This window comes from Thunnus maccoyii, chromosome 11, assembly GCF_910596095.1.
Source record: "Thunnus maccoyii chromosome 11, fThuMac1.1, whole genome shotgun sequence".
NCBI classification, from domain to species: domain Eukaryota; kingdom Metazoa; phylum Chordata; class Actinopteri; order Scombriformes; family Scombridae; genus Thunnus; species Thunnus maccoyii.
Window position 1 is genome coordinate 5,890,167 of NC_056543.1, and position 122,733 is coordinate 6,012,899.

The following is a 122,733-nucleotide window of genomic DNA, read 5'->3' on the forward strand; positions in this document are numbered from 1 at the left end:
TTATTGAAATTGCTTGGTTCCTCTTGTGGTCAGAGATTCAGTGTGTTTAAGGTCAGTGCAGTGTGTACACCAACAGGGGGAGATTTAAGCCAGAGGGCCAAAGGTTTCCTGAACATATGGCCCTCTGTCAGTCTGCCAGGGTTTTTTTGTTGTTGTTGTTGTTCTTTTCTGCTGATATGTTGTTATAACAGATCATTATTATGTTGTTTTTGTACTTGCATCACATTTTAAGACATCAGTTGTAAATTTACAACTGCAATTGCATGACAGTTGGCTGCAGACGTTTTTCTTTTAATGCCAAGTCTATTTAAAACTGATATTTGAGTTATATAATCAAAAATACAATAAAACATTTTGTCCACAACTCTCCTAGTAGCACTGTGGGTGGGTAATACTTTAACTATTACATACTACTCAGGTCAAATGTTGTTTTTTTTTACAGTTGAGAGCAGTAAAAACCCCATAACACCTTTCTTTTAGCCTGGAATTTTAAATTTTAAGACTTTTCCTAAAGTGACCCAGAATATACAAAAATGGAAATGTTTACTTTTTTTTTATTTTTGTGTAGCTGATACAGTTTTATACACAGAGGTTCAAAATTCAAAAATCACCATTCAAAAATAGTCATGAAGACTTGTGGAGCTTGAAGGTTCATTCTTGACCTTGAAAATAGTAGTTTGACAGAAAAAAAACCATCAACATCCACTACAAATATTTCTTCTGGAGCCTTCAGCTGCATCTTGTGACTGAGATGGATCCAAATGCATGATGAAGGAACAGAAGAAGAACTCTTTATTCACAATAATGCAGGCAAAGCAGAACAGAGCAGAACAGAGCAGAGCAATACAAAACAAAACTGAACAAAGGATCCAACCGGACTGAACTGAAAACCAGGACTTAAATACAAACAGAACTAATGAAACAACAAGGAACAGGTGGCAACACACAAGGGCAGGCTGGGAGCTGATTGGCTGGGGGAGACACTCAGAGCGGGGCAGGGCAAGCGAGACTGATGCAGGGCAGGTGTGTAGAGAGAAAAGCAGGCTGGGAACACAGGAGGAAAAACTCAGATAATGGCGCTTTCAGTGATATATATATTGCAAGGCTGTAAACACAGTCAGAGAAGTTAAACATAAGCATTCACATTATCCTGTTCTTCTCAAAACAAACAGATTAAAGCCAAATATAAAAAGCAAAATGATGCAGTTCTTCTGACATGGCACACAGAGGCTGTAAATGAAAATTATTCAAATCTACAGAAACAAATGTTAACAAACTTGTTTATTCATTGAGGATGAGTTAAAGAGAGTCCAGCCATTGAACAAACAATGGATAAGTCTCTGGATAAGAACATCTGCTAAATGCCCTGAAAGTAAATACAGAAGACATGAAATGAACTGCCTGCTGTATAAATTGCTGCAAATTGCTGCTGCTCTTTGATGTCTAACTAGGTGTGTCAAACTCTTCAGTCACATTTCACAACTTGTGAGAAAACAAACTTCAATATCCACTTCAAGGGCCTACTGCCACTCAGTCCAGTTCAACAAACAGGGGAAAAGTCCTAGGGCATCTGGTGGACTGGTGGAGGGACACAGAGCCAGACTGGGACAGAATCATGATAGTGACCTTCATCAATGGATTGAGTTTGCTTGTCATACAGAGTGAAAAAGAAGTATAAATGAATGAATAAATACTAAAATAATACATATAATACAACATATTTATAAATATGTCATATTATATTGTCAGTTATTCATTTTCTGTTCATGCACATGTTCATTACTGTTGACAAATACTTTAATAAACACTTCAAAATGTCTTTATATCTGTTTACAATTACAGTAGACAAACCATTCATTAAATGTTAAGTGTGAGAGGTGTTGAACGAAGGGGTTAAAATAAAGTGTTACCATATAAGCGGTTCCTTTTTTTTATCAATTATTATTGTTTGCCATCTTATCTTTGATTATCTGTGTTTGAAGAGTGTTTGAGTGCACTACAGAGGTTGTGATAAAATGTTACATTGTTCTGTATCCTCATAGATTTGACTCTAGAAGTGGATGAAGCAAACAGGATGTGATGACAAACATGCAAAATATGAACAATAAGAGGTCAACGACAACTCTGAATGGGTTTTATTCCATTATCATCATCATCAGCTTTATTTCAGTCTGCAGCACATAAAGAAAAATGTAAATGTTGTCAATCTGGAATACAAACCAAAATGCATATTTAATAAAAACAGTCAACAAATTCTCTTCAATAATACCAAAAAGCTGAAGGCTGAAGCAAAAGCTTATTATGCTTATCCTTCTACATTCGCTAAGACACCAAGAGACATCATTGTAATCCCCATTTCATACTTATATAGAGTAAAGCAGAGCAGCAGTAACGAAAATGAAATAATTATAAATCAATACATAACTGGAAAAATCGAACAAAAGGTAATACTATGTCACTGAACAATGTAATATCCAAAAACATCTTGTACTTATTCAATACAATATTTGTGACCATTTTCTTAAACATAATAATTGTTTTACACATTTTTAATTCATCCTCAGGTTTGTTCCATAAATTCACTCCTTTAACAGAAATATATCTGTTTTCACATTACAACTCCCTTTAAGAATATATCAACTCTCTTTTCAAACATGTTTTGCACATTTTTTTGGTAGTAACTCAGTGTGAGCTTCATACAATGTCTGATCAATTGTATAGGCTACAATATCACCAAATTTAAATATCTGTAATTGAAGAAACAGAGGATTTACATGAATTTCCCAAAACCTCAACTCAAAAGGTGATATATGGGACAATACCAGATTTTGATAGTTTGGATTTCACATCATTTATGTTTGGTTTCCAGCACAGCATGTGATCAATAATGACACACATAAAATGTCATTTTATTTACTCTTTCAGTTTCAAAACTATCTATTTCTATGTGTTCCAAAAAGAAGTATCCACCTTTGAGAAATTTCACTTGTGGTCTTACAAAATGCAAGAAATTCAAATACTAAATTGAATTTCAGGTCATTATTTCCTATTAAATTGCCAGTAAATATTTTTGGAACACTGTTGTTTGTATATAATAGGATACTCACTGTCTCAGTGCTTTAAATTGCTCTGGTGGGGATTCTAAACTCAGGCCAGTACAGAAAAAATGAAAGTCAAACATCAAACCGGTTGGTCGTGTGCTGTTCAGGATTTTGAGACACACCAGTTTGTTTGCACTGGGTGTTATCCAAGATAAAATGGGAGGGATTTAATGTTAACATACGGTACATGGGAAGTTAGCTGCAGGAATTGACTGTGCTGAAGCCAAACCTTTGTTGTAGGTTTTTTTGTTTTGTTTTGTTTTGTTTTGGATTTTGTTTTTTCTTTTTTTGGCTCCTCAGTTTCAAAGACTCAGAGGTTCCTGTTGTTTTGGGGGATTTCCACCCATCTGGGAGTTTACTTCATTACTAGTTTTCTTCTAGTTTCTTCTAGTTGCTAAAGCATTTTAAAATGTCTTCAAAAAATAGTAATATTTGCTGTTTGTTTGTTTGTTTTTTGTTTGTTTGTTTTCTTGCATTTTCGTCTCTTCATTTGAGGTAAACAAAATGTGACTTGAATGTAATCATAAATATAAGACCATGTTTACATGAGAGACACGAATTGGTGGTCAGTAGGTGTTTAATATGACTAATCAAGTCATACTGTACTGTATATATATATATATATATATATATATATATATATATATATATATACATAATACTTAGAAATCATCAATATGAGCTTATGTACAGTTGATAAGTGTCATATAAACATATTCCACACAGTTTGACATATGACATATTGAGCAAAAATGTTGTATAGGAGAATACAGGGCAGATTCAACACTTAATTTAAGATTTTGTAACTCAAATAAAAGGTATCATCAGGTAAAGTCATGCTACAATTTCTACCTATTATTTAGGTCTAACAACAGTGTTCAATGCATTTCAAAGTCCCTATTCATTCATAAATGTGTTTTGTTTAATGTTACCTTAGCTGGATGTTTGAGCTTCACTGTGCAGAATGATGTATGTGCAGAGTGTGTTTTCACATTCATCTGCTGAAGGAGGAAAGTTGCCTAAATCTGAGTTTAAGGCGTGTACCTACAAGCATAATTTGGAACATCACAAACTGTTTGAAGCCAATCATGCTCCAGTATCCAACTTGCATAAACATGATGTGGAAACTTGAAGTCTCCAGTGAACATAACTGAGAATTAAGTAGAAGACATTTTGTATCCAGCAGTTCCATCAGGAGAGACAAGTGAATGAAGCAAAAAGAATTGTTTATTATACAGATGATATTGATGATTAAGTGTTGTCTTTGGCGCTTAGACTCACTTAGAGGCTGATGAGGTTGATGAAGTGATGCACTGATGAATCTGTCAAGACTGGGCGGTGATTGGGAGGTGGTGGAGTGTGCAGAACAGCACCATGAAAGCACTAAGGCAGAGGGGAAGAAAACATATCTAAAAAGACAGCCTCAATATCATAGGCTGACAATAAGGGTGTGTCACCGTGCTATTGGTTAGATGTGACCAGCTGATGTGAACAGCTGACGTCTTAATTGATGCCCAGGGGAATGACAGCACGGAAGTTAGGAATGAGCATGCATGAGGGATGGGAATGACAGATGGTTTGGGAAATAATATTACAGACCTGAGCATTAAAAAAGATAGTCCTCCTAACTGAACTTTTGTTAAGCTTTATTTAAACTTTAAAAATGAACAATCTTTGCACATTCATAATTCTGGATTTAGGAGGATGAGGGAGTAGATGTATTTTTAAGAATGTTTTCAACAAGTTAACTAAACTTTTTGTGGATAAAACACATTAGGTACAAATTATTATTCCAAGCAGAGTATTTTATTTGTCTTAAAATATGTCTGGAGGGAATTTTACATCCAAGTTTACTAGCTTGCAGTCTTCTTCCTCCTTGTCTTTGCTGATGCATTGTTGTGGTTCTTGGCGCGTTACAGTCTGTAGATCACTGAAATAGTGTGAAACCAGTGGCAGGGCTGTGTATCACATCACCTGTGTGCAGTGCACATACATGAGGGCGCACATGCACACCTGCAACAAACAAAAGAGAGGATGAAACTTAATGACTCTGGTGATCTCCCGACTTTTCCTCTAGCGTCACCAACAGGTAAAAAAACTTATCCAGACTGATTGCCACAGATTTTGTATAGACATTCATGTTTCCCAGAAAATATACATCCTAATGATGTTGGTGATGCCCTGACTCTACTGTACTTCACATTTAACATGGTAAACATTACACTTGCTGAACATCAGCATGTTAGCACTGACATTGTGAGGATATTAGCATGCTGACATTAGCATTGAAGCACTTCTGTGCCAAAGAACAGCCTCACAAACTTGTGACTTACACTGTCAACACAGCAAACATTTGCCTGAGTCAAAAGTTAAATAAAAAGTTTTTTAAAATACAGAAGGTTATTTCAGTAAGAAATATTCTGGCCTTAGTTTTATGTGTAGTAACTAAATAATTAAGCCACAAATATACAACAATAAGGACACCAGAATGACCTATCAGATGTCAAAATGTGTCCTACACACATATTACAAACATCAATACCAGTCCAGCTCAGCCTCTATTGTCCTGAACAGTATGTCCAGATTTTTCCACCAGAATTTAATGAATTTACAAGGATGTAAAATGTAAGACAAAGTCTTAGTGACTAACCTCTTCCAAAGACTATGTTTGTGTTTATTTATACTCCACAGGAAGATGACAGGGCTTGGTGGTTGAGCAAACAAGAAAATTGGATTGCTGGATGTGTCACATGGTTCAAATTGACCTCTTGGATAACACAAACTACTGAGAGAGGAAATGGGAACAAATCCTTATGCTTATGAGAGAGAAGATAAATAAATTAAAGGAGAATGATCTCAGTTTTAATTTTCATATTCAGTTGGTTTCTTTTGGTTTCTGAATCTCCGTTTCTGTCAAAATCGATGGGGAGTTTTTTTTATGATGGTCGTCTTTACTCCTTCCAACTCTGCTTTCACATCACATTAGAGTAACTGTAATGATCTTGACACATTAAAATACTTGAAGCTTTGTCTTCCAAGTTGTAAGTCCAAGTGTAAATATCTCCTCAGTGGAACCTGATTCCTCTCCAAGAAAGAAAGTTGGCCCACCCACTGTGCAAACAACAGTCTTACAACTACATTCTGCTACTCACTCTTAAAACCAACACTACATCAATTATTAACTGGCATAAGAGGTGGAAAAAGGTTTCGCATTCTTTTACTGCTGCTGTAACACGTGAGAAGACCTCACATTTTTGCCCCTAAAAAACATGAATGCGGCATATCTAATGAAAAGGTGTCACTTGTGAGTGAATTGCTCTGAGGTCATGCATCACCACCTCCTGTAACATACTGTAGGATCCATGACATGTGACTGGGGAGTTAAGCCCAACTGGCCCCGACATAACCTCATGATCACTGCACACTTGGATACTCTCCAAGCGATGAAATACCCAAAATTATTGCTTTCAAACCGCTTAATTTCCAATTTATCATTTATCATACATGCAAACTAATAGTAGTTACAATATCACTAATAACACTTGAATGAGGCCGGGGGTTGGAGGGGGGACAAAGCACACAGCCTGATACTTTGAAGTAAAGTCAAGGGAGGCGGAGAGGAGGCTTGTCTCCCAGCCTTTTTCTTCCTCCTGGTTAACTAGACATGTGATTAGCATTGCTGTCTGCTACTTAGTTTGCCCTGCAGTCAGCCTGGAGTGCTTTCAGAGGAAATACTGCCTGGAGGCTACTCAGTCAACAAGGTAAGTTATATGCAACGCATCTGTCATTGATCTCCTCAGGATGTCAAGTGATGAAAATGAGACGTTAATGCCTACATATGTTTGTATCCCTACTGTGCTGTATTTTAATTCTGTTGTTTCTTCTCATATGAGATTTGTGCTGCTTAAAATGTCAGTGGGCGACAGTGATTTGGCTCATCTCATTGGACCAACTACCAGTCTGACAGTGTTCCAACTTATTAGTTTTTGAAGCAAATACCACACACAGTACTTTATTTTTCTCTCTCTCTTAAATCTGCTCAAAGGTGGCCAAAGTTGCCACATCTAAACCTCATATAGGAGCATGTAATGTGGTTTGAATTGGAATAAAGTAAGAATTTATTTTATTAATTTTAATGATTCAATTTTAATTTTAAGTGTAATTATTAAGTTTTGTGTCTCAGTGCCTGTTATCAAGCTGTACCTTCCTTTTGCAAACACAAGTAGCCCTTCCATTGTGCACCTGTTGAATTCTGTGTATCAACAGCAGATTTGATGCGGACAATAGACCACATGCTATAAAGTTAAGACTTTATTGGCTTAGGAACAAAGACTAAAACACCGTAAGGAGTATTATTTTAAAGTGCTTGTTTTCTCAATGGTCCCTTAATACAACAGAGCAAGATACCAATTTGCTAACACCCGCTAAACAAATACATGTACACTGCTTGGCTGTTCTAGTGTGTGAGTTTAACTGTGAGAAAGTTGTCCACAATATTTTATAGAGCTGGAAAATTTAGATGGGACTTCTTGTTTCTCTGTCAAACTTGCGTACTTGTTTTTAACATTAGTGCGCACTTGCAGAAACAGAAATTAGATTAGGCTACCCGTTCATTGGAGTTTTTTTACTTGGCCTGTGAAAAACAAGACAATTAAGTAATGTTCCTGAACACTCTTTTACTCCTCCCCGATTTTGTGAGACTCGAGTGTTTATGTGCAAGTTAGTTGTATTGGTTGTCTGTGTGTGTGGAGGTGTGTGTGCGTATGTGCATCGCTGTGTCAGCTTGCGCAGCGTTACCTCATCCTCTGAAACCAATGCATTACAAAATTGGACCATGTGAAAAATTTGGGTAGACTCCATTTAACAGAGACCTGATTATAATCCCTCAGCAATGTGAGGGTTGAACTGTGCCAAACTTTCCCAGATCACAGGACAGATGCATGTGGCAGAGAGGAAACATCTTCTCCTGACCAGTGTTCCCAGTCACTGACCCTTGATCTATACTATTATTCTGATCTGCTTTGTTTGGAGAAAACAGCAGCATACAAGACTGACAGTCAGTGAAGGTACACCAAATAAGAAAAGACACTGTCCTCAACAATGAACAGCAGCATTTGTTGTTTGTTGAAATGTTGAATAGAAAGGAAATGTGTTTAGGCTTTTTATAAGTGACCACTTTATAGTTATACAAGGAGGTCAGGGTGAACTTTAAACCTGCATTAACTATTTTTTGGCCACTTGGGGGCAGCAGAGACAAGTAGTGAACACAACACTGACATATCATCACCTTTTAGGTTGATATGTTGAACTTGTTAGCAAATACTTAATTATTTCCACATCCAGTCCAATATTCATTCTCTTTTAGCTCTGTAGTTGCTCTCTACCAACTCCTGAGGGAAATATCTGGCTCTTTAGCTGCTAAATGCTCCATTATGTTCACCAGCTAGTCTATAGCTAACTGTGTCAGTTTGGCATTTGGTGCTGAGCAGGCAGTGTACAGTGGCTTTTTAGAGGTTTTTCTTTGAAAACAGCTGCCTGCTGTGGCCAAAAACAATCCTATGAGAGCACTGAGAGTGAACCAAAACAGTAAAGTTGCAGCCAGACAGCTAAACAGTGAGCTGATACTCACTATAAGCTCCATAAAGCTGAGGGGTTGGTTCATCACTACGAGTCACGCCTCTTACATTCATATTTCATACATTGTTATTATAAAAAATATCGATTATATTATTTAATCAAATTTAGCTAAATTGTAAGGGGTGTCAGATCAGAGGGCAGTTTTGGAACATCTAGAGTTGTTTTCAAAGACCCTATGTAACTGATCCGATGTAATAAAACCTTGTTAATAACTGCAATAATCAGATTATTATGTGTAATGGGGAAAACTAGTGAATTGTGAATAACACACATAAAATTATCACCCAACTCTGCAGTCCACCTCAGCTCTATGGAGCATTTTAGCATATTTCATCTTGTTTTACAGTACAAAACTTTACTATTTTGGTTCAGTCTGACTGCTGTCATCATCATAGTTTCCAGGAACAGTGGGCAGCTGTTTTAGCAAAAACACTCTAAAAATCCACTGTACACTACCTGCCCAGCACCAAACCGCAGACAGACACAGTTAGTGACTAGCTGATGAACATTTGATGAAGTAGAACATTTAGCGGCTCAAGAGCCAGATATTTCCCTCAGGCATTGGTGTGGACAAAAACAACACTAAAAAGAGAGCAAATGTTTGGCAGAAACACAACTTAAAATGAATGCAGAAGTTGCTCCATATCTGCTGGATATGTAAATATACAACTGTTTGCTTACAAGTTTGCCACAACAACTTTATAAGAAAATATGTCAATGCTTTTATATAGTGGAGTCACACTAGGAAGGGAGAGGAGGAATGACTAATGTGACTAAAAACTCTTTCAATGTGTCATGTGAGTACTGAAAAAATATACTGAAAAAATCCAAACCAGTTCTTAAATTTCACAGTGTTATTTTTTTACAACAAAATTGAAGTAGAGAGGAAATTAATTCAGTGGGAAGTAAATGTCAACTGGGACATTTTTGACTGTTGATAAATTGTCTTTGTGTTGTGTTAAAAAGTTCAAAGTTCAGTGAAACTTTACATTTCAGAAAGTTGTGTTTCAAATTCATTCCCCAGTGAGAAATCTATTTCCAGCCTTTCTAACGGCACGTGAGTTTGCATCAGGACCGTGACATGACTATCCCAGATCAACTGATGAACGCTCATGTTGTGAACTTCTGCGCCTAATGTTGCATAAAATTGTTGGCAGTGCAAAACTGATGAGTTATTTGGAAAAAGAATGCAAGTGACCTCATTTTAAGTGACCTATTTTCTACATTTTGTTGTTTTGCAGTTCATCCTTAAGTCACTCTACCCAAAAATCTGTTTTACTTTTTGTTCCTTCAGTTGGATGTTTGAGCTTCACTCTGCAGAATAATGGATGTGCAGAGCTTGACACTAGAAGACTGCTTTCACATTCATCTGCTAACAGGAACATTTTTCTGTGCTCACCTTAAATCTGAGTTTAAGACGTGTACCTACGAGCATGATTTGTGACACCACAACTAGTTTGGAGCCAATTATGGTCCAGTATGCAACTAAGTGTGATATGGAGACAGTGCACAAACACTGAGAATGGACATTCCAGTGAAGTAGGAGACATCTTGTGTCCAACAGTTAAACTTGATGAATAATATTTATAGATTCTGGATTTTTTAATGAGGAAGAACGAGGAGATTTCATTTTAAGAATTTCTCACCAGGTAATTTAAGTTTTTTTTTAATAGAAAAAACATATCAGACACAAATTAATTTTCAAAGCTGAGTATTTTTATAGGTCTTAAAACATGTCTGGGGGGATCTTTAAATATTAGTACTCATTTTAAATCCTTCCCCTGTTGCTTATACCTCTCTAAACACAATTGCATTTTATGTTTCCAAACTGTAGCCCAACGCCCGGCAGACTACCAGCTCACAGGCATCAAATTCAGAATAATGCCTGGCGCCACTACAGGCAAGAAGCTGGATCTCTCCAAGCTCACAGATGAGGAGGCCAAACATGTGTGGGAAGTCGTCCAGCGAGATTTTGACCTAAGGAAGAAAGAGGAAGACAGGCTTGGGTGAGTTTATAAGACTGCAATTTTCTGTTTGATTTCAATTTGATATGGATGAGCCTCTCAGCTATCTGACGGATAGCCACCTCTTTAATGCTCACTGTGGATTCCCTGTCCTTATTCTTTTTCTTGGGGGGGAGACTTCAAACTCTAGTTTCTTGGGGGTTGGCATTTATAAAACACAAGCAGTGATGAAACATATTTGCTTGAGGGGCACATGTTATGCACATTTCCAGGTCTATATGTTTATTCTTGGGCTCTACTGGAATATCTTTGCATGATTGACAGCTTATAAAACCCCTTATTTATCTTATACTGGCCCTGGCCCTTTATGCAGCGCCTCAGTTAAGCCTTTGTCTGGAACAGGCTGTTTTAACTCCTGTCTCTTTAAGGCGCCATTCAGATGAGCCCTCTCTGTTCTGATTGGTTAGCTTCCCAAAGCTGCTCCTCTGCAGACAACAGTAGTAGGATTTAATTTGTTTTCTCGCTCTTTACTCACAATGGAAATTTGACAACTGCACATGTCCAAGCTTGAATCCCATCTGAAATATCTGAGTGGACAACATGAACAACTCATGGAGCAACCTTAGCAACAACCTTAGCAACAAAGACTACAAAACAGACAGCTGTTTATGGGCATGCGCAAATGATCTGATGTCATCACGAGGTGGAAATAGAGGTACCTTTGCAAACAAAGCCAACAAAGAGCATGGATGTATTGTAAGAGTTGGATACTGGACTGAAAATGGCGTCTATTTAGACCAGGTGAGCAATTTAGTCCAGTTGCTCACCTGGTACATACACCAAAACATTTTCTAGCTTCCAGGTTTACATCCGGGGGTATGTGGCCCACTGAACCCCGCAAGTCCCTGCTCAGCCCATAGACTTTCAAATCACTTTTCTCGGCTCAAGGAAAGTTTTACAAATATAAAACCTCCATGGATCAAAAATTCACAATAGAAAGAGTCACAGCTGACCTTGTTTGCAGTTGGAGGTGTTCTGTCAACTATTTTGCAGACGTGTCTTTTATAACAGTGGTCTATGGGAAAATGCTTTTTGGGCAGCAGGGGAATTTTTCGCTGCAACTCGCTGCGAGTGGCCACCGGGAAAAATTGAAAGCAAGGCTGAGAAGCGTGACTGTATCCAGTGCTTACAATACATCAATGGTTCAGAGCAGACAGAAGCCCTGGCTTTTGACTTTAACTATGTTTAACATAGACATCCGACATTATAAATGACAGAAATTCACAAAAAACATGTTATGTCCCCTTAAGAATTATCTATAAATAGATGGATGTTTTGTCTATTATGCATTTACAATTCAAATTCTTACCCTAACCCCATTATAGTATATCAAATCAGACAAATAATTGTACTCTATTAAATTCCACTTCATAGTGTCACGTAAACCATACATTTATATCATATATTTCAGCTGTCTCATGTATATAATGCAGCATTTCTCACTGTAATCTGGTTTAATATATTGTGGGAAGTGGGCTATTCTTAGTTTAAATGTTAAATCTCTACCAGTTGTGGTAATTCTGCTCCTTTAATCACCCTTTCTGTGAATTCAGGATTATAAATCTAAGATTATCGTAAGATTATACTCTTTTCTGTAGAGTCAGAAATTGTATGCAATTGCATGTTATTTTGTTTCACCTCAGTTTTCACAGAACGATTAGAAAGAGGTACCTTTTCTGAGTTAGTATACTAAATGGCAAAATTTCCTGGAAGCGGCATAGAAAAAAGGTTGTTTTAAAAAGATCTTTAATACATTTATAACAAATTGAATGTTCCATCTAGCAGAACACTTGATTACTTAGGTGTTCTTTTCAACAGCGTAAACAAAGTTGTGGAATTTTTAGCCATGCTAGCAGCGTGGCTCTGGTGTTGGCAATGTCAGTCGGCCCACCGCTTTGATCAAGACTGAAATATCTCAACTATTGACTGGATTGCCATGAAATCCTATAAAGACTTGTTTCTAGAAGATGAATTCTTCTCTGGTAATAAGATTTGAGGACTTATAGTGGGTTTGACGTCTGCCGTGTGGGTATTGATTGACAGCCGTGATTGACAGTTCACTCACCTGCTGCTCTCCTCGGCTCCGGGACTCGCACTGAGTCGACTATTGTTGCAATATTTCGGTAAATTTAGGGTTACTTGATTACAATACCTGCCCTGTTGGCACAATTTAGCTGAAGTGGCTAACATTAGCCCAAGTGTGCACCACTCTTTGTTCCCAATAAACTAGCATTTGTCGGGGAGGGGGCGGGGGGGGGGGGGGGGGGTGTTTTGAGAGCGTGAAAGGTAACACCTTATTTGGAAGGTCCTAGCTCCAAACGGAAAATATGGCACCGACCATAAGCTGCAGCTCTGGGCTTCAAACTGGCTCCAATTTAAACCAATGGGTTAAGTCACACCTCACTACGCCCATCTTTATATACAGTCTATGGTGCAGAACAATATCTAATATCTAATATCTAATTTCTAATATCAATATCTAATGTTTGCTCAAATTTGCTATCATTAGCCATCATAAGCTAATGGTCATGACAGACCAAAGCTGTAGCTGCAGAAACCCTGAATCTACAGCAGCAGTGTGCTTTGTTGCTTATTAATTCAACCTTTCATTTGTAAGAATAAGTTTCTTCTTTCAAAAGATACAGTTTTGCTCATACATACTTCAGTAGGCCAGACACTTAGGAAAATGTCCACTTGAATGGAATTACAGTCCAGTATTTGTTTCACATGGCTGATCACTGCACTTTACGCCATCATGTTATCACATCAGCCTAAACACAACAAGACTTTCACCTTTCACGGTGAGCCAGTAATCACATCCTGTCATCAAAGCCTGCGGTGCCAGATAATTGGTTATCTGCTGGGTTTTATATTGAAAGAAGATGTCTGATCAGCCAATTTGTTTGATTTAAATTTAGTAGCACTAAGCAGAAATTACATACTGTACTCTATTCCTGAAGGCTAGACTAACTTGCTGCACGTCATCAACAGATGATTCAGTCAATTGCTCCTAACTCACTGAGCTACTGCTCACATGTCTTTTTGGCAATACTGACAGATGAATGATTTAGATAGGCTGAGGGAGGAAGAAAGTTTTAGATGGGATTTCCCCTTGTCCTTGGCTGTAGATGACACAGCTGAAGCATTAGTAGTCCCTTTAGAATAGTTAGGATAGTCCACAAAATATAGAAAATATTCAGTGGAAAGTTGTTGAAGTAAGATTTACACCTACAATGTGCACATCCATGTATTAATAAAGGACTTTTAACTCACTATCAGTGCTTCAGATGCTTTTTAGACTGCCCTTCAACATCATGGACTTCCATTAAAAGTAAGCTGGACAGTCATTGCTTTTTTTATTCTTATTTGACTACTTGATTACTTTTTCTTCATTCAGTGGAACACTGTTGAAGCAAGATTTACACCTGCGATGTGTATCTCTTATCTGTCATACATTGTATGACTCAAGTTACAAAATCGGTCATATAAAACAGCTAACACAGAGGAAGTCAGTCAAAACTTTGGAGTTTAACACAAAATCCTTTAACCCTAAACCTGCATTACCTGATTTTTTGGCCACTTGGGGGCAGCAGAAGCAAGTTGTGAGTACAACAGCAGTTACAGAGCAACATTATCATTCATTTGTCATGTTTCTGTCTACCTGGTGAATGTAAGTCCACTATTCACTCTCTTTTAGCTTTGCTTTTGGTCTCCACCAACTCCTTTGGGAAATATTTGCCTCTTTAGCTGCTAAATGCTCTGCTATGTTCCGCAGCTAGCTGCTAACTGTGTCTGTTTGCCATTTGGTGCTGAACAGGTAGTGTACAGTAGGTTTTTAGAGTGTTTTCTCTGAAAACAGCTGCCTGACACTATGAGAGTGCTGCGAGTGAACCCAAACAGTCAAGTTGTAGCCAGAAAGCTAAACAATGAGCTAAAACTCACTATAAAGCCTGTAAAGCTGAGGGGAGCTGCAGAGTCACTGATAATTCTCTGTAGGTTCATCACTACGAATGACACCTCTCACATTACACATTGATATTTGTTTTATTTTGAGGACTTGTCAGGTAAAACTAAGATTAAAAAGCTAAGGTCTATCTTGATATGACGAATCTCTGACAACTAGCTTCTGAAATATTTTTCTAAGATAACTATCTCAGACAAATTGATTCCTTGCTTATTCCTGGACTGTTATGGTCTCAAGAGACGTCTCAGGCTTGAATCATTTTATAACAAGAGTATTTTTGAACTCCACAAATGTTGCTTTTGCCTGTCTGCATGATGAAAGGGTCATTTATACAGATTTACTCGCATTATCACTGGAACCCTCTTGTGTCTAGCTTGTATTTTCAAAGAAACAATGGATGGAGAGAGTCAGAGTTTGATATTCAACTGGCAAATGTTTCTTGATCTAAAGTTTAATATAAATCTTTAACAATATACATCAGATGTGTGAAACACTGTCTTCTGTGCAAGTCACCTGAGTATATAATGCATTAAACTAAGCCAAAAGCGACTTAGTTTTGCTGTTTATTCATGAAGATTCTCCCCCACGAGCTGGCTGAGGAGTTGTGTCATGCAGATAGTTTTTGTCTCTATGTGAGCTTCCTTCACAAAGGACAACACTGTCCTTCAATTTCCACCACTTAGGTTGCAGCCCATGCCAAAGTTCTTCTCTAGCTATTTGTTTTCCATTTATATGAGAAGTTGTTTGCTGCTTAGGCAACTATTGTTTTCATCCAAGGCCTGTACAATCTATAAAAAGGTACGGGTTTTCATGTGGTTTACATACAAAACTGTCACGCCTAAATCCTGTGGCTCATAAAGTGAAAAAACTTATTTTGGCAATAATTTGGACTTTGGCTTGCCTTAGCAAAATAAAAGAGGACAGTAAAGTTTCTACATTTTGTGTGTCTTGTCTTGTCCTCTACCAGAGTGTTAATTTATTTAAGATAGTTTTTACATGCCTTTGGTTTCTTGCTTAACCTAAAAAAGCAATGTATAGACTCAAACAAAAGTAATCCCTCTCTATCGTCACTTATGACCCACTAGAAGTATGTGGCAGTGTATCTACAGAGACTCTGCCCTCTGCCTGTATTTTGTTATTTTGTTGTTTTTCTGTGTTCGGGACGTTTCTAGGCGTCAACCTTTGGGCAGTGGGTGTGTAGCCCCCACCCAATAACAGCACGCAGGGTGTGAAGTCGGGACTTGTAGCTTAGCAACCAGGTTACATCGCTGTTTCCGTCTCTCTCTTCCGCTCTTCTCTCTGTCTCTGTGTCATGGATGTATAAAGAGCTGCAGGTCTGTGTGATTCACAGCTTTGTTCCCCCAGCACCGCTCACTCTCCTCATTCACTCTCTAGCTCGCTCGACCACTGCTCTCTCTCTCTCTCTCTCTCTCTCTCTCTCTGCTCTCAGCTTGCTCTGTATTTACGCACACCAACCAACAAATCCTGCATAGTATACCTTTAAGTCTTTACAAACTGTCACATGATTTCATAAAACTAATCATAATCGTAATTTAAAACTGCATTAATCAATATATTTATATAAACAATGGATCAAATGACACACAAAGAGCTAAATGTTTGCTAACACGGCAGTCATCATAATATATTAGTGTTGTGTTTACAGGTTGTTCTGCTGCCCCCAGGTAGCCAAAAAATCAAAGACGCATTGCATTACATTTTTAAACACAGCTGTATTCTACTCCTGTGCTGTTTCTTTTATTCACCATTTAAAAAAGTGCATTTTGACTTCACCATTATGTATAACAAAGCTTTCTTAATATCCTATATATTCAAACATCTTAACAGAGACACACTAACCCTAAATACTTAATCTATTGAAGATCATACCCTTAAATGTACAGCTTTCTCAGCAGAGCTTCCTGAACAGCTCTAATAAAATGTCCTAAATTTTGAGACAGAAACCTAAATTAAGTCATCAGCCTTACTCTGCAGGGTTTTTAATCTGGAAACTATAACATTTTAGTCCTAATCCTTTTTCTATTTGTACCAGAGTTTGTGTCAGCCTCTATTTTTACCTCTCTCTCATTCTCTATGATAACTTGTCAGCAGTTTTAAGTAACGAGCAAAAAAGAGAATGAGACATAATGACGTTACTGTAAGACAAAAGACCACCGTACCAGCTCAAACTGGGGTAAGTATGAAATGGAAAGCAGCTACACTAGAGAGTGTTTGATTTGTTTGAACGGACATTGAGAGAAGATCACCATGTATGGGAACACTCTTACTGAGGTCCTCACAGCTGTCTGTGAAGACGTGAATGTCTGGCCGCCGCACTCAGATTCCTGAGTTTTGCTATTTAAGCAAAAACTCAACCTGGTTTTAATCAAATAACAAAGAAATTGAAGATGTGTTAAAGTGTGCCAGTCGATAATAAGGTCTAGAACTTTTTTTTTTCTTTATGAACAAAGGAAAATAAATGAGTAAAAGCCTGTTGTATGTTAAGAGTCAGAATACACTATAGTATTAATCAGGCTGCTCAATAAATGCTTATAATCATTGTATAATCTTATATAAGGTGAATTATAACATACAGTCACATTTGCTTTCTTGGAGATGTCATTCACAGTGCTGTTGTGCAGTTTCTAGAAGCCATAACTCTAATATGTCCGTAAATGTATGTTCTCACCCTAATTTGAATATTGTCAATAATAAATTCTCTGCTGCACATGAAGAGGTTTTAGATTTACAAATGCAACTATCGATAATTTGAAAGGTGTTGCTTGCAGTAATTGTCATCCAACTCTGCAGTGTTCAGCTCTGTGCAGTCTTTCAGCACCTTTCAGCTATTTTCTTTTTTTTTCTTTGCTTTTTTGGCCTGCAACTTTATTGTTTTGGTTCACTCTCACTACTCCGATCAACCTTGTTTCCAGCAGCAACAGGCAACTGTTTTCAAAGAAAACACCCTAAAAGTCCACCATACACTACCTACTCAGCACAAAACATTAGAGAGGCAAAGTTTAAAATTAGCTGGTGAACATAGTGGAGCATTTAGAAGCTAAATAGACTTAAACGTATCCAAAACTAAAGAAGCCGTAATCTCACTAAAACATACAAACAGTCTTCCACCAGTCATTCATGGCTTAAGTGTTGAAATCCAGTCCAGACCTACAAATTGAGGGAATGAAAATACAGATGTTATTTGTGAAAAGGGCTCAGCAGCATCTGTACTGCCTATGTAAACTAAACTCCTCTGGAGTGGAACAGAGAATAATGACATTTTATTTCCTCTTTTATTGAAAGTATTTTAACCTTCTCAACAAAGCATATGAGGTTATCAATGTCCTCTATGACTGCTTCAACCCAATGCTATCAGGAATGTGTTTTACATTACCTGTATGTGAAACAAACAGAAGGCAGTTTTATTCCAGAGGCCATTAGACCTGGTCAGTTTACCTTTTATAGACTGATGTGCCTTTAACTGCTGTTAATCCTTGTGTATTTTAACTCTTTCTAACACTGTCATATTTGCATTTTTAGTGTCTTTCTGTGTGTGATTGAACTGTATATGTGTACTTTGCAAATTTGCTTGCTTCAAATTGCCCCTTGAGAGACAAATAAAGTATTTTGAATTGAACTGAATTGAAAAATAATTAAAAGGAGAGAAAATATTGGACTTACATTCATCAGATGGCCGGGCACAAGACTCCAAAAGCATGTTAATGTTTCTCCGTGTCTGCTGGATGTGTAACTGTTTGCTGACATACTGTATCAACAACTAAGTGATAACATGTCAGTGTTTACAGCTCAGTCCGTTGCCCCCAAAATCGACAAAAAATGGATCCCTCTGCTTTAATGGTGTATATTTATTACAGCATATTGTGAGTGCAAAACTGTGAAACAATGATGTAGGCAAAATCAAAAAAGTCAAAATCCTCTTAAAAATTTGGTTGTATAAGGTCCACTTACTGGAAATATTCCAGAGTTTTCAATCACATCTTGTGGCCTTCATCAGCGGATAGAAAGCAATAAAAAAAAAAAAAAAAGACAGCTCATCACATTAAAAGACCCTTTTCACAGCAGACATTTTGACTTGTCAAAGCAGGAAAAGCACATGTGGAATAAATAACATAAATGAGGTCTGCACTGCATTTAGAAGAGACAGTTCCAGGGCAGTCCTGGTACTGTGCATGCTCACTCACTGAAATGGCTTACTGGGACAATTAATGGAGTCATTGTTAATGTTATTATTTACAACTGTGTTTTTCCTGCTTTGACAATCAAGTCAAAATCTCTGCTGTGAAAAGTGTCTATCATCACATTAATTGACTGCATAAGGCGCCACTCGAGGCCACTTCTTGGTAAGTCATTGCAGTTGCCTTTGATATTCAGCCTTGCCAGCCATGTATCAGTGCTTGGAAGGCTTGGAAGTTGCCTACAGCACACATCTTATTTGAATCATAGAAGAGCATCTTGTATACCAGATCTGTGGGATTTGATGTTTCAGAGGAGGGTGGATTTAACAGATATTACTTTTAAATCACATCGCTAACGGCCAGCAACTGTATCTGCAAAAGGTTATGGGATATTTACAAAGTATCCTATTTATACTGGGCTATAATTTAAAAAGCATGGCATAAAAAAGCTTTAATAAACAATAAGCATCTTCTCATCCCTCAGTGAGTGTTTTGCCAGACTCCACCCACGCTGTGTGACATTTGGGACTTGTTATCTGAATTTTTCCTTTTCTCCTACTGTCAGCATCTCCCGGCACTGAGTGAGGCTGTTACTTTTCCAACAATCAGCACAAGTTTGCTTTGCTGAATAGAACGGTTTGACTCAAAGCAATGACCTTATTCATAACACACGTGTGTGCAGCCGCCAAGTCATAGAGAGGCAAGGAAAGATGTGTTTGTTTGAATTTCAAGGATTTGGCTTTACTTCTTGAAGCCTTTGAGTAGAATTTTACTAATATTGCTGCATTTATTGCAATGTGCGATTTCAGCATCGAGAGCAATTTCTCTCATTCCTAAAAGACATTCCTAAAATTAATCTTTTGAAAAAAATTCAATAAAAAAATGTACTTTTCAAAGAAATTTTTTATACAAATGTAAACAGTAAACACTATTTGAGACAAACACATGCAAGAAAGACTTAAAAAAAAAAAAAAAAGTAAAATTTATTAAAATAAAATAAGAGGTAGATAAAACAGATAAAGGACAATGGCAAATAAAATAGTTAGGAGGGAATAAAACATGAATACAATAAAACTGATGATTAAATAAAATAAATAATGCCCATAAAATATTCTAATCAAAAGTCAGGCTAAAGAGGTTTTAAATTTAAAGACATCAATACTTTGAGCTGCTCTCAGATCCTCACTAAAAGTTTTTGTCCTGCATTTTGGAACAACTAAAAGATTCCAGATGACCTGAGAGTCCTGGTTTATACATTGCAAGCATGTCAGACAAGTAGGGTGGACCAAGACCAGGAAGTACTTTTAAAAACTAGTAAAGGAATTTTAAAATCAATATGTAAACTGACAGGAAACCAGTGTAGGGAACAGGTTTGATGTTCTCTTCTTCTGGTACCAGTCAGCATTTGAGCAGCAGAGTTCGCAATTGTAACTGATGAATAACTGTTTTGGGTGGACCAGGTAGGAAACCATTACAATAGTCCAGTCTACTGAGAATAAAAGCATGCATTAGTCTCTGTGTGTCACTCAGGAGAGAGAAAAAGTCGCACTATTTTTGAGACAATAAAAAGCCGATTTGGAGGCTCAGAGTCAAAAATCAGGGGGTAAAATGCGATGAAGCTATATCCCATTTATCCAAATAACCATAACAAAATGTTTCCTGGACAGCCACTGTAGCATTTTCTGTCTTTGCTGACTTTTCCATGTAAGGCTGACATAATATTTACATACGGTTGCCAAAATGAAGCCATGTGTTGCCATCCATATACTGACAACCATTTCTTCACACATATTTGTCAGCCAGCTCATAAAATCTCTGTTTAAAGAAATGCTAAAAACATAAATTGAGTAATAAGTTAGAAATTCACTTTCAGATGTATTCTAAGACAGCCTTGTTTCTGAGAGTGAGATGAGTAGAGTGATCAATCTCATGTCTGAGTGTGAGGTACAGAGCTGGACACGGTTAGCCTAGCTTAGCACAAAGACTGGAGTCAGGGGGAAACATCTACCAAACTCTAACTCTAAAACTGTATTATTTACACAATTTATCTTTTTTGTTTAATTTGTACATAAACAGAAATGTAATAACACCAGTATCCAATTTCAGGGCGAGTTTCATGTTGGAGCTATTTCATGATTATCCATCTGCTCAACACTTCTGTGCATCATCTGTCAAATTTCAACACTGTAAATGATCTTCTGAGTTTGGGATATTTATGGCAAAACCCTGTTTTGAGCCAGTTTCTGATAGAAAACAAGCTCTTGTCTACAGATGAGCATTCAAAAACATGATTTACTATAGCAGAGCAGAATTGTTATTCCATCTGTGAGCCACATTCATATCTTCTCTACTACTATATGAAATATGAGTTAGAAGTAGATTTACAGTAATCAGCCATGCTTCAATGTGAAATACAGACATTGGTCAAAGGCCATTTGCAAATAATCAGTGTAAATGCCACAAATCCCACTACAAAGACAATTTAGGATACTCTTGTGTGTTGCTGTATGGATTGTGTGAAATGCATCCCCTTTTGCCTGCAGAGTTCAGCAGATAAACTACAAGACAATACATTTAATCTCTTCTGTTGTTGCATGCTTTTTAATATATGATCTGCCTATTCACAAATGCACAAAGACATGATGGCATGTTTTTGGCCCCGAGCTCTTGTAATATCTCTCTCTGGAGAGATAGAGCTAAATGATAGGAGCCATTTGTGTAGCTTTTGCTGTTTATATGACACCAGATGTGAAAGAAGGTTTGCCAAAAGAGTATTTTTGTTCTTTTGCCTTCTTTTGCTTCTTGGTGGTTTCACTGGCTTTGCATCATTTTAGTGCAGTGTTTCTAAGGAGTGTATGTATCCTTTACTTTGCCTCTCTCTCTGTCACTTACCTAATCATTTATCTAGAAGAATAATTGTGCTTGTTAAACGATGCTTTCCCTCTTCCTCTTCCTTAGGGAGCTAAAGACCAAGATTGAGAAGGAAGACACCAAGAGAGAGCTGTTGGGGAACCAGACCAGCCTGACTGAGTCTCATTGTATTCGCTGTCTCGAGCCCTTCAAGTTCCTGGTCAACAGCAAGCGTCAGTGTCTAGACTGCCAGCTGTATGTCTGCAAGTCCTGCAGTCGTTACAACAAGAAGGAGCATGGCTGGGTGTGTGATCCCTGTCGCATGGCCAGGTAGGAAATGACAAATTAAACATATGAAACCTGAAGTGAATCAAAATAAGGCCAGCTATAAAGTCTCGCCAAAAAATCTGTGGATCTCAGGGTGCCTCGGTGGTCAGGGTGCATACCACATAACCGCAATGTCCACGGTTCGACTTGTTTGCTTGGTTACATTAACCCACCAGTTTCAACCTGGATTGTGCTCATTTTCAATCTGAGCAAGACTTTAAAGCTGCTCATATCTTCCAAGCCATGGTGCACAGTGCTTTAGTTCAGTCCTTTAGGATCACTGTACACTAAAAATATCACCCCTAAATCTGAGGTACCCAAACTTTTTTGGCTTAGGAGACCACATGTCTTTGATATCTGATACTTTATTAATTACAAACAGAGATGTTATGTCTATGCTACTTAAAGGTCCCCACGTCTTTTTAGACATATAAAATATGTGTTAAAAGTTGAATTACCTTGAAAAAATAACTGTTAAAATACATCTAATCTTCTCCGTCATTGAAAGGTTGAGAATCTATGAAAATGCAAAGTTTAAAGTTTAACTGCTGGGTTCAAGATGTCTCCTACCTAAGAGAAGTCCATTGTCAGTGTATGTGCACTGGAGGCTTCAAGTTTCCACATCACACTTTTGTAAGTTGAATATTGAACCACAATTTGTTCTAAACTTGTTGTGATGTCTCAAATCATGCTTGTAGATACACACTTTCAACTCAGATTTAAGAAGAGCACAGAGAAACTTTCCAACTTCACCAGATGAATGTGAAAACAGCGTTTTAGTGTCAAACATTTTTGAGTGGAGGAGGTCTTTAAGAGTCCTAAAGTACAACATGGTGTCAACAAATGTCTCAGTGCTGTCTGTGTCAGGAGTGTTGTCTCATATCATCTGCCACATCCAGCCTGGACCAGTACTAAAGCACTAAATCCACCTCCACACATCTAAGAGCTTGAAACCATGAGTTTTAAAGTGTGCCGTGACGGTTTTGGTCAATCCATCGGTGCTCCAAACTCCTCCAAAATTCATGTAGGGTTTGTTTGCATGAAATCTCAACCAGCTGCTGGATGGTGGTGGCTGGCAAAACCAAAGATCACATAACAGTTGAATGAGTCACTCAGTCAAACGTCTTGCCAGCTTGGTATTTTACCATGCACCACAGAAAGGCTTGTTTATTTCACTACACATTCAATTCAGTGCCAAGTCCTGTGAAAGTCAAGATTCATGAAGTTTGAGGGTCAACATAATGCAACTTTGTGAGAGGCCATTTGCATATCTGGTGACCTCACATAGGGTCCCGACCCCAAGACCGGGAAAGGATGACTTTTAATCCATGGCATTTTGTACTTCAGTTGTGATGCTGCCTTTGCTGTGGCTTTGGCATTAAACTGGTCATCTTTGCTAACCTTCCTTTAACCTACCTAAAAGAATGCAAAATAACTTGTGAATGTTTTCTGGCTCTGAATAAATTGAAAATGATACTTCTGGTGCTCTTGGGATTAATTTGGGGCCCACTGATCTATCAGGACTGTTTTAGAGAGTTGTTGAACTATCTGGCTTGGCTGAAATGTACTGGATAATAGCTCTCCTGTGGTTTTTACTCCATAACCTTTCTCTCTTTTCTTTAATCAAAAGTTAATAAATATGAAGTCATGCTGTTTATATAGTGGATACACATCCGTTGCACCATTAGGGTCTTACGTAAAGTTGTTGATGGAATTTTGATATTAGTCAGTGTGATGAAAAATGACAGAAAACTACAGTCTAGGTGAAAGAATCGCTGGAGTTTTTCAGTGCAGAAGTGATTTTTAAAAAAGACGTTAAGAACAAACCAAAAATAAAATGCTGATGTGTGAGTGAGTGTGAGGGGACTTGATCAATACATTTATGAGCTTTTCAGCAGCTAGTGGACGAATACTTTTACTTGGGATGTCAATTAAAAACTGAATATTTACAGTGCAGTATGTGAATCATGCATTTCTAAAGCAGCCTAAGAATGCTCGGTTTGGGTAAAATGAATAACAAATACAAACTAACGAACACAAGACATTACTGAAAACCTCAAACAAAGTGCTTCTCTGGTCCCTGTGTACATGAAAGTGTTTACATTTTATGCATTAGCTAAAGATCTTGTCCAAAGCAACTTATAATCTATCACCATTAAGAGGGTCAGGGTCTTGCATACACCATATTTGATGGACGCTTTGGCAAATGTAATTTCCTCCTTCAGCTCCATTCTTCAAGCTCTGTATATAATTCAATACATCCATCTTGTTCCAGCTCCATATGTAACCTTTATACTATTGTTTGCTCAGATGGGGCTGAGTACTGAAAAGACATTTTCCCCCGAGTTCAGCCAGGGTCTGGAAAATATCATGCTGTGCATCTCATGCTAATCCTGCACACAAAAAATACATCATACTCCATACCATACCATATTCTGTGTCAGTAATATCTTGCTCCTGCTACGTTTGACAAACAAGGTGTTCAGTCCTTGAAATGTTTCTATTCCCACAGGTATTTTCTCTAATTCATCTAGTCTGTGTATGAATTCATCAGTTTCTTTTTTGTCCCTTCCATTTCCTCCAACAGGGTCCTCAAGATCGGCACTTTGGAGTGGTTCCATGAAAACGTCCGTGCCCGGTTCAAGCGCTTTGGTAGCGCCAAGGTGATGCGATCACTCTTCAAAAGGCTCAGTGGAGAACACGACTGCTCTCCAGATGACCTTGGAGGTGAATTTTAATATCAAGACACCTTTGTGGGCAGTTTTCTGTTTAGAAAATAAATGTAACAGTGTGTTAAAATTGTTTTTTTAAAGGTTTGAGAGGTTTTTCGAACACATTCGTACCCTAAAATATAATGCTTGTGAAATAACAGCCTGTGAAAAAGCTTGTGTCTGGAATGTTTCAATCCCGGATCCTTCTGTGAAAGTCTGTATGGGGGTTACTTCACAAATACTGTCATGGTGGCCTTTCAGCAAAGAGATTAAACCTCACCAGCTGATTGAAGCTGCTCAGCAGCTAACAGTCAAAAACTGTTTTTTCTGGGCAGCTGCCAAGTGGGAATGTCTGTATGAATTTGAAGCAAATCAAAGGTTACAAACATGCTAGAATGTCAGCTCCCAGGTCAAGGTTACTTTGAACCTTCACAAATTTCCATCTGTTCCACTGATTTCTTCTCAAGCCCTCTGGAGGTGCTGCAGGTCAGAAGTTGAATCAGCCAGAGTCACAGAGCACTGCTGGAAGTCTGCTTGGGCTTACCATAAGAAATCCCCAATAAATGAAAGGCTTCAAGGAGATTCAACAGCTGCATGCTATACTGTTACTGCATCAAAAATATGTTGCCTTTTGAATCACACTCTGGCTTCTTCAAGTTGGCAAAATATCACCATGACAAGTGCATCACATGTGTGAATTGGGTCAGTTTTCAATTTCAAATTCAAGAGTCGTACTCTTCTGCATTTTTCTAAGTAAGTGAAGACAGTCCACATAATCCAATGAGCAAAAGAATGTAGGTTCTTCAAGGTCATGCACTGAGACTCAGACCAAATGCTTTCTCAAGGTCTCAACACCTATGGGAGATTTTGGAGCAACGTACTAGGCAGCGCTCCCCATCATCATCACATCAGATGAAGGAGTATCATTTGTAAGAATGACGTTCATCCCTCCGGTAGAGTTCAAAGACTCGATAACAAGAATCACTGAAGCTGTTCTGCCAACTCATGGTGGCCCGAAACTTTACTAAAATACTTTACTAAAGATCAAACTTTATTGATACATTACCCAAAGTATAAATATATGTGCAAAAACCAATACTGCAGTTATCTTAAATGCAGATCATAGTAGGTGGTAGCAGATACAGTATGTTTGGAATATTAATAAAGTCTGTTTTATAGATTAGCATGTATGCATAGACTAGTATGTACACATAATTGATATAATGGATGCTACTGACCCGCCCATTTTCTCGCCTGTTCAGTTTCAGGTTTGTCTCCTAACTTCCAGTTGCTGTTGCTGGCTATAGTAAATACAAGTAAAAAGTAACCGTCCTGATTGGTTCACACAGCCTGCTGTACATTTCTTAAAGTTAGAAACACATGTCCACATATTTGAGGAGGTCATACAGCCTGACACAACCCCATCCACCACAGATATCAGATTTAAAAGACAGTCTTTGGTGTTAAAGTTATGTTCGGCTTACAGCTAGCTCAGCTAGCTTAGTTTGTGTTGCTGTAGCTGTTTCTACGGTGAAAACTTTCAAGAGCCCTGATGCTAAAGTATCAATATAATGATGCAGATTATTTAGTTATTACCATTATTTGCATTCTTTACAAATGATCACTCAACCAGATCGTTTTTCTTACTTTATTGGTCTGTTATCCAGTTCATCCATATATAAATTAAAACATCCAACTATGTAATATAACATATATTCTATAGATAATATAAACTGGAATAAATAGCTTGTTACACAATAAAAAGCCCATGTCAAGCAGCATATATCAATGTATACAACTCTCCAATAATAGTTATAGTAGTAATATTAATATGATATCCTCATAGTGGTCATAAAATTTATTTTGGTGCTTTCTGTTAATTTGCCACCCATCTGTCTGTGAGACCCTTCATTTTTATGACACTGAATCACAGAAATAAAGTTTCCTATCTCTTTTTCAGATAGTGAGCCGTCATGAGCTGGGGCTGCCAAATCTTTCAGGGGGATTTAATCTCTTCCATCTTTCCTGTTTTTCCGGCTTTGGCTCCTCATAGCTGTTGTCACAGACTAGTTATTTCAGGCCTGGACCCTCCAATGTCAGGATTTTGTCTTGTAGACTCTTAGCATCTCAGGAGACATAATCACCAGAGATACTAATGTGATGACTGATCCTGTTTATGTTTGCTGCTCGTGTTTAAAGTCTGATGCAGTGATGGAATGAAGCTTCATTAAAACCTTCCCAGCACTTTTTCTTCTCTTTTTGAAGTTGCTCATGAACTTCACGCATTGCTAACATCCCCTGGCCACACCCAGAGCATATAAAACAAATATCCTTGAGGCACACTGTATGTTAGCTTTGAGCATTATTATACACAGCGGGTCTCCAAGTGAGATCATAGCATCAGGCGATCAATGAATTATGAGGAGACAGCCGGGACTCCTGGTACTGCTTACGTTGAGTCACCCTCGAGGATTTTGGAAAGGGATACAGAGTGAGTTGGTTTGCTGGCTTAGCCCAGCGGGCCTTGTGATCGTCCAGTCACATGTCTCCCATTCTGTGCCTGGAATTGAAGGATCCAGTCCTGCAGAGACAGGGGGGAGAGAAAGAGACAGAAAGAGGGAGGGAGAACAAAACTTTTGTTCGACGTGTATTTATGTGGAATCCAGCTCGCAGAATGTGCACAGATGCAACTTGTAGTTATGAAACACAGCCATAAATATGTATGTTAACAGATTCATCATGTTTGAAATAATCAGCAACTCCTCACATGTAGAGATTCATGTGACCACCTGGATTAAATTCAACATGCATGACTGTACACACACACACACACACACACACACACACACACACACACACACACACACTCATTCTTTATCCTGTCTTTTTACTGTATGTATGCTGCTGTGGTCCGTCGGGCCCTCAAAGCTCGGAGGGTGTCATATGTGCACACTGGGAGATGTAACACTGATGCTTACAACTGCATTTTTGTTCACATGAGAGTTTAGCTGGCTAACTCTAACTGTTGCTCCTCAGCTTAATGCTACTACTGCTGCTTCTGTTTTTGATTAATATTTTATGTGGAAACTAAGAACTACCTGAATTATCTCAGTTTGCTTAGCTATTTATTATCGTTAATGCATGGCACAATTGCAAACCTGACCTCATTTATTTTCATTATGTAAGACAACAGTGAGAGGATTATTAAAACAATCAAGTCCATTTCTGGGATAATTTACATGAAATGGTAATGAAACACAAATAAATAAGCCATCTTTTCTTTCCTTTTTTTCAGAGCACCATGAATATGACACACAGAGCAACCCTGAAGTCCACAGTAAGTAGACTGATTTAAATTATCATCAAGAATGTTTAGGTATAGAGAAAAATATCTCTTAATTATTAAATATGACATTCTGTGACCTGAATAGGAATCTCAGCTGTAATGTTAACATTTTAATCATACTTTGTCACATACTTATAGGTCTTTTGCTGAAAACTGTGCGCCCATAGTTTTAGAAAAAAGAATGTTTCCCTATATACAGCATTTAGATATTAGATAAGAACATTTTGTTAGTTGTGTTGGCACAAACCTTTAGTGTCTAGGAGTCTGCATAGGAGAGTCTGACTTTATGTCATCTTTTCTCATAACTGTAAGATATGGAATTCATAATTATAAGGTTTTTTCTTCCTTTGGTGCAAACAATGTGCTTTTGAGGTAAAGTAGCCTAAAATAAATAATAAAACTGGTGTGTACTGCTATTCCATGAAGTTTATCATCAGCTATTATAGAGAGACAATACTAAGAATTCATTTTCTGCTATCCACAGAGCCCTAAAGTATGCTTCCACACTCATCATCCTGCACGCATACCATTTGTGCAAAAATTTTTCAGAAAGATGGATTCCTTTTCTGTGAGTCTGTGTGGTCTGGGCTGGATTATCAACCAGGCAAAGCTTTGGGGCCCTAAAAGCCGCCAGATACATCTTATGTTAGCTGGTTTGTTGTAATTTGATTAAATGCAAAGTTGTTTGGGAATATGCACCACCTTATGAACTGAAAGGATAAAGACCTGGTCCTACATTGTTACCTGTTTTGTTTACTGTAACTATCTTAATAAGGCTGTCTACTAGGTGCACATATATTCTTGAATTAATTTGTGTTTAACCAGATTACCACTAACTAAGGTCAGCAGGGGCCCATAATTAATGCTTTGCTTTTCGGCCTCTAAATAAATTAATCCAGCCATGTGTGTGGTCATCCTCAAAGTTATCTTACCATGAATGGTCTTTTATGATAAATCAGGGTCATTTGAAATTAAATTTCAACATTTCATATCATCATTAATAAACTACATTATATTAAATCACATTATTAAAATGAACCCGTTAGACTCTGTAGCTTTGGGTGTCTCATGCAGTGGTTTCAGTGGTTTGGGAAAAAGTTCTGGTTTAACTGGTGCAGTTAGTGGTCATCTAGCTTTCATTCCCACTGGAATATGGTGAGTACAAGAGCAGAGCCAGGGAAGTTTTAGTCATAGAGAATCACCAAGCTCTTAGTATACTTTGTTAATATTATTACTATTATTATCATTAGAGCTGGTGTATATCTGAATGTTCTCTCTGGAGATTATTTATATGGCAAATTTCCATAAAATGAAGTAATGCTGGAAATTACAAAGTGTTTCAATAACTGTGTATGACCCTTATGTGTTGTGTTGTTATTCTGCATAAACTGTCAAATTCATCACTTTATCTGTTGATCTGAACAGCTCATTCTTGAACTTTTGCGTCTCTGTAGCTTTTCTTTTTCCCAGTCTCTCCCTCCCCTCTCTCTCTCTCTCTCTCTCTCTCTCTTTCTCTTTCTATTACGTAGAAATGCAACTCACTCATAAACGCTCTCCTAAAGAGCAGCTGAAAACACACAATGTTCCTGCTCATGCCTTCCTGTGCTGTACTTGCTCTGCCAGGTGGAAATAAATTTGATTGCTGCAAGATGTACAGTGCACTATGGGGAAACGTCAGATGAATCTGCTTTCAGAAATTATACTCTATTTATTGTACAGTATGTTCTCATTCAGTAAAAAGCCATAGTATAACACCAACATGTCTGCCTTCTTTATCAGCAGATGGATATGAGGAGCACAGTATCGATGCCACAGAGTCACAACACTACAAAGGGGTACGAAAAATCATTTTTAAATCATTTTCATTTACAGTAAGTAGTACATGTGATTCTTTCCCATGCTTGTGTTTTCCTATTATACTTAATCTTTGGGGTTTTTTTGCATCTTGCAGCTATTTTTAGGTGCCAAAGTTTTAGTGAGTTTGCAGGAAGCAGAAAGCATTCTTCTAAAATGCATCATAAAATAAGAAGCAGATATCAATCTGTGTTCAGACAGCAGAACATTAGTGGCTCTGTTTTTTTTCACTGCTAATTCATGTTGAGACCACGACACGTGGAAACCTGAAAACAATACTTGATTCACTTCAGTTTTGTTGATTTGTTGCCCACGCTCGACATGTTTCCTGTTTCTTGATTAAGAGATGTTTTGGTCAGGGAAATCATAAGCTCATCTGTAGTACTTCCATTGAAGTTCAAATCAGCATTTGTTCATGCATGTTCTGTGAAACAAGCTAGTGTTTGCAAGGCTCTGCTGTGGTCAGCACTGATCTTTGTCATGTTGACGGGTCCTTCCTCTGTTGAAAAGCAGAGGCGTTATCTACGTGATCTTGGCCAGCCCTCATGAACAACTGGAATTCCTTTGACAGCTGGTGACGACTAAGGTTAGGCACGGTCGAACCGGCACTCACCGCTGTGTGTTGTGGGTAAATACCAGGCTGTCATACATAATTGCACACATAAAAAAAGTCAGAGTAAAGTTGAAAGACCCTCTAGTTCCATTCCTGAGAGGGCACTGAGTCCACTGGAATTTATCATAAAACCCAGGCTACTATTGTTTATACCACAGTCTCTGTGTAATTTAGGAGCTACGCTTTGTTTATTTTCAATCACTGCAGCAACTGGTGAAGGGGGGAAAATGTTGACTGGACTTCTGGGCTCTGCTGGATCTCTTAACGCTTTCTTTTTATTTCCAATGTGACTACTGATTAAGGTTTTGTTTACATTCTCTATGACTGAGGCGTTTGATGCGTGTTACAAAAAGACAGACTACAAGAAGGCCAAGAGGTTCTTCCTGCACCCCCTGTTTGATTCACATTTAGATAGAGTGCCCTCTACTGTTCACATAGTGTAGTACCCCTTGAGACACCTCATAGATCTATGTAGGGAAACTTTCCTGAAGTTTTTGCCCACTCAGAGAAGTTGAAATGGAGCTGCTGGGATTCAGGATCTTGCTCAAGGATTCTTGGGTCAGGTGCATGCTCTGATGACACAGGACCTGTGCATGAATCTTAGAATTAAGTATCTTTTTTCCCTAGCTACAGAGCCGCAGAAACAGCTTGATGCATAAAAACACTAATTGCTTGTTTAATGACTCTCATATTGGTTCTTCCACATTCTGCTTAGTTTATGGTAATCGCCTGTCACACTATAAAGACAATTGTGTTCTATTATTAGAGGTAATTTGCAGTGTTAAGAACTTCCTATTTTGTCCTTTTTCTATTATGGCTCTGTTTTTTTACTTAAAAGACAAATTATCACAAACAAACAGGGACATAACAAGGGAGGAATGGGGGTGAGGTACATAAAGAACAACTGATGTGATAATACCACAAGGGTTGGTGTGTTTCCAAATTCCTAACCATGTCCCCCAAGTGGCTAACGAGGCCAAAACCATGCTTTTTGTGATTTCTGTCATTCTTATATTATTATAATGTCTGATGTCTATGTTAAACATCGTCAAAGTTTCAAAACATGAGGTGAACACATGTAAAAAAGTCAAAAGCCAGGGTTTCAGCCTGCCCTAAACGCTCTGTTTTGCAAAGTTACCCTTAATTCCCCATCAAACTGACATCAGCTCATTACCACATCCCCACAAATGGCCGTTCGTTCCATAATCTGTGTTGCTAAAGTTGTTCCATGGGTTGTTCGCATTGTCCACTCTCATATTTCATATCGTATTTGGGCTCAAACATGTATGATGTATTTGAGACGTTTCCATTTTAAGTAAAGAACAAGAAAAAGAAGTGGAATCTGAGGAGGAAGTGGCTTCCAGGAGCTAACCAATCAGAACAGAGTGGGCTCATCAGGAGGGAGGGCCTTAAAGAGACAGGAGCTAAAACAGCCCGTTTCAGACAGTGATTGAACTGTGGGGCTGCATAGAGAATCAGTATAAGATAAATAAGGAATTTTTGAACTGTGAATCGTGCAAAAATATTCCAGTAAAGGGCCAGAATAAACATATAGACCTGGAAATGTGCCTGATATGTCCCCTTTAACAGATTGTGATAGTCCTCCAACCAATTACTTATTGCAAAGCAGGATGGTTTGCAGTCTTTGCAGTTTATCAAGATTATTCTTTTGCCGAGAGACATCTCAGCATGAAAAGACATTTGTAGGAAATGAGTTTCAAATTTCTGGTCCAGCAGACATACTACAGCAAAACAGAAACTGGCATATAAGATCTCATCAAAATTTTATACTGAATTAGCTTATATCTTACACATTTACTGAACTTAAACACCAATTTATATTTTCCCAGTCTGTAGTCCTGTTCCCATGGAAGCTGGGTGGAGCAGTAGGCATTGGGTGCTGCACAGGTTAATGATCAATACATGGACATGCTCTGAGCAGGAGGCAGTGGCAATAGCATCCCTGAGTTTCCTCTTAAACATTGTTGGTAATTGTACATAAGAAAAGAAGAATCAGTCAGACCAAATTTTTGTTTAATTTGTTCAAAAGTTAGCATACATACAAGAACTTCTTCAGAGCTAAAAACTTCATCTCCTCTGTTCAGGTCGACACAGTATTTACCTTATCTTAATCACTTTTCTTACCCCTTTACTCCTTCTTTTCTGTTGGTGATGGTGTTTCCTTTTCTGCTCTTCAAAGATGAAAAAGACCAAAAGGCGGCTAACTGTCGATCCCTTTGATTTGGATCTGGACTACTCCATCGAATCAAGAGGACAATCCAATCAGGTAGAAGCTGGACAACCACACAGAACCAGCTTTTCCTAGAACCAAACCAATCTGCATGCCTTCATAAAAGGAGCTGTCTGTCTGCATCTCCTTCAGCTTGTTTCTGTTTTCAGTCTTTGGTTTGGCAAGATATTTTAGTGCTGAGCACAGCCATTATTCATTCATTCATTCTTCTTCTATCTGGCCACAATACAGTCATTGTGTACATCTAGATGTTGACGCTTGTGTGCACAGACAGTAGTACATCCGTCAGCTTATTAATAGGATAATCAGACAATATTTCACTGAAGTGGCACGAAAGCAAGTCACGATGGATGTGTCACATTGGCAATAAATTATTAAGTTAATATTGTGAGTTATATTATGAAAACAAATTTGATTACAGCTGCAACAATTAGTTGATGAATCCATTGGCACAAAAAATAATCAGCAGCTATTTTGATAATCAAATAATCATCATTTTTTAAGCAAAAAATGCCACATATTTGTTGGTTGCAGCCTCTAAAACATAGGGATTTGAAGCTTTTCTGTCATACATGATGGTGAATTGAATTTCTTTGGATTTTGGACTGTTGATCAAACGAAACAAGACATTTTAAGTTGTCATCATGGGCTCTAAGAAATTCTAAATGGCATTTTTCTATGTCTGACATTTTATAGACAAAACGAATCATCAATGAACTGAGGAAATAAATGGGTTGATTAATTGATAATGATAATGTGTGCCACCATAAATGATTTTACTGTGACTGACAACTTCATCTACTCTGCTAACCATGTAAACACATAATCAGTTTCTCTTGTAATTTAAAAGTTGTAGCTTGGAATAAACGTTAAGCAACTGTAAATTTGCAAATTCTCAAATTATTGTGAATAATTTAACTTCTGATATACTGTTATATACTGTATATTTACTGTATGTTAAGTTTCTAGCTAGCCTGAGGTAGCATGAGTTGCTAATGTGAGCAGTTTAATTGAGAGATGAAGTCATGATGTCATTTCCTGTCTAGCCTCTGTTCCACCAGCTCCTGTAACTCAGTGCAGTCTCTGATTCATCGTTTCTTTCATCATCTGGCTTTCTGAAATAATGAAGCATGTTCCTGGAGTTATTCCATATTCTAAAACAAACTGGCTCCACTACAGCACTCGCTATCAGAAGTAGAAATCTTTGTGATTTGTGATTACTTTGTGAGCACAGAAAGATACAGCTCCCATAAAAATTTACCAAAGCAGATACTTTCATCATCATGTGCATAATATTTTGAATGAGGTTTTCTTACTTTTGGAGCTGAACACAGAAGTTACTGCTTCTCTTCAGCTCTCTGTAGCACTAACCTCTCTCCGTCTCACTCTTAGGCCCCAGGCTCCAACGACATCACGGTCACGGACGTAGCTGTGAGGGAGTCGATGCTTGCTGAGGCTGACATGGCCTTTGTTTTCCAACAGATTTTGGAGGAGCAATGCAAAAGTATGGAGTTCAATACGGATGTTGGACTTGACCTCAGCCGGAGGATGGACCTTGGATTGACTCCACAACAAGGTAAAGAAAGGACAAAACACATCTCAGATCTTCTGTGTGGTTCCAACAATCTCTACTAAAGTACACGGAGATGAAAATTTGGAGGTACAGTCTGTACACAAAAGGAGTCTAGTAGAGCCACTACACTGAGTCACATGTGACAGAAGCCAGTATGGGTTGATGCTGATGCTCATATTGGATTTTTTAACATTTTGCTCAGAGTGAAAAACAAAAACTCTACACATTTGCTTTGTATTATTATTAATATTATTCATGCAATGTGAGCTAACTATTGTTAATAAAGCTAATAGGACTTGATGTTTCAATCCCTGTGGTACATCGGCACTCTTGATGTTGGCAGAGGGATTGGAGTGATGGGAGGGAGAGTAGGTACGTCATTAGGTCAACAGGTGGGCGCCCTCCTTCTTTGACGTTTCATTGATAAGCCCATGACATCTCTAGAGGGCTCAAGGGTGATACCTGACATCCCAGGTACACCCCCCTCAGTGCCATACCCTCCTATCTTCATCTTGCAGCCCAGTTGTTGTCTTTCCTTTTAATTGAAAGCCAACTGCTGCTTTTTTCTGCTGCATTTGAAAAGGAAGTGATTGCTTGCTGGAGGGAACGACCCCTCACCCCCATTTTCTTCAATAAACTGATCAAAGATGTAGTAACGAATCCCCTGCATCCCATTTCTACAGGGAAAATCTTGATCTTCTAGCTGTTCTGGGCAGCTTCAATTACCAGTTCAGAATATTTGGTCTTTTTCCCCTCATAAACTTCTCATGGTACTGTCAATTCCACAACATATGCCAGCTTGGCTGTTGTGGACCACAAGACCATGTCTGGCTGGACTGTTGTAGCCACAATGTCTGGGAGAAATACAATCCAATATTCTATTAATATTTGATTGGTCTGAGTCAGATGTGGTTTTAAAAATTTTGTTTTCGTTTATTATACTTTATGGCATATCTTTGGTTAAGACCGGAAATAAAATACAACTAATTATTTTCAATGATACCTTTTTTGCAGCCATGAGGATGAGTTATGCCTCTACTGAGAAAAAAGTCAAAAACTATTCCTCAGTTTATTTATCATACAATTTTTTCTAGATGACCTTGCGTACCCGGACAACCGAACGATCCCATCTCGCTCCATCTCCCGACTCAGCTACTCCTCATGTGGCAGTGGAAGTGCTGGTGGCCCCCGAGGCAGCAGCATCTATCTGCCCGGCCCTGATTACTCCGAGGAAGAGGACATCCACAGCCAACCCTACCTGTTCTACCAGTCTCATCCTGGTCCCTGCAGCCACACATCCCAGGAGAGCCTGAGCTCAGCAAACCCTCCACCACAGGTTTTATTAATATCTCTCAATCATTATATGAAATCCTTATTATATTTCATTCATTTGGCAGATGCTTTGGGACACTAATAAATCCAGGTTTCATGTTTTCTTTTTGATTGAATTTGACATTAAAAATTAGAACTGTGATGGTTATTGTAAACAGTGTTCTGACTTCTTACATAATCAGTTCCCATCTCTGCAAAGATATTGTGTCTGATATTAATCAATTTTACTAATGTGCATACAACTCATTGCTTTTAATGATGGTTTATAAAAGTTTAATGTGCAGGATTATTTTTCCCTTGGCGTAGTTTAAAAGTCAAGACCAAGAGACACTGAAATCAAGGAACCCAATTCATTTTTTATATGTCTAGTTTGTAGGGGAACAAAGGAACTAAACATATAATGATCTTGAGACATTTTGAAATATTACCATCACAATAGCAGTATTAAACTTGAAAGTTGTAAAGTCCCCGTAGCCTCAAAAATTCGTTTCATTAATGTGGGGGATAAAGGATAAGACAATAAACAATACTGTTAAAATTATAAACTTGATCTTGATCTGTTTGGGTTTCATGAGCGAGGAATAATTTGGCACAAAACTCTGACTGATATGATCTGTACAACCATTAATATAACAAAATGTTGTTTATTTGGTTCGGAGTCACATTTTTCAAAGCAAACAGCTAACAATATGACTTTTCCTTTTGATATCCGAGGCCAATGCTGGGAATGAAACACACACACACGCACACATCCATCCACACACGAGTTCATCAAACTGACACGTTGAGTGATGTAGGGGCGACAGCTGCTAGATCAGAGGGAGATAACATACATCACATCAGTGTCTATTTATGTGTTAGTGTAAAACTCAGTCCCTGGAAAGGATCACAACAACTGTTGCTGATCTGTTGATGAGGAGCAAATAATAAACAGACTTTGTTTACCATTAGTTTGACTGACTTTGAGTGAGCTGCTTCTCTTCCTGTTTTCAGAAATACTCATGTGTCCTAATATGTCCTCCAGTTTTGAGTCCACGTGTCTTTCAGTTGATTATTCGAAGTTGAATATTTTATGTTTAATTATTGAGGTATAACTGGGACTATCCGAATCAAAAACTCCCCTTGTTGTCTTTAAAGATAAGGAATATCAAAACAAAGGAAGTGATTAAGGTCAGCGGTGGAAGGCAGCCATGACCAAAACAGGGTCGGTGTTATCAGTCCCCCCCTGGCCTTATGCTGATTTACACCTTTGATATTTCATGTCATGGTAAATTGGTCTTGTAGCTGGGCAATACAAACAAGATACAGAAGAAAACAAACAGCCTGGACATGTGCCTGTGAGACATCAAAAACAGCCGTGACATTTCTCATTGGCTGCGACATCCAAGCTTACTTCATGCTGGCTCGATTCTGATTTGGAACACGTTCAAGATGACAACTGAGCTTGAAAGTAAAGTGACGTACATGCAGTTGGATAATGTTTATCGAACAAAACATCAGGATGAGTCGAAAACAAGCACAGACTCTGGACAGAGCACATGTGGGGCAAAAATGGCGTAGATCGAAGTTCTAGTATGTTTACTTGTTTAATATACACACAAGTGACAAATTAAAGGGAAAATGTGAAGAAATGAGCAGATAGACATAACAAATGTGCATTCTTCCACACAGGGATCAAGTGCTCACTTAATGTTTTGATAAAAAGGATGTGAATCATATTGTTGGTCATTAACCCAATTGAACACCTGCAGGAAGATTTTGATGTCAAGCTAATAACCAACCACTAACCAAATCAAATACACGTAGCCAAGAATATATCAAACAGTTATTTATAGTCATTTTAAAGCCCATAAAAGCATTCAAATCAAGTATTTCTGTATATACCATTAAATGTTCATGACTAAATAAGCAACAGTAAAAGCCAAACACTCGAGAAAAGAAACATCTAGTAGTGCACACTCAGAAACTCGGCTAATCTGCTACTTCAGGACAGTGACCTTGCTACATGAGCAGACAACTCCAAACGGCCATCACATTTTGACTGAAATATTGCTAATCTGATCTTTACAAAACAGACACACTGTAGGATGCTCCCTTAAAATATTCTTATGTGTAACATATTAGATGGAGTAAAAAAGTATAACTTTTCACATCCCAACTGGCTCTTCATCAGGTGCAAAGGCAAGGTGCTTATCATGGATTAAACTATCATAGTGCACCGACTCAGTGAGCACCACTCACAAAGGTACAATTTAAGGTACTTGTACTTTATACTTCCACTCCTCTACATTTTTTTGACAGCTTTAGTTACCTTTCAGATGAAGATTTGACACAATGGATGATATAACAAGTTTTTAAAATAAAACACATTGTTAAAGATGAAACCAGTGGTTTCCAACCTTTTTGGCTTTTGACGTCTTACAAAAAGCAGTGTGTAGTCGGGGTCACATTTCACATGTCTATGAGTTGTTAACAGCTCCACCAAATAGTGATTTTTTCCCTCTAAACTTCTCACATGGTTTCATTTCAATAAATGTGGGAATCGTAGGAAGGGAGGTAAGATTTGGATATACTCTTGTAGGAAATGTTTTCTGAGAGGCACAATTCAGGGCAAGAAAATCTTTTTTAAATCAAAGATCTATTAGATGACTGTCTGCTTGACTTCCTGACTAGAATATGACTCTTTATGCTCTGAGGGGCAACTTGGGAAAAGTAAAATTACATTACGACTGTTTTCCAAGTGAACATTTCTTATATTTCACATTCGCCTGAAGAAAAACTGCATAGCATTATATCATTTTATTTCTTTTCTGTTTTTTTTTTAACTTTCAGGCAAGATTGACTCTGGACTGTTGTGGTCATTTCAGAGAAGAACCTCTCAATTATTATGAAATCAGATTTGGAGATGAGGTGATTTGGCTCAGAGCTCAGACTCTGATGAGAACATGTGAAAGTGCAGCATGAACTTTATCAAGTGCAAAATAAATTGAAGGCCATCTGTCTTTGAAAGACATATTTCGGTGCCAATTTGTCTTTTGATTTGTTCAGCATGAGTAAAATTGATATCATATGACATGCTGTTTCTTAGAGATTGAATCCACCAGTATTATGTAATCTGTGGACTATATGTCTTGTTTATTTGTCTTCCTCATCTTACAGTAGTCTGTCTCTCTGTCTGTCTTCAGATCACTGACTTGAACAGACGCATGTCAGCCATTGAGGCCCTCTTGAACCGATTAGAGCAGAAGGTCACCCCGACATCCGACCAGGTAAATCCATTTAAAAAACACATGTCAAGTCAAGTCAATTTTATTTATATAGCTCAGTATCACAAATTTGCCTCAAGGGACTTTATAATCTGTACAACATTCAACACCCTTTATCCTCAGACCCTCAATTCAGATAACATGTGTGTCAGATATCTGTTCAATCAGTCAATCAAACTTAATTTGAATAGCACCTTTCATACAGGTTAGTGCAATTCAAAGTGCTTCACAGATGACTGACATATTGATAATAAGACATAACAGATGTAGACAGTTAAACAATTTCAGACGAAGGCACACGAGAAATAAAAATGATCAAAATGTAATAATAAAACCAACCAAATTGATTTAAAAAAAGAATAAATGCTAGATGAAAGACAATGACAAATAAAATCAAGGAGAGGAAATGTTTTCCTAGAGTGTCATTGACCATCAGAGTCCACCAGCACATTAATGAGGCTTTGAGAGAGTTTCTTTGTTCGTGCCTGTGTTGCAGCTGAGCTAGCGGCTGTACTACAAGAGGCTCTCTGGTATGTGTTGTGTCTGCGGGGGAGTGTCAGTGCATAGCTGTAGCCCTGCTTTTTATCACACTTAATGTCACTGTTCACCAGGCCTGAATATAACAAAGTTATGAACAGGCCCGTGTGCTGTGTTTACTGCAGCAGAAGAGGAATAAATCTCTTTTTCATGTACAACGTTGTCTCTCCGTTGTAGCTTATAAGGCTTGCTAATGTAACACACAAACTTTTATTTGTTATTTTATTTATTTATACATACTGGCTATATGTTGGGGCTACATATGCTGCACAAAAACCATAAAGTCTGTGATGGTCTGCTCAATACTTTGTGTTTCTTTCCACTTGCTTCTGCTTCTAGTGATTAAGTTGGTGAAGAGTGAACAGTGATGTCAGCCTACACTTAAAAGCTGCACTAATCAATATATTTATATTAACACTGGATCAAATGACTGCTTGCACTGTGAAAGATGTCTCTCATAGTGACAAACTTGCAGAGACTTATGAACTGACTCCGCTGTTCCCCTCAGTATGGCCAGAAACACCTGTCTGCTAGATGCAAGTTTGTTAAAATGTTAGCCAAATCAACTTTATAATCATTAATAAACGCTCCCAGTGTAGCCATATAACGGTCAACAGTTCAATCTCATGAATGCACGTGGCCCTTCCTCTAACTTTCTGGTAAAGATTAACAGGATGTTTGTTAGTTTTTTATTTGTTTGTTTAGTTATTTAGGATATTTCCATCCTAATAATGAATTATTTATCTGCAGCTCATTGCTCAAGCATTCTGATAATGAAGAGGGGTACACAGTTACTGATATTCATCCTTGTCTCATCAACAGTCACGTCTCATGTGGGTTTGGTGTCTGTTTTTAATTGGGACGTGAGCTCTGAAATCCACACCAGTATCATCATGGTAATTAGTGGCTATTCAGTTTCAAATGAGAGCAATATTTGATAGAGTCATGATTTCCCTCTCTTGTGGCAAACCACAGCTTAAATCAATTTGCATTTAGCACATGTTCTGCCGGTTTTGTCAGAGTGCAGTCTGCACGCAACACGGGTCTGTGTTAATGACCATCTGATTAGTATAGTGACAGGATAATTATCATCATGCTTTCATGCATCTATCTACTGTATGATCTACTCTTCTTCCAAGTATGATAGCTCTTATTCAAGATCACAAAGATGTCAGTGGCATGGTGTGGAGAGGGGTCTATCCCAGCATGCATCGGGGAGAAAGCAGGGCAATACAGCTGGACAAATCAACAGTCTATCGAAATCGGTCACATATGGGCCGATTCGCTAAGCCCCGCCACCCTCAGTTACTTTTGCTATGTCTGTCAAGCCCTCTGTTCTTGCACTGCACATATGCAGTTTACAGTGCTAACAGTAGCAGATTTACCACCCAAAGAGTTTACTAATTTTTGAAACAATGAGTCTTCTTTCATTTCAAACAGAAATAAACAAAAGCAGGCTTCTCAGTTAGTCAATGAGCACCATTTTGACAGCTGGAACAAGCGGTTTTCTAACCGCTGTGGATGAAAAAACATTCTGTCTGCTGCACGATTAAAAAATTTTTTAATCCTTTTCCCAGGTTACGCCTCTGTTTCTAAATCAAAACAAAAATGGCAGCCTGCTGGCTATCCGAAGAGGGAACAGTCATCAGTATTTGCACTAATGTTAGCTACTTTAGCTAAATTGTGCTAACGGGGCAGGTATCATAATCAAGTAACATTAAACTTAACTATTATAAGTCTTCAAATCTTATTAACGGAGCAATAATTTCCAAAATGACCACCAGCACACTTACTCGAGGGCCCAAATTTAGCGATTGAGACCATAATGGCACGCTGAAAAAAATTATTGACTTTGTATCTCTAGAGAGAAGTTGACGCTTTTTGAATGTGAGTTAATTGGAGCCAGGCATTTTTTGCATTGACTTCAACCTCAAGCTGTGGTAGTTGCCACTTGCTACAGTCCCATGCACACTACTTCAGTATATGGAGAAAGTCCAAGCTTAATAGGTCCGTTGTGCCTAGTTATGGTTGCTATGATTGGACAATCATTGTTTCAGAGAAAGTTTAGCAATGAATTTGTGCTCTCTAGATTTCCAAGTATTTTTTTTGGACATTTCATGATTTTATTGGGTAGCAGACGGTAGAGACCTGACAGGATATGAGGGGAAAGAGAGAGATGGGGATTGGTAATTGGAAAGGTCCCCACACGGAAAAAACGAGGATGTTGCGATTACAATGACAGCTTCCTTGGCTACAAAAGTGCCTCATTGCCTATTTGTACTTGGACTATGGACCCAAAGGAAACCCACAAAAACACAATCAGTGCTGAATTTCTGAGGCGCTATGTGATCTGCTTTTACCTAAGCAAAACATTTAAATCTCTCTAATAATTCCCATCAGGTTGACTGTCAAGTAATTACGTTATTTATAAACTTTCACTGATGGCATAGTTCATTTCTCTCAGCCACATGTTCTCCACTCTGTTCTTACAGACCAACAAGGCTCTTCAGACGCCAAACAGCACCTCTCCTCTTCCTCAGTGGGAGGAAGTGGACCTAGAGGAGCAGCAACTAAGACAGAAGCTGCATGAGATGACAGACAACATCAGCGACCACAGCCTCTCTGATGAGGAGGACTCCAACAGGCCAGAAAAATCCCAAGAGATCCCAGTATGGAGGAGCCCAGAGAGAGAAGCCAAGGCTACCAGGATCCCTTCCAGACCCACATCCAGAACAAGCATCGTCCTCTCCAGACTCGAGGAAAAGCAGCCTGAGCTGACTGACTCTCTGAAGGTAGAGATATGAATAAGCTACACATCAGCAGACGAACAAATCTATATTGACACACAAGCATTCATACTTGGATCAACACTTCATTTTATGCCAGAAAGTTAATCAGAAACTTACACACTGCACATATGGCCTTTTGTACATTTTGTACTGTTAAAATACCCCGGCTGATGAAATTCCATACCATCTCTCTGCTACAATCCAGTTCAAGCACATACTGTAGTCATAAATCAAGTTACTGAACCTTGTTGTTTACATTTCCTCTGTAACCATCGCTTCCAGATTGTTTGAAGCAGGGAATGGATTAGGAAAATTGCTCTGTCTTAGCTGCTGTGGTAGGTTGTCTGATTTGTTTTTACTGGAATTTTTTCCTCTAAAGTAACAAATCTACAATGCCTTAGTGAGTAATGGTAGTTTTCCTTTTTACACCACTTAACAGTACATCTGTGCAAACAACACACCCCATTTTTATATAAAACTGTAAGGATTTAAAGTATTATGTAACACCGGCTGAAAACACACTGCTAAATTTCTACTCATACACTCCTGTGAACTTCTAAACTGATAAGGTACAGACTTGTGAAGCTGATGTTTTTCTTTGGCCGTCTGACTGTCTTGTTCTTGTTTCAGACCTTTTGATCTCCCAGAAGCCCTTGTTTTCTGTTCTGCTCTTCTTCTTCTTTTTTTTTTCCTTTGCTGGCTAAAGTAAACTATGAAGGACAACTTGCCACTACAGGATATGCAGCTTATGGAAGCGTTACTCTTGCTGTTCAAATAACAAATATCACTTTTTTTTTTTAATGTGTCAGGTTAAGTAATATTATACAGCTACTAAGATCAATGTTTTCATATTATTGGCTTAAATCATTAACCCTTACATACTTACATTTGAGAGCAGTAAAAACACCCTAAACACCTTTTTTCAGGCTGAAATGTTATGACTTCAGAGCAAAAGTGAGAATATTACAACTTTTTCTATTTTTGTGCACATTTTTATATAATTATTAGTATTATATTATTATATTATTAGCAGTATTATATACATAGAGTGTTTTGTTTTGGGTAAATTCATTAAAATCATTATGGATGTTATGTTCCATTCTCCTTCCAGATAAGATTGCCGTTGGGATGTTCACAAACTATAAGGTCAACAAGATAAATTATCATTGCCTTTCAAAATGACCCATAAGCATTTTCTTATCTTTCACCCTTAAAGGATAAGGCCAGCAATTTACTATGGTTTTTCTTACTGTCAACAAATCTCATGTGCAGAGCCAAATCAACAATGAACTCATCCTACTTACAAGTCTTATGTGTTTATCCAAAGTCGGATATATCTTATCTAACAAACTTCCGAGCCCATCTCTTGAAGAAACATGTCACCCAGTGCAGCGGTGTAGCTCATTGATGTGTTTTGAATAGTTTTTGGACAAAAACAGAGGTCTACGGCACAGAAGAATAAGATCTATCAGACCCAAATTCCACTGTAAGAGGTTATGAGGTGCTATAACAATGTCGTGCTACTTCCACCTTTTGCTTCTGAGAGAGGAGAGTCATTATTTACACAACCACAAGAGGACACATGTCAGTAAATTTAAACATAGGTTGTTTTAAGAGTTTGAACAAACGAGCGATACTGTCATAATTCTGGTGAGAACAGTCTCTGTCTAGCAGTGTATAGACATAGATCAAAATTTTCTTCTCAGTCAAATGTTGTAAATGCCGAACACAAGAAGCTTCAAAGACTTTACTGCAGGAAACACACAAATTGCTCCAAGCTTTGCATTCCGCTGTGGGCTACTTTAAAAACTGTTTTCCTTGCTGTTTATTATATGAGTGTTTCATTGTGTTTACTTTTCAAGGTTTCAAGGGAAATCATCATCTTTTCTTTCCAGTAAACACTTGAAAAACATATTACACTCAAATAAATGACTTTGAGTTTAATACAGTATGATATTCTGCGTTAAAATAAATGTTTGATCATATTTTTTATGTGAGATACCAGTAAACACAGAGTTTCCTCTCTGACCTCAACATTACTTTTACAGACAAACCATTCAACAGAAAGCTTGGAGAGAAAGTGGCGCCCCCTGGAGGAGGGATCAAAGGCAAGCTTCAAAGGCTCAACAGCCTTACTGGTTGAGCTGGAGGACAAGGTAGCCCAAGCAGCTGCTGAGGTCCAGAGCGCCCAGAGTGAGGTGAGGCAAAACCAGGGGCTGAGTTAAGATCAGTTGGCATAATAGTTTTATTCTATAAAGACAAAAATGGTACAAGTATGTGGAGCCACTTCTTTCTTTTTATCCCAAGGTCTCTTACATAGAGGACAGGATTGCTGCTCTGAACGCTGCTGGTATGCCAACGGATAAAAAGAAAAAGGTAAAGACATCAATCTAAAAAGCCGCATTCAGACGGGATGAACATTACAGGGGAAAGAGGGGAATTAAATATTCACTGGGCTCCTCAGTAATTTAATTCATCATTCCAGACATGATTTCCACTGATGGGAAAATGACAGGATATGGTTTGTAATAGACATGGATATTCATCAGGACGAAGCCAAATGAGTAAGCCAAAAGCCTCCCCAGTGGAGCGTGGGAGAGGTGAAATGAGGCAAAGATACTGAGTGAGGTGAAGAGTCAAAACTCCCTCTCTGAGTCATCCCTCAGTCAAATGTTAACACAGAGACATTTGTTTTATATATATTTTTTATTTAACCTTTATTTAAAGCAGCTGTACCATCTATCATGTGACTATGTGTTTTTGTGTGCGTCAGAGGCGATGCAACTTTACTGTTTTAGTTCACTCTCAGCGCTAGCGTCGTTTTCGGCAGCAACAGGCAGCTGTTATCAGAGAAAAAGCTCTAAAACCTCCTGTACACTACCTGCTCAGCATCAAATGGCAAACAGACACAGTTAGCTGTAGACTAGCTGGTGAACATTGTGGAGCATTTATCAGCTAAAGACCCTGATATTTCCCTCATGAGTTGATAGAGAGCAAAAACAGCTAAAAGAGAGCGAATATTGGACTTACATTCACCAGGTGGACACAAACACGACTCCAAATAAATGATAATGTTGCTCCGTAACTGCTGGAAATAAACAACTGTTCGCTAACAGGTTCATATCAACGTAAAAGGTGATGTGTCAGTGTGGCCAAAAAAAATCAGTTAATGCAGGTTTAACCAGGTAAATCCCATTGAGGTCGGAAACATATTAATAACTAGGATTGGGTGTCGTTTGGGTTTTTCCCAATACCAGTGCTAAAACGATACTTTTAAAATAGTACTGGTGCCTAAATGATGCCTGAACAGATACTTAATAATAATACTAATAATGATAATAATAATAAAGCACAAACATTAAAGAACAGGTACAAAGTAAAGGTACATTTGAACTTTAAATTGAACAATATATTAACTCTTAACAGTATACTTAAATATATAAATATAAAACACTATTAACAAGCTTAAATAACAGATCTACATAATAAATAAATTATAAATAAAACCTGATCCAACCACAATAATTTAACACTAAATAACAGTTGCAGTGCTAAAAACAGCAAAATACATTTTGAGTTGGTATTCTTGGTATTCTACAAACTCCAGCTTCAAACTTCAGATATTCTTTTGTAGAAATGTTTTCATATTTGCCTTCTTCAAAATATGACACCTCTGCTGACTAATTGCATGTCCTGCATATACAAACCTGAGGAAACGCTGCTGTGATCGTGGTCATCAGTGGTCTCCACATTGCAAGGGTCGGGATCAATAATTGTCTCCCCATCACTAGTCACAACACGCAGTTGAACGTGGTCCATCTCTCTACTTTGAAGTTTACTGCATGCATCGCCAGGTGCTTCATTTAAATTTTTTGTTCCCCCCTTTACACAGAATTATTTTCAAACATTTCTTGTACATCCTGGTGTTGGAATACTTTTGAGTGAAATACAGACACACCTTAGACCATTTAGCTTTAGGTATTTTAACTGTGTTTAAGGTAGCTACTGGCTAACGGCAGGCTACCTGCTGCCATCCAAGCAAGCGTAATGTTAGTGGGTGAAGGCGCGTGCGGTGATGCTTCAGTTGCCTGTAACGTCTGTTTCGGAGCACCAGAGGGTGAATATTTCAGTCAACAAGCTCAGGCATTTAAGTGGCTCTGAAATAAGGGTACGAAATCTGCGTTGTGATTCGGTCCAGTAGGTACTGGTTGTATAGGAACCAGTACCATATTAGCTTAAGTCAGAGATTCAGAGTCAGAGATGTTTTGAATCATTATGAAAATCTTTCTTTATATAAACTACCTTTCATATAATATAATGTCAAACAAGTTATTTTTAGAGGCAGAGATTTAATCCTTCTGGAGGAGGATTGTGATTTGACTTGGTGGTCTTATATATGACTCGCAGCTCTGTGGCCCCTCCCTCTTAGATTGATATCAACCAGTTAGAAAAGCTTTGTCTCTTAAGCAGGTCTGCCTCTGATCAATTTTTCTACTTCTTAAGGTGCCAAGAAAAAGAGCTGATAGGCCATATATTTCCCACGTTCTCACTTTTTTCCTTTTTTTTTGCTTTTTGTTTCTTTCTCCCACTTTGTGCATCTTCCAGTCTGCAATACCGATCCAAGCAAGAAGACTCTCCCACAACTTTCCCACAAGTAAGAACCAACACTGCTGCCCTTGAGCGTGATCCCCAGGGCCTCCCGACTGACTCAAAACATCTTAACCTTGTTAAACTCAGAGAACATCATGATCTATTTTGTGCGCCGGGCTAAGTCAGATGAACACTGTGTCCTATTGTTGTATAAGCTTGATTTTCCCCGCAGGATATTAGATACTTAAATTCTCTACATGCAAAATTCCCAGAGGCGTAGTGTACTATATATAGTAGAAAATTTTGATGGTATTACACAACATTTTCAGGTTATTTTTAAAACTTAGGTGTTGGCCAACGAGAAGCTCTACTGTACCTTGCTTACTTTTCCAATCACTTTGTTATTAGTGTCCCTTATTTATAATTTCTAAACCTCCACTGGCACCAAATATGCTCCCAGCAGAGGAAATCCCAGTCTGACTTCATAACTGTACTACATTTTTAAAAGAGACAGTAGAATATGGATGTACAATGTCGTTTGCAGGCCAGATGGACAGGTTTGTGAGGAACTCCCTCTACAGGGGCTCCCTGACACAGAGGAACCCAGTGGCCAAGCCCAAGACCAGGGCAACCTGTGCGGTATGACCCCCCGCTCTGTGGTGCTGAGTGCAGCGAAGAGTCTATTTCCAATATTTTATAGCTATCATTAGGAGAAAAGCAACACCTACTTTGACAAAAAAAAAATTATAGCAAAGAAAATTAAAACATGCGAGGGGCAGTTGGTTTAGTGTTGATGATCTTAAAGGTGTTGAATGTTAAATTTAGAGGAATAGTTCGACATTTTGGGAAATGCTTGCTCAAGAGTGAGATGAGAAGATCGATATGAAGCTACAGCTAGCAGCCAGTTAGCTTAGCTTAGCATAGTTTAGCAAGGGGAAAACAGCTAGCCATGTTCCTAAACCTAACCAATGGCGCCATATTTCCCAAAATGTCAAACTCTTCCTTTGCGAACATGCTTTCTTTTCAAGTAGATCTATTGTTGGAAATGAACTCTTCATTTACTTGGAATACTGGGTTTTGACTTCTCTTACTGGTGGTTGGTTTCCAGTCAGGCTTGGTGGTGGTTTGAAATAGCTTCTTCTCTATCAATAATACTATAATATACACATGCTGTGCAGTTCTTGCATATATGAGAACAAATGCCCAATGTTCCATGCCATGTTTTTTAAAGTTTTTTTGTGGGAGAGGTAAGGACCAATTCTTTAGAGTATTTTTATTATTATTATGGTTTAAATTTTTATGCAAGCACCAAAACTACCCACATGTAGAAGGACTTATGTTTTGTTGTAATACCTTAATTTAAATAAATCAGTACATGAATCCTGCCAAGAAAACTGGGAACTATTACAGACTATTACTGTGTTACTGTGTTTACTATCTTAAATACACTAATATGTTTTCTACGTAGGATATAAAACTTCTGTGCTTGCATCACACAGCTCTACTTTAAGCTAATGGCAAAGATTTGAAAGGTAGCCATGCAATATACTTTTCAGGTGTATCTTGTTAAAAAAGAAGAAAACAACCAAACTATGAATGAGCCGCCTCTGAGTCTGTCTGTGCTGAGTAGTATTTTATGCAGTTATTCAATCTTATCAGACTGAGAGCCAAATGCAATAAGTAGATCTTGATCCAGTCCACAGTGAAAACAACTCCAGCAGCCCAAACCATAGCACGCTGTTCAATCAAGTTTGATCTTTAATTATCACTATTCACTTCAAATCCAATCTTCATAGAACTTTCTAACCTCTAGATGAACACTAATATGCTATTTTCAGCTGAAATGATCAGAAAAAAATGTTGAAACATGTTGATTTTCCCTTTAATGTGCTTTTAATATGTGAATGATTTCGATGATTTAACAACCTCCAACTCTCAATTGATGATTCATAAATGATCAGCAGTTCTATAAATTAAAGACTGTTTTAATTTCTGCTTTTATTCATTATTTTGTCTCAGATGCTATCAGTGATTTCTCAGCTTTCATAAATCTAATCGATGCATGGAATGATTCATCACCTAATTATGAATTAAACAGTGAATCATTGTCTTCCTGTCTGTCTCCCTCTCTTTGCAGAAACCAGTAATGACGCAGGGCTCATGAGGAGACTGAGCATCATATGACTGAGAAGTTTATTACAGTTTGTGATGAACTGGAATTCAGCTGGAATGGATTTAAGTCTCCTTAAAGAGTTTCCTTTTTACATTTCAGAGACTGTCAACTGGGGTGGGACTGCTTCAGTTTATATTTAAAAATGTGTCCTTGTGATATTGTGTCATTTTACTGAGTTACATCCACACCGTATTTATACTATGTGTGTGAGTTACACATGATATGCACTAACTTCACTATACCTGCATCTTAGGTTCAAAAGCTAAAGCTTCCAATTTGTCTTTTGCTGGTAGTTACACTGTCCAAAAACTATTCTAAAGCTGCAACTAATGGTTATGTTCATTATCAATTAATCTGTCAAAGATTTTCTCAATTAATCAATTAGTCCCTCGGTCTTTAAAATGTCAGTAAAAGGTGGAAAATGTCTGTCACAGTCTCCCAAACCCCTAGGCGATGTCCTTGTCTGGTCCCCACCGACAGTCCACAAGATCAGAAAGATCTTCAGTTTATTTTCACAGAAGACTAAAGAAACCAGAAAATATTTATATTTGAAGCTTGAAGCAAAAAAAATGACATTTTTCTTAAAAAATGATTCAAAACAATTATTTGATTATCAAAAAAATTGACTAATTGATTAATTTACAAATCATAGCAGATCCACAATGCAATGACAAACTACAGAACAGCTTGAAATAGTTTTACATTTTCAGAAACAATTTTTTATGCTTTGTGACTTTTAGTTAATGTCTTTATTAAGGATTTTTACTATCAATAGAAAACACGTTAAGGTACATGTAGTGTATATGTACTACGATGCATGAATCAAATAAATACAGAATATACACATCTACAGTATACACACACATATTATGGTACAACATCTAAAACATATTCATATTAGACTTGTAAAATCTTGTACATCTCTCAGTTATGTTGCAGATTAGAGCTTTAACAAAATACTACTTTTACTGCTCCTTCATAATCAATAGTTTTATATTGACTTCTTGCATCTCAGCATGAATAGAGAACAGCGGTATGCTCAAATTGCGACTGAAAATGTGACTCAAATTGGGACTTGGTTGATTCTTTAAATTTACATGTCTCTTTAATTTATTTTGCACGGAGAATTTTGCAAACAGAAATTGATTTTGACAACTTTTTGAGAGTCAGTGAAGGACATCATACATATTCGGTTACAGTGGTTGATAAAGGAATGCCAGATTTGTAATTTGAAAACAGTTTTCTGATTTTAACTTATTGTACGCAGGCAGATGCCAAACTAAAGGAAAAAAATAAATTAAAGAGTAGAGAAACACATCAACCGCAGATGCTTCCATTCAGGGTACAAAGAATCACTGAATGGTCTGATGAGAATAACAATGATATGAATCACATCTTGTGGCATTTGCAGTCCTTGAATTTGTAAGTAATATGTAGATTTCTTAAAGATTATTTTTGGTTTCATTGTTTGTTTGATGTAAAATCTTGGTCTGAGGTCTGTGCGTCGTTCCACATCATCACTAAACACATTACTTAAAGTCTGGGTTAAATTATTAGCGTAATATTAGTTATGTAATAACATCCTTTGCCTCATTAGTCTTATTAAATTATTTACAAACTAAACTGATGCTGTTGTTTTATCTTTATTTTTCTTTTGTTGTAAAAACTAATGTAGTTTTTGACCTTATAAAGATCATTTTAACCAACATAATTGCTTTTGTTGCCTCTGTCTGTTGCAGAATTACATTAATTCACCATAACCTCAGCTAATCATTTATCATTATCGATACAGTGTCAGCAACTTCAAATATCATTTATTTTTGCCTGTTATGGTGCCATAACTGAACATTTGCTCTGTCGGTTTCTTAAATCAGCAGGAAAGTTTGCACTCAAAAGCTGCTTTCAAGTCCTTAAACTTCAAAATGTTTTAGCAATGGGACATTCCAGAGAGGTCGTTCCAAAATACACAAATATTAAAGTAGAAATACACATAATTTCCACATTTATTGCATGCTTTTGTCTTATATATTGTTGCTTTTAACGAGGAAAAGTTCACATGACTTTGACAAGTGAAATGCATCTCTCACATAAAGATGTTGGATCTTTCAAATGACCTCTTTAAAGATTTAGTTTGTTATAGCATCCAACAACACCCTCAAAATGCAAATAAGCTCCCGGCTCCACTGTTAATGTTTGAAAGTTAAACCAGCACATGTGCTGAATTGTCAAATCTTAACAATGAGCAGCTGGAAGGAACTTCTTTGATCTAACAAAATCAGTCAGTCCAGCTAAAAAAAAGGTAAATTTTCATGATAAAAAAAGCAATAATTTTCCAATGACGTCACATGTAGCGTAAGAACAGTATACATTGTTCTTGAGAGGTGGGTGACATCAGCATATCAACACATTGCTGCCCCTCCTGTTGGAATATAAAGAGATGATGAAACGCTGATAAACTCAAACCAACACCCAGAGACACCAAAACCTCAGAGGTGCATCCACCGCCTAGCGCAGGTGAGAACACATTTATTGAGTCAATTAGTCTCAATATAATTACTCTTTTCTTGCGTCCAGTCATTGGGATTATAATAGGATGTCATTTCATACTTAGAGGGAGAGAAGGATTTGCTGTGGTCACCATTGCTGCACCTGTAGCTTTTACTGAAAGATACAGAAACAGCAAGTGAAGTTTGGTGCTGCAGCTCAACCATCCTACAAACATTTCTACTCACGGTAAGTTTTCATATTTGCTGTGATGAAAACCACGTCAAATATAGTTTGGATCAGAGATGATGCAACCGTGTAATCAAGGCAAAGTAAAGCCAGAACGTCTGCTGAGATTAAGGGGGAAAAAACCTAATCAGACTGTTACTTTAACCCTGATCCTTGTTCTGTCTTTCAACTCTCACACTTTCTCTGGCACAGTTTACTCATCTGTGCTGCAATTTTCAGACAGCAGGAGCAAATTAATTTTCATTTTGAAGCCAGAGAAGATTTACAGTTTATTAAAATTACTTCAAAACAGACAACTCTGCAGGTTCCAGTCATTTGGTTTTATTAGACATTAATGTGTGCTGTAGAAATATATGACTTTCTAATTCTTTGTAATTTACTTTATCAGCAGAGAGCACAGATCTACTCAATTATTCAACCACCCATTAAAACTGTCAGCTCTGATGATCCTCTGTATCAGCTGAATTCGACACATGTTGGGTGTAGATGTGACTGATTTTATGTTTTTTCTTTGGTGCAGGTCAAGTTGCAATGAGGGTGTGTGCAATACTCTGTGTTGTCTTTCTGTTGCTGAGTCAAGCTTTATGTGGACCTCATCGAGGCGGTTCCATGATTATCAGAAGTAAGAGATGCCTGACTGACACAATTATATGACCCAAAGTGGGTCAATATTAAATACATAAATATAACATTATCTGATTATAATGAAATGTTATATTATCCTGTTTCTTGTGACGTTGCCAGAGTTTTTTGCCGCTCATTTGCATTTAATTCAGTAAACAGTTTATATTTTCCAAAGTTAGCTTTTGCTTCTGAAGCTTTTATTTATTTTGGTTTTTCATCACATAGTCAGCCAATCACATAACTTTCCCCGTTTTCTCCATTTACAATAACCAATTTATTTATAAAGTAAAGCGATCAGTGGGTAAATGTGAATGTTTAAAAATGCCTGAACAAAAATTAAATAATAATCACTGTGAAATAAAATAATACAAATATAAATAAATAAATAAAATATCACTTTATAATAACAAGCTTAAAATTATTTATTGGATCATTTCAGAATATCATGCTCATATTATATATCTCATTTGTATTTGTTCAACTTGTTATTTATTTATTCATTTATTCAATATTGACCACTTTGGGTTTAGATGCATTTAACCTTATTTTTAAAACAATAACAAGCCCTAAAGTAACTATTTCTCTTCATTTTTTGTCAGCATACCAACACTTGAACAAATGTTTTGGCAGTTTTAGTTATCAGTAGCACATTATTAAGGTTACATTATTGTTATATCATGTTTTAGGGGTCAGTGTGTAGAATTTAGTGGCATCTAATGGAACGGACTCGGCAGAGATGGAAAATAATATTCATAAGTATGTTTTAATTAGTGTATAATCACCTGAAAATAGGAATCATTGTGTTTTTGTTGCCTTAGAATGAGCCCTTTATGTCTACAAAGGGAGCGGTTCCCCTTATACGGAGCTCACTGTTTCTACAGTAGCCCAGAATGGACAAACCAAACTCTGGCTCTAGAGAGGGCTTACTGTTGGTTCTCCTACATGATTGGAAGGTGAGGGGGAGGTGTATTCAGTCGGTTGTGATCTGCAACCTCACCGCTAGATGCCACTAAATGTTACACACTGGTCCTTTAAGTAAGTAATTGTTTTCTGATTTTTTTTTTTTTTTCAGATCCAGACATCGATGCATCCTGGTATACAGGCAGAGGCATCAGACCCGTTGGACGATTTGGCCGAAAAGTTGCAAGGAGAAATGAACATCTGGCTTTTATCACAGCCAGAGTTTACAGACCAACAGCTGAGAGTGACAGCAATGTTTGGATCGCACAGTGAAAATGCTGTGGGTGTCCAATTATTCACATTTGTTTTGTTCCATTCTGGAGGTTTTAATAATGAGTCAGACCATTATTTCGGAGTTTGGAGAATACACATATGAGTTACTTATTAAGTTTTATGTAGATTATTTGTGTTTGTTTTATTTTATTCTTTGATTGCATTGCATTAAGAAGGCAGAAGTAAGAATGTGACTGTTGACTTGTACTTTAGAAAGTCCTGGAAAGCGTTTTGTATGCTAATTACATGGATGAACAACCACATAAATTACATAAAAGAATAAAATTAGAATGCAATGTCAAGCGTTATTTTTTGTATCCCCCAGTTTTAAAGACTTCAGTGAAAAAGCTGAAATCAGTTGCACTACACCCAGCTGTGAAATATCGTTGGACTGTAGTGAAATGTGAAGATTTGAGAGAACTGTACTGTGTTGCTGGATGGCATCCAGTTCTTTCCAATGACAGTTACTCAGTGGGTGCATATGCTGAAAAAGTTCTTCAGGCTTCTATTTGTGGACATGTTGCTTATGAGTATCTGAGTCCATCTCTGGCAGAAGAGGCCGACTCTCCATACACATGGATGGCACACTGTAGAACATATTAAGCTGGTTCAACTTAGAAATCGCCTTAAAAATGTGATTTGACAAAGTTGTATCATGAATTTTGAAAATGTAAAATCAACCAAGTTAACTAAACTACAGATAACAAGTTCAATAACCTTTAGGTGTTAAGTTGAATCAACAAATCTTCATTCATATTGACAAACATTGATGTCAGATTTGCTTTACGTTTAAATTTGTTCAGTTTGAAGCCTCATTTCTTCATTTGTCTCAAAGATCTTACAGCTGTGTTTGCTGCAGCAGAGTCAACACAAACATGTAAGGCCGTTCACAGCAGCTTGGTTCAAATATTTAGTCTGTGTATGTGTGAATGTGTATGAAACAAATTCTCTTTACTGTTTTTCAGCCAAATGGTTGTTTTGGAAAAGGTCTTCCTGGTCTAAAGCCCATCACATGACCTGCAGTTTCAATTGTATTTCCATTACACCACCAGGGAGACTCTGTAGGGAACACTATGATGTGCAAGGCAAGGTTTATGCAGCAGAAGGCATCAGTAGGCTACTTTTCTTTAGCCTTTATTGCTAACGAGGCTACTCTTACTGTAAAACTGTAAAAGAAGTTCAAAACATCACAAGTTTACACAACACAAAGATAAGAATGTGTAAAACTTTTTACAGCAAAGGGAAAATGTGTTTTCCTATCCTTTTACCTTCATTCAGTTTTTAAGTGTGTATTATGTAATTATCAGTAAAAACATTTCAGACATAAAAACAGTGATCATGAAACTAACTGATTGAACAGCCTTGCTCCAAAATGTGATATCACATCATTTTCAATAATCATTTCATACTCAAATACAAAGACATTTTAACATTTTAATGACATAAAGAATAACAGAATCAATATAGCTTGTACAGGTAACGGTGTTCAGCCGACAATAAACATCCTAGCAAATGATCTAGTTACAGCTAGCCTGACTACTACATTGTGTCACCATACATTACACAGCCTGGTACTGTTCCTTGGCCTGGCTGTCATGCAACTGTTGTGCAGAACATGTAGTAGCCAGTAGATGGCAGCACAAGCAGGATTATTAGCAAGGGTGTAGTTACTCCCTAAAGATTTGTGTTGTCACAATAGAGCATTTCATAACATCTGTACATCAAAAAACTTTCAATTCAATTAAGTCAAGAATGGAGAATGAGTTACTTTACTTTTGCATCTTTTGAATAAGAAATAGACTCCAGTTCTTCATTGTTTTATTTTCACTATGGATTAATTTACAGCTCAACAGTTAAAAATGAAGAAACACATTTGACTGAGTTCACTCAAGAGGTTTGCACATCTGCAAGTTGTGAAACTACAGAACTGAAAGTTGCTTTTTATTCACAAGATTTATGCACTCATAATGACAACCAAATTTTGTTTTACTTCTACTGCACTTCATGTGCTCAGCGTGAGGTGTTCCTTTGTTTCTGAGAGGCATCCAAACCAAACGAGGGCAAGCAGCCTCCCCAGCCGTACAGAAGCTTGGTTTCAATCAGCACTAAAGCCTCTTTTCAGTGACAATTTATTATCTATAAGCTAAGTGATGTTTTAAATCACTGAGCAGGAAAAAGTCCACCTTTTGAGCCATCCAGCAGACAAGCAGATTGTTGTGTGTATGGAGAAAATGAGAATATTGCGCAAAGAGCAAATGATTGACTGCAGGGGATTTAGTCACTTGCACATGGAGTTTCAGCTTCAAACTGTAAGGGAGAAAATGACACAAGCATTTTCCCTAATGTCAGTGAGGAGATTGTATTTGTATTACTTTATTATTTGTGATAGTGTGTTTTTTTTTCCTGCATTGTGAAGTTAATCCCATTTCAAAGCACAGCATATTCTTTTATGACACACATTTACAAATCAAAGAAAAAAATCTCTATAGTCATGTAGCAGCAGAACTTATGGCTCTAGACTAGTGTATTCATTCAGCCATAAAACTGTTTTCAGGGCCAGAAACTGTTATGAAATTTAGAACAGCTCAAAATTTTGGGAAAAAAAAAAAACTGGCTGTGTCCAAAGTTCAGAAATACACCTATTGGCACCAAGTAGTTGTTTGCAGTGTCTCCAGCTGTAGCAAGGATTGCTGGATCTGGCTGATGAGGACAGGTGTTGTTTTTTGGCTCTGAACATATTGGCACCCTTAATGTGATGACGAGATTCTGCTGTGCGTAGCCTGTTTGGAGCTGCTTCATTTTTATATTAAATTAGACATTAGCCGGATAATCAGATTGAATTGACTGAATGAATTTTACTTATTCTTGTCACAGTATGAACAGTAAGAACCTTGCAGAGCTCTTCGGTCAGCTGGTACTGGTCTACCTGTGGTTCCTAAAGTTATAACTAAACACAGTGAAGCTGCTTTTAGTTTCTATGCTGCTCACACCTGGAAGAAATGGCCTAAAGATTTCCATTTTTAAATCTACATGGAAGACACATATATTTGCTTTTAATTAAATTTGGGAGCTGCACTTCATCATTTTTATCCTTTACGCTGCCATTTGATACTCTTTTACTTTTTATCTAATTTTATGTATTTTACTTTTCTATTACTTTCACTTGCTTCTTTTAGTCTTGTTTTTATTGTTATTGTCCTTATAATCTTTTGCATGATGTAAAGCACTGTGATTTTCCTTGTGTATAAAATGTCTTATATAAATAAAAACTCACCTTAACTTAATAAATTCTGTTTAAATTGCTGAACAAATGAAGGTGGTGAGTCAGAAGTCTGGGACAAAGCAAGATAAACATATCCTGACTCCAGCTCAATGCTTAATGCACAGACATGAAATTGATATTTAACTATTCCTTTAAAAACAACACTCTCATTGGTTTAGTATACCATAAGTTGGCAGAACTAGACAAAGAGTGACAGCCAGTAAAAACATGAAATATTCAAGACATGTTTTAAAGTTCTTTCTGTACTATAAAAGTTCTCATTTCTGCCTCCAAGACAGCAGCATGCAGAATATTGTTGCACGATGGAAACGCATCCAAAACTTAGACTGTCATAAATCTGGTTCAATTATTACCTTTTTGAACCTCGACAGGGTCTCTATTGTGCAAAAGGAATTTGGGGAACCACACTCGACTGAACTCTGCCTCTCTGAGGGATTTCTGCTCAAGTGTGATCACACACAGACAGTCACAAGGCAGGAGACACTGAATCAAAGTAATTGGTATCAGTTCGACATCTGGCAAAGACTCCGAGCATTTACAGTCTGCTGGAGGTTGATCCTGAACCCACTGAGGGAAATCAGAACCAGCAAAGATCATCAACAAATGGAGTTAAAAGTAAACTGTAACCCCAAAGCCAAGGACTTGTCCGTCATGTATGATACTGAATAGCTTAAAGCCTTAATTCTTCTCTGGTAATGAAGTAAAATATCCTGAACATGCATTCATTGGTTGTTCTCTTAAGGATAAAAGCAGTGTTGTGCATTGGATCAGGAATCAAAAAGGCAGAGAATTAGATTTAGAATCTGCAAGCCTTTGACAGATTTGAAATGTACCTGCTTTCAGCTGCCTTGTGTAGCTTTAAACTGATTAAGACGGAGAGAAAATGTGACATACATCGATAAAACTGATGGAGTTGTAGAGGTTAGGGCCCAACTTTGCAGCAGGATGCAAAAGGATTGAATGTGTCTTTATGTTGCAGATCCAGAAGCGGTGTCTCCTGCCACTCTGACAGACCTCCCTGCTGCGCTCCAACACACTCGTACACTCTGTGGGCTGAAACATAGCACTGTTAAAGAAGGTCCAACACTCGCAGTTGCATTGCACAGGAACATGCAGACATTTTAGCAGCCAGGAGCTCAAGCAATAAGAGAGGACTGTCACCCTGTATTTTTGGTAGCAGAAACCCACCTCAGACCTCAATGTTTTGCACTTTTCTTACTGCACGTAGATACCTCTAGATTCATGATGATGAAGTACACTTGATCTTCATGTTGGTATCTACTGCTCTCTTGTGGTAGGCGAGTGGCTCTTCATTGTACTTTTGTGAGTCTGTCAGGCAGATCTCTTTTCAGGCTAAAGCATTTCATTGTGGGCTAAAACACAGACTAGCCTTGGAGGTCATACTAAGTTAATAAATATCCCAATGCAATTTTCTTATTGTATTTTCTCATAGATATATATACATGTTGATGCCACATCCAGGCTGTGACTTTGCCATATTGCAGCCGGGTTCTAGCTACTCTCTGCAGCAGAGAGCTGCATTTGGATGTTCTAAAGAAAGAAATGCCAAAATCGAGGTTCAAGGAATAATTTTATGGGCGAGTAGTTATTGCACAAGACTCTACTGTCAACAACATATTGGATTTATTATACAGTTATCACTGTAAGCATTGTCAAGTAGCTATTAATCTTTGTTCTGTTCTGTCCTGTTGTGAATTTATGAGTGATGGCAATTTGCAGCTTCCATTTTTTATCATTCTTTATTATTTCATTTGTTGACAGAAACCTTGGATACAGCCACATGAACACATACTGTAGGAGCCAAACCAGCAACCCTCAAAGAATAAACGTTGCTTTTATTGTTGACTTGACTTATTAGGGCTTCATTTATATTGATCGTGTCTCTTATATGCAAACATGCAGCCCACAAGTAATTTTCCTGCTGTTTACACTGGAACTGCTTGCACAAACTTATGATATCACTTACTTAATTTATGTGAATAGTGAGGGAAATGTCAGTCGGTGAAAATATGAATATCATTCAAACAGAATTGTGAAGCATGTTGACATCCACTGACATTTTTAATAGTTTTAGCTATTCAAAGTTACTTTATAAGTTATTGAGTCCTTATCCTGTAGTTTTTTTTAAACATCATAGTAGCCAATTACTGCACAATATGAAAACAGAATATACTTCTAAATTAATTACAAAACATAGGCTCCACTTTAATTTATAATAGGAATATTTGCCTGCTGTTACTTTGCATTAGACAGTATTTTGGTATGAAAACCATCATTTTTGATCAACAAAGTATTCTGTATTACACATAAATGACTACACATACACTGCAGGAAAAATGACTGATTGACTGATTGATGGATTGATTGATTGATTGATTGATTGACAACTCTGTGAGTTATGATAGCTGTAAGAGCAGATAGACCTCTCACTACAAAATACTTGTGGTGACCATGTTGACACATCAATACAATGACTGGCAGCCCCCTGTGTGGTATCTGTGTATCTGTGTATATATACATCTATGGTATTTGTTTGTCTCTACACACATTTACTTACCCACAGCTTGCAGCAGCTCACTGATGTGATCCCCTGACAGGGCTGATGTCTCTATGAAGGATAATCCCCTGTCATTGGCTAGATTCTGTCCTTCCTGTGTGATGACAGACAGAAATCAGATCTGCATATATTAATTATTGGGATTGAGGAAGTTTATTCTCTGTGTCTGTTACCTGCACTGAGACTTGCCGATCCTGAGTCAGATCTCCCTTGTTGCCTACCAGCCATATGACAGTAGATCCTGCGGTGTACTGTTTCTCCAGCTCTTTGAGCCACACTTGAACTCTGATGAATGTTTCCTATGGTGACATTAAGACACAAATATGGCTCATAAACCAGTCAGGAAAAGACAAGATAAGTCTTGCTACAAGTCAGTAGTCTGTGTCTTTTACCCTTTTGCTGATATCATAGACCAAGAGTGCAGCGTGGGCTCCTCTGTAGTAAAGTGGAGTGACACTGTGGTATTTTTCCTGCCCTGCCGTGTCCCATATCTCAAAGCGAAGAGTGACATCATTCAGATGCACCACCTTGGTCAGGTACGCACCTGGGGGGGGGGGGCAGACAGCACAGTTCCACCAGACGGGGTTCATTCATTCACCACTAAAACTTCAGATTATTTTAACTGGATCATATTTACAGTCAGCCGGCAATCAGAACATGTGTATGAAATCACACGTTAGATGTAATAGTGCTGTTATCAGTTAGTAGATCAAACAATGATGAATGACGAACGTTAAAGGAATAGTTTGACATTTTGGGAAATATGTTTATTCACTTTCTTGTCCAGAGTTAGATGAGAAGGATCACCAAAGTGGCCTTCCATCACTGAAGAAGTATTTCAAAAATGTGTAATTCTCTATGTCAGTCAGACTTGGAAACACCTCACTTCTGTCTTCCTGTTAAATCTAACAGCTTCAGTTCATTTGAAGTGCAGCTGCCCATAACCTGACTAATACCAAAAAGTTTAATCAAGTCACCCCAATTATCAAACAACTCTACTGGCTACATGTGCAAAGTGATAGAGGAAGTATTTAGATCAGTCAGACCAATACGGCAATGTAAAAATACTTAATTAAAAGTAAAAGTCCTGCATGAAAAAAATAAGTAAAAGTTAATAAGTATTAGCAGCAAAATGTACTTAAAGTATTAAAGTCAAAGTACCCGTTCTGCAATAACTGATATATTATTCGGTGTGTGTGTGTGTGTGTGTGTGTGTGTGTGTGTGTGTGTGTGTCACTAGCCTGGCTCTGCCAAAGGTAACAACCAGCAACTCTAAAGCTGACTTATCAACATATTATATCTCAATTGTTTAATCCATACAAAGCCAAAGTGTTGTGGATTTACAGGCACAAGTCACTATACCCAGCCAAGAAATAACCCCCTGCAAACCCACAGCTTTTCCACTTTTTCGTATGAACTAAACAAAGGACATAATGCTGCTTCCTGTGTTTAACTAAGCTCAACTAATTGTCTCCTGTAGCTTCATGTGCAACGGACAAACATGAGGGTGCTATCAATCTTCTCATCTAATTCCTGGCAAAAAAAGCAACTAAGTGCATTTCCCCAAGTTTTGAATTATTACTTCAAGATAAATCTTGTTTTCATTGTTAGTAAATGTTATTCCAGTGTCATGAACTCACAGCCCACAGTCGGTGATGTATTTCTGAACTCATCCTTGCCAAATCGCAGGGCCAAACTTGATTTTCCCACTCCTGAGCTTCCCAGAAGTACCATCTTAACCCTGAGGGTCCGGAATTGTCTTCTCAAAGTGTCACTGTTTAGCTGAGCTCCTCCTGGCGCCCTTGGAAGAGTTTCCCCCATTAAAAGATTCAGTTAAATCCAAACCAGTGAAAAAAAAACAGGCAGGCAAGACACAAAAAGTCTAAGAAAGTCCTCAAGTCCTGATGCTGGAATCTGTATTGTCCCTGGTAAGAAGCAACAGCTACTCCAAATTGTTCAGAGGAGATAATGTGTGTCCTTTGTTGTGAGAGTCTCTGGCTTCACGGTGATTTACAGAAAATAAAAGTAAAAGCAAAGTCCAGTCCTAACTTGTAAAAGGCCAGCATGATTTCACTTCCTTGTGCACACTCACTACTGAGCCATAAAACTTTCCAGCACATTCATACTCAATCTTTGTGCTGATCAGACCTTATACAGAATGACCACAAGTTTAAATCAGTGGTCATGTTTCCTGATAATGACACTGGGGAAGATTTGTAAGAAACCAAAGAGGAAGATGAGAACTTCTCTGGTTTGGTGTAGTTTCCCCTCTACTAAGCCACATGTCAGATTCAAACAGAGACTCAATTCAGTTTCCTTCTAATACATTAATGTATTCATAAATAACATAAAGAAAACAAGTCATTTATGGAAGATTAACTATTAGAAATGTACTGTGTCCACTTTGTTTGTGTACATATATCCTACAGTAAGCTATACTGAGGGATTTTACGGCTGGACTGTTTTCTTCCTGTGTATCAGCTGACGTTACACTGTATCATCACAAGAGGGCAGCATGTGCTTTAATAATAAACTGACAGCCTCACAGTTTAAGTGCATGTGTCTGTATTAAATAGAGCGTTTGATATTCTTTTGTGATGTTCAAAGAAAAATCAACCAAAAAAAAAACAAAAACTACAACTGACTCAATAAGAATCACAAATACAAAATATAATTATTGATTGAATAATACAAACTATATTACTGTATACTCAAAATCATAATTTAACCCTGACTGATGTGTGTCTTGGCATGTGCAATCAATAACTTATCAATACCATATTAAAATAAATTAAATGTGTTGGTAGATAATAAGATTCTTTTAAAGCATCGTAACATCCTGTCTCACAGTTTTAAAATATTAATAAAACAAAAGAACACCAATGCACCATTAGCATTTCACTCCTCACAAATTTGTGAATATTATTTAATGTAATGACAGACATGTAATTCGGCCTTAATTAAATAAAACATAAAATGTGTTCTAATAATAGAATCAAAAGTTATTTATATGGTGCCTCTCTGGAAAGATTGCAATTCGAAGTAGTTCACATAGCAATGATTAAAGGATCGTTACAAAATACACCATCATAAAACAGTGTATGTTAGGGAATCCCATATTCCCTGATATAATTATTCCACATTAATTGTGATGGAAACTCTAAAAATAACACAATATAAAAACTGTTCAATAAGGTTACACATCAACATGCTGGTATCTACATTGTGATGAGTTCATAGGCAGTAAAAAGCCATTCAAAGTTTGAGCACTTGTCTATCTCTTTAAGAAACATAGGGCTGTTTTTAGAGCTCCATGGTCATCATTAAAAATAGCAGAGGGGAGTGAGAGAGTGCGATAGCCCATGCGGGAGCTGTGGTTTCTGTCTGAAACTGAACCCCTGAACATGTATGGAGTCCCTGTCCAGAGGTTGGTGCTGCATTCAAGTGCTGCGTGTAAACGCCTGAGACTTAGTGCCTTAGCTAGAGTCTGAAATATTGTGATGGGAAAACTTTCTGAGGGTGTGATTTAGAAGTTAAGAGAAGCAGATAACACTCATTCATTTACTCCTCTTTCCTTGCAGTATAAAATAAAATATGTGCAACTGTCATGTAGCTGCAGGCAGTGGTGGAAGAAGTGTTAAGACCCTTTACTTAAGTAAAAGTACCAATAAGCAATGTGAAAATACTCCATTACAAGTCAAAGATCTGCATGAATAATACTACATAAGTAAAAGTACATTACATACGAATACAAGTAAGTACAAGTATTATGAGCTTGATGTAGTTAAAGTATTGTAGTAAAAATAGTGGTTTGGTTCCTCTGACTGATATATTATTATATATGACACCATTAGATTATTAATAGTGAAGCATCAGTGTTAGAGCAGCATGTTACTGTTGTAGCTGCTGGAGGTGGAGCTAGTTTCAACTACTTTATATACAGTTAGCTAGTTTAGTCCAGTGGTTCTCAACCTAGGGGTTGAGATAATTAATGGGAGAAGAAGGAAGAAAAAACAAAGTTCTGATACACAAATCTGTTTTCAGTTTTTGGACTTTTTCTCTAATCTTTTATTTATTGAAATGAAACCATGTGAGAAGTTTAAAGGGAAAAATCACTGTTTGGTGAAGCTGTTAACAACTCATAGACATGTGAAATGTGACCCCGACTACACACTGCTTTTTGTAAGACGTCAAAAGACAAAAAGGTTGGAAACCACTGGTTTCATCTTTAACAATGTGTTGTATTTTCAAAGCTTGTTATATTATCCATTGTGTCAAATCTTCATCTGAAAAGTAACTAAAGCTGTCACATAAATGTAGTGGAGTAGAAAGTACAATATTTCCCTCTGAAATGTAGTGAAGTAGAAGTATAAAGTAACATCAGATGGAAATACTCAAGTAAAGTACAAGTACCTCAAGATTCTACTTCAGTACAGTACTTGACTAAATGTACTTAGTTACTTTCCACCACTGGCTACAGGCTAAAGGACATTTTAAGACTACAAAGAACAGCAGATGGTAGCATGTGGTGTTGTAAAATTTAGACTTGTAAATAGATCTATTTTAGTTATTACTTGACTCATTTCCTGTAGAAACCACACTAAAAAAGTTCCCACAGCCACTGACTTTTGTGATTAAAATAAATGTAACTGTCAAAAGCTATAAAAAAAAATATGCAAGATAAAGTCAGGATGTAGTAAAGAAAGTGTAGTTGGCGTTTAATACAGCACACACAATACAGCAAAAACAACTTTTACCTTTCAACGTAAAGATTTCCTCCCACTAACATTACTTTTACTAAGGTACCATATTTTTTTTTTTTGCTTTTATATTATCAATAGCCTATAACAGGGGTCAGCAATAAGTTCAACTATGGGCCAGATTTTTTCAGCACTGTTTATTTGGGGGTAGATTACAAGCTCATATTTACTGGGATTTAGGCTACATGTGCCTTGTGTTTACATTGTTACCTACCACGGATTTATGAAGAGTCATGTAAAAGATTTGATGCAATTTATAAAAGGGAAAACTTCAGCTTCGTTTAGGGGACAAATGTTTTTTATTTGCCTACCACTGGTCTATAACCTGTGATACTATTGTAAGGAGTGTGCGACATACAGGTGGTCTCAGGGGTCTGGGACTCCTTAACTGACAGCTTGGACCCCCTGAAAATCTCAAAATGAAATTTTAAGGGGTATGTTCTCAAGAATGGGCCCCATTATTTCCAATGTATCTACACAGTAAGGTTTATTTCTATATAACCATCGAAATCTTTGATTGTTTTCATAATAACACAATAAATAATATATATTGCAGTTGAAGCATTTACAGCATGTGAATGCTACTGAATGCATATTTAAATGTCCCATAAAAAATGTGACATGTGAACATGTACTAATTCATACTATATACAAATTAAAAGTCCTTTATTTAGAATCAGAATCAGAAACAGGTTTATTGCTATGTAGTAATAGTATCTGCCTTAGTGTTGTGGTGTATAATAGTCAAAAATATACACAAAATTAGGTAATCCTCAATAATATAAAAAAGAAAGAATTTACAATACAAAAATATGTTAAATATATTCTAACTGAGAAGAGCTGCTACAGGTTTAATATTTAAATTGGTGAATTCATCTCCAAGAAAAAAAAAGTCGTTAAAAATCCTTAAAGGTATACTATGCAGGATTTTTTGGTGTTTTGCTGCATCACCGGATTTTGTGTGAATGCAGCGCTTCATCCAGTCCGCTGTGGCCTCTCTGGTCTGTGTGTGTAGCTCAGCCCCGCCCTTGATCAAGCAGACACACATAACTGAGGCTCTTTATACGTCCATGACACAGAGAGCAGAGAACAGAGCGGAGCAAAAGAGAGAGACAGAGATAGAGAGTCCCAGCGTCACACCCTGTTATTGGCTGTGGCCTGCACACCCACAAAAACATCCGGAAACACAGCGAAATAATAAGAAAATACAGGCAGAGGGCAGGGTCTCTGTAGATAGATACACCACCACACACTTCTAGTGGGTCATTGTGATGATTGAGAGGGATTACTTTTGTAAATCCTGCATAATATAACTTTAAACAGTCCTTCAATCACAGAACAAACAAATAGACCAATAAAAAAACGCGCTTGTTCTTGTATCTTTAGGCTACTTGGATCTAGTGGCTGATGTATGCCTTCTCCGTCTGTACCGCCCACCGTACCGGGACTCCCCCACTGTCACATAGTATTCCACGCACTGATTGAAATCCATATATCCGACATCCCGTGAAGGCGGCATGATTGAGTACAGGCTTTGAAGTTCGTCAGTGTGACAGGTTCGAGTCTGTTACTGTGACTCCGTCAGTTGGTGGAGTTACACTGCTGCTATTCAACACCAGAGCAGTCTAAGACGTTTTTACAGGGTTTAGTTAAAGTTAATATTGTTTTTTTTTTATTCTCAGATCAGTGTTTGTTTAATTTCCGGGGATTAACAAACGCAGTGGACGGTTGTGAATGAATTTGCCAGTAAACGCGTCAGAAACACACGTGCTCGCTGGCAGTTTGAGACATTTGCGTCGTTTCAGAAACACAGGAAGAAGTGTGAAGACGGATGTATGACAATGAGCCATGCTGTGAGACTCACCAGCCACGGGTTTACTTCATCTCCTCGTCTGTGAATCTACATCTCAGCGACACATGAGAGCCACTAACTACAGCTCTGTGTGGATTATTCGGTGCACAGTTGGACCACAAGTGTGAGTTTATTGACATTTGAGTGTTTGATTAAAAAACATGGGGACCCAGGGCACAGGACGGAAAAGATCCACCAAGAAGGAGAGGTCGACGGCAGAGGACGATGCCCTAAATCTGATAGCGAGAGAGGTGAGTGGAGAATTTGTATGCTGTGTAAAAACTCATGGACTGGTCTTCCTCCTCAGCTCTGTGTATCATACAATGGTTGAGAGTAACTAAGTACTCAAGTACTACACTTAAGTATAATTTTGGGGTACTTGTACTTTACTTGAGTATTTCTGTTTTATGCTTAATTTTTATGCTTAATACTTCCACTCCACTACATTTCAGAGGGAAATATTGTACTTTCTACTCCTCTACATTTATTTGACAGCTTTAGTTACTTTTCAGATGAAGATTTGACACAATGGATAATAAAACAAGCTTTTAAAATTCAACACATTGTTAAAGATTAAAGGTGCAGTGTGTAGGATTTAGTGGCATCTAGTGATGAGGAATATCCCTCCACTTAACTATGTAAGAGAACCTATGGTGGCCGCGAAACTCACGAAAAACGCTAAAAGCCCTCTCTAGCGCTAGTGTTTGGTTTGTCTATTCTGGGCTACTGTAGAAACATGGCGGCGCAACATGGTGGGCTCCGTGGATGAGGACCCACTCCTTATGTAGATATAAAGGGATCATTCTAAGGTAATGAAAACACAATGATTTTTATTTTCAGGTGATTATACACTAATTAAAACATATAAATATTATATTCCATTTCTGGCAAGTCCGTTCTGCTAGATGCCACCAAATTCTACACACTGGACCTTTAAACCAGTGGTTTCTGACCTTACCAAAAATCAAAGATTAGAGAAAAAGTCCAAAAACTAAAAACCCATCAGTGTATCAGAACTTTGTTTTTTCTTCTTTTCTCTCCCGTTAATCATCTCACAACCCCTCAGATTTATCTGCTGACCCTTTGGAGGGGCCCGACCCCTAGGTTGGGAACCACTGGACTACATTTTGCTGCTAATACTTTTGTAGTTTTACTTAAATAAATGATCTGAATACTTCTTCCACCACTGGTAATATTTGACCCCAAAACCTACATACTGGCAGATGTGCTTCTTCACAGTTTGCCTCTATAGTTTTTGTTGTTAGAGAAGACACTTTCTGATATTCATTGACTTCAAGTTTCCTGCTTTCATGTCTCGAATCATAGTTTATCCATAGTTTTGTGTTTTGATGAAAAAGGAAGGTGCTCAGAATTTATGATCACCACCAAAGCTTCATCACTTCCATGGAGTGATCATTAACAGTGAGTTATTGATAGGTTACACCAAAGTACACTATTAAGTTTAAGATTAACTTCCTGCAGCCTTGCTGGCAGCAAAAATGGTTTCAGTCAATGTCAATACAATATAAAAATTGACAATAATTAAACATAGTCTGCTGCTGTACTTCAGAAAATTAATCGACAATTTGATAATCGTTGAAGCCATTTTCAAACAGAAACGGCAAATAATCATAGGTTTCAGCTCCTTAAATGGTATAATTTATGGCTTACATGTACTATATGATGGTAAACTGAATATCTTTGGGTTTTGGACTGTTTGCCGACAAAGTAAGATATCAGAACACATCATCTTGGACTCTTGGAACTTGTGACTTGCATTTTCCACAATTTATGACATTTAATAGACCTAACGATTTATGATTAATCAAGAAATGAATCGATAACCGTTAGTTGCAGCCCAACTGGTAATATATAAACTCTTCCTGGTTGATGCATTTAATACAAAAGCTGGAGAGGAAGAGTATCGTTATAAGTGACAATTACACAGAATAAACACGGTTATTGCTGTCAAGTCATCTGTTTTTATGTGGTTCAGTATCACAAATCACAAACATGACTCAAGGGAAAAGACAATCTGCTTTACAAGATAAGACGTCCTCTATTCTAAATGAAAAAAACTCCCCCCCCCAAAAAAGTCATTTCACAGTGAAAGAAATGGAAGAAACCTCAAGAGATGCAACAGAGGAGTTTTATCTGTCTGTCAGGACAGACAGACAGGAAATAGCTGTTGTGTGTACAGAGTGGTGCAAAATAGCAAAATGACAATATGGAAAAATCAGGATGACAAAATTATAGATAGTTGTTGGTGTAGAAGTGTACACAATTTTTATTTGATGAGCAAAAATATGATAAATTTAAAAGAATAGTCCTTTAAATTAAGTAGTAGCTGATTACTGTTAGTAGTAGATGGTGTAAATAAAATATAATAGGTGTAGAAGAGATGACCCAGCTGGATAATAACCTAAACTGATGTATCAGTCAAAAAACTGTATATTAAAGGTGCCAAAACATTTCTATAATGTAATTTTTGCACTTCCACATTATATTGTTTACTGTTCTTTCCAGAAATATCTATCTGTGTTTTTAAACTGCATGAAACACTGTGCAGTGGCAGCTCTTGTAAATGTGACCTGCAGCTGATTTTAAAATGGTTTACTGAACTTCATAAAAAGCCTTTCATGTGCTAACCTGCAGGAATGGTCGTGCTACCCCTCAATAATGCAGGACTGGAGTTGTTGGCAGCAATTGTTTCTAACGGGTGCTGGAGTCGTGTTTTGACACGTTTACACTGTTTCCAGCTTTCTAATCTCTTTATTATAATGAGACTAGTGGAGGATAAATTGATGTTTTGTGGTAGGAATAATGTCTAGTATGTCTTCAGGACTTAAGTGGCTGTGTTTGAAGTGTGAAGCCTTGCAAGCTTTTGTCTACACTTGTGCAATTGAGGTGTGAAAAACAGGCTGAAAATCAATATTTATGAGTTTTATTTCAAAGGAAAATACCAACCGTCTACAACACGATGCAAAAACCTGACATTTAATGATAGGAAGCAGCACTGTGCATCTGTCTCTGAGGATGTAATCATTTATATTTATGGAATATGGACAGGAACATAAAGTGTACCATTTATTTCCTGTTGAGAATGCATTTTTAAAAATGAAAGGATGATGATCCTGCTGCCAAATTTAAGAACATAAAACCTGAACTCTGCCATTGTAGCCATCGCCCTGATTCAGGGCCGCTGCGACAAAGTAGAGAGGAAGTTGGGTCTGTGCTAACCCAACCCCGGATGTTTCAGCAAATTTGCATGTCATTCTTAACTGACAAACACACTCACACTCTATAGTCATCATTTCCCTAGCTGTGAGTGGCCCTTGTGCCAGTGCCAAACCCTACACAGATTGAATGTTATCTTCCCTGCACTGCTTAGCTGACTATTTACACTGCAGTAGTGTGTCTGAGGTTGCACATTCCTGTTGCTGGTAATCGTCTCTTGTTGAACTATCTGCAGTCTACTTGCAGTGGCAAGAATGTCGACGGCTGAGGTTTTGAGGAGACGAGGAGTTTGACCTGCACAGTCATTCAGTCAACAGCAGCAGCAGCAGCAGCAGAGACACACAACATCCAAACAGGAGATTCTCTTCGATGAGTGAATCCTCATCTGTTTCTTGTGGTAGTTAGGCACAACTCCAACAACAAGACCATCATTGTGGCCTGTTTTCTGTCACATCACGTCTGTTCACCAAAGAGAAAGTCTGTTCCTTTAAGTAGCAGAGGGGTCAAGTCCCTCACTGGCACTCTTCTGACAGGATGGTATGTCAGCCCTGATGAGTTGGCCTGTTCTGCAAAAGAGTTTTAAAAATAGACGGTCCTGAAAGATCAGCTGTTGCTGCACCCCAATTTTAGATCGGGTCTAAGGGTGGGGGATGGGGATGTAGGAGGAGGAGGAGGATGTGGCTCGCCAACTGTTCATCCTGCCGGCATGAAAATGTGGAAAGTTTCTGTGTGGACTTAATAGTCATTGTTGTATAAAGTTAGTCTGTATGGAGCAGATGTTTGATGATGCTGGTGGTGGTTTTAGCTTCTGTATTAGGTTGTGGAAACAGTCCATTAGTGTTATGTTGCTGTTCTTTTCTCCTCTCCTCCCACTATCACAGGGTTCAGAGAAGAAGTGTCGGCACTGTAAACCTGACTAAGCTTGAACCAAACAGCAGAAGACCACACAGCAGGAAAGAATGCCAGCTCTGAATACCAGAGTGTTAGTAATTCTGTATTTTAGGGAGTTGGTTCCCTTCTTCTGTCAAACAATCTGAATCCACCTGTAAACACTGATTTGTATCAGTGAGGACGGCACGCTGTTGTCGGCCTTCATTACTCTTAAATGGATTGTAATGTGAAAAAATGTGCCAGGGCTGTGACGACATATAGAGATTAATTGTGGAATATTCATGAATATGCAGTCAAGCCAATTCACATTGTTCTGTTGTTTTTTAGTGGTGGATGGTATTTAGTTGAGGTTACCTGGCTTCCATGAATGCAAGAGTATTATTATGTCATCCCACTCGGTAAAATCCAGTCCTGGAGGTGGTCAAGGACATAATTTACAAAGAATTATTGATTCTGTAAATATTTAATCAAACCAAACTATCAGCAGAAGATTCATTAGAGTCATTGATTAATATGGTCCTGGCTTATCAGACCTCTGCTCAGGTTGATGGGTTAGGGTTATGGTTAGGGTTATGGTTAGGGTTAGAACTAAGGAATGAGGTCACAAAACTTCCTGTACTAATTAGGAAAATAAAGGCGTAATAGGTCTTTTTCACAGAAGATATTTTGACATGTCACAGTAGGAAAAGCTTAATAATAAAATGAATGATGGCTGAATTTCATTTAGCTGCTTCAGTTTGGTGTTATGCTTGCTGGTTCACTATCACACCGTCATGACTTATTGGGACGTTTTCGGCGTTATTCGTAACTTCTGTGCTTTACCTACTGTCACAAATCAAAATGTCTAATGTGAAAAAGGCCTACTGGTCCTGACCTGCAACAAATCTTAACAGAGTCAGGGACATGTCAATAAAGAAACACTGTCCTGAGAGAAAGTGTCATCAGGTAAAACTAAACCCACCTGTGTTGGTGGACGATCTTTAAACTTCACCAGTGACTATCAACAGCAACCTCAACCCACACTGAAAGCCTGCATGAGTTACGCTGTTTTTGAACTTTATTAGATTTGTTGAGTTATTTATTTATTTATTTATTTTAGAAAATATTTCTATAAAAAATCTCTTATTGTGGAGAAACATAGTAGCTAGTGGCTCATCCATTCCACCTTGTAAAGATCAAGAACCATCAGCAATTTATGACCAACAACTCTAGACAACGCCTACTAGATAGGAGTGGGTGATATGGCCTTATATCACAATATATCAAGGGTTTTGTGTTGCTTTTTTTCTGTTTTTGATGATTTATTGAAATTATCTACAGATGATTTCAGCTGATGTGGTCAGATTTATACCGTCAGCTCCTGTATTCAGTCTGTGTGACAAACGGTGAGTCAGATACTTTGGAAGAGCAGAGCGTTTGCTCTGCGCTCTTATCAGAGTCACTGATGTAAATAGACTTGTTATACTGATAGTAGTCAGGAGTCCAGCTAATTAATGAACTTTAAATGAACTTCAACTCAATACAGACCTTACTGGGTGAAACATGTCCAGCTGCTGATTATCAAACTAACTTCAGCTTGTTATCTTACCAGCAGCTGTCAGCTCTGTTCATACCTCAATATGGACGTGGATGCACACACACTTCTATGCACACTAGAAAAAGAAAATGATGTGTCATCACTTAGTGGTACAGTCCATGCATTAATAAATTTAACAGGGATGCATGTGGACCTTGGCAGACATCTGTCAGATGACACAATGTACGTCATGTGGATGTGGAGACCTTGACTTGTCCTTTTATGTGGTGACTTTTTCCTCACAAATCCTCACCTGACTGTGACTGAAGAGGCTGTTTGCTGGCGTGCTGTTCTGATTAATTACCACAGTGTGAATGTACAATGTTATGATTGATCAGCCTTTGTCACCTGAGCTGAATCAGACCTGGAGGCCACCTGGTCAATGTAGTTAGGATTTAGTGCTTTTTCTCTTAAGGGTCGCACGTCCACGTAACTGAAGTTTTTAAAACTTACTCCACAGTGAAGGCAGCAGCAATGTTATATTCACTTTCAACCATTTGTGGCGCTACTGTACATTAAACTGCAATGATTTATCAGTTAGTTGATCAACATTAATCTTCTACCATTGAATATAATTGAATTATCATTTTTAGTCATTTTTGAAGCAAAACATTTCTGGTTCCAGCTTCTCAAATGTGATGATTTGCTGTTTTTCTTTGTCATATATGACAGTGAATGGAATATCTCAAGGTTTTGGACTGTTAGACAACATAAGACAACTGAAGACGTCACTGTGGCCTTTTTAGAAATTGTGAATTTAGATTTTTCCACAATTTTTTGAACGTTCCATAAACTAGTTAATCAAATCACTGGGAAAACAATTGGTAGATTAATTGATAATGAAAATAAATATTAATTGCAGCCCTACTGGTCATAGTCATGTCAACACGTCACAACACCATAAATAACTTGATATGACACATTTATATGGCATTAAGATTTACACTGGTATTATCATGAGTGATATATAAGACGCCGTTAATGCCGGGAATCCAGTGAACATCCAGTGATAAAGATCTGCATGATGAGTTCAGGTCCCAGCTGTACTACAGCTTAAATATTATATGCAAGCAAGGAATGTAAAAATAGGCAGTTAAGATGATAAGTGTGTACTATCAACACTATCGCAGCAGGTTTTCTAACCTCACAATCACTTTCATCACTTGTTTGTTTTGGTTCCAGGAAAAATATCTATCCACGTTTATTGAATCAGTCAGCTGAAAATATCCAACTGCAGCTTCTGGTTTTGGTGATTATTTACCAATCAGTCACTCATAAAGCTCTGAGGACAAGAGGACAATTTGGTAAAAAAGGATTAATCAAATCCCCACATGCTAGATCTCGCCTCAGGGGATTTCAGCTTGTTCATCTACTTCTGTATGTTAGTCCATATGTGCTAGTCCATATTTGAGCTTGCTTTGGGCCTTTTAAAACCGGAATTACCTACAATCCAATTTCCTTACATAAACCCACAATCATTTTCAGTCTCCTACATATATCAGGCACTCCATTGGTGGGTTTTGTTTTCCTTAAAGCTCCTTACAGTAACTTTTAGTATGTGCATGTATTTTTATATAATACTCAGGAGATTGAGTAGTTGAACCACAAATCTCCACACAGCCAAATTTGATTCCAATATTGACATTAAATTTTATGTGTCTGTGATCAAATTTTAGCAACATAACTACATGAAAGTGATTACTTTGATTTAAGTGTTGGTTATTTATGTAGAGGAGCAAGTAAATGTAAGTAGAGAGACATTATGTCATGACATTATGTCCGGGTTAACCTCTGTTCCACTAGCTTCTGTAACTCTTTCATCAGTATTTCTGAAAAAATGAAGCACGTTCCTGGAGTTTACTTTTCATATTTGAAGACGACTCGTTATCCACTCCAGCAGCTGCTCTCAGAAGTTGAAACCTTCAGGATTTTAACAAAATTAAACGATTAATTTGGAGCTGCAGTCAACTTTCTACTTGTAATCTCTACTGTCTACAGCGTTCGCTCCTCTCTGTCCTGCTGTTATTACAGACATGTCTGAGCTAGCTGTGACCCCTCAACACTCCTCCTCTGTCGAGCGGTGATGTTAAGCCTGCAAACATCTAGGGCTTATGGGAAATGGTGTTCATTAAAAGCCGCTGAAAAGAAAATATTTAATAAACAACGATATTAAATCATTTTTTTTAAAAACTACTATCCTTGTCTAAACATACAAAGCAAGTGACATGACATACTGTTGAGAGAGGTTCTGTTCAGAGGCTGGATTTTTATTTATTAGCATAGTTACACACGTCAGTGGGATTTTGAATGGGGTTTTCTTACTTCTGGAGCAGAATCTTTAGTTTTACTTTGGCTCTCTATAGTACAAATAAGATCAGATTTGTTCAATAGGAATCTGTAAGTTGTTTGTTGATAATGTCTTAAACCTAAACAGACTGTTGGGTTTTGATAGCAAACCCACTTGCCAGCCATTTGCCAATTTAACCAGTGCTAATGCTAAATAGTTTGTAACCACTAACCACTACTAACATTAGCTTCTAGTAGATTCATACACATACATATAACCATAAACAGTTTTTTCTAGGTTGCAAACTGACACTGACTCACTGAAGAACAGATTAGTGGGTATATGATAAGGTCCCTCTCATAAACAGCAAAGAAACACTAAATAAAAATAAAGTTGAACCATAATTAAGTCATAAATAACAACAAAAGACTGTTTCTAAGATTTTTGGTCCACTAGAGAACTGTTTTTAGGCTTTTAGCCATCAGTGTTTATAGTTGTTTACCTTGAAGCACAGTGTACCACAGTGTTTTCTCCTCAGTTTGGTGTCAGGTATTGATTATCACCATAATGATTACAGTCCTGGAATTTAGCCTGAAGCAAACTGACTTTCCTGGAAGCTTCTGGTGAAGTTCAGTCCTGGTATGAATTACACCCAAAGATCACACCCAGTTATAGTTTATTTCCAGCTGAGTCTGTTCGTAAGCACATAGTTGGCCTGTGAATGTTGTTAAATTTAACTTGACAGCACCTTGATAAATATTGACTATTAGCTGAAGAATTATCTTCCTAAATGTCTTCCATGTGTTGGAGAGTCAAAACAACTGTGTCTTTGTGGAAAACAGATTACAATCAAGGTTATTTAGTACTCATACACACCTCTCTTCACATAGGAACATCTTTGAACACTGCCGATAACATGATATAGATTAGATTTATGTAAAAATCGAGACATTTACCATCATGAGTCTCATGTTTTACCTGCAAGACTGGTGTTCTGATGCTGTTGTTCATTGTTTGTGATGTGAAAACTGCTGACAGCTGTTCATTGTGCCGCACTGGAAAAAGAAAACAACCTTTCTGTTTCCTGTAAGGCGTTGGGACACATGCTGACAGCTGTGATGATTTATAGCTTCTCAGAACTGGTTCTTATGACGTGTTTTGTTTGTCCATGTCAGAAATCAAATGTGTTTATAGTCGTTCTGAATGGCTTCGCTCAAAAAGTGAAAAGCCGACTGTCGCGGAGAGGGGACAGGGAGACAGGATATCGTTTAAATACGGAGGTAACGAGCATATTTTAATAATACTGTTGCACTCGGTCAGTGTCATAGGAGGATTGTCCATGCTACATGAGCATGGGGTAACCAGGGTAACCAGGGTAACCAGAGTAAACGGGATAACTGGCCAAGCATACATCCATTAGCACGCTACAGCCAAGTGGTACGCTGCCAAAACGTCCCAGGTGGACTAAAACACTAAAATTGTTGCACCACACGTTGGTGTAAGTGGATTATGAAACTATTTTCAATCAATCAATCAATCAATTTTTATTTATATAGCGCCAAATCACAACAAAAGTCATCTCAGGGCACTTTTCACATAGAGCAGGTCTAGACCATACTCTTTAATTTACAGAGACCCAACAATTCCCCCATGAGCAGCACTTGGCGACAGCGGTAAGGAAAAACTCCCCTTTAACGGGTAGAAACCTCAAGCAGAACCTGGATCTTGGTGGGCGGCCATCTGCTTTGACCGGTTGGGTTGGCAAAGCAGATTTTGACAGTAATTGTTTGGGTTACAGAGCAAACCAAACCAAACGTCCTGTACCGAACAGTTTGGTACAAATACACGAACCGTTACAAGCTACAGTATGTCTGTGCAGGAACCTTTTTGACAGTATTGACAACACTTCAATCTAATTTAAAATACATCTTATCAGACTTTGTCAAGGACAGAGCGATAAAGTCCCAGACTTATTTTTGATTAGCTCACTGCCTGACATGAAGAAATATCACAACACAAGCACCAAACATAGATAATTGACTCCCAAGAAAAGCCAATTGAAGGAAATGTTTCGGCAACAGATATTCACACAACATCACATTATAAGAGACAACAGTTGTGTGACACTAGTTCAGGAACTCTGTGTACTTGCTGTTGTTTTGCCTTTGACTTAAAGATAGAAGGATTGACTTTTCACAGATATGATGTTATCAGAATTAGCCAGAATTTACTGCACAGAGACTAAAAGGTTGATAAGATGATGACATTTCTTATTTACCAGAAGAAAAATGGGACAGATATGTGTTTTCACATAAATCACATAACTCGTATGATTTCTGTAATATTTCGCTTTAGCTATCAATAGCAGATCCATAATCCTCCACCGGCGGCGCTCAGTCCACGTCAGCGGCTCCTCAGGTGTCTGTCGACGGTCTATTTTGTCTGCGCGAGTTCGAGAAAACAATTTAAACTGGGAGATTAAGTTGCCAGGTTGTGTGCTGGGTGGCTGTCAGAAGCTCAGTGAAGCTTTGAAGAGAATTAAGTATTAAGAGCGGATTAGTCTGGAGCTCGACGGCGAGGAAGGGGAAGCCCACCACACAATCCCCTTTTTCATACTTACAGTCATGAGCCAGAAAATCCAGAGTTCCTCGTGGAGTCACAGCCAAGTTCATCTGTAATGCAGGGGAACAAGCAACACACATTTCTACAATGACAGCCAACAGTTCATAAAGTATGCACTATGAATAAACAGTAATGTTTTGTAACTGTGTCCAAAACACTTTAATTAAAATGTTTAATGAGCTGCACTTCTAAACAAGACATTCAGAGTTTTCTCCACTTCATTGAAATTAATGAAACAGCTGTGCCACCCAGAATTTGGCCGAAGCAGAGTGACATTTTCCAGTGAACACCCATTATGCCATGAAGTGCTTAAACAAACATTAATGGCCCAAACAATCACTTGTGTATTTCCTGATATGTGTGTGTGTGTGTGTGTGTGTGTGTGTGTATATATACACAAACCATCGGCTTCAGTTCGCCTTTGCTCGGCTGACTCATGTCTCCTTAAAAGGAAGTGGAGGCTGTGTGTGTGTGTTGGCTTCCTCTTGATGACATCATTACGTGCACAGCCCATGCATGATTGTTATCACAAACTCCTTCCTGTTTATTCACCATGGCGGAGTTTCTTCCAAAGCTTAGGGAACAGTGGGGGTGGGGGGGGCGTGGGGGATGGGGGGGGGGCGGGGGCTGGATGGGAGTCGAGCGCAGGTATTACAATCTATCAAATCAGGTACACTGAAGGTTGGCGATGCACTTAACGATATTTGGTGGCAAAGCAGTGATGGTCAAGCTTTTCATTTTTAGCCCGATGCTGTTGTGTTTTAAATCAACACTTTATAGTCTGTTGGACTTCTTTTAGATTCTATATTTTTTCTTTTTTGTTGTTTCAGATACTTTTTCATTTCCCTTCTCCTGACGCTCAGCTCTCCGGCCTCTCGGCTCAAGCTCAGCTTCTCAAATGGCAACAATATGGACATGCCAGATTAAGTGAATTTTTTTAGGAAAAATATGTAGTCGTCGTGAAACAGATATTCAGGTCTGGTAAGTCCATAATAACATGCCATAGGACATGCATACAGCCATCTGCAACCACCCGCAAATACAGAATGGTTATACGATTATCCCTGCAATACCAAGAAACTTTCAATAAGTGCATTCAGACTCAAGACAAGAGCTAGATGTCATGCAACCCTTGCAAACAAACAGCTAAAACGGTGCAACTGCATGAAGATTAGATGGAGGTAAGTGCTAGCAGGGGGTGTCTGAGAAGGCGAGCTTTCAGCCTGAAGTTAAAGATGGGCCTGACTTCAGTGGGGGAGTTCATCACTGCAGGGTCAGAACAGAGAAGATCACTGACTGAGATGAGCAACCACAATGTCTGCAGAGTGACATCGCGGTCACAGCAGAGTGTAGGGTTTGACCACGGGTTCGGAGGTAGGAAGGAGCAGCACCAGAGTCTCTGAGTGGATGCGAGCTGCTCAGTAACGTGGAGCCAGTATAGTGAGAAGAGAAGAGGAGTGTTGTGGGGCTGCTTTTTTTCTTCAGACTTTAGAAAGCTCTTTCAGAGTCACAGAAGACATTATGCTCTTTTTTTATAGTCTAAGTTGTACCTCCTGTGATCAGTAAAATAAACTTTATGTGTAAAATCAGCGGGGTGCCTCTTGAAGTCACAATATCGCTTTACCAAACCCTGTCAGTGAGCCAGTGAGCGAGGCGTATAACCCTCCCCTACACCCAGAGGCAAGGAGTAAACTGTATTTGTTCTAATGCGTGTGACGCCATGACAGTAGCATGAAGAAATAAATCATCTTTTGGAAATAAACATGTCATACAAATTCCTCTCTGCAACCGATCTCTTGTTATTCGCTGTGCTGTGCGAGCTCCTTGCGTAACTTCCTGTAAGGTATTGCTTACTCCCATGATGCTTTAGTAGCAGTGGGAGTTGCAACATAAACTGCTTCTGCCTGAAGCACCGTGTTCAGGCTACAAGAAGCTTCATATTACTTCCACAAGGAAACGAGTATATAAGCAATAGGAAACATGTGGGTAACTGAAATATTTCTTTCTCAGACGGTCACATACTTTACATCACAGGCACAAAGCTTCCTGAGGAATAAAGTCCAGTGTCATGCTTGTTAATTGAATGATTGATTTCATAGTTTCCATAGTTTACTGTCTTGGTTGTGTAAATATTAATGTGCTGTCACTGTAGATTACACAGACGTTTTGTTGATTCTTCCATGTCTGGATCTCAGGAGGATCTTAAAAGTTTGAGGGAAACTTGAACGTATAGTTTTTTGCTGGTTGCATCGCATTTCTTCACTGTTCAAACACAGCTGCCTCCCTTGTTGTATTTTTAGAAATGTCTGAAGCATACTATTTATTTTAATCCTGGCCTGAAGTAGCCCGCACAGTTGCTAACCAGTTTGTTTGCAAGACTGAAAGCTCTACAGCTGTTCCACGTGTTTGTAGTGCAGCCTGAGGTTGACTTGCATGGTTGTGTGAGTGGAAGCAGGCAGAAGGACAGCGGCAGTTGAGGGCACATCATGAATGTAACTCGCTATTAATCATGATCTTTATCATGCAACTTATGCAGTACCAGTCAAAAGTTTTAAAACACCTCGATTTTTCCAGTTTTTATTGAAATTAACATATCAAATATTGTTTGGAAAGTTCATCTCCTGCAGGTTGCTTTGCTTTCAACCGTCTGTCCAGTTCATTTTAAACCTGCACAGCGACTGTCGTAGCCATCCCATGATATGATGCCCACCGTCTTGTTCTTTTCTTCTGAGGTAGTTCTGGATCCAGCAAAATGAACCCAGACCATCAGGCTTCCTCCTCTGTTTTAAACAGACAGAGGGTTTGTAAGTAATCAACAGAAGGACACTTGTAGGAATTGTTTGGATCAACTTTCAGGGCTTAATTTACATCCATCGCTGCAGAAAAGCTGGGAGTTGTTAACTAATCCCTTGATCCCTGAAAATCCCTTATTTATAAGTGGAATTTACATTATTTTTCTGTTTTTGGTAACTCAAACTTTTTTTTAACCTCTGGCAGTGTACTGCTTACTTTGTAACATTTAAAAGTCAATTTATATTTTCTGCATCTGCATGGGTGTGAGGGTCCCCGTTGGTCTGCGTGACATGAATGTCATCATCCGTCCACGTCTGCGAGGGTCTGCGCAGGCCCCCTGCAGACGTCTGCGTGCAGCTGAAACTTTGTGACCACACAGACTTACACATAGCAAGCACATCTGTGACTAACATGAGTGAGAACAGGAACGCCTGTCTCGTCCACTGTATGTATGTACTGTGCTCCTGTTCTCATCAAGCTGTCACTTTTCCTTGTTGTTGTTGTTCAGTAACAAACAGGAACTCCCCAGCTGCACTCAGACTGAAAACAGTCCTGTGTAAAACAATGCAAGGGGCTGTGTTGTTGTGGGTGTTGTTTAAAGTGCCTGTGAGGCAATGAAATATGATCAGCAAGTCTGGTTGGAGTAACAGATTATTTTGTTTAAAGGCTGATGAGAGAAACACTGCACAGCAGTTTGTATTACTCACAGACTGGAGTTTAAAACTCTGTTTACTAGTGCTCACGTGTGGAACGTGTCTCTGTCCATGGACCTCCAAAAAAAGGATGAATGGGAACGCGTGCAAGTACTCAGCTGTCCGTTGAACACGGAAAGTATGAAAAGGCCTTCAGGTCATTCTGGAGTTGAACTGCTTACATTTAAATAAAAACTGGAAAAATGAGGATGTTCTAAAAGTTTTGACCAGTATGTGAACAGTATGTTAGAATGGAGGCAGGAGGTTGAACATCAGGTACATTCAGTTATAAACAAAATAGTCCACTTTATCCCTAATTACTACCAACAAGGTACCTTTTGAGCAAGGCACTAAACCCCCAACTGCTCTAGTGAAGCTGAACAGATCAGACTGGTTGTACTGGGCAGCGTCCAGGTGTGAATGCTTGTAACTGTACAACTGTCACTTTAGAAAGGATCAGTAAGAAATGCTGATATAATATTCATGTTTAATACATGAGCTATCTTTTAAAGTGATGTGTCATTTTGACATGTATTTATTCAGACATGACATGTTAAACAGAAATGTCTTGTTTGCACAATATTTGGCACCTAGTGAGAGAGAGAAAGAGAGAGAGAGAGAGAGAGAGATAGAGAGAGAGAGCTCTGAGTTAAAATGTTATGACAGCAAGTATGAAGCCATTTTTTTTTTTTTTACTGATAGATTTTAAAACTTATTTGGCTGTTGAACATTTAATGACAATTGTGAGTGTGAGAGATGCTCACCACTGCTTCATTTCATCATTTAACAATATTAGAGAGTGAATTCTGATGTTTCATAAAGTCCAACATGCACATGCATTGAACTAATTATGTAAAACATGTTGCTTTGTGGGTTTTAATGTATTCAACAGTTGGTGTTAATGCAAATTCAATGTAGACTGATCCGATATGAGAAAATCGATCTCCTCAAGGCCTTTTGTATTGGCACTTTCACAGTGTTTCCTAGTTTATTAAAGCAATTTTGTACATTAGAGATATTAAATTTACAGTGATGTAAGAAGGTGAAATGGCATTCTTCTCTCTCTCTGCGTGTTTGACCTTGTGCTGCTGCAGCCTGACAGCATTCACTTCAGACTTGTGTTGAAAATGTTACAGAAATGTTCCAGATTCGACCTCGTAAGATTTCAGTCGTGACTTTAATATAAAAATGACCAGAGTCCTTATTATTTAGACGTCAAACAGACGTGTTAAATCACCAGCAGATTAACGTAGACCGGGTGCCTGTCTGGAAGGGGCTGTAGATTATGAATAGAATAGCCCAACCACAAATTCCTGAGTGATTTATCACATACAGATGGTCTTTTTAGTCTAAATGACGAGAGGATGGCTATCAATCCTGCTCTGTCTTGAATCTTCCTGTTACTGAGAAGGAAATATGCCACTGTTGCTTGTTTTTTTAGTGATTTTTGTGTTTTTCTGGCTCTTCTGGCATGCTGTATATTGATATATTATTTGGCCAGATTTGGCTCATCCAGCAGACATCGACTTTAATAATTAAAAATCGAGTGATTTCACAAAAGTATTCCAGCTCAGTGTCCTCTTACTGGTTTATTATTGCTGTTGGGGGAAAAAAGTGAACTTTTTTTAGTTGGAATTTTATTTTGTCAAACTAATATTTTCCAAAGTCAAGAATGAACTTTCATTTTTAACCTTTAACGCCAGTGTGGAGGAGAAGTCTTTAGAGGTGCTTCTGATGAAATTATAACAGCTACTCACATGTCAACAAAGCTGTCTCCATGACAACTGAGCAAACTCCATCCACTAATAAATACAGTGTTCTATAGATTGTGATTGTTTTGTCAATTTACTTTTTACAAAATAAAGAATTGTTTGCTTAAATGAAATCTACATAATGCATTTTTTGATTATAATGAAATAGTGACATCAGTGTTATTTCTGTTTTATTTTGCTTTTGTGTTGTTTTTTTCATTTTCATTGCTCCGTGTGCAAACTATGAACTTTTTTTTGCAAGATTTTTTAATGGTTTTTTGGAAACAAGGGCTTATTTATCCGTTCCTGCTCTCCGTGAGGAAACGAGGTCCGTTCAGCTGACTCATGTCTGTGGCTATAGAATGAGCCGAGCTCTGTAGCAGCCACACCCTTTTAGGCAACATCTGGGAGGTTTATAAGATTTTGCAAAGAGGAAACAAGTTTTTTTTTTTCAGTTAGTCATCATCACCACCCTCAACTGGATAATAAGTAATATGTGTGTGTGTGAATCCACTTAATGGTTCCACCTCATTTTAAGCACGAGTCAAACCTCCAGCTGGTCAGAAATCAGAAGTTATTTCTGTGTGCTCTCTTTGTCCCGCCTGTCAGCTCTTATGGTCATTAAAATACCCGTCCATTTTGGTTGCTGAAGAGACTGGCATTCAGGGCGTGGGAACTCAGCTCTCTCCGGAGACAGGACCAGACCAGACTGGCATTCAGTCACTGTGGCACTGGAAAAACTTTGTGCCCTTAGAGATTGTCAGTAGTGACGTGATCAGTTTGATAGGAACCAGGCCAATACATCTGTCGTCTGCAGTCACCTCACTATGTTGCACACAAACGCAGTTTAAAAACAAAAAAAGCATCTTTCAAATAATTCTGTCATGAGGTTTTCAAGAGGAAATTTAATCATATAGTGGCTTAAAAAAGGCTATAATTAATATTTTTATATTTTTCATAATAAAAATGCATCACATGACTCTGCAGCTCCCCTCAGCTTTACAGAGCTTTATGGTGAGTTTCAGCTCATTGTTTATCTGTCCGGCTGCAACTTTACTGTTCTGGTTCACTCTCAGTGCTCTCATAGTGTTGTTTTGGGCTGTTTTCAGAGGAAAAAAGCTCTAAAAAGCCACTGTACACTACCTGCTCAGCACCGAGACAGTTAGCTGTAGACTAGCTGGTGAACATAGTGGAGCATTTAGCAGCTAAAGAGCCAGATATTTCCCTCAGATGTTGGTAGAGAACAAAAACAAGAGCTTAAAGAGTGAATATTGGACTAATATTCACCAGGTGGACAGAAACACGACTCCAAATGTTGCTCTGTAACTGCTGGATGTGGAAATAAGCAACTATTTGCTAACAAGTTCAACATATCAACTTAAAAGGTGATGATAGGTCAGTGTTGCTGCCCAATAGATCAGTTAATGCAGGTTTAAGGTTTAAGAGTGAACTTTGGTTTATATGTTTTTAAAATCCAGTAAAGTAGATTGTAGCAGGATTTACAAGTTTGTAATATAAAAGAAGGTCTGACTGTGTGAATATTCATCTCATAGCTCTTGCTTGGTAGATTTACATGTTAAGAGGAAGGAGAACATATACTGTGTTACATAATCCACCTTTGCACAATATGTTTGAAAACAACCTTCCCTTCAACCCTTATCTTTTTTTTTTTTTTTTTTTTTTTTTCTACTTTTGTCAGACTTTAAACCATGTCAAAGGTTGTACCCAAATAATAAATCTTTGTCAGAGCATCCGCTTTCACAATGAACTAGCTCATTTACTCTCAGGAGGAAGAGTCACCCCATTGAAATTGGGCTGAATTAGAACAGTTTTGATAGAACCCGAGTCCATGTAGGTCATTATAAATAGCCATAATGGAAGGGGAAAAAAAAAAAAGACGTCCAGTTCTGTCTTTTGGCCTAGTTAGGTGAATGTTTCTGACTAGAGGCAGCTACAATATAAATAAACTCACAGGAACAACACTGTCCAGGGTTTCCAGTGCTTACAGATACTCGTATTGTGGTGTAATTTGACCGCGAGAAGATAGTTTCAAGAATTAGTTTCAGTTTAAACGCCAGACTGACATGTTTTGTGTGTGTGTGTGAGGCAATATTTGTCTTGGCATATGTTAAATAGACCAGGTGGGTGGAGGTGAACTCAGGTAATGTCAGGTGAGTAATTATTTTCTGTAAAGAATGTTGAGCCAACTTTTAAACACTTAATTGTTACAGCATTTTCACACATTCAGTGAGTTTACATGCACTTAGTAACCGGGTTACATTTGGCTTTCACCTGTAAGATGATTTCTCACATGTCATGTAAACAAGAAAGCTAATCAAGGTAGTTGATGAGAGAAACCTGGTTTCCTCAGGTAGATTTCTCCTGCAGATGTTCCTGCCATGCATACACGTAAACAGGTTTCTAATCATCTTATTACAAGTGCAACAGACTGCAGACGGGGGAAGCAGAGCGGAGCAGCTGGATGGAAGAAGAGCAATGCAGAGCAATGAGCAACGTTGGCTTTCGTTTCGTTCTTACTGTCTTCTGTAAAACCAGTCGACTTCCAGCCAGCCTGTTTTTCGATTAGCCTCGAATTAAACGCATCTGTTGTCAAGAAATACCCTGAACGAGTGTGTTCTGCTTAGAAAAAAGGAAGTGCAGTGTGTATAAATGATTAAATCATTCACACCTCTCAGTTTCAAGAGGTATTGAGGGGCTTTTACAGTCAGACATTTACCACTGAAATTACCGGTGCTGATGCTGACGGTTTATAAAACGGCAAGAATAAAACCCTAACGGACAGGGTCTTTTCAAAATAGTTAATTTACTGCTTTTGAATTCATACTCCATTAGCTTTACATTTCATTTTGCACTTATCATGCTGGACTTGATGACATCTGCAGACATGCACCAATGACCAAGACTGATTCCTGTTACACATGTGTGGCAAACAAGCTCAGGTATAATATGACAGTGGTGTGATAATGTGTCGTCCATCCCAAAACAAAGTATGTATCGTGTTGGGATGTAAAATTGACTTCTTATTAAATACTTTTCCTCCCCAACCTGACTTCACTTTCTCTCCATCAGACGATACAACAAGTTATTGTTGGTGCCAGTCAAGAGGACATAAAGAAATATTTAATATAACTCTACATGGTCCAAATAAATTAACTACACACCAGATGCTGTACTGTATTGTAAGATAATGTTCGGTGGGTTTAGACAAACTTTGGCCATAGTAATGATTGAAACAGACACATTACTCAGGAGCGAGAAACACATTTAGAACTCTATGTACTTCAATTAAGGAATGAGACTCGTAGCGTTGGGGTGGGTCAGTGATGCAGATACAAGGTGAAAGTAATTAGAACAATGAAATAGCTCAACCTCTGCAAAGATGCACTGTCTGTCACCCGTCAGCCAATAAGTGACAAGAGAAAGTTTTGTGGTCTACATTTTCATTGCAATTGTTCACACTCCTGCACCTTTTTGCAACTAGAGCTGCAGTGATTGCTGCATTTTCTTGCTTTATTGATCAGTATGATTTTATATTGTTGCTGTTGTTGTGTGGACCCCAGGAAGACCAGCGACCACTTTGTGGAAGCTGATGGGGATCCAGATAAAGAAATTTGCAACTGTTTTGATAATTGTTTTAGTCATTTTTTTAAAGAGAAATGCAGAAATTATCTGGTTTCATATGTGATCTAATGTTTTCCTTTTGTTATATGTGATGGTAAACTGAATATCTGTGATTTTTGGACCGTTGGTTTGACGAAACAAGACATCTGAAGACGTCACCTTTGACCAAATTATTAATAACTGCGGTCCTACTCGCAGCGATCTTCGTATTTTTAGTGTTTGCTTTGACTTGACTCAGCCGTATTGTGTTTCTTAGAATAAAACATGACGATGTGACAAACATCAACTGTGATAGATGAGTAATAGACATTGAAATAACTTTTAAGGGTAGTTGCTGTTGTTAGGTAAGGTTCTCTGCATCCGGACCTTGTCAAGTCAACTTTTGTTCACAGGAAAAATCTTATTCAATGTGATATGATTGTGTGCATGACCTGGCACATACTGTATTGTATTGTGTTGAATTGTATGTGGCACTGTTTCCCATCGCTGCCATCTGACTGAATTATTTAGAGCAGTAAAAGTGTTTGTAAAACATTTCTGCCCCAAGCTTAATGATATCCACTAATCTGTCCTTGAATTTATTTATTTATTGCTGTTTAATCCTTTAATGAACTTAATAGCTTCTTATGCAAACTAGCGACAAATGACAACCTGGTTAAGTAAAAGCTCTTAACCTTTTGAGTTTGTTGTTAGATGGAATAAGAGTGCCAGCGCTCCATCATCCTCAAAGCAAAGTGGTCACACAAACGGAGGTTTTCAAGAGTTGTATTTATGCCGCTGGAAGCCAAAAGACTGATGTCATGTTTCTCTTCTGACAATGCAACTTAGTCAGCCCTTTGGTCACGAGGGATAAGATTAAAAAAAACCCAAAAAAGGACCCTGTACCCAAACGCCCCAGTGTAGACACGTCAACACAGAGTTACATTTAACCAGCAGTTTGTTGCCTCTCTGAAAGTTATGGGCGTAAATGTTAAGAATCATTGACAGAGAGCCACAGAGATAACAGCTGGATTATCTCCGTCATCACTCACATGGCTGTTTTTAAAGAGCTTTTTGTGACCTTTTAGTTGAAATATTTATTTTATTGTTTGCATTTCCTGGTACCCGCTCACACACATTCACAAGCAGGACGTGCTCAGTACACACACACACACAGTTTACTGCGGGGCAAAAAGCATCTCTAGTGATGCAGCAACAAGCCTGCTGTTCTAATATACTCGGCGTCTGTCACCAGTTTCTCCTTCTCTGAGACATTTAAGTGGAGATTGAAGCAGATGGTCATCGCGTATATCATTCCAAAGACGTCATATTTACCATAACTTAGAGAAGAGAAAGTAACTCGAGTAACTTAGAGAGCAACTTAATAGTGATTTGCTCCAGTGGTTTAACACCATACCTGTCTGCAGTGATGTAGAGGTGTCAGTACACTGTGACATCACTGTCGAGGGTGGTTACACTCATCTTTGGGAATCTCACAGTGTGATTCGATTCAGATTCTTGGCGTCACGATTCAATTCTTCATTCGAAACCTTTTCTCTGCTGAGTAAATAGAAATGGAGGCACTATTTTTAAACTCTTACTCCTGTGCACTGTGTGCCAAACCACCACTCATTCCACTGCAATAATAAACAACTTGCAGTTAAGATAACCAGTCTGGAGTTATTTTCTCCCCCCCCCCCCCCCAACCAGCGTTGTAGGAGGTTTTGTTTAAAGTGCTGCAGCGTGTGCTGGTCTGCAGGACTTGTTTGTTGATGCTGGACTTCACTGCTCCACTAGTGTTAGTCTCTGTATGACGGGGTACGAGTATTAACAAAATTCTTCACCTTTGTCTCGCAAAGCTACTTATTAGGCTGAATGCAATGAAAATGTGTCATATTATGGTTTTAACAGTGTTAAGCTGTTTAAATCAAAACTTTTGACAAATTGGGAAAGCTGAAGGCAAAACAGCGTAGTCACAATCAGGCATGAAGGCAAACAATGCTGCCAATCACTTAATGACATAACATATATATCATCATAAATATGTAAACATATCTCTAAAATACCTTGTAGGACTGCAACCAACAGTCATTTTCGATTAATCTGCTGATTATCTTAGTTAATCCTTTAGTTTATGGAAAGTTAAAAAAAAAATAGTGTAAAAATTACATTCACAGTTTCTCAGAGGACACTATGAAATGTTCAGTTTGTGTGTTTTGTCTAACTGACAAGTTCAAGACCTTCAGATATTCAGTTCACTGTCTTATATGACAAGAAAAACAGCAAACTGTCGGCTGATGATCAGTTAATTTTCCATTGATCAACTAATGGGTTAATTGTTGCAGCTCTAATACTTTGCAATATAAGACTTTAACATTCACCCTGAGTGCAGACAGGATTTACAACATGGATGTAGTTCATCTTAAAGTGTAAAATGACTCTCAGATCTATAACAGGGAATGAACTCAGGTATACAAGAAGCCAAACTACCTCTTTTCTCAGATTCTAAATGGCTAAATGTGAAAAACCAACAGGCCATGGCAGGGAAGGCTGAAGGATAAAGCTTGTGTGAACAGAGTTAAGTGAGTCATGACTAAAAGTTTCTCTATAGAGGACATGTTTGCCTTCGGTGCAGGCCCTGTGTCAGAGAAACACACTCTTTTCTTTGTCTGTGTTTTCCTGTTACTCGGTCATGGTGATTGACATTGGGGGGAAATGCATTAGTGCAATGGAAGGAGGGATTACAGTGACCCCGCCTAGAGGCGAACAGGCTGCAGTCACACAGCGTCTACCACAAAGTTAGAGGAAGGAAATGCTTACACACACACACACACACACACACACACACACACACACACACACGCTGCAACGCACACACATACAGTACATGCTCTGAGAGAGATCCTTTTAAGGAAAAGGCCCTGCTCTTACCCGAGTGCTGAGTGGAGCAAAGGCAATGCCCTCAAATACAGAAATATAAATACATACACACGTTTACACACTGTTGTGGCTACATGTCTAAATGGATTTTCACAGGATTGCATACATACATAAATACAGTCCACTGTTCTATTCAGAGTTTAAAGGACACTTGATATCACTCTATGTTTATAGACTGCTGTGTACAAGACTGAAAATGAACTCCTGTGATATGAATCTGGAGTTGAATGACAGCTGCACCGCTGAAGAAAATGTGAATTTATTCTAACGATTTTACTTCCTAACAATGAGCCTCAAAGTTCATGTCTCATAAGAACTCTGTCGAGGAACTGCACATCTGGTCAGCATTTACAGATGTGTATATGTTTACCACTTGAGCCCAAATCAATCTCACTTCTCCTTTTTTTTTTTTTCTACTTTCTCCCTTTGTTTCTATTTCTTCAGGCCGAGGCCAGGCTGGCAGCGAAGAGGGCAGCCAGGGCAGAGGCCAGAGAGATCCGTATGAAGGAGCTGGAGAGACAACAGAAAGAGGTATCACTCCCATTTAAAACCCCCGTGACACAAGAAACACCTTACGGCTAACTGGAAAGCGGCCGTTTAATCACAAAGAATTTTTAATATGAAACATTTTAAAGGAGGTTTTGCAGGAGTTTCCCATCTATCAGACGACACCAGGAAGTGAGGTCCAATATATTGATGCAGCCTTATTATATTTCACCTTTTACACACTGGGTTCCAGCGCACGTCACAAAGCTTAAAAATGCATTACCATAAATAACGAGGGGATTTTCAGCAGTCTTGTTGGTTCCCTAGACCAAAGGCATTTCCTGTCTGCATTGCTTTACGCTCTTAAGCTGGGACTCTTTGATCCTGTGGGTCACGGGTCAGAGAGGTGTAAACAGAGTAGAAACAGCAGCACTGTTTGGAACTTTCCTAACAGTCATATTGTCATCTGTAGAAAGTGCCAAAAAAAAAGTAAGTAAATAAGAAGAAATTCAGGATCAACAAATAAATCAGATCTGTGGTAAAATGTCATTTTCTAAATCTAAGTTTCCAAATCACATGAACAGTAATGAATATTTTAGATATTGGTGATATAATGTCACTTGTGCAGCTCAACTTGTTCTACATGCTTTTTTTAAAAAAGTCCCTTTTTGTTTTAAAACAGTTACTGTACAAGAATATTTTTAAATATCCCCTCCAGACATGTTTTAAGACTGGAAAAAGTGCTCTGCTTTAAATATTAATAGTTTGTCATGTTTTTTCCACTAAAAAAAGTTTGATTACCTGGATAGAAATTCTTAAAATGACATCTGTTCCTTCTCCCTGATGGAAAAATTCACAATTTCTCATTTTAAAAGTTTAGCTGCTGGACACAAGATGTGTCCTAGCTCACTGTAAAGTTCATTCTCAGTGTTTTAGCACTGAGGGCTTCAAGTTTACACATCACACTTTTGTAAGTTGCATCCTGGACCATGATTGAAGTAGTTGTGATGTCATAAATCACGCTCGTATGTAAAGGCCTTAAGCTGAAATTTAAGGTGAGCACAGAGAAACTTTAACAACTTCAGCAAATTCATGTGAAAACAGTCTTCTAGTGTCATTCTGAACACTTGTTGGAAGCTCGAACATCCAACAACAACAAGCAAAAACACATGTTTGAGTGGAGGGAGACTTGCAGTGAACCTTAAGTAGAACCAAGTGAAGTCCTTTTATTTTTTAGTCAGAAGGTTCCTTTTGGTGTAGGAAATAATAAACAAGTTAAAATGAGGTTAAATGACATTTTTTTCTACAGCGTGGCTTTCCGCTGTGGGGTTTAGTCTGGCAAAGTAATGAGACGGAAGTCCTCAAAGAGCCTCACTGATTACTCCTTCAAAAGGGTTTGAACATTTTCCAGTTTATCTCAGGCCAAATTAAAAAAAAAAAAAAATCTTCCAAGACTTCAAAACGCTTAATCGGACTTCTTCTTAAAACAACAAGATGTTCTGGAGATGAAAGACGTGACGTGTTTTAACACCTGCTTTGTCCTTTAACCCCTGAGACTTTCAGGTCAGGTCTTCCAAAATAAAATGCTACAGATATTTATATTTGGTTACCAGGATTACACAGTACATGTATGGGTAAAAGTTCACCTGGGCATTTGGTTTTATAAGGTTATTTATACATGCCCTGCCTTTGGATAACTATAGTACATAGGCTACTTAGTATAGCTGTGCTAGTAGTATTTACTGTCTCTATTTGGCAACCAAAATTGGTAACTGAGTGATTCCTTTTAGAGTTTTTAGGTCTTATTCAGAGGCAGCAAGTGGAAATTTGCAGTTTTTTTATTTAAAAGAAATAAAATGCTAATATGTAGTGCACATCAAGACCAAAGAGACCTTAAGAATCTGTGTTGTATCCTCCAGCACCTCCAGTGCTGGTGTTGGCACCAGCACCACATTCTGATTTGTGTTGAAACAGGTGCAGAGCTGGACAGTCTGTGTGTTTGGACTGCCGGTCAGTGGTGTGTTACTTAAGTTTTTCTTTCTCCAGTTTAGCACCTCTGATCTGTGTCATGGGGAGTTGCGCTTTTCCTAGCTCCCTATTCTTAGCTTCGCAGTAATCCCATACACACTAACACACTTCTGCCTCTCACCTGTCGCAACTGAAACTATTAAAGGTTCCCTGATTTCTGTGTCCAGAGATGATTTTGGAGTTAAGACCCCAGAAACTTGGAACTTTCCCTAGTTTTCTGTACAAACAAAAAAAGTACATGTTGTCTGTTGGCAATATGGATAAAAATCATCAATCGCAATATATGTAATCATTTGTTGTGATAGTGATTATAGATAGATTGAATATCCATATGTGAAGGACCGTTTTTGGCAAATCCTGTAAATTAAATACCTGAAAAATAAAGGTACTTTATCACATTGATGCAAAAATACTGTGAATGACATAAAGTAGCCCTGTTCATTGATATACAACATTAACCACTGAGGCCTAATAATATATATGATACAACCAGAGATATTGAAGGATACCTACTGTATCTCAGTATTTACCAGTTAGAGCTGCAACGATTAGTCGATTAGTCGATTGAGAAAATTACATTCAAGAACGATTTTGAGATACGAGTAATTGTTTAAGTAATTTTTAGGCAAAAATGCCAAATATGTGATGGTTCCAGGTTCTTAAATGTAAGAATTTTCTGCATTTTTGGGTCTTCCATCACAGTTTATTGAAAATCGTGGGGTTTTGGATTGTTAGTTGGACAAAACAGGACATTTGAAGATGTTATATAGGGACTTTTTCTGCTGTTCTATTTTTTTATGATGTTCTATTTTCTCAATTAATCAGTGTAACAAGAAAATAGTCAGCAGATTGATTGACAATTAAAATAATCGTTGCTTCAACCCTAAAACCATCACATTGCCTTTTTAAAAATCACCACTTTTCCATCCTTTTGATCTCATTTACACTAGAAATGTGTTATATTAACACATACTTTTTCCCATTAAGGTATACTGGGATAATCAGCATTCCAGCAGCCCCCAGTTATTCAGTAATCAAAACACAGGTGTTTAGCCCAAACAACAACAATCTACATGTGCGCACACACACATACACACCAGTCATGAGCACTGGATTAAGGGTCATTGTTAAGCTGAGTCTGCCCTGTGTGTGTGTGTGTCCCTTAAACCCTTTAGCCGAGTTCTAAAGTAGCTTAGCAGGTTGTGCTCCTTGGTCCAGCCTGCAGTTGAGCAGTTGTTGTTGTGTTATTGACGCGAGCGATGGGTCGCCGCGCTCACAGCCGCCGTCGGGTTGTCGACTTCTGGGTGTTTTCTCACACACCGAAGACGGGACTTAACGGTGGATTATTGGCTTTATAGCGGCGAGAACCGTGCGGTCGCTTCTCTCGTTCTAAGCTCATATCACAGCTCTCCGTCCTACTGGGATCCTGTCTACATGACTAGCCGTGGTCTTACCTGCTGACTGTTGAAGGATGAGATCTTTCCTGGTACCCTGAGGGGCAGCAGCAGGACGGCCGGACGTCGGCTGGCGGGGAGGGGGCTGAGGGCTGCCCTCTCCGGGCGCCCGGGAACCCCTCCAGTGAAAAAAGGAAGCTCGGTGAGTTGAATAGAACGGGCACAAACATGTAAGCTGATTGTGCAACTTGTTCGATGAATGGGCTTATGACGGTGTCTGGCTCACTTGCTAATTGAGTGCCCAGACATGTAAAGAGAGATAAGTAAGGGGATCTCTCCAGTCCAGTTATGTCTGTTCTGCGCTATGCATCGATAAGTTCTGCACCACAGTGTGCTCTAGTAGATTCCCACAGTTGTCCATAAAAGTGGAAAAGGTCATATTTTGTAGCTAGATGTCAAAGGTCAAAACCGAGAGTGTTGGAGCTCATGTAGAACAGTTGGATGAGAATATTCAAGGTGTTGTTGTTGGTCGATTTGGTTACTATTAAGGTCTTTTTCCTTCAGAGCAATAAGGATATTTAATGCAGGAATAATGTGAAATTGGTGTCTTTCTTTATTACTATTCTTGCGACACAAGTATGTCTGCACTGATAACAGTCGTCCTGTAGTGGAATGAGTTCTCTTGCACCTCCAACATTAATAGTATGAGATCTTTATAAATAAATCTGACCTCTGCAACTCAGCGCGACCGTCTTGGAATTGGAGGATGACTGTGTTTTTATGACTCTGCCGCAGTAAGAGGTCATCAGTGTGTGGACATGACCTTTCATTTCAACTGAGCCTATAAATTCATAGTGAGGGTAACTCCATCGATTATCCAGGAGTTGCTGAAGTCGTGCGTCGGACAAAGAGGTCAGCTGCAAATCAATGTCTGAAACCCAGAATTACAAAGCAGCCAATCCATTTATTGGGCAAGCATACAAGGGAGACAGTGGTAGTAAATCTGGATTAAAGTGCTGGACCGATGGGATGGAATGTGCAACAGTAAGGGTGGTGTGTGTTTTTTAAAGTGTGTGTGTTTGACAAGCTCAGAGAGGCAGCAGAGCAACTTAACAGCAAGTGTGTTGGTCTCAGTAGCAGAAGGAACTGCTGTGAAATACAGTTCAGTACACAACATAACATGGGCTAGCACCTGGTTACCTCTCCCATCTCATTCTACCACATTCACCAGCACACCTCAGATCTTCTTCTGGTTCCACTTACGTATCTCTTCCCAGAATGGTTTCAGAGCATTTTCGCAGTGGTCCACCCATTAATAATAGAACAGGTCCTTCTCTGGAAACCTTTAAAGCTATCTCAAGTTAATCAAAGGGTGTAACTTACTGTAACCACCTGGCTGGTCCAACACCTGTTTGTTTTTAACCTTCTCTTGGCAGCCAGTTGGTTTTATCTATCAATTGTATTGTTTGTTAGGTGTGTGGCTGTTTTCACTGGTTTTTGTAAAGTGCATTGACACACTGTTATAATGTCAGATGTTTATGTTAAACATGGTCAAAGTTCAAAAGCATGAGGTGAACTCATGAGCCGCCTTCAAGTCAGAAGTCAGGGTTTCAGCCTGCTCTGTTACCTCTAAGGTTGTTCCACAGGTTGTTCATGTTGTCCACTCTCATATTAAGATCAGATTCAGGCTCAAACATGTATGAATGTATTTGAGAAGTTTATACTTTGAGTAAAAAAAGCAAGAAAAAGAAGTGAAAGCCAACTACTGTTGTTTGTTTATTTAGCCTCCTGAGAGGCCAGAGGCTTCCAGAAGCTAATGAATCAGAACAGACTGGGCTCACTGGGAGGATGGAACAGCCTGTTTGAACTGAGAGGCTGCACAAAGAGCCAGTATAAGATAAATAAGGAGTTTTTAACTGTAAATCAAGCAAATATATTCCAGTAGAGCCCCAGAATATAAATATAGACCTGGAAATCTGCATGTTACACATCCTCTTTAGATAAATCTTGACTCGGCAAAAAAAAAAAAAAACATGATTTGGTGGCTGATCTTGTCTCGTTGGCTGAGACTATTGTTTGTCACAAGACTCGGTACTACTGCAGTCATGTGTAGATAAGCAAAGTGAAAGTGACTCTGTGGCTCTGGCACTGACAGCCACCTTAAAGAACCATGGGAAAATGCCTGGAAGCCCAGTTTCATAGGTCTTGAGAAAAGTTCCAGTGAACTCCCAGTTTTCTTGGGTCAGTTACTGATGTAGAGCAGGAGTTCTTCACATTCCTGAGCTCCTCATTAGCAGAAAACTGCCTCAGTATGTTTTCTCTGCATGCTGTCTGCTTTAATCTATCACTTACTGAAGCTGATTCAACCTTCTTTTTTTAAAAGCTTTAATTTCATATCTGCCTTCAACTCATTTTTTTCTTTCCTGTTTTCATGTTTGATCTCTTCCCGTCTTTCTCCTCTACCCCCCCGTCGGTGTTGGTGTGTAGATCTTTCAGGTGCAGAAGGTAGGCCTCCTGTTCCTCATTTCCACCTCGGTCATTATTTGATTTAAGCACAATTATGTAGTTATTCTAGGCGTGCGCTGCAAATTGTGCCCAAGAAAACACTGGAAATCTGTTACCTGTGTTTCTGTTTTCTGAACTGTTTTGTTTTTTTTCTTGCCCCTCATCATTTCCCGTCTCTTCTTAGAAATATTACGGCTTGGACACCAAATTAGACGACCGATCGGACAGCAAATGGGGAGATATTGAACAATGGATGGTACAGTTTCTGTGCTGTGATGACCACACTTAAAATCCGTCTCCCCGTGTACTAAATACTATGCATGCGCTGGTTTTTCTCTGTCCGTATCGACAGATTTAAGCTTGTATTTCTGTTTGCGGGAGGCTTTCACAGTGTGCCGAGTGTGCTTTTGAATTCCAGATAAATCCTGTTAAGCCTTTTTAGAAAATGACGGATTATGATGAATCAAAGCTTGACCATTAATGATAATCCACTTATTCAAAGGAGCAGGGTGCCCGTCTGGCTTTGAATCAGCATGACCATCTGCCCCATTAGTGTTAACACAGCATGGGATTTACTGTGTTGAATTTCTCACTTTAGTTACTTAGTATGAATTGCCCTCCGATCATGTGAGAGGCTCAAACACAGCGATGAGGATTCTTGGTTTGTGTGACTAACCGTCGTGTTGTTTGACTAAAATAATTCACCAAGATTTTATGCTACAATTTGAGGTGACAACAAGTAAAACAAGCAGCAGTAAGTGTTAGCATGTGTTGAAGCTAACTGAGTTTGTGCAACATGTGTCTCGGTGGATTACTGGTCCGCTCTGATGGTTTTATGAACATGCATGGTTGATTCCGTGAACAAGTGTCCTTCAGCATCAAGCCTTGGAAAAAAGAACAAGATTTGTCAGTTCTGCTGTAGAAATTGTACAGATGTATTCAAATGAACCAAAAAGCTCAAACTCTTCCTCACGTGGTGTTCAGTCATGTTTTCATTCCACCAAATATTAGATTTCACGTGTTAATATGAAAATGTTTGACTGTCTTGGCCAAAGTAATACAATATATCCCCAACATCATGATCCCAAAATGAAATTAAATCAAACAAATTTACAGCTAATTTGAAAGCACTCTCTGTTGGCTGGAATGAAAACCTCCTCTTGGACTGTTCACCACTGGATCACTGGGAAGTACCTCAAACTACGGTTACCTTTGTCATCCATCTGTCTCCTTGATCTTTGACATTTCTCCTCCTTCATCTTCCATCTTCACTCCTTCCCTTCCCTCATCCAGGAGGACAGTGAGAGATACTCACGCCCTTCACGGACACACACGGTTTGTATCCCTCCCTCTTGTTTCCATCTCCTCATGCCTTTCCTTCTGTTATCTTGTCCTCCACCCATTTTTTGAAAGTGATATATGGAAAACGTCAATCCTGGAAGACCACAGGGAGTAACTCGGTATGCAGCGTCAGCTTCAGGTTTTAGATTTAGCAAATTCTCATATTGTGGTCAGCTGAAGGGAGGCCTTTATTTGGAACAGATCTGTATATTTTATCACATTTTTAGTTCGACATCTCATTCTTTTCTGAGCTGAACTTCCATTTAAATTTGTTGTTGATACCTTTGACTGTTAATGCAAACACAAAACTTCCTCTGAGTTTACTGGTTGTCTTGATAAATTGGGGATAATGTACATTTCCACATCACTAATCGCATCTCAACATCAGTTGTCAAATAATTTAATGTGAAACTGTAATGATGTGACTCTGTTGTTGTACTGATAGTATCAATGCTGTGGAAATGTACTGAATTTACCATGTACAGGTATAGATTATATCACCTGTAAAGGTAACTTCAGCCTCTGTTTTCAGCTGGCCTTAATTAGTGACCAGTCTAACCCAGCCAGGATACCAGACAACTACCAGCTTTTATCTGAGAAAATCATAATAATTTAGAGATGAGGGGTTTCTTAAATTTTATTTCACTGTTGTTTTTACACAGGAGAATTTCTCTAAATGTGTATTTCTTTTGTTTGTTTCAAGTACAAGTACTACAAGTCTTAAACAAATATCTTTAGAAGGAAACAATGTTATTGGAACCATGTGTCTCTCTTTGCAGCAGGATACTTCCTGCTTCGTCCTGATCTGCTGTCCGGTGTCATTGTTGACATAAATCATCCATCGTGAGTGTTCTCAATCCTAACCATCCATTTCAATCTCTCGCTCTCTCACACAGTTCTCAGACGATGATGAGCGGATGTCAGTGGGAAGCCGGGGCAGTGTCAGGGTCAGTATCAAACAGCTCTTCCATTTAAAAAAATCCAAAAAAAAACACCTCTCCTTTTAAGCCTCTTTTTTCCTGTCTTAAATTGCTTTTTGATTCACAAAGATGAACCTTGTCGTCTTAAACCTTTTGGTTATGTGTGGAAGCAGCGTGTCTGACCTTGGCTTGACTTCAGAAGGTGTTGTCAGCCACCAGTGGGCGGCGCTTCGTTGATATTGTTGTGTTTTTTTGCACAGTCGGATTATGATGCGGTCTATGGTGGAGGGGTAAGGGTTGATATTGTTGAAACACACAGTGGAAGTGTGTTTAATCCATCTGTGTGTGAAAATTTGTCGTGTGAATGTTGTTGTTTGACTAAATGCTGGCTCGGAGCATGAAGTAAATCATTCTTATCCCTGTAAACAGATTAGATCTTGTTTTATTCAAAGCATGCTGTTTGTCCAATGATTGTATTAAATGGATTTTTTATAATCTGTCATCTGTAAGATGGAAAAGGAGCTTTTTATTCTCCTCGATTGTGAGCTTAGGGGAACATTTATGATACATTCATTGACTTGATTGAATTGTTGTTTTACTGTATGAAAGAAACAATTCATGAGTCAAAGGCCTCCTTTCCACTGTGAGATGTTTGGGGTTGATGAAAGTTGACAATCGTGAGAGAAATGTGAAATCTGTCAGAAATGTATGACCGCTGCTACGACCCCACGTCTACAAACAAACCCATCTAATAAAGTTTAAAGGATAAGGCTAAATTTTTCTTATTATCAACAAATCTCATCTTTGGATCCAAACCAACAATGGATTAATCTACTTAAAAGTGTCATGTGTGTATCCAAATCTTGATATATCTTCTTCTTCTGTGCCGCAAACATCTATTGTTGTCTAAAAACCATTAAAAACACATCAATGAGCCACACCAGGGGTGAGTATGGGGACACAGTGACTTCTGCCTTACATAGAACTACTCTCTGGAGACTGAAAACACGATCACTGTTATTAGTCTTTGGAGCCGTTTCTAAACAAACTAATGTGACCGTAATCTTCAGGGTGAAGGAACATGTCAGTCAGTGCAGTGACGTGGCTCACTGATGTGTTTTTGATAGTTTTTGGACGACACCAGAGGTCTACAGCACAGAGGAATACGATATATCTTTGGATACACACACAATACTTATAAGTAGATCAGTCGATTTGTTGGTTTGGCTCTGCACATGAGATTCGATAAGAAAATGGCCGGCCTTATCCTTTAATACATCCATGGCACACAAGAACCAAAACAATTGAGGTGACAAGAAAAATACTTCATTTGCATCATAAGAGCTGATGAGAGCTATAATTCACCACACAGTCATTGCACAATCTGACACAGATTTTATTGTGATTTTTATTACAGCCGTCTTGAACAATGCGACATGCAGTAAACGTCAATCATTGTCGACAATCATCGTCCTCACACGGTCTAAAGGGGCCTTTAACGCTGAGTAAGCTCGAGGTGATTCAGGAAAGCGATCGTGTTTGGTCATGTAGTGCTGCTGTTGTGAAGGAAGGAACATTGACGTCTTTGGAGTCTTTTTAGATTTGATTGCTACAAAAAGAACACAGTGTATTATAGAGATACGTATCTCGCTCCAACCAAAACACAGCCTGCTCTATTTTAGACCCTCTTACGTCTCTAAATGTTAACTGCTATTTCTTCTGAGCTTTTGTGATTTGTGGAAAAAATTTCGACATACTTTCCGTCCTGATATCTGGCTCAGTCGATCAATTGGCTGCATCATTTAGTTTTCTCTTGTTAAACGCATGTGAAGAAGTCGTGGTCTTTTGTGTGCTTTTTTTTTTTTTTACCACTGTTTACACTGTGCATGTTTGTGTTGTGTGTTGCCTAGGTTTTTCTTGATTGATATCTTACTTTTTACAACTATGTAAACTATAAAAAAACCTGTCAATTAGGCATTCTGGGTTTAGAACGATAAGATTTGTCCAGATACTGTGTCATATGCCTTTTTGTATTGTTCTCCCTCTTTCTCTCACTCAAAGGGCTCTTCTTCACACTCGCATAGGAAGTCAAAGAAAAAGAAGAAACATAAGCACAAAGACAGAGATGTATGTAAAAGCTCAAAAACTATGACCGCACAGACGGCCGTCACAGAAATGGCGTTAAGTGTTTCTCACTGGTTTTCTTTATTCGCAGAGGAACGGCTACGACGATGAGTACAGTGTAATATCCAGCAGGGTTAGTAGCTGAATGAACGAGTGAAGTTTTTGTTAACTGCATGATATCACCTGGTGATGGAGGGATGCATAGAAGCTGCATCTGGTCGCTCATCACTCTCCTCTCTCTCTCTCCTGCTGTCAGAGCTCAAGACTCAGTGATGAAAGCAGAGTGTCTCGCTCATCCAGAGTTGACCTGACGGTGCGTCACATGTCGGCAGCTTCCTCATAATATCGTTAGTTATGAATAGTTTTGGTTTTAGTTTTGGAATGATGAACAGGATAACAGGATGCAACTGCTCTGAGATGACGTCAAATTGTTCCGTTGACACTTTTATTTATTTTTTGTAAGCAGAGATAATGTAAATGAGTTAAACTGCAGCGTGTGAAGCCGGAGAACTATGTGAAATTTCTTCTGGGATTTTTGATGGGTTGTGTGAGTGCTGCCAGGTTGACACAGGATATCACTTTTTTCTAGTCTACTTGAGGTAAAACGAGAAGAATTGGCAACTTCAAATGACAAAAAGTACCCCTGGTTAAAATATAATACATAAATATATAAATGTAGAGCTGAAAAGATTAATCAATTTTTTGATTGCCAACTATTTTGACCATCAGTTAATCATTTTGAGTCATTTTTTTAAGAAAGAATGCTGAAACCTTCCTGTTCCAGTTTCTTAAATGTGAATATTTTCTGGTTTCTTTACTCCTCTATGACAGTAAACTGAATATCTTTGGGTTGTGGACTGTTGGTCGGGATCAGAATAGACATTTCAGGTTGCATCTTGACTAATCAGTGTGACATATTAATGGACAATGAAAATAATCGTTAGTTGCAGCATATTTTTATTTAAAACTGCTGCAGTTTCAGAGGACTTGTTGCTAATATTACACGGTTCTTTGCTTTCATCTCGTTATTTCTGCTTCTGACACAAAGGTTTCACAACCGTTAGCTATAAATCAATAGAACAGCATGTGATAATGAGACAGAGCTGTGTGCTGATGGATGTGTCGAAGATGGCGTTGAGTTTTTTCGGGGGTGTCGGTGTTTGATGTTGTCACCGTTACTTCCTGACTCTCAGAGCTCCAGACTGAGTGATGACAGCCGGGTGTCTCGCGCCTCCAGATTAGACCTGCAGCCGGTGGGTTTGGCACTGCACTGCACCGCACTGCAAACTGTGTTTCCTCACAACACTAACGGCCTGTAGTGAACACTTGAGTTGAATTCTCAACTGTTAACAATATGTGGAAGTTTTGGTTGGTTTGAGTGATTAGTAGAAAAAGGCGTTTAGTGCATAAACATTTTCTAACCAAGCCGTCAAATACACTTAAGAATATGTGCATGTAGTTTGTTTTTGCTGTATTGAATGTCTAGAAAAATTCCAAGTAATGTTATTTCACAGTGCAGCCACCCAAGTACTACTGTATGACGCATGTTTCAGTGGATTTAAGGGTGATGAAGATCCAGTTCCAGTTTTTTCTATCGATCAGTTCAGGCATGTTGTTTAACACGCTAATATAATAACTAGATGTTCTTCTGCGTATTAAAAACAAGCTACACCTAAATTTACCTTTATATATTTGGCAGATGCTTTTGTCCAAAGCGACATACAAATGAGGTACAATATAAGCTACAGTAGATAAAGGTGAAGCCTTTGAGAATAAGTGCCTTGACATTCAGTTCCACATCCACCTGACACAAGTACAACAAGGCTCGCAGCTGCTTGAAGTAACATTTACTGTATGTGCTTAGCAGAAATGAATAGATAGTTTGAGGAACATCTGTACTGTAGATTGTTGGTTTGTGTTTGTACTTTTGTGATTTGCTGCACAGTTTTATAGCATGAATGCATCACTAACAGGTAGGAGTTACATTTTCGGTGAGGATTCTGGTAACTTAAAAAACTTTGTTTCCTCATTCTCAACTTCCTTCCTCTCTCGGCTTGTTAAACTCAGCTCCCTCCTCCCCTCTCCTCCTTTCAGGCCTCTTATGCTTCCTCTGACTTGTACAGCCTCAATGGTCTGTCATCCTCCAGAAACCCAGGTTCAACTTTCAATGGTTACCAGGTCTGTATACAGACAAATGTTACAGACAAGACACGTATAAACACTTGTGCTGCTCCTCTATAGCTGCTACCTGACCTTTGTCCTCTATGGAGAAGAGAAAGAAGAATTTCTCTTTGTCTTTGTCATGTGTTGTTGTGGTTTTCTGACTTCACACTTCATCATGTGTTACAGTTCTACAGGTCACTCAGTCAGATGAGCCAGCAGCTCTATCGTAGGGTTGGTTCATTTCATTTCCACTGATCTTTAACCCACAATAACTTCCACTCAGTGTTTACCGACACCCGTAATTATCATTTATTCACACCAGTGATCTTATGAGCACCTAATACAGAGCGTGTTTGTCTCAAGAACAAAGTGTTTCATCGCTTTTTAAACTCACCGAGCACCTGACTGTACGTCTCAGTTTTGAAGTGAACCTCACACTCAGGCACTGAAGGCAGGGGCGTCATAAAATCTGCATCAAAGAAATGTCATTGTGCTGAAACTTGAGTTCACTGCTTATTCTGTGCGACGTGTCACATGTGCAGAGCTCCTTGTATGAAGACAGTCTTTGCAGCGGGTCACGGCGAGTCGTCGGCTCCAGCTCCCATGTAAGACTTTCTTGGAATCGTGGTTTTTTTGGTTTGGACACATCTAGCAGAGTGTTTTCAGTTCCTGGATCGTAATCTGTGTGGACTGATAATACTAACAGTTCCTGAAAAGGAGGGTGCATATAAATTAAGTCTGAACATGAATCTGCTGTGAATGTGTGAAGTTGGAGTTTGTTTTTACATAAATAAGATCTTCCCTGGATTTTGAGTGAGTAGCATGACGGTTTCTTGCATCTGCATGGGAGATGTTTTTAAGTTTGTTGTCTTCTAATCCAAGTTTAAAACAAATGTCTGAGTTGTTGAAAGGATGTTGGACTCTAGATGTTGTTATGCACTAAACTGATTCCAAATGGTGGCTTCAGTCATCACCAGCATGAGTTTTTCCCTACTTGTGCTATCAGTGTAAGTGTGTGCATGCTGGTATGTGTTTGACTCCACCTGGAGACAGAAACATGACGGTGTGTTTTCTCTACAGCCTTTAGAGTACTCTAGTTACCGCTCCAGCTCCAGAGCCTCCAGCAGGGCCAGTTCAGCCCGTGCCAGCCCAGTGGTGAGCCCCTCCCTCCTCCAGACAGCCTGCTTACTAACTCTGGAGTTTATAATGCATTAGCTCAGTGGTTCCCAACTCGTGGGTTGCAGTCCAAAAGTGGACTGCGGGTTCATTCTCAGTGGGTCACAAGCATTTGGGTCATCTTCTTCAAAAAAAATCTTTGAGATACAGCTACTTCCCATTTTTATTTTGAAGTGGGATTTTCCCGCTTTACAGTACAAGTAACCTATCAATGCTGGCTTTGTGGGTCATGTGACCTGCTCCTTGCACGTCTGTTGATGGTAGCAGAAGAAGAAGCTTACTGATCAACAGGCTGAGCAAAACTGACACCGAATATATTCAGCAAAACATTTTATGCAGTGAACACCTGGTTTGCTCTTTGTATTAGTGCCTTTAATGTTTGTTTTAATGTTCGTTTTGAGCCCTAATTGCACTTTCTGTCAGTGCTTCATATTTTATTGATCTTTAAGCCTCAGTTGTACTTCATTATTTTTGTTTTCATATTGTGAATTAAAAATGAAGTTCAGTGGTTAGCATTGTACTCCTCACAGGTGCTGGGCGTTAGGTTGGTCGATGTTTGGACAATGACCTGATGTCTGAGGGAAAATCTGGCCCTGAGCCTAGACTGGTTGGGAACCACTGCATTAGCCCAGTTGTTGTTGTTTTTGTGCAATGCAGAACTGTGCAACCATCATGCACTCGCTCTGCAACAGCTGTTTATGGGTCATCCTGTGTCAAATCAGATAAGGTTGATGCAGCACCGTCTCAGATGTTGTTCACACCTTGTCTATATCATGAAAGAGTCCCAAAACCACGGCCTGTAAGATATTTCTGTTTTCATATTTTTTCAGCCTTTGATATTATTTCATTTTTATAGCCTCAAAAACACCTTATCTAGGAAGCTGTTTGGGCTTTAATATCTTGAAAAATGTAAACCTGAAATGGACGTTTTTCTGCCAAAGGTAAAATATCAAATCTGTGTCTATTTTTGCATGAAGGGAACATGGAAGGACACTGGTATTTTGTACACTAAATGACCATGTATTAAGCTATTTCCACATACATTTTCATGTTCCTACTAGCTACCCCACATACTATTTTAGTCCTATGAAAATGAGCCACATCTTGTTTTATCATAATATCATCATGTCCATTAGTGGTAGAGACCTCAGGCATGGGCACAAAATGAATAAAAGAATGTATTTGAAGAAAAAAATAATGATTGATACCATATGGGTGCAAAAAATGGGTTTATAGTACCCTCAATATCACTCTCGTTTAGGAATTCTGCACTTTTTTTTCCAAATCTAGGGCCTTATAGAAAATCAACAGGCATGCAGTATAAACTTTTAATGGTTCAGTCATATTTAGAACATGTTTATCTTCCACCCTACAAAGTTTGGTGAGGCTAGGAATAATACTTTTCAAGATATTAATGCCCAAACATGGCTCCCAGATGAGGCGTTTTTGAGAGTGTAAAAAAATGTAAAAAAGGCCGAAAAAATATAAAAACATTGGAATTGACCAAAAATATTTTAAATGCCTTAGTTTTGGGACACAAACATTATACAGACAAACTTTAAACAAAATGTGAGACGGTGTTGCAACCACTTCCCTGGACTCTGTCTGATATGACACAGAATGACCTTTATGAAACAGCGATTGACTTCAGAGGAATAACTACATAAATAGACTGTGTTCAATCTGGGTGTTACAGTGACTCACTGTTGGCGCGGTTTGCAGATTTTGGGAACATGAAAACATTATTTGTTCGGTCTGAAAAATAGCAGCAGGTATTTGCTGGTGGACCTGTATAGCTCAGTGGTTACAGCATGTTAAAAACATATTGTAATGTTAGTGAGCCATAAATAGAACCTCAGTCCACCAATGAACTCCCTGCGAATCAGTCGGGTTGAGAAAATCACATTAATGCCTGAAAGGTAAGTGTGAAAGTGTGAATCCAGTTCACTGAGTTTTCAAGGAGTTGATCAGAGCCATCTGTCACCAGCCTGCATCACCTCAGAGACGACTTCAGTTGTGACTTGTTAGTCACATAAACACCTTTTGGATTTAAATGCAAATTGAAAAGGAAGTTTATGAAGCAGTGTGCAGACATCAGAATAAATCTTGCAGTAAATCTTGTATCTTATAACAATAATGTTGCTGTGATGTCTCTAATTGATAAGGAATCACCATGAATCAGAATTCTGATTAATCCTCCACTCCACTATATTCCTGTTTATGGACAACATCATGAAAATTAATCTATAAGATGCATTTATTCCCGATTTGCTGCTGGGCCAACACTGTTAATTCATACATGCGTATTATAAAGTTGTTTTTCTTTCTCTCTCTATGTGGGAAAATGCTAAATATAGGTTTGAACATGTGCTTGTGTTTGGTTTCTGCTGGTGTGGCAGCTCATGAATGCAATAAAACTGGAGTGTTAATCTGCATTAAGAAACATAAAGAAGCAAAGAGTAGAGATGAAGATGATTTAAACCTTCATCAGTCATTTTAGTCCATCAGAGCACCAATTATGCACTAATTACTACTTTCTACTGTCTGAACTTCTTTCTCTAACTGGCTGATGTTGTCGTACTCCTGTGTGACTGGCTGCTTCTTCTTCTTCTTCTTCTTCTTCTGTTGTTCTGTTTCGCCCCCTGGTGGTCAATGTAGGACAACTGCAGCTCTGTTGCCAGTTTTTTGAGGAGCGCTGCCAGCAGCAGCTGCCTCCCCAGGGACCTGGACGATGTTACTATTCCTGACTTTTCTGATGTGAGTCGGTTTGCACCCGCAGGCCGTGATGTGAGTTCCTGCTTAGTTGCTTTTTTTTTTGTTGCCACCTGGTCCTTCGTTTCATGCACTTCACCCCGCAAGGATGGATTATTGTAGACTGGTTTGCGTCAGAGGTTAATTTGTGTGTTGACTGTGGAGACTTCCAGCTTGTCTTGTGACAGGATGTTTTTATGTGTGTGAAAGGGAATAAAACTTGCTTGAAGTGTTGTTTTGACACATAACCTGCTGTTGAATGGACCCGTCTGGTTCTACTCATATTGATTTCTGAAGTTTTGCTGGCTGTGAACTAATTATCTGCATGGTGTTGCATATTTAAATAAACTTGTGCCATTTCTTAACTTGGTGATGATCACTCTTGAATGCTTGGAGATATTGTTTCTCCTGCTGCTGTTTTGTTCGGAGGTGTTAAGGTAAATCTTCTTATCAGCGCTGAGCTGCCTGCAGTGAGGATTTCGGTACTTCCTTCCTTCCTCCAGACACACTGCCTCGTCTTGGCTCTGTGGCAACAACATCAGCCTGTGGTTGCTCTGACTGTATTTTTATTTGTCTCAACAGGTGGAAGACAGAGATTATCTTGAGAAGGTGAGCATGAAGAATAATGAAGAAGGGATTTTATAACATTTTGGAAGTTTTTTTGTACTTTTTATTGCATTAATTGCTAAAGAGTGATTTTCTCTCATTTCTCCTCAGGGGTCTCGAGCAGCTTCAGCCTTAACAGCAGCAACACTCACCTCTTTAGGTGGGACTTCCTCACGGAGAGGAAGTGGGGAAACAGCTTTAACTGTAGATGCTGAGACCTCCTTACGAGAAATCAAGGTAATGTTAAAAAGATGGAGCTTCGTAAAGACAGAGAGGATGTTTCCAGATGGATTATGGTTTTATTGTGACGCCCACACAGGAAGATTTTGATAAGACTATTATGAAAACAAGAGTTTAAAAAGACAGTCAGTCAAAAACAGGAATTTTAAGCTCAGTAGCACCAGTAATATTAAAAGAATGTCAAACTTCTGTGTATCATTGTTTCCACAATGAATCAAACATGTCAGCTCTGATTCATCAAGTCAAGCACTCGCTTTTCAGAAGAGAACTTCTGACTAAAATGTTTCTGATACCAATTTTAATACGTCTTATATTCTTATTTCTTAAATGTTTGTTTAGTTTCATCACTATTTATTTCAGTAAGTTACATTGATAGGTTCATGTACGACATAAAAGTTAAGGCTTTTTATCTTTTTCAATTTAAAATGTTCAAGACCAGATATATTATTTTGCTCCATCCAAAGATGGATAAACAATATTGATCATGAACTTATTATTGACCAGAAATGATGATGATTATTACTCATGTGGCCCCTTTTTCACAACAGATAACAGAGAAGTGTTCAGCTGTAAAACAAAACAGTCCTGCATCAGAGCAGCAGCTGTAGTGATCAGAGGATGAGGTCATTTCTCTAATGACAGTTTCTTCATTTAGACGACATGGGGCACAAATCTCACTTTCAAGGAATAAATGCAACTGATTCACTTCCTTCTGTTAAAACTTTTCTTGGGTGAAGTTCTTTGCTTTCCTCTCGTTTGTATTCTTTCTGCAAACACGTGTGTGTTGCTCCTCTCATTGTCCTGTCGCCGATATTTCTGCTTCACCTTTCCCGACGCTGTCACGCTGCTCTCCTCTGCTCACCGCTGCCGTACTGTTCACCAGGAGATTCATGAACTGAAGGATCAGATTCAAGATGTGGAAACCAAGTACACTCAGAACCTAAAAGAAGCCAAGGTATAAGCCTGAGAACCTTACAGACTCAACCCTACTCCAGACTGTTTGCTAATGGGTTTGCTGCCCCCTAACTTATACTGGTTATTGTTGACCAGTGTATCTCAAAAAGGGTCAAACATGCACATTATTAACCAACTCACTGTTATACACTGTCACTACAGACCAATAAACAACTCATAATTCAATAACTCTAAAAGGTTTAGAATTGAAACTGGAATTGGAAAGTGAAACAGTCCCAACTATAAAAAAAACTTTCCTCTCATTATCTTTTGGAGTAATACTCGTGCTTCAGGCCCAGCACACAAATATTTAGATGCACTGACAGCAGTATGAGGAAGATGTTTTCTAATTTGTGCATGAACTTGCAAACTGACAATCTAACAGGCAATGTTGCATCTGCATGTTGCTGTCTTTCTTCATTTTTGTGTGTGTGTGTTTTGGCCTTTACTCAACTTTCTACTTACCAGCATTTACAGTTGTGATTTACAGATAACTATACAGGTTTGACTTCTAAATACTTTCTTACGTTGTGTGGACTTTCTACTTGCTTCATCTATCTCGTAATCCAAACATGTATTTGATAGAGGGAAGTATGACTCTTCTGTTTTGAGTGCATGTGGTATCTGAGCATGCATCTGTTTATATTGTTTATATTCTGTATGTGTCATGACATCAGGGTGCATTAGCTGAAGTGGAGGAGAAGTACCGTAAGGCCATGGTGTCCAACGCACAGCTGGACAATGAGAAAAACAACCTGATGTACCAGGTGGACACACTCAAGGACTCGCTCATGGAGCTGGAGGAACTGCTGTCTGAGTCACGTCGGGGATATGATGAGAAAGTCAAGGTACAGTGTGCGATGATACTCTTTAAAACTGGACAGAGAGACAGAAAGAAATGATAGGAGACATGAATGACTTATATCGGAAATATGTTTGATTAATAAACCATCAATATATCAATTCATAGATCAATATGAAGGTGTTGCTCTGTTGAGAAATATAAATTAACATGTAGTGGCTTATAAGGTCACACTTTTCCTTGTTAAATGCCGCTGACGTCTGTTCAAACACTGGAAGTGACACATTTTACAGCATATTTCTAACATCAAAATCAATCATAAGTCCGTTAATATTGTTCTTTGCTTGTTTTGCAGTGATTGATTCACATAAGCTGGCTTCCACAACAACTCGGCCATCTTTATATAATAATAATAATATTTGTTTATGGAGCACAAAACCCACATTACAAAGTGCTTCACAAAAGGCAGAAAATTTATATCAACAAATTATGAAATCATGAGTATTAATGATAAAACAGATAAACCAAATCCTGTGACGCTAAGTAAGATAAAAGAAAATTTACAAAATGTTTACAGTGAACATCACTGCTCTGCAGAGGCCTACACACGTCTGGATCTTCTGCTTTCCATAAAACCATTAGAAGAATAACAAACATGCAGAGATTTGATACTTGTTTGAGCACATAGTCCTGCCTTTTATCTATAGTTACTTTATTATTACATTGTAAGCAGATGTGAGTAGAATGAAACACAGATTCAATAAAACTTCTACGTCCCAAATTCAAAGGATAATGTGACTTTAGTCATACATGGATTACAAACGTTGCATTATAGTTGGTTCAACAAGGACGAGGTTTCAAAACACTTTTCTTCAAGCAGCTATAATCAATATTTATTATTATAACAATGTATGAAATGACAATGTGTATCGTGTTAGGCATCGCTCATAGTGATGAACCTGCAGAGAATTATCAGCAGCTCTCTAGCTCTCAGCTTTACGGAGCTTTATAGCAAGTTTCAGCTCATTGTTTAGATGTCTGGCACCAACTTTACTGATTCGGTTCACTGTCGGCGCTCTCAAAGCTTCGTTTTGGGCTGCAGCAGGCAGCTGTTTTCAGAGAAAAGGCTCTAAAAATTCACTGTACACTACCTGCTCAGCACCAAACATCAAACTAGCTGGTGAACGTAGTGGAGCATTCAGCAGCTAAAGAGCCAGATATTTCCCTCAGGGGTTGGTAACAGAGCTAATAGAGAGTGAATATTGGACTCAAATTCACCGGGCGGATGTTGCTCCTTAACTGCTGGATGCAGAAATAAGCAACTGTTTGCTAACAAGTTCAACATATCAACTTAAAAGGTGAAGATATGACAGTGTTGATTCAACTTGATTGAATAACATTCTCACAATGACAACTGTTGGATCAGACAGGACCAGGTGAAGACATCACACATGACAACGACAGACATTGGTTTCCTGTACTGTTTTTGGGTGGGCTGTCATGAGATTGATGCTCAAGATGAAAACAAACAAGCTTTCTCTTGTTCCCTACAGGAATATGAGCGAGAGAAACATGCCCACACTGTGCTTCAGTTCCAGTTCAACGAAATGAAAGAGACGCTAAAACAAAGTGAAGAGCTGCTAAATGTGAGTATTTTTCCCATGGTGTGAATGTGTGTCACTATGAGACAAACAAAGCCTCACCTGACTTAGTTATTTACAAAAAAAACAAACCTCAGGAACGCTGCATGTCGGGCACATTTCACAACTTTCTTTTCACACACAGTAAAGACTCACACTGCTTTTCCCTTTTTGCAGTCTTACTCTCTTCCCCTTCAAACTTTTTTTTCCCCTTTTCCTGCTGTGTAGGAGATCCGTCAGCTTCGTATGAAACAGGAAGGTTTTGATAGAGAGATATCTGACCTACAGGAGACGGTGGAGTGGAAGGATAAAAAAATCGGGGTACGGCTTTATGAGCCCTGATGCAGCAAGTTTTATTAATTTAATCACGTTCAACATTTACTTTGACTGACATGAATTCAGTATCTCCTTTGCATGAAACTGCTTATACTTTCACTTCTTCTTGTGCACTTTTCTTTTCACTCTTCTTCTTTTGCACTCTGCCACTTGGGGGCTCCGCTCAGGCCTTAGAGCGACAGAAAGAATACACAGATGCGATCCGAATCGAGCGAGATGAGCTCAGAGAGGAGGTGGTGAAGCTGAAAGACATTCTGAAGGTACTCGGTCAAGTGTGTGGATGCTTATTTCTCCTGTGATTCAAACGACATTAATCAAACTCCAAGTTAAGTCTGTGTGTTTGGTTTTTGAAGCAAATGTGCGTGAAACTTTTAATTAAGCTAGAAAGTATTTGCTTCAGTGAATGTGTGATCTTAATCATGCTTACAGTGCAAATATGCCCCAGATCTGCCTTTTTACCATTGTTTTAAATGTTATTTTTGGACATGTTATTAGATTTTTGCTTTACTTTTTTGCAAATGACTTTTATGGGTGTTTTTTTCCCCCCAAAATCAAATAAACTGCATTTATATTACAACTTTTTTAAGGTGTGTGATCTTATAGAGCTTACATTTGAGGTTCTATTTTGTCCAGAAACATGGAATAGTTTTGGGACCTGATCTGAACGTCAATGGGGACGTCGATGAGACGGTAACCGATGGGACCTCCGATGGAGACTCTGCTGCCCAACCGGCTCAGGATTCCCAGACCTCCCAGCCAGAGGGGAACAGCATGCTCGGTAAACACACTGTGAAAACAACTTCCTTTCTTCTTCCTGCATGGCTCAGCATGAAAATAACTGAAGACTTTCATTCCAAAATGTTTCAGATTAGTGTTGAGACAGAAAATAAATCAATAATCATTAAATCTTGAGTCGTAAGATTACATTTTTTTTCCCGATACATGTCTGAATTTTCAAAAAGTGAATATCTCGATGATTTTGGATTGAACTCTTCAGTTTTGCATATTGTTCATCACTTTAACTCTGATTTGCACTAACCTTGCACTAACTTATTGTCAATAAATCTCATGCGCAGAGCCAAACCAACAATGAATTGATCTACATATGAGTATTGTGTGTGTATCCGAAGTCTGATATGTCTTATTCCTCTGTGCCGTAGACCTCCACTATTATGAGCCACACAGCTGCACTGTGTTACATGTCATGCGCAGGAACACGGTTCAGTTTATAGAGCTTCGCTACCTTGTTGACTTTGTACTGAAGTTCTTTGAGAAATTTATAATGTAGTACAAAGTTGAGGTTGTGATACAGAAGATAACAAGCTAGTGATGCTCTGTAAACTGAACCACGTTCCAACACATGCTCAGTGGCATCTTACAAGGAGCTCCTCTCTTATCTAGTCTTTGGAGCCGTGCCCTTTGTGGCAAAGAAACATGTCACCCAGTGCAGCATTGATGTGTTTTTAATAGTCTTTGGGCAACAACGGAGGTCTACAGCACAAAGGAATAAGATATATCAGGCTTTGGATACACAAACAATACTAGTAGGATGAGTTGGTTTGGCTCTGCACATGAGATTTGATTACAATAAGAAAAATATAGAAAATCACCAGCCTTATCCTTTTAAGCAACATCTACTGCATATCTTGCTTTCCTGTAGAAACATTAACAATCAGCAAAGACTCACTTTGTCTTCATCACTAATGTTTGTTATTTTTTCTCTCACACCGTTTTCATCATTTCAACTTACATCTTAGTCAAAATAAACTGTGTTTATGTGGGAGTTGACAGGTATCTTGTGGCACAGTGATTTGATTAAATGGTATAAATCATTAATTTGAAGGTTCTTTTTCAAAGTAGACACTAAAACTTGCATTGATATACTGAAATCATACTTTTTTTTTTTCTTTGTGAAAACCACCAGTATCGTGATTTCAAGACTTAAGACTTACTTTTCTCAAGCCGGCGGCCTCTCGCTTCTCCTCTTTCGCGTTGATGTACTTGGGACCAAGAACTTTCGGTGTTCCTCCTGCCTTTCTTCTACTTTTTCCTCTCGTGCTTCTCTTGGTCATCTTGGCTCTGTGCTTCTCTTTCTGGCCACTGAATCAATCAGGTGTTCTGCCTTACTTTACCTTGACTTCTGCTATTACACTTTCTGCTGAAGGTTACACTTTTTAAAAATCATATCTTCTATCACCGTCTGCTCTTCATGATCTCTCAGGCAGCACAGAGGAGACTCAGTTGAGAAGTAGCGGAGAGGAAGAGGTGGATCCAGAGAAGCATCAAGAAATTCTTGAGGAAGCAGAAAAGAATCATTTGAGCTCTGACATGCTCTGTAATGTGTCCGCTGTGGAAACATCAAGCAAAGAACAGCCGACAGAAGAGCAACAGACATGCTTACCCACAGAGGAAGACAGTGTTGGAGAAACTGAAAGCAACGATTTACAAGTTGACATTAATAAAAATCCAATCACAGAAGCCAAAGATGTAATCGTTTGCAGCCCTGAGTCTCAAGAGATTGTAACAAGTCCTGAGGAAAATGTTGCAGGAACAGAAATGCTTAAGGGGGGAGATTTAGGGGAGACAAGCAACCCAGATTTAGGAGAGACAGGAACTGACAGTGTCGACGCACATGGTGCTGACGTTAGAGAGACGAGTAACAACCTTGCTGAAGTGCAAGAAAACAAACAGGAAGAAGTTGAGGAAAGTAATTTGAGAAATACAGAATCATGCCCTCAGCAAAAAGTCACAGAAGATGTTATGAAAGAACCTGATGAGTCCATCCAAGATGTATCAAACACTGAACCCCATCAAGAGCCTGAGAATGCTGAAGATGCAGAGAATGACGAGGCAGACGAAATATTAAATAAATCTCAAGCTCAGGGAGCTACCGCTTCTGGGAAAAAGAAAAAAAGGAAGAAGAGAGGCAAAAAGAAAGGAGGAAATGAGGAAAAAAAGCAACAAAAAGATGCAAAGGAGGAAAACGGGAATGATAAAGAAAACGGCAAAACAAAAAAAGACGTCAAATTGGCTGCAAGAAATAACGGGTCAACAACAGAACCTGATAATGATGTTTCTGTCACTGAAACCCTCAAAGAATCAAAGACGGATGAAGTTATGAATGATGCCATAGAAGAAGTAAAGCCCACTGAAACCCTTTCTCACGTTGAAACTCTCCAAGAATCAAGAGGTGATGATGTTACGGGTGAACAGAAGGAGGAACAAAGTCTGGAAACTGAGACAGTAGACGTAACAGAGGCAGTGGCGCCCACTGAAAATGTTTGTCTCACTGAAACGCCCAATGAATCCAGAACAGATCACGTTAAGGATGAGCAGGACATGGAGCAAACTTCAGAAACAGAGAAAGTAGAAGAAGTGGAATCTAAAACGAATCCTGATACGGAGGCATCTGATCTTATTGACAACTCCAAAGGTACCGAGAGCACTGATGGCCTCAACAAAGAATGTACTTCTAGTGTAGATAACTCTAAAAGTGGAGACATCACAACCGAAGGCGACGTCCATACTGAATCAGGAATTGTTAATAAGGAAGAGGATGATGAGATGAAATCTGAACGCACAACTGAAAACCCTGAAAACACAAACTGTAATGAAGATACTGAAGCTGAATCACATGTTCCAAGCAATGACGACGCTACCGTTGACAAATCTGAACGCACAAACGATACTGAGACTGTGGATAACACGTCTGTTTCTGATAAAAGTCCTGAAGAGGCAACTGAGACTGCCAAAGATGATGAGGAGCCAGGAGCAGAGACTCACCAAGAATCCATTTCTCCCAGTCAGGATGATGACAAATCAGAAAAGGAGGAGCTGAGTGAAGAATTGAGGGAATCTGAGGATTTAGTGGAGCCAGACAACTCTTCACACGATGAAAAAAGTGATAACGTATCAATAACGAAACATACTGATGCCCTTGAAACTGAAAAAAGCTGTTTGGAGACTGCGGCTCAGGCTGAACAGCTGGATAATGTAGAAAGCCAAACGGTAGAGTGTGCGGATCAGGTTGATGAATCAAACATGGAAGTGTCCTCAGAAACAGAACAGATCAATACCAGTGAGATAATAAAGACACCAGACTCTCCAAAAGAAGCTACTGAGGTCGCTTCCTTAATCGAGCAGGACCAAAACAATGAAGAATCAGCTTCTGCAGAAGATCCTGAACATAAAATCAGTCAAAATGACCAGGAAAGTGAGAAATGTCAGCAGGAATCCAGCAAAGAAAAAACTGAGGATGATAATTCACCTCAACCCACCCAGCAGGAAATTGATGAAGAGGACGGTGATGACGACGAAGGGCAGTCTTTTGACTTTGATGACATGGATATAGAGGCGGCTATAGACATGAATTCCCCTAAAGAACCAGAACAGGAAGGAGTTGAGGAGGGTGTTGAAGTCAATTCAGATGAGAGCAACGATGGTAGTTCAAATGAAAAAACACAAGACGAGCCGGTCGATAGCAAAGACGAGAAGTGTACGGTTGACCAGGTAGATGCACCAGATAAAGAGTCTGATACTAAACCTCAAGACGACCAAAACTCATCGGCTCACGAGGAAACCGCGTCTGAAAACGTGGAAAACGAGCCGCAGGAGAACGTAGGTGTAGCAGATGTAAAGGAAGAGGACGCTGTTGTAGAAAGCAACAGCGCAGAAGACGTGAACCAGGCGATGTCTTCATCAGTGGAGGAAGGATTAGATGCCATTAAACACGAAATGCAGGGTGAAGATTTACCAAAGAGTGAAGACCAAGGGGGCGACAACAAAGAGCCTCCACCTTCGGGGAAAGACGTGAAAAAGAACGGCAAGAAAGGCAAAGCCAAGGGCAAAGAGGAATGTAAGATGTCTTAGCTTATACAGTTATGGTATATATATAGTTTAGATATATATTATTTGATTCACCGTCTACTTTTTTTTTGCTTAGCTGTTTACAAAGTGGTAAAATAAATGTCAAAGCACTTTGATTACTGTCCCAAATTAACATTGATGTAAGTATATGTATATTATTTTTAAATTAAATACATGAAAACAATCCATGGTCAAAAAAAACACCTATTTTCACTGAGGTCATGTGTGTGAAGAATTGAATTTGTGGAGAGATGATGATGTAAATTGCGAGGTAACCGTAGATTTTACTATTGGACCTGTTGACAATATAAGGAGATAAAACTTAACTTGATACTGTAAGTCGGGTAACATTTATTTTGTCATTGATGCACATTTATCATGCTGCTTGTAATGTTTCATTGATACTGTTTCTCTGTGACTGCATCACAGAACATTTGTTGTGCTACAATTCCAGGAACTCATTCATATATTCATTTATTCATGTCATAGGGGATCAATAAATAAAACAAACTGTTCATTGGAAATTATGATGAAGACTTTACTTTTAACTAGCTTCTACATGCACTAGCTGTTCTGTTCATGGTTCAAATTAAACATGCTTGGAAACGCTGTTGTTTAAGTTCAACAAAGCCATTTTTCACCTTTAGAGGACTGTAAATCCTAAAGCACATAAATGTTTGATAAATGTATGTTGCATTTTGTTGCACTTGAATGGAAAAGATGAATGTGGCCGTCTACAATGAAATGACAATAAACACCCTGCTGTTACAGTTTGTCATTTTGATCTGATTGCATTTTTCTTTATTTCTTTTTTTTTTTTTAATTCTTGAATTATGTAATGGAAAGCAAGACATCATAACATCACAACAAATCATCTCATCCTGATTAACGATTAACCAATCAACAGAAAATTAATCAACTATTTTGATAAGTTAATTGTTTTAAGTCATTTTTTAAGGAGACATATCACACTTTTTGTGATTTTAAGTTATTTTTATACTGTTATAATATCGGATGTCTGTTAAACATGGTCAAAGGTCCAAAATTTGAGGTGAACAAATGTAAAAATTCTCCCTGAAAATAAAAAGTCAGCCTTCTCTAAACACTCTGTTTGCAAAGTTTCCTCTACTTCCTTCTCGTGATGACATCAGAGTGTTCGTGCGTGCCCACATGCGGTCGTCCGTTCTGTAGCCTTTGTTTGGCACTAAGATTTGTTCACGTTCTCCACTCGCACATTTCGGCTCCAACATGTACGGATGTATTTGAGAAGTTGATATTTCAAGTAAAGAACAAGAAAAAGCAGTGCAATCCTGCTACTACTGTTTGTTTACGTAGCCTCCCAAGCCTCCGAGAGGCAGCTTCTGGGAGCTGACCAATCAGAACACAGTGGACTCATCAGGAGGCGGGCCTTAAAGAGACAGGATCTAAAACTACCTGTTTCAGACAGAGGCTGAAATTAGGGGCTGCATAAAGGGCCAGTATATGATATATGAGTTTTTTAAACTGTAAATCATGCGAAGATATTCCAGCAGAGCCCCAGAATAAAAATGTAGACCTGGAAATGCATGTGATACATCCCCTTTAAGAAAAAGTGCCCTAATTCTCTGACTCCAGTTTCTCAAACATGAATATTTTCTTTCTTTGGTCGTCTATGATAATAAATTGAATATTTTTGAGTTGTGGACTGTTGGTTGGGACAAAAGAAGACATTTGCAGGTGTCACCTTGGCCTTTAGGAATCAATAATCAACATTTTTCATCATTTTCTAACATTTTATAGGCCAAACGACAGTTTAATCTGTAATAATCGTTAGTTGCAGCCCTAATCCAGATCAAACTCCACTCATGGTTCACCTCTTTTTTCATTCAGCACATTTACCTCCTTATTTGGTCACATAGTGTGAACGTAGTCCCTACGTGCTGTGTGCCCTTGCATTGACCCTCTGGTCCACAGTTTTTGCATGCTAACTTTCCCCCCTCACACTCCACTCCATCACTCCCTCATGGATGCCTGCTCTGTTGCATGCATCAACCTCCCACCCTGACCCAGCCCCCTCCCACCATCTCCCTGGCTCCTCACACCCCTGGTATGTTAACTTATTTTTTCTTTTTAAAGACCAACAGTAACAGTTTTGATTATTGTTGTTAAAATCTGTATTGTATTATGGCATTGTGATGCATGACGACCCATTTGCATTATTATATGTGACCAAGACTTAGATGTGAATTAAGCTTTTCTGAGATGTGAATTGTTTTTTCCTCAAACATGTGCTTTGTCTTACAGAGATTCGCCTGAGGAAATTGGTGGATGAGCGTGAAAAAATGATAGAACAGGTGAGTCTGTGGTTCGTCTGTAGTTTATTTCCAGTTGAAACGTAGTCCTACAGTGAAAATTTACATTAAGAAGCAAAGTGGTGTATCAAAAGAGAGATCTTTTGAACACATACAGTAGTTTACTTTGAGTCAATCCCACTTATAATCAGTCCTGCTGCTGTAAATACTCACTAGAGCACCAAACATGCTGAAAATAGTCCCCAACAAATGTTACACTTGCTAAAAACTACAGTGCTCAGCTTTTTTAGGAAATTACTTTTTTTTTAATTGAACCAGTATATTAGTGATCTGTTTTTAAAGCTGCATTTATCAATATTTTTATACAAACATTAGATTCAACTAGTTATCACCATTATCCATGTCTCCCGCTCTCTATGACAGCAGACTTTTCACTCCGCCTTCGTTGCTGTTTGGAGCAACTCTGGACACTGTTGTGACAACACATCATATGAACTAGTTCTGATTGCACACTAACTAACCCTCATGGAGCTTTTCTGCTGTTTTTAGATTTGACCATCATCATAACATGCACAAAAACATTCTCAGCTGTGTCCTGGTGAATGTGAGCTGTCACGTGTTCCTCATGGAGACTGTGGATGTTGTAGCCGAGTGTGTTACTCATCAGCTGATGTGTTACAGGTAAAGAAGCTAAAGTCTCAGCTGGAACAGAAGACGCAGAGAAACGGCACAGAGAGCGGTTCGAACCCAGACGGTGAAATCGTTGAAAACGGCAACGATGCCAACATAATAGAAGTGCAGAGTAAGTTCGTACTCTAAGCACAGAAGCAGTCCTGTGGAAGTTTGCTACTTTAAAATAGGCTCATAATTTTTCAAGTGTGTCTTAAAACAACAGTCAGGAAAGAGGTTTTCCTCGCTGTAATCATTCTTCCTGTTCATACTGGCTATTAAAAGATCTCCTTCAAATGTGTTTTCAATGTAAGTGATGGAGGCCAAAATCCACAATGTGTCCACACAGTCATTGAAAAGTTGATGTGAAGCTTAACTGAGGCTTCAACAGTCTGAGTTAGTCATATCAAGAGGATATCTGACACATTTACAGTCTTTTTAGCATCAAATTCCCTTTTTGTGTTTCCTCGGACAGTGTTTCCCTGTTGAGCTGCAGTGGAAGTATAGTAACAAAAAGAGGAACTTTGGCACTAAAAAGACTGTAACTTTGAAAGATATCTACTTGATTTGACTTATTTGGACGCTGAAGCTTCATATTAGCTTCAGATAAACTTTTAAATACATTTTTGCACAGAAGGAGGACTGTGGATTTAGTCTCCCATCACTTACATTGTAGGTGCATCATGAAGGGATCTTCTAATGGTCAGTATGAACAGGAAGAATGATTACAGCAAGAAAAACATGTGTCAATGTTTATTTGGGCTCCTGACTGTTGTTTTAAGACAACTCAAGATTAATTTTGCTTTTGCTCTTTCTTTTTTTTTCAGGAGATTCCAACAGACAAATAAGTGAGATGAAGTTCAAACTAGTGAAGGCAGAGCAAGAAGTGACTGCTTTAGAACAAAATGTAAGCTAAGATAAGACTATAAATTCATAGCACACTTGAAAACATGAAAATATGTTCAGTTAAGAAGTCAATTTCTTTGGTTTCCAGGTGACCAGACTTGAGGGTCAGGTGACGCGCTACAAGTCTGCATCAGAGAACTCGGAGAAAGTGGAGGACGAGCTAAAAGCAGAGAAACGGAAACTACAGAGAGAGGTGTAGTGTTGTTTTTTTTATGCTGCAAAGATTAACAGAGAGCATATTTAACAGGTTGTTTAATTTGCAATATCTTTTCTCTTCTTCTTCTTCTTCTCTCCATCTGACCCAACAGTTGCGGTCAGCACTGGACAAGATCGATGAACTCGAGTCAAACAACAGCCACCTCTCTAAACGACTGGAGAAGATGAAGTCGAGTCGCGGCATGGCACAGACTCCATAGCAATATACACCTCCTCTGTATCCAAGACTGGCTGATCACTTGGAAAAGAGAACATCTGCTTGAGAGCAACCTTAAGAGAAAAAAAAAAGGAGAAAAAAAAAAAATCAAGAAACTTAGTTATCATATCCACAGAATAGAGAACACAAACAAGCAATGTGCCATTTCTTTGTCTATTTTCTGTCTGATGATGAGAATGCCGCTTTGCTTTGTGCACACATGAAGTTCATGAAAACGAAGGGAAGCGGATGCTTGTGTACTTCAAGACTTTGGTTGAAACTCTGAAGTTTAGCAGCACTCATGGCTGAAGGAGAAGGGCCACATGGAAAGTCCTGGGACTGCACAGCACCAAGACAAAAAAAAAAAGACTTCTCTGTTAAGTTTTAGCGAGAGACAAAACGTTGCACTGCCCTCTTTCTGCTGCCTCTCGTCAAGATTCAAGATATTTTACTTGCCTTGCTCACACGGAGTGCAGAGACATTCAAGAAAAGACAGAACACGGTGCAGTGATCAGTACCAACGTCCACCATATGGCCCAAGACTGTTACCTTCAGAGGGCATGAGTGCTTTGTGTGTGTTTGTGAATGAAAGAGAACATTTATGTGTATTTTTTTTCCTCGTCTGACCTTTTCCTCATTTGCATCCAAAGCCAAACTATTTTTAAAGACTTACAAATGTGCAGATGTGTTTTTAGGGAGCACCCCCCCCAACACAGTATAACCATCACAGTCAACAAATCACCAGCTTTCAATACAGTTGCTAAGTGGGAGCTTCCCCTCTCTATATTCCCATTTCAACATCTTTCTTTAAACGATATCCTCAATATTACTGAACATAGAAACACAGGACTCTCCCGGGTAATGTAACGATCCTATGGGATTATAATATGACCACTGATTTCAGTTATTTTAACTCAGTTTACAAGCAGCAACGTTTTATCTATGATTTTGAGGCTAAGACTACAATACCCATGAGCCTCGACCGGCGTAGCTATGAGGTTGTAAACAATAGACATAGCTGTTGTTTTCACCCAGAAGTGACCCAGAAATTAATTATTCTGTCTTCTGTTAGCGGTGCACCTGACTGAATTTTAAGATCAGTGATTGGCTGGTCTCTTGCTGAATGCACCTTGGGAGTCGTAGTTAACTTTTACCCGGAAATTTCTGTCTTGTACCTTTAACTTTTTATCAAAGAAGCAGATAATTTCTGATGCAGTTGCGCTAACTGTGAGTCACGTAATGTTGTCTATGGAAAAAAATGAAAGAGGCTTTTACTTCCTGAAGCAGGGCTCCCACTTTGCAACTCTATTGTAGTTCCTTTATATTTATGTAGCTAGCAGCCTGATGCAGGTAATTGAATGTTGAACAGCTGATGCCCAACAACAGCTTGACCCACAGCGTGTAACCTTCCTTCCACTAAGATACAATAATATTTTCGAGCTTTTTCCTGCTTCGTATCACTGGTTTGCTTTTGTGCACACACTTAATTGCTGAGACTTAAGAAATGTGACAACAGGGACTCAAAGCGGTGAAAGCAGGAGACACTGAACACACTGGGGAGATGCTGCTTCACTGTTTACAAAGCTTTAAAATGTTTGTAAGGAAACATAAAGAACTGTAATCTTTGTGCAATAAAATTTCAAACCATATTGTATCTGCATGTGTGCATTTTAGTCCTGGACTCATAAACCTGTGACTTATTGTAAGGTTGATACTCCACATATCAAGCTTTATTCCACAAATGTTCTCAGCCGTCTTTACTTCATCAAGGTTGTTGCTTGTTCTGGAGCTTTTGACCATGTTACACAGTCCTCATCCACAGATGTATGGAACTGTAGATGTTCAAACCGTCAGGGATTCTCAGCGCTTTAACAGATCCTTGTCTATGTTTGCTTAAAAGTTGACAACTGAGCAAACTCCATCTGCTGATGAAGGCCGTGTGATATGGTTGAAAGCTCTGGGACAAGCTAGTGAGTGGACCTTGAGTCGAGATTATTTTGTCAATATCTGAGGTTGTTTCCAGTTTCATGTGAAGTCAAACGTAAATCACCATAAATCCTACAGTATATATAATCATTAAAACTGTTTATCTTAGAGGATAAATTATTTACTCTTGGTGGATAAAAATAGTTTTCAAGAAAAATATAAATGTTCTAAATCCACCAGTATGTTAATGGAGTCTTCAAATCTTGAAAGATAAGTTGTTTCTCTGGAGCACTTTATATCTGAGTTAAAAGATTTTGGAGGAGTTCACTGATTTACATTTGTTTTCAAAAAATGGTAATTTTTTTGAGAAAACTGAAAACCGACTGTTGATTGACTTAGACCTTAGTTCATGCTTTCCTTAAGTGTTAAAAACCCAAACAGGTGTTTTCAGTTCCTCTGGCTGATTACATCTCTGCACATGTTGAAGTTGGATGGAGCTACGAGGTCATTAAAACTTCACGAGCCAATAAGAACGTTAAAGGTGAAGTTTCTCCCACTTTAACAGGTGCAACAAAACAAATGGAAGGTCAGAAGTGTCAAACACTGTGTTTGAATGAGGAGCCTAATAAGGCAAAATAAACTCGTGTTGAGCCAGAGATGTGTAGTTCTGAAAATTAGTGAAGCATAGACAGCTCTTTGACATGTTAACATGATAATAATACTGTTATCATATGAATAATCAATGCATTTTTACATTAAAGCCTTTAAACAAAATACAGTGGTGCCCACAGAAAAAAGGAAAAGTAAAGGAGATCAATGAGGAAATTAAACCTGTGAGTACTAAACGATAAAAGACTGAAAGACAACAACGAAAAACATAAAATGTATTTAGACAAAACATTCTATAAAGTTGTAACGTCGTAATTATGATCATGTATATTTTTCTTGTCAACATAAAACAATAATGAGTAAATAAAATAAGTATATATATTAAAAATACATATAATGTAAATATTAATAGTACTTTTATTTATCATGCAACACTGTTATTTATCATTTATTCAACGATTATTTATGATTGGCATGTTGTCTTCTGTACCTAGTATATATTATGATATATATAGTATTCCTCTTGTAAAGTCACATGACTGATGGATTATATGACGACACCACCGTGGTTGAAGGTGAGACAGACACACAGGTTTGGGGAATAAATCATGCTGTAACGGAGTGACGGTAACTTTAAGATGGTTTACATAAAGTCCCCCTATTTTAGCTTTTATAAGCAGTTTATAAACAGTTAATAAATGGTTTTAAACACACTGTATTTTAGTTATAAGCAAATATAAGTGCAACAACTATAACTCACAGTGGAGGCTGTTGTATACAGTTAATGAAGGACAATATAGTTAAACACAGTTATAATAATATAAAATCTGTCTTCAGAACAGAAGTTATATTTGCTGACAAATACTGAACATAAATAAACACTTCAACATATCATTATATATGCTTACATTTACATTATAGTGTGTTATAAGTGATTTATTAAATGTTTATATACTACTCATAAAGGCTAGATAGGAGGAA

The 122,733-nt window shown here is 38.4% G+C and overlaps 3 protein-coding genes across 12 annotated transcripts; 2 read left to right on the plus strand and 1 right to left on the minus strand.

The window, feature by feature from the left end:
- The first annotated feature begins 10,534 nt into the window (after positions 1 to 10,534).
- On the plus strand, positions 10,535 to 49,688 carry mlphb (melanophilin b). The gene is made up of 15 exons (XM_042426583.1): positions 10,535 to 10,744; positions 21,881 to 22,102; positions 24,687 to 24,826; positions 28,106 to 28,147; positions 29,936 to 29,991; positions 32,824 to 32,910; positions 34,267 to 34,450; positions 35,542 to 35,783; positions 38,965 to 39,048; positions 42,075 to 42,374; positions 44,420 to 44,569; positions 44,679 to 44,747; positions 46,977 to 47,025; positions 47,506 to 47,600; positions 49,099 to 49,688. The coding sequence occupies exons 1-15, from the start codon at positions 10,620 to 10,622 to the stop codon at positions 49,123 to 49,125; spliced, it is 1,872 nt and encodes a 623-aa protein (XP_042282517.1). The 5' UTR covers positions 10,535 to 10,619; the 3' UTR covers positions 49,126 to 49,688.
- A 7,198-nt stretch (positions 49,689 to 56,886) lies between these two features.
- On the minus strand, positions 56,887 to 61,381 carry LOC121907401 (ras-related protein Rab-17-like). The gene is made up of 5 exons (XM_042426930.1): positions 61,226 to 61,381; positions 59,978 to 60,129; positions 59,759 to 59,884; positions 59,586 to 59,679; positions 56,887 to 58,060 (listed from the first exon to the last, which is right to left on the minus strand). Exons 1-5 carry the CDS (start codon positions 61,317 to 61,319, stop codon positions 57,930 to 57,932), a joined length of 597 nt encoding a protein of 198 aa, XP_042282864.1. The 5' UTR covers positions 61,320 to 61,381; the 3' UTR covers positions 56,887 to 57,929.
- A 4,482-nt stretch (positions 61,382 to 65,863) lies between these two features.
- Positions 65,864 to 120,866, plus strand: lrrfip1a (leucine rich repeat (in FLII) interacting protein 1a). Of its 10 annotated transcripts, XM_042425962.1 has the most exons (28): positions 65,864 to 66,448; positions 89,052 to 89,138; positions 95,003 to 95,020; positions 95,205 to 95,276; positions 96,314 to 96,355; positions 97,258 to 97,308; positions 97,542 to 97,571; positions 99,343 to 99,408; positions 99,497 to 99,538; positions 99,662 to 99,718; positions 100,599 to 100,658; positions 101,473 to 101,583; positions 102,111 to 102,173; positions 102,649 to 102,723; positions 105,403 to 105,501; positions 106,078 to 106,104; positions 106,213 to 106,338; positions 107,225 to 107,296; positions 107,973 to 108,143; positions 109,651 to 109,743; positions 109,966 to 110,058; positions 110,241 to 110,333; positions 110,707 to 110,851; positions 117,223 to 117,272; positions 117,912 to 118,032; positions 118,727 to 118,806; positions 118,894 to 118,998; positions 119,114 to 120,866. In XM_042425962.1, exons 1-28 carry the CDS (start codon positions 66,359 to 66,361, stop codon positions 119,219 to 119,221), a joined length of 2,247 nt encoding a protein of 748 aa, XP_042281896.1. In that variant the 5' UTR covers positions 65,864 to 66,358; the 3' UTR covers positions 119,222 to 120,866. The 10 variants fall into 10 exon arrangements, with proteins under 10 accessions (XP_042281896.1, XP_042281897.1, XP_042281887.1 ...); XM_042425963.1 differs by lacking the exon at positions 107,225 to 107,296; XM_042425953.1 differs by lacking the exons at positions 117,223 to 117,272; positions 117,912 to 118,032; positions 118,727 to 118,806; positions 118,894 to 118,998; positions 119,114 to 120,866 and adding an exon at positions 112,295 to 115,723.
- The last annotated feature ends 1,867 nt before the right edge of the window (positions 120,867 to 122,733 follow it).

Bases quoted from the DNA above. Each gene is read 5' to 3' on its own strand.
- LOC121907401 (XM_042426930.1), bottom strand. From the start codon at position 61,319: ATGGTACTTCTGGGAAGCTCAGGAGTGGGAAAATCAAGTTTGGCCCTG. The intron at 59,885-59,977 runs GTAAAAGACACA...ATGTCACCATAG, and splicing joins TCTATGATATCAGCAAAAGG to GAAACATTCATCAGAGTTCA. The intron at 58,061-59,585 runs GTAAGTAAATGT...GCTATGTTTCAG, and splicing joins TGAGCTGCTGCAAGCTGTGG to CCCACAGAGTGTACGAGTGT.
- lrrfip1a (XM_042425953.1), top strand. From the start codon at position 66,359: ATGGGGACCCAGGGCACAGGACGGAAAAGATCCACCAAGAAGGAGAGG. The intron at 99,409-99,496 runs GTATGTAAAAGC...CTTTATTCGCAG, and splicing joins ATAAGCACAAAGACAGAGAT to AGGAACGGCTACGACGATGA. The intron at 99,719-100,598 runs GTGCGTCACATG...CCTGACTCTCAG, and splicing joins CATCCAGAGTTGACCTGACG to AGCTCCAGACTGAGTGATGA.
- mlphb (XM_042426583.1), top strand. From the start codon at position 10,620: ATGCCTGGCGCCACTACAGGCAAGAAGCTGGATCTCTCCAAGCTCACA. The intron at 47,026-47,505 runs GTAAGAACCAAC...TGTCGTTTGCAG, and splicing joins CTCCCACAACTTTCCCACAA to GCCAGATGGACAGGTTTGTG. The intron at 47,601-49,098 runs GTATGACCCCCC...CTCTCTTTGCAG, and splicing joins AGACCAGGGCAACCTGTGCG to AAACCAGTAATGACGCAGGG.